This window comes from Poromitra crassiceps (genome assembly GCF_964638095.1).
Source record: "Poromitra crassiceps genome assembly, chromosome: 4".
Classification (NCBI taxonomy): Eukaryota; Metazoa; Chordata; class Actinopteri; order Beryciformes; family Melamphaidae; genus Poromitra; species Poromitra crassiceps.
In genome coordinates, this window is record NC_139626.1 from 1,894,482 (window position 1) to 2,034,241 (window position 139,760).

At 45.0% G+C, this 139,760-nt stretch overlaps 4 protein-coding genes and 1 pseudogene across 5 annotated transcripts in view; 1 reads left to right on the forward strand and 4 right to left on the reverse strand.

Moving 5' to 3' along the window:
- The window catches only part of fkbp10b (FKBP prolyl isomerase 10b), a 12,483-nt gene extending 4,850 nt beyond the window's left edge, over window positions 1-7,633 (reverse strand). Inside the window, exons 1-5 of the mRNA XM_083635640.1 lie at window positions 7,299-7,633; window positions 6,003-6,148; window positions 4,218-4,410; window positions 697-842; window positions 383-572 (exon numbers count right to left, since the gene is read on the reverse strand). Coding sequence (XP_083491766.1) covers window positions 383-572; window positions 697-842; window positions 4,218-4,410; window positions 6,003-6,148; window positions 7,299-7,516 — 893 coding nt within the window. The 5' untranslated portion in view covers window positions 7,517-7,633. The remainder of the gene's footprint in view (window positions 1-382; window positions 573-696; window positions 843-4,217; window positions 4,411-6,002; window positions 6,149-7,298) is intronic.
- A 6,850-nt stretch (window positions 7,634-14,483) lies between these two features.
- Window positions 14,484-24,629, forward strand: LOC310774969 (endoplasmic reticulum protein SC65-like; the record flags this gene model as incomplete). The annotated part of the gene is made up of 7 exons (XM_083635057.1): window positions 14,484-14,951; window positions 18,481-18,630; window positions 19,947-20,118; window positions 21,310-21,438; window positions 22,060-22,205; window positions 23,586-23,669; window positions 24,483-24,629. The coding sequence occupies 7 exons, from the start codon at window positions 14,484-14,486 to the stop codon at window positions 24,627-24,629; spliced, it is 1,296 nt and encodes a 431-aa protein (XP_083491183.1).
- Window positions 24,630-30,974: 6,345 nt separating this feature from the next.
- adam11 (ADAM metallopeptidase domain 11) lies at window positions 30,975-99,443 on the reverse strand (the record flags this gene model as incomplete). The annotated part of the gene is made up of 26 exons (XM_083635058.1): window positions 30,975-31,020; window positions 32,108-32,198; window positions 32,639-32,753; window positions 33,496-33,664; window positions 35,543-35,662; window positions 35,842-35,947; window positions 36,357-36,420; window positions 36,516-36,566; window positions 37,538-37,618; window positions 37,752-37,844; window positions 39,575-39,646; window positions 41,448-41,547; window positions 41,918-41,969; window positions 45,449-45,539; window positions 46,613-46,697; window positions 48,452-48,618; window positions 49,103-49,174; window positions 49,338-49,412; window positions 57,853-57,998; window positions 59,831-59,888; window positions 67,958-68,021; window positions 69,853-69,935; window positions 89,661-89,727; window positions 92,365-92,441; window positions 98,498-98,649; window positions 99,386-99,443. 26 exons carry the CDS (start codon window positions 99,441-99,443, stop codon window positions 30,975-30,977), a joined length of 2,355 nt encoding a protein of 784 aa, XP_083491184.1.
- Window positions 99,444-103,703: 4,260 nt separating this feature from the next.
- dbf4b (DBF4B-CDC7 kinase regulatory subunit) lies at window positions 103,704-111,248 on the reverse strand (the record flags this gene model as incomplete). The annotated part of the gene is made up of 11 exons (XM_083635059.1): window positions 103,704-105,129; window positions 105,328-105,461; window positions 105,650-105,788; window positions 106,517-106,672; window positions 108,014-108,059; window positions 108,176-108,212; window positions 108,491-108,555; window positions 108,789-108,858; window positions 109,172-109,222; window positions 110,053-110,226; window positions 111,084-111,248. 11 exons carry the CDS (start codon window positions 111,246-111,248, stop codon window positions 103,704-103,706), a joined length of 2,463 nt encoding a protein of 820 aa, XP_083491185.1.
- Window positions 111,249-120,298: 9,050 nt separating this feature from the next.
- Window positions 120,299-121,630, reverse strand: LOC310774972 (gap junction gamma-1 protein pseudogene; annotated as a pseudogene). The gene has a single exon. The product of its transcript is annotated as a gap junction gamma-1 protein pseudogene (transcript).
- Between the last annotated feature and the right edge of the window lie 18,130 nt (window positions 121,631-139,760).

Below are 139,760 nucleotides of genomic sequence, written 5' to 3' on the forward strand. Positions count from 1 at the left end.
TATCAAAAGCTAAGTCAAATTCAGAGTGACAAAGTGTCTTCAATGAACATCATTTAAAAAGTAACGCACTGCTTAATTGAAAATGTAACTAGTAACTGAATACTTGCATTTAAAAACTAACGCGTTGCGTTACTTCGAAAAAGTAATTTGAGTACTCGAACGCGTTACAATGTAACTAGTTACCCCCGACACTGGTAGTGGCAGTATTTTAGTGCCACACTGCAATGATGGATTGACGCATGAAGAATGGTTTCAAATTAGGACGTTTGGTTTGTAGTTCTTCCGGGATTTGTTGATTTAAAACACCCAAATGTCAGCAATATAACGGCTTCACATGCCGGTGACCGTCAACCTCCGCTGTGAACGTGTGAGCAGAGCTGACCTGGTGTCAAAGGTGACTCCGTTCAGGAAGGTGCCGTTGTAGTGGTAGCGGATGTAGTCCCCGACCACAGTCTTGCGCATGCAGGACTTGGGCACCACCTGGTCCTCCACCGTGACGTTGTCCTTCTTGTTATGAATGTCCACCATCAGGACGTCAAACACCAGCGTCGCCTGGGAGGGAATATCCGTGCCTGACAGGGTGATAATTGACCTCATTTATGTGACTATCAATAATGCTAAAACCCACAAAAACCTCGACTTCCTTTTGGTTAAAACCGGCCATTTCTCTTTTCTTCTTCCGTCGTTTCAACTTACCCAGTCCTTTTTCTCCATAGCCTTTGAAGGGTGGGATGAGAATATTCCTGATCTCTCCCACACACATGCCCAGCAGGCCCTCATCCATGCCCTTGATCAGCCAGCCCTCGCCCACTAAAGTGTCGTGGGTCTGCTCCCTGATGTAGCTGCAACAAACAAACCTAGATGAGACTACAGACACACACAGACACATGATGTAGCTGCAACAAACAAACCTGGATGAGACTACAGACACACACAGACACAGACAGAGAGACAGACAGACAGAAGAGCTGTCATTCTGATGGAGGTCATTTCAGTGGTCAAGAATAAAGAATCGGAGTTGGCTTTAAACAAGCTTCAAATAGATCTATTTCTGATTAGCTCAATGTGCAACTAATGGTCATATTTGTTATCAGTACATTTACAGTTACTAGTGCAGTGCCCGTTCGCCTCAATGCTGCACAGAGCGCTGGTCGCATCGCCCCGCTGCTGCAGAGAACGCTGTTGGCTTGTTTATTCAACTGGTTCAAATGGGCTTTTTTCACAGCCGCCATTTTGTGTCTAAAAGGCAGGGTGAACACAGGTGCAACCAAATCATTAATTAGGGCCCCAGCACTGGAACACCTAAATGGACTGGAAGTTGGAAAGCCTCATTAATGTTTTGGTGCACCTGTCTTACTTCCTGGCTTTTATACACAAAATGGCTGCTGTGAAAAAGGCCTGTTGCACCCAATCCGGTCCCCAGCAATACACCCGTCAAGTGTAGATGATGATGAAGATGAAAGGTTCTCGACATATGCGAAGGACACCCTCACTTTATTCCAACCATATGCTCAGTATCTACTCAACATCTACTACTACCTACTACTCAACATCTACTCCAACCATATGCTCAGTATCTACTCAACATCTACTACTACCTACTACTCAACATCTACTCCAACCACATGCTCAGTATCTACTCAACATCTACTCCAACCATATGCTCAGTATCTACTCAACATCTACTACTACCTACTACTCAACATCTACTCCAACCACATGCTCAGTATCTACTCAACATCTACTACTACCTACTACTCAACATCTACTCCAACCATATGCTCAGTATCTACTCAACATCTACTACTACCTACTACTCAACATCTACTACTACCACATGCTTGGTTGGTTGGTGCATGACCACAATTATTTGACTTCAGTCATTTTAGAATCTGGTTAATAATTGTAGTTCCAAGCTTCCAAAATTGGCACCCATTCTGAAATCTTATATACTGTATGTATATTTTGAGAGGAATTGATACTTAGTTTTCATAATGATGTTTTATTCAAATGCCAGCAATATTAATTTCTAAACATTTTGATAGCATAATCTCTTTCAAACTGTAAACATCACATAAATCATTTTAAGATTGTCTCATTTGTAAATAACACGTGTCGTGTCCCACGTGTTATTATGCAAACAAGGGGCCGAAGGCTCTGGTGAGCTGAAACACATTTTGGTCGGCTTGGTTTTTCACTTTGTCTATATGGACCATTAAAGGTTTTTCACTTTGTCTATATGGACCATTAAAGGCTTTTCACTTTGTCTATATGGACCATTAAAGGTTTTTCACTTTGTCTATATGGACCATTAAAGGTTTTTCACTTTGTCTATATGGACCATTAAAGGTTTTTCACTTTGTCTATATGGACCATTAAAGGTTTTTCACTTTGTCTATATGGACCATTAAAGGTTTTTCACTTTGTCTATATGGACCATTAAAGGTTTTTCACTTTGTCTATATGGACCATTAAAGGTTTTTCACTTTGTCTATATGGACCATTAAAGGTTTTTCACTTTGTCTATATGGACCATTAAAGGTTTTTCACTTTGTCTATATGGACCATTAAAGGTTTTTCACTTTGTCTATATGGACCATTAAAGGTTTTTCACTTTGTCTATATGGACCATTAAAGGTTTTTCACTTTGTCTATATGGACCATTAAAGGTTTTTCACTTTGTCTATATGGACCATTAAAGGTTTTTCACTTTGTCTATATGGACCATTAAAGGTTTTTCACTTTGTCTATATGGACCATTAAAGGTTTTTCACTTTGTCTATATGGACCATTAAAGGCTTTTCACTTTGTCTATATGGACCATTAAAGGCTTTTGAACTTTGTCTATATGGACCATTAAAGGCTTTTCACTTTGTCTATATGGACCATTAAAGGTTTTTCACTTTGTCTATATGGACCATTAAAGGCTTTTCACTTTGTCTATATGGACCATTAAAGGCTTTTGAACTTTGTCTATATGGACCATTAAAGGTTTTTCACTTTGTCTATATGGACCATTAAAGGTTTTTCACTTTGTCTATATGGACCATTAAAGGCTTTTCACTTTGTCTATATGGACCATTAAAGGTTTTTCACTTTGTCTATATGGATCATTAAAGGTTTTTCACTTTGTCTATATGGACCATTAAAGGTTTTTCACTTTGTCTATATGGACCATTAAAGGTTTTTCACTTTGTCTATATGGACCATTAAAGGTTTTTCACTTTGTCTATATGGACCATTAAAGGTTTTTCACTTTGTCTATATGGACCATTAAAGGTTTTTCACTTTGTCTATATGGACCATTAAAGGTTTTTCACTTTGTCTATATGGACCATTAAAGGTTTTTCACTTTGTCTATATGGACCATTAAAGGCTTTTCACTTTGTCTATATGGACCATTAAAGGCTTTTGAACTTTGTCTATATGGACCATTAAAGGCTTTTCACTTTGTCTATATGGACCATTAAAGGTTTTTCACTTTGTCTATATGGACCATTAAAGGCTTTTCACTTTGTCTATATGGACCATTAAAGGCTTTTGAACTTTGTCTATATGGACCATTAAAGGTTTTTCACTTTGTCTATATGGACCATTAAAGGTTTTTCACTTTGTCTATATGGACCATTAAAGGCTTTTCACTTTGTCTATATGGACCATTAAAGGCTTTTGAACTTTGTCTATATGGACCATTAAAGGCTTTTCACTTTGTCTATATGGACCATTAAAGGTTTTTCACTTTGTCTATATGGACCATTAAAGGCTTTTGAACTTTGTCTATATGGACCATTAAAGGCTTTTCACTTTGTCTATATGGACCATTAAAGGCTTTTGAACTTTGTCTATATGGACCATTAAAGGCTTTTCACTTTGTCTATATGGACCATTAAAGGCTTTTCACTTTGTCTATATGGACCATTAAAGGCTTTTCACTTTGTCTATATGGACCATTAAAGGCTTTTGAACTTTTTCGACAGAACAGTGTGCCTTGGACATTTTTTTTGTTTGCCAATAACACTCGACACATGTTATTTAAAAAAAGGAGACAAACTTAAACTTATTTATGCACCTGTTTCCTGTTTGTCCTGATTGAGGACCCACACAGCGCTCCCATATCCATTCCTTTGTAAACATGTCATTTTGGAATGAAAACCTTTCTCCCTTCACCCCAACAACCAAACTCCACAGTTTTCCGAGTTCTGGCTTTCCGAGTTCACCTGGTGTCGAAGGTGCTGCCATCCAGGAGCGTGCCATTGTAATGGTAGCGCACAAAGTCGGTGCGCATCACAGAGCGCCTGCAGTCTTTGGGAGTGGTGACCGTTTTGGTGACGACCAGGTCGGCCTGGTTCCACAGATCCAGCAGATGGAGGTCAAACACCAGGGTGGTGTCTGGAGGGACAATGCCGTCACCTGGGAGGAGATAGAGGGGGTTAGCTGGACTCTCAGAAAAATACTCAGAAAGGTACACTAGCCGATTTTGTCTGACCACTAGAGGGAGACACATTTGTAAACACCATTGACACACAGCAAAACGACTGGGCTACAGAAGCCCCTTAGGACAAACCTGGCATAAAGGCCACCCCCCCTAGCTTTCCTCTGATGACGTGGCAGTGAAGTGAAAAGCTGTAGTTCCTCGAATGGCCCTTTGGGGGTCGGGTGCAGTAGGCATTCCCCCCCATGTTAAAATGCCCGACTTTGTAACAGGATTAAACATCTTTCCAGTCGGGGGCAAAACATGGTTTTGGTCTATATAGCTAATTTCACCTTTTCATATCTGTAGGGGGGTCATTTTTTATATAACTCGCCCGTTTGGAGTAAAATAGATGATAGAAAAGGGGGTGATTGACAGATCGCCTGTTCAGTGATCGCACAGCTTGCCGATCACGGACCAACAGCAGGCAGAGCCTCCCACTTTCCTGACGAACAAATCAAGATGGCGATGGCCAACGAATCAACTCCAAACGGGAGACCAAAATCAATGGGATAGCTCTGACCATATTTTTAGGTCAGTGATAAAGGCTAAAATGAAATGATAAAATAAAAATAAAAACAAGCAAAAGCTACAACTGTGGCAACAAGCTTTAGAAAAGAGGTGAAAACAACAATACAGCTGGTCCTATGATTGAACAAACTATTTGTCCACACTGGTTAACTAGGGCTCAGCGGTATTGACACAATCAGATATCACAATTTGACATATATCGATATTGATAATGTGACGATATTTTGTGTATGAGCATTCATTCTTTCGTTTACACACAAGACCATTTTGAAAAGTTAGTAATGATCATAATCACCAGTAAGTGATGTTGGTATAATGGGCAAGTAAAGCCAATCATTGTTCATCTTACTCAGCCACAATAGGCTAATGCTAATACGTTTACTTAGCCTTCAAGACCAGGAAGAAGTAACATGCAGATTATTTCACAATATTACCATAATCAAAATACCAGATTATATCTAGTCTTATATGACGATATCTATAGAATTGATCAACCAGTCATATGGTCAATTCCAATTGACAGTCACTGAAAACTCTACTCTTGCTCAGTGGGAAAATGGCTGTGTAGTAGGCCTACAATTGCACTGACTGGAGACGGCCAATGCATGGTTCTTTGAAATCTGCTGAAATCAGTGAAACTGCACCTGGACAGAAGACATAAAATAGTGGGTCCAATGGTGTTAATCTGCAAACTAAATCACCTGTCAGTCCAACCCCATCTTCTTCTTCTCCTGTACCGTAGCTGAACCCACCAATCAGTAACGACTTTGGCAATCAGGCCGGCCCGCCCGCCCAACCTGACTCTTGTCTTTTGAAAATGAACCACTCTCTCATTGCTACCACGACCTGTCAGTCATTGTGCAAAGTGGCACAGACTGATGTATGGAGTATGTGGAGCGCAGCTATTCAACGTCATATTTGAGTCTGGGGAGAAACTACCGTTTGTGTGACCCCTGTACGTATCCCTCTGTATACTTTATTGACAAATAAACGATCCTACCTGCACCGGCGCTTCCATAGGCCAGATGTGAGGGGACAGTGACGGTCCTGCGCTCATTGACACACATGCCCTGCAGACCTTTGTCCACGCCAGCGAGGATCCGGCCCTCACCTATCAGGCCGACCTTAGGGACTCCTTTCTGATGGCTGGGGACATGTAGGGGACATGTAAGGGACATGTAGGGGACATGGGGACATGTAGGGGACATGGGAAGCAAAAGATTCACAAAGTCAGAGAAAGGACAATGTTCAGATTGAGGCTAACGTTTAATTGACGAAGAAGAGACCAGCGTGTGGAGCTGGCCTGATAGTGGAGGTGGTCTGCAGCCACCAGACCCCCCCTCGAGAATTGTGCAGATAAGTCTGTTGGCAAACTGTCAAAACTTAACTCAAAGCTAACATTAGCGATGAGGCTCACGTCAGGGTTCCGACACATTTTCCATTTCAAAATTCCATAGTTTTCTAGACTCAAATTTCCAGACTTCTCTGTAGATTTCTCAGACCATATTTGACCTCTGAGTAGACGAGGGCGCCACTTTTTGCTGAGAAGTGGTGGGGACGAGTTGTAAATGACACCTATGGCCACAGCAGTTTGGAGGACGTGTTGGCTTGGAGCATCAGTGGAAGCTTGGATTTGGAAGAATTTCCCAAGTGAAGACTGAAAAGCTCTGACAGAAATGACTTGACCTTGCTGCATGAGAGCTCTGATGTAGGCTATTATTATTAGCTGACTGCCTAAGGAATTTGATGCAGAACACAAATCAGGCTATAGGCTATCTAACCTTTATCTATATGTTAATTAGATATCCTGGCAGAAGACTGAAATTCCCGTAATCATGGTCATTATCCCAGACACTTAGGGACTTTACTTGATATGGACTTTTATGATACATTTCATGAACCCCAGCCCCCCCCCGGGATATTTTACATACTTTTACATGGACTCCGCTAGGCCTATATATCACTTTAAAAAAGGTATTTTACTTTGCACTTTATCATTTTAAGATTGTCTGTCTGCTTCATATAGCTTTTGTGTTTGCTTATTGCTGTGATTGCTGCGCTGCATATAGTGGACAAAAGACAAATTCCTCGTTTGTAACGTGTACTCACTATGGCTAAAATGAATCTTGAATCTTAAAAAATATTGTTGCCACAAGTGTTTTGCATCCATGTTATATCAACAGGTCTAATAGTGGCCTTAACAACACATCACTTTCTGATTTGATTATAAGACACAACTAAAGATACACATTAAAATCAATGCAAATCAACAGTTAAATGACATGCAGCCACCCACCTGGAGTCGAATGTTTTCCCGTCGAGAAACGTGACGTTATAGTGATAGCGGACATGGTCTCCGTGCTTCACCTCTCTGGCACAGAGTTTGGGAATGAAATATCTGTCCACGACTACATCTTTCAGGTCCTCTCTCCCAGTACTTGGATTGCACTCCACGGAGGAAGAAGACCACGTAGTGAGCAGCGAAATTAAAATAGTACAGCAGCACGCAAACATGTTTACAAAAATGACGAAAGTCTGCTAAAAAGGAGCCCAAAAACGCAGCTTAATGAAAAGTTTCAGGCCTACTCGTAATGTGGTACTTTCTGCTGCAGAAGGCCACGGCTGCTCGTCTCTGTCTGAAGCAGCAGCGCTGTCTGAATGGATGGATGTTGTAAACGTGGACAGTCTCCACGAAAACCACTGGGAAGTGCCAGGGTCAAGTTAGCCGCAATCACAAAATAGTTCTTCCGGTAAAAAAATAAATGAAAAACAAATACAAATTTACAATAAAAGTAGCACATGATGAACATCTGTTGCAGTTTTTTTATGGAGTTGGGAGGGATGTATGACAAAGTAATACATTGAAAATATGTATTCCTTTATTTCTATAGGCTAGCCCAGAGCAGTGTAGGCTATATGGAAAGCCCAGCTCATTAAACTGAACTGGCTTGCAATATGCCACGCAAGAGCTTCATGTCAACCACAGTTTAACTCTAAATTTGAAGTTATCATTCCAATGCATTTTATCCTAATTTTGTTGTTCTCTTTATTTTTCCCATCCCCCCAGAACGACTATAAGCTTTTATTTTGAAAGCAAAATCGCTCCTGAAATGGGTGTTTTCAGGTACTCTTGTGTGAATGCGGCGTGACGGATCTGTGATGAGACCCGGTGCAGCTGCGGCAGGAGACCTGAGACCCGCCTGTCTGTCTGATCTGCTTCCCACAGCCGTCAAGACTTTAATTCACTCATTTCAAAATGTATTTAATTGCGGCAGTTTAATTCTCGCGCAGCAGCAAAAGCATCCAGAACACAAGTAGCTATTCTGACTTCCCCTCCAGGCTCCAACATCCTCCTGAAGACATCTCAAATTACATGGGAGGGAACTAATGGGGCGTTATCCCTTATTCTATTCAATATTCCTATGATAGCCTACAGTTTAGAACTAGTTATAGGCTACTATACCAATATCACAACAAAACTTTCAAATATCAGATACAAAGAGAAAACTGCATTCGGCTTGGTGTTTTGATGATGATGATGATGATATGGATGATGATGATGAGAACAACAACCACAATCATAAGTAATACCCAATAGTTGGAGTACCCGCTGGAGTATGCAATCACCAGTGTGTGTGTGTGTGTGTGTGTGTGTGTGTGTGTGTGTGTGTGTGTGTGTGTGTGTGTGTGTGTGTGAGAGTGTGTGTGTGTGTGTGTGTGAGAGAGAGACTTGCTGGCTGCTGTGGGTAGTGCTCATGTCTGCTGCTGTAGTGCCATTCCTAATGTGTGTGCGTGCGTGCGTGTGTGTGTGTGTGTGTGTGTGTGTGTCACACCTGCTGGCTGCTGTGGGTAGTGCTATAACTAATTGGCCTTTTTTGCCATTTAATCCGCCATAATGACCCAATTAAAAAAACCTGGCCCTGTCACCATCTCCTCGGGACCTCTGCCGGTAGCCTACCCGTGCCATATGAATACTGTCAGGCCGACTGTGTCCGAGAAAAATGCCCTTTTATGTAGAAAAGATGTAGGCTAGTTAATGCATGCGTGGATCTAGGGTGACCAGATGTCCCACTTTGTGTGGGACTGCACAGCATTTTTATTCTTTTTCTAATGTCCCTTCTGTCCCACTCACCAAAATGTAAAAAAAAAAAAAAAAAAGTTTAGGGGGTTAGTTGGGCATTCATTTATTCATTATGTCTGTCAGGAATGGGTAACGGCAATGAAGTCATCAGTGCCAAATTTGGGCTGTTGAAATGCAGTTTCCTCACGGTAGGCATGAAGAAATTGGCTTGAGCCAGAGAAACACGCAAATTGAAGTATGGAGTTGGAAGAGCAACCAGATGATGGCTTGCACCCCTGGGCTGAAATCTCTATTAACGGAGGAGCCCTTCACAAAGGTGAAGGCGCATTGCTCAGGAGGGATGAGGAGCGGAGGAACATGAGACGAATCGCAGGCTAGCAAGCCATTAGAAGAAGAAGAAGAAGGAGGGCTTGTTTCCTCCTCCAAATGGATAGGTAACATCTTCAGTATCATGTGTTGGGCAAGAAAGCTTCCACAAGGCGTAAATTCAAAAACAGTCCCAATCACCCTTAATTCACCCTACCCTATACAAAAGATGCAAACAAGCTAAGTCAGTACAAAGAGTTTATTGATGCACAGTACAGATCATATTAATGCTAGGGCTTCTTGGAAGGCGGGGCATCAGTGCATGCTCTCTTCATCTATTTCTTTTCTGGTAATGTTCACAGCATGCCTCTCTGTTCTTTGCAAGGCGTCGTTCCCTCTTAGTTTCATCTTCATTCCTGAGATATTGACGGTATGAAACTCTCCTTCTTGGACGCTGGATTTCCTTCTTCATTCTGGCGATATTCACGGGCTGCCTCTCTCTTTTTTGCTAGCTTGATTTCCCTCTTCCTTGCTGTGTCAACCGGGTCCATTTTCAGGGCTACAGGGTCAACACTCTTTGTTTGAGACAGTCCCGCACAATCCTTTTTCTTCTGGCGATATTTACGGGCTGCTTCTCTCCTTTTTGCTAACTGAATTTCCCTCTTCATTACGTCAGCAGAGTCAACCATAGATATATATGGGTCAACACTCTTGCTTTGAGACAGTCCCTCAGAATTATTTTTCTTCTGGCGATATTCACGGGCTGCCTCTCTCCTTTTTGCTAGCTTGATTTCCCTCTTCCTTGCTGTGTCAACCGGGTCAATAGCCCTTTTCAGGGCTACAGGGTCAACACTCTTGTTTTGGGACAGTCCCTTAGAATGCTTTTTCTTCTGGCGATATTTACAGGCTGCTTCTCTCCTTTTTGCTAACTGAATTTCCCTCTTCAGTGTTGGGTCAGCAGGGTCAACACTCTTGCCTTGAGACAGTCCCTCAGCATGCTTTTTCATCTGGCGATATTTACGGGCTGCTTCTCTTCTTTTTGCTAACTGAATTTCCCTCTTCATTGAGTCAGCAGGGTCAACACTCTTGCTTTGGGACAGTCCCTCACAATCCTTTTTCTTCTGGCGATATTTACGGACTGCCTCTCTGTTTCTTGCACTGCGGATTTCCCTCTTCAGTGTTGGGTCAGACTCCTCACTCTTTCCTTGAGACATACAGTAGGTAACGTTATGTTCCCTCTTCAGTGTTGGGTCAGACTCCTCACTCTTTCCTTGAGACATACAGTAGGTAACGTTATGTTCTCTCTTCAGTGTTGGGTCAGACTCCTCACTCTTTCCTTGAGACATACAGTAGGTAACATTATGTTCCCTCTTCAGTGTTGGGTCAGACTCCTCACTCTTTCCTTGAGACATACAGTAGGTAACATTATGTTCCCTCTTTAGTGTTGGGTCAGACTCCTCACTCTTTCCTTGAGACATACAGTAGGTAACGTTATGTTCTCTCTTCAGTGTTGGGTCAGACTCCTCACTCTTTCCTTGAGACATACAGTAGGTAACGTTATGTTCCCTCTTCAGTGTTGGGTCAGACTCCTCACTCTTTCCTTGAGACATACAGTAGGTAACGTTATGTTCCCTCTTTAGTGTTGGGTCAGACTCCTCACTCTTTCCTTGAGACATACAGTAGGTAACATTATGTTCCCTCTTCAGTGTTGGGTCAGACTCCTCACTCTTTCCTTGAGACATACAGTAGGTAACGTTATGTTCTCTCTTCAGTGTTGGGTCAGACTCCTCACTCTTTCCTTGAGACATACAGTAGGTAACGTTATGTTCCCTCTTCAGTGTTGGGTCAGACTCCTCACTCTTTCCTTGAGACATACAGTAGGTAACGTTATGTTCCCTCTTCAGTGTTGGGTCAGACTCCTCACTCTTTCCTTGAGACATACAGTAGGTAACATTATGTTCCCTCTTCAGTGTTGGGTCAGACTCCTCACTCTTTCCTTGAGACATACAGTAGGTAACGTTATGTTCCCTCTTCAGTGTTGGGTCAGACTCCTCACTCTTTCCTTGAGACATACAGTAGGTAACATTATGTTCCCTCTTCAGTGTTGGGTCAGACTCCTCACTCTTTCCTTGAGACATACAGTAGGTAACGTTATGTTCCCTCTTCAGTGTTGGGTCAGACTCCTCACTCTTTCCTTGAGACATACAGTAGGTAACATTATGTTCCCTCTTCAGTGTTGGGTCAGACTCCTCACTCTTTCCTTGAGACATACAGTAGGTAACATTATGTTCCCTCTTCAGTGTTGGGTCAGACTCCTCACTCTTTCCTTGAGACATACAGTAGGTAACATTATGTTCCCTCTTCAGTGTTGGGTCAGACTCCTCACTCTTTCCTTGAGACATACAGTAGGTAACGTTATGTTCCGCAGCCTCAGGAGAGACGCCCACCTGGTTGCTAACGTTAGGCACTATCTGCTCGCCGTCAGGTGTCTGGGCAGACTCCAGGATGGTGCTGCTTTGCTGGGCTGCAAATGCCATCGTAAGATCTAGAGGTTCTTCCTGAATGCCTTCAGACCATGGGGCTGAACTGCAACTGCGTAGCGTAGGCCTACTTCTCCCAGTCACTCACTTCCAAGTACCGCACCAGACACTTGATGGAGTGAGCCTCAGACTACTAACTCACACCACTTATACAGCCTCAGACTGATGACATCATCACTGATGACATCACTGATGACATCATCACTGAAATGATCTCAGCCAGGAAGGATGACATCACTGATGACATCATCACTGATGACATCACTGATGACATCATATCGGTTATCCATCTTGACTGAATGAATGAATGCATGACTCACCCCCAAAAAGCCTTCTCTTGACCACGCGCTGCGCACGTCCTACGGCCTGCAAAACAATCGTGACCTCATTTGGCGTCTGGCCAATGACCAATGCCCTTTCATTTTTCCCTTTGGAAATTTGATCACAGAGTTTTTGTCAAAACCTATATGCTAAACTAGCCAGAATAACCACAACACAAGATTTATTTTGGTGTTCAGCCTTCAAATGACGTTAAGCAAATTAATTGAATAGTTCACCCAAAAATTGGCGGCTGACAGACGAAGCTGCATTACCGCCGTCCGCCACCAACTGGTATGAGTATTCATCAGAATGTCTAGTTTGTTGGTAGTTTAACGTTTAGTCTTTAATCGTGTAGTAAACTACTCTAGTCTAAACTCCACGTATCCTGTGTTCTTGCCTGCTGAGACTAATTACTAATTGAGACTAATTAGGTTCGCACCCATGATCCATGATGGTAGGTGTTGCTCACAAAGTATCAAAGCTCACAATGAGAAAATGTAGCTGAATTGGTCCGTTGTAAGTCAGTAGAGGAGGGACCACAACTCGTGACCAATTCTGGGTAAACGTTCATCAATATTGTGTGTTATAGCCAGTGTTGGGGGTAACTCATTACAAAAGTAACATATTACATGTAATATATTACTTTTAGCAGTAACTCAGTAATATAACTCATTACTTATAGGATTTCAGTAATATTATACCAGTTACTTTGTCAAGTAACTCAAGTTAAAAACATTTTTTTATCAAAGCACATATTTAAAAAAGATACAATCATTTCCTAATCAAACTGTGTGTTTTTATGCAAATAACCACTACAGATGACAATAACAAAGGAAAAGAATAACATTTAGAATTTTGGACTGTTTACACTGACTTCAAGGCGGTTGAAATTATTTTTCGGGATGGTTCCGGGGCGGCGATGTCATTCTGCTGCTGCTGTTGTTTTGGTAAAAGTAATGAAAAAGTAGTGTAATAAGTAACGAGTTACTCTACACAGACAGTAATATTGTAAAGTAACTCATTGCTTTCAAATGGAAGTAACTAGTAATATGTAGTATATTACATTTTGAAAGTAACTTGCCCAACACTGGTTATAGGCAAACTCTGGTGGTCTAATCGCTTCCAATGGTTAACCACCAAAGAAAACCACAAATCTTATTAGGCTACTTCAAAAACACTGAAGCTGAGGATGACACGTTTTTTTTCTGTCTTCCTTGCTCACTTTCATGGCTTATTTATACATAGTGTACATACATTCCTTTAAATATTACACATTTTCACACACTTATTGTATATAATGTAGTAGTTCATGCTTATTACATGCTCTCTCTCCCTTGTTGTTTTAGCCTAGGTATGATTTTTTTTTCTGTGTGCGAGTACATTGAGAGTTAAACAAACCAGAGCCAATTTCCTTGTATGTGCACATACTTGGCCAATAAAGCAGATTCTGATTCACTGATGCCTTTTGAAATGATTTGTAGGAGCCTCCGTAGGATGTCTGTAGAGGATTTAGCCTACAGAGAATTCAGAAATTCAATGTCACATCACTGACTACTCTATGCTGCATCATGTGTGGGCTCTGCTCATGAGTGTTGCCCAATTTGCCCCAGGAATGTCACAACAACTCATGCAGAGCGTAAGGAGCGTGATACGGTAGGTCTCCTGCAGAGCGTAAGAGCGTGATACGTGTGTATTTTCTGTTTTGTCGTAGGCATATTTTGTTGACCCAACTGTTATTTTAGGTGGTGGGATTGGGCAGAAATGGTAGGCCTTCACCTGTTCAGCTCTTTTGGATAGAGCTGTGTGCTTTTGGGACTTGGGAGTGGATTTTCTATTGACCGCACACCAATTCATGATTCTTCTAACTGGTAGTCTGCCAGATGTATTTTTGCGTGTTTTTTTGAAGTGGAAGCGTATCTTTGAAGTGGAACTGAATTCCTTTACGCGTCAGTGTTTTTCTCCAGTCCCAGAGTAAACATGATAATACCATATAATACGCACAAGCACTTGCTTTTACGCACGCCTATTCTCCTATGTGCCAAATAAAGAAACAGTAGCTGGTGACAGCTGTGCGTCTCAGCGCACTGAGAAATCCGAGACCATCCTCTGAAGGGCCCAATCCCTGAATTCCCAGAGAGCCCTGAGTGCTTCAGCAGACCACCACCCGGAAAAGAGTGAGAGAGAAGACAGACACACTACTTTGCCTGAAGAACATGTGGGAGAACATTTCACCATGGTTACCTTTTGCTCAAAGGGAGACCCGTTTTTAACCTTGCTTCGTTTGACTCTTGTTTTTGTGGCGGCCGCGCAGTATGAGGACTACAAGTTTAGGAACTTCCCAAAGGAAGAGCTTGTGCCCCTTGCCACTGCCTACGGACTGGCTTTGGATCACTACGCAGCAGAAAACTGGACGGAGTCTATCGATTATTTGGAGTTGAGCTTGCGTTTGCACCGGCTTCTGAGAGAGAGCATGAGGTATTGCATACAACACTGTAATAACACCAACAAACACGAGGAAGAGCCCTCGTTTCATGGAAACTGGGACCTCCGTGTCTACTGGCACGTTATGATGAGAGCAGCCTGTCTGAAGAAGTGCAGAGATCACTTCCCTGTGCTTCAGCTGCCCTATCCCAGGAGAGAGATCATGGAGGACTTCAGCAGAAGGTCTCCCTACAGATACCTGCACTTCGCTCATTCCCAGGTGAGTAAGGAAGGCTCGTATCCTCCAAATAATTATATTAATTCGACCCTGAAAGATATTTTAATGGTGGCAACAAAATGTAATCATCCAATAATAATTAGGCTACACGCCTTGTTAAAAAAAACAGATTAAGTAGATGTTCATAGCATGAAGACATTTATAGGGCCAGAGCCTATACTGCAACATAGGCCTAGCTGACAAAATAAAGGAAATACCAACATAAAGTGTCTTGCTTGGGACCTCAAGCAATCAGTGCAGTGGGTCTCAAAGTGGTGTTTGAATAATATGAGTGAATTGACTCAATTACAGACACCCCTTATTGCCAAGTTCATTGTGAAGAGTGTTTCCCTTTATAAAGGGACGGTGCTACTGGCCCTATAGCCTGGGTAAATCCAGCCCCCACGTGACCTGCTCTCAGACCTGCACTCGTCTGAGAGCAGGTCACGTGGGGGCTGGGTTTACCCAGGCTACTGGCCCTAGTGCCGGAAAGTGAAACAATTTCATTTTTCTCCAACGCTAATATGATGGGGGTATTGGTGTAGTTTAAATATGATGACTAGGGCTAGGCTTGTCAGCTGCGCGGCCTCGCCTGCAGCTCGGCTGCTGCGTGGCCTCGCCTGCTCTATTGGCATGCGCAGTGCACAATTGCGCAAGTCCGTATCACTGATGACATCACGGTCACTGATGATGTCACAATGCCTATGACATCATTGATGATGTCACAATGCCTATGACATCATTGATGATGTCACAATGCCTATGCCATTATCAGTGCCTATGACATCATCAGTGATGTCATAAGATGATTTTGGTCAATAATGATGTCACTGATGATGTCATAGACATTGTGACATCATCAGTGATGTCATCAGTGACATCATTATTGACCTCATCTTATGACATCTATGACATCATCAGTGGGACAAAAATCGAAACGGACAGCAGACAGATATTGCCCACTTGCTCACTTTTATATAACTAGGGATCTTGCGCGCTATGCGCGCCTCGGGACAGCCGGGATGCATGACATCACAGTGGGACAATCAGAGTGAAACAGAGAAACAGACAGAGCCCCAGCTCCCATACTGATGATACAAAAACGGATTCCTAGGCTCGGGCGCTGCACAGTTTTGCCCGCCCTGCAGTTCGATCACCGTGTGAGCTCGCAGAGTAGATAGATAGATAGATAAATAGATAGATAGATAGATAGATAGAGTAGATAGATAGATACTTCTGTAGCTCACAGTGAGGTCTGCTCCCATAGTGAGTCAACTCATGATTATTAGAAATAAAACTTCCCATATGGGAATACTATCCTGGAGAGAAAACCTCATCAAATCAGCTTTACTTCACCCTAAGCATGATGGGATGTTAATTATTTCAGTGAAACACCTGAGTGGAAAGTAAATGTTTCAACATATTTGCATAGTTCAATTACTCAAGTGATTCTGATGTTCCAGTAAGTTGTATTAATCCTTCCTCTCCCCTTCCAAGTTTATTGTATGAAAGGTGAAAAAGGAGAGGACGGCTCCCTACTGTCCATACGTCAGGGTTAGTGTCCACACCATACGTCAGGGTTAGTGTCCACACCATACATCAGGGTTAGTGTCCACACCATACATCAGGGTTAGTGTCCACACCATACATCAGGGTTAGTGTCCACACCATACGTCAGGGTTAATGTCCACACCATACATCAGGGTTAGTGTCCACACCATACATCAGGGTTAGTGTCCACACCATACGTCAGGGTTAATGTCCACACCATACATCAGGGTTAGTGTCCACACCATACATCAGGGTTAATGTCCACACCATACGTCAGGGTTAGTGTCCACACCATACATCAGGGTTAGTGTCCACACCATACGTCAGGGTTAGTGTCCACACCATACATCAGGGTTAGTGTCCACACCATACATCAGGGTTAGTGTCCACACCATACGTCAGGGTTCATGTCCACACCATACATCAGGGTTAGTGTCCACACCATACATCAGGGTTAGTGTCCACACCATACGTCAGGGTTAATGTCCACACCATACATCAGGGTTAGTGTCCACACCATACATCAGGGTTAATGTCCACACCATACGTCAGGGTTAGTGTCCACACCATACATCAGGGTTAGTGTCCACACCATACGTCAGGGTTAGTGTCCACACCATACATCAGGGTTAATGTCCACACCATACGTCAGGGTTAGTGTCCACACCATACGTCAGGGTTAATGTCCACACCATACGTCAGGGTTCATGTCCACACCATACGTCAGGGTTCATGTCCACACCATACGTCAGGGTTAGTGTCCACACCATACGTCAGGGTTCATGTCCACACCATACGTCAGGGTTCATGTCCACACCATACGTCAGGGTTCATGTCCACACCATACGTCAGGGTTCATGTCCACACCATACGTCAGGGTTAGTGTCCACACCATACATCAGGGTTAGTGTCCACACCATACATCAGGGTTAGTGTCCACACCATACATCAGGGTTCATGTCCACACCATACGTCAGGGTTCATGTCCACACCATACGTCAGGGTTAGTGTCCACACCATACGTCAGGGTTAGTGTCCACACCATACATCAGGGTTCATGTCCACACCATACGTCAGGGTTCATGTCCACACCATACGTCAGGGTTAGTGTCCACACCATACGTCAGGGTTCATGTCCACACCATACCTCAGGGTTAGTGTCCACACCATACATCAGGGTTCATGTCCACACCATACGTCAGGGTTCATGTCCACACCATACGTCAGGGTTAGTGTCCACACCATACGTCAGGGTTCATGTCCACACCATACGTCAGGGTTCATGTCCACACCATACGTCAGGGTTAGTGTCCACACCATACATCAGGGTTCATGTCCACACCATACGTCAGGGTTCATGTCCACACCATACATCAGGGTTAGTGTCCACACCATACGTCAGGGTTCATGTCCACACCATACGTCAGGGTTCATGTCCACACCATACGTCAGGGTTAGTGTCCACACCATACATCAGGGTTCATGTCCACACCATACGTCAGGGTTAGTGTCCACACCATACGTCAGGGTTAATGTCCACACCATACGTCAGGGTTAGTGTCCACACCATACGTCAGGGTTAGTGTCCACACCATACGTCAGGGTTCATGTCCACCAAAAGCGATACAGGGAGATGGGGTCACCTTCGCCCTGTCAAGCCCTGCCCCGCTGGTGCAGCTTGGTTGGCTGCCTTGCTGTATTTCCGTCTTCAATTGGTCAATTTCAAAATGGCCCCTCCTCTCCTCACTGCCGTCCGTCGCTCATCACCTTGCAAAGCATGTTGGGATACCTGGCGTCAGGACATCGTGAATGACTAGACGAGAGGAGGGGCCAAAATCACAATAGACCAATTGGAAGGCGGAAATACAACAAGGCAGCCAACCAAACTGGCCAGGCTCCTGCTCGAGCTGAATTTATGTGAGGCACCGCTTCTGTTTCCAGTGTGTTTGTGCCATCAGGTTATCATTTGTGTTTCTTCCAGTTGAATGACCTCCAGAGGGCCGTGCCATGTGCCTATACCTACCTCCAGAGGAACCCAGTCGACCAGCAGATGAACCTACTCATGGATCAATACAAGAGCCAATACGACGTGGACGGCTACCTCACCGACCTTGAGGAACGACCCTATGAGGTGAGGGGAGCACAGGCATCATCCTGCATAACACTGTACTGATACTGTAACAGCATACTGCTACAAGTGCTGTTACACTGGACAGACAGACAGGCACGGCTCCAGGATAAAGTGACTAAGGGGACATTCACACCAAAAGCGTTTTTTTCAGTCAGAACGCTATGAAAATCATGTCGAGAGCGCTTCCATTGTGCACAAAACACAGCGCATGGAGCATTTTTTTTGCGCTCCGTTTGTTTTCCCCTGTAGTCGCGTGCAGTACAGATCAGAACACAACGACCACAAGGACGGTAGCCAGCTGCTTTTGTCTGTTTGATGTTGTTCACTGTCAACATGAAAGCCAGATTATTGCCAATTCTGGCAGCAGCCGAGGTTGAAAATCCCTCGGGAGGAGGAGGAGGAGTGAAAAAGACGATCAAGGCGCTTTTCCTCTAATGTTCAACTTTTTTCAGCTTCCACAGCGCTCCTCCAAAAACAACAGACGCTGAAACGCCAGGTGCGTTCATTAAAAGAGGAGCACGTCTAGCGCGTCCTTACATAGAGAATTCATTGCAGAAAGACGCTGGCAGCTCGAAAAACACTTTTGGTCTGAATGTCCACTAAGAGGGCAGTTAAAATTGTGATGGGGCAATTTCAAAATGGCCAACAATGTACAGCATTATTGCACCTCCTTCTCAGTAAGCTAGCATGACATGGTTGGTACCAATGGATGCCTCAGGTCCTCTAGTTCCATATGATCCCAGGATCTTCACTCTAGCTTTAAACATGAGCCCACTAAACAGCCTCTGAAAGACAGCAATGTTGTGCCACCAGGAAGGGGCAGAAAATACAACCGCGGGGCAAAGCCCTGCCCTTTTCCAAACAGTTTCCAAGGACGAGTTCCTACATGGTTCTGTGTAACAAACTACATCTAGAAAAAACATTCACCAAACACAGAATATACATGACCATCCGGTGTGTGGTCATAAGATTCCTGTATGAAATAATTTACATCTGAAATCTAGCCTAATCTACTTCATTGCATTTGATGCAGGACCACACCACTGTTAACAGCCCATCCTTCAAATCAAGTTCAAATGCTGCAACTTAGCTGTCATTGCCACAATGGTTAGTGGACTGTGCAAATGTGTCCGTGTTATACTGTGTATGTTGCAAATTGTATGCAAGTGTAATATTCTAGAGTGACGTATGGAAGACTGTGGCCATAGTTTCAGCATCAGAACTACAACAATGGCCACCAAGCAATCTGTCCTTCTCTCAGAAGGTGTTGGTGCTTATCCAAGTTCCTCTGAGAATATCGACAATTCTCTTGGTAGGTGTCCTTCCTGAAAGGAGTGAAACTCGTGGGTTCAGGCGACTACAGCAGCAGCATTGACCACATGGAGAAAGCTCTGAGACTCTACCTACATGAGCATGAGCTATGCCAAGCAGAGTGTGAAGGGACCAGTCAACTGTCCTCACTCTCCGACCTCTACCCAGACCTGGCAGGTTAGTAGGCTATACAGGTTGACCTCTACCCAGACCTGGCAGGTTAGTAGGCTATACAGGTTGACCTTTACCCAGACCTGGCAGGTTAGTAGACTATACAGGTTGACCTCTACCCAGACCTGGCAGGTTAGTAGGCTATACAGGTTGACCTCTACCCAGACCTGGCAGGTTAGTAGGCTATACAGGTTGGTTGAAATACTGTAGCTGGAGAGTCCAATGCATACAGAAAACTATTACAACTAGAGCAGCCCATCATGTATTCTAAAAAAGAAAATGTGTTCCTGGTTCTTAATAGAGTCCCAGAGTGCAGAAGAGCACTCTGGATTTGAGAAGAACATATTTTGATCTCTGATTTGAATCATGGCAAACCACTGACACCGGAGAGGAGCTTGAGTTTCAACAGTCTATATATGAAAAGCCTTTTCAGGCCACCGCCATGGTCACAGTGACTTCAGCTGGACAGTCCAGTCCGTACTAAAAGATACCACATAATATAAACAGGGGTCAACTGGATGTGGGTGTGGCTCACGAACAAAACGTCAATCCCTGTCCTACTTCACCAACATTTAAGGCTATAAAACTACTCGAGAATACTTCAGTTTGCAATTGCATTGTTTTCCAACAGACAATGTATAATTATGTGCCAACAGTTACGTTATTTTCAGAAATGGTGTTTATCGGGTTGGCCCTGGTGCCTTGTTGTCTTTTTTCGTTCCCGATCCAATTTGTGCTGTATAAACAGACTCGTTGGCTTCCACCTATCAGTCTAGCCTGGGTAAACCCAGGACTGATAGTAGCCTGGGTAAACCCAGCCTCCACGTGACCTGCTCTCAGACCCTGCTCTCTACTTCATGCTTCCACCTGTCAGTCTACTTCATGCTTCCACCTGCCAGTCTACTTCATGCAGGGGAAAGTTTGTCAAAAGGCAAACTCAGGGAAAATGAGCGATGATAGGGAGGATGTCCCACCTAAGGCGGGGCATCTGCTCGTATTTCTCCAATCACCTGCATCGGTTTTGTTTACATGTGTCGTGACTCGTGATTAGTCGAATAGCATCGAACTTCCTCCGGTCTGAAGTGTCCCCCCCCCCCCATCCACCACTTCCTTTGGGCGTGAAGTTCAGACTGTATATGTATGTGTTATGTGAATTTCTCACTAGAAACTCTATCCATGCTCTGCTTTCGTCCTCAGATGCCTATGTTGAAGCATTAAGGTGCAAGTTGAAGTGTGAGGACAACCTGATGCCCAACGTTGGTGGCTATTTTGTGGAGAAATTCATTGCCACCATTTACCACTACCTTCAATATGCTTATTACAAGTGTAAGTACACTGGCAGCTGGCAAGCAATATGCTTATTACAAGTGTAAGTACACTGGCAGCTTGCGAGCAATATGCTTATTACAAGTGTAAGTACACTGGCAACTTGTGAGCAATGCACAACTGACCTACTCATTTCTGCCCGTAAATAAATATTCCTTCTCAACATTTAATCGTACAGGTCCCATACAGTGTGACAGTCTAAGACTAACAATCACAATAGAGACAGTCCGCATGTCTGGGAACGCCCACAAAATGTTAAACGGTTGGCTGGGGTAAAACCGCCGATATATCTCATGGGCTGACTCACCAAAAGACGGTGCTGCGGATCTAAACTACATGTTTGGGGGTTCTAGAGCAGAACACAAGACGTCTGCTCAGATGTGCGTTTACTGCGGTGGTTAAATCCCCGATCGTGTCTGCCTGGGCTGGGCTATCAGCTAAATTCTAACTTTGCTGAATGGATAGAATGGGGGAATTTACCCCACCCTGACCCCGCCCCCAGGCTAACCCAGCGTCTATTGTGGGCGTTCCTAGGGCCTGTATGGGCGTTCCCAGACATGCAGACCGTCTCTATGAAGACTAACAATCACAATGGTGATGCCTGCTGTTTTGTGTGACCAGTGAACGATGGCCGCAGCGCCGTTCCCTGTGCATCCAGCTACTTCCTGTTTGAACCCGAGGACCAGGTCATGAAACAGAACCTGCTGTATTACCAAGCCTATGATCAGCAGTGGAGCCTACAGCCAGACCACTTCACACCTAGGATGGTGAGAGGAAGGCTCCGTCCTAATGTCACCATCCACTCTGAAAACAAACCTTTGGTAGTATGCACTTGAATTGATGATTGCTCTGAAAATATAATGCAGCTGGCAGAAAGACCATTTTCTTTTGCATTACATTTTAGATTTCAACAATGATTGCACAGCGTAGGGGGCAAGCAGCTCTCAAGTTTCTGTTGTATAATCCCATATAATGAATTGTAGTAATTTATCGCCATCATCGGCATGAATGTCCATGTTGGTGATACATTACATATCTGTGTTTTAGGTTTGATCTTATAGCAAAAGTTTTACATCAAAATATAAACTGTTCTTTAGTCAGTCTGATATGGATACATTCGTTCATACCTTGCCATTTGTGAATACTTTGGTTCTGTCTGTAACGCAAGTGAACGATCTTTATAGGTGGCATTTCTAGGTAATAAGTTGTAATTAGGCTGTCTGAAACAAGTTATTTTTCAGTCACCTATATTAAAATTGATACCTAATTAATAAAGTATCTAGTTAGGTAGCTAGGTGATAGGAAGCTCACTTGCGTTACAGACAGACCCTTTGTGTCTGGATTCTGCCAAGAGAATTAGTTGAATGTGAACAAAATGATTTTTTGCAATTTGGGCTATTAAATGTTTCATGCTAAGGACCCACACAAATATTAGATACAGTCGGTCTGTGTGGGAACACCCACAAAATGTACTGCGGCTGGCGCGTGAGTGTGGTAAAAACCCCCATATATCTCAATGGGCTGACTCACCAAAGGCTGGTGCTGCGGCTCTACACTACAGGATTGGGGATTCTAGAGCAGGTACATAGATGTCTGACAGACATCTACAGTATGTACCATGCTCTAGAACGCACATCTGAACAGACGTTGTCTGTTCAGATGTGCGTTTACTGCAGTGGTTGAATCACAGATTGTGTCTGCCTGGGCTGGGCTAGCAGCTAAATGCTAACTATGCTGAATGGGGAGAACAGGAGGATTTACCCCACCCTGACCACGCCCCCAGTCAGCTACCCCAGCGTCTATGACGAGACATCCAACCTTTTTTGCATGGCTTTGTTCTAAACTAAATAATGGCCGGATGAGACTGCATTTTTCTGCAATTCGCATCGGCACTAGCTTGTGAATGCTGTCTGTAGGCTACTGTATAGCTAAAAATGCAATATGTAATTAATCCTAATTGTTTATTTGTGGACTACTGCAGAAAGCTGCAACTATTTAATATACTGCATCTACTGAAAGCTAATATCCGGGTATTTGTTGTCAACTATGGGGAAAATGTGACAGATCAACGGTTGTTTGTTATTCTGAATATGAGCTGTTGTCATAATCAGTATTATTATACTGATGATCTGTCTGGGTTTGAACAGGAGGCTGTTAAACACCACCAGCAGATCAACACACAAAAGCAGATGCTGATGTTTGCAGAAAACTTCTTAAAGATGGATTATGAGGTGAGAGTAAAGAAACACTATATGACACATTTGAAATTGAAACTTGTTTTCGTCACAAGGCACTCGTGACTTAGCACATATTGTGAAAAAGTCCTAGGCCTACTTTGTCATGCCTCACTCAGTACTCAACAGTACCCAAAAAGTATTGTAGCTTACAGCTATCAGTGACCAGTGATTTGAACGAAGAAAGCGGTCTTATTTGTTGTTTAATTGAGGTATCGATACAGAAACAAAGAGTGCCTTGAGAAGAGAAACAATAAATCAAAATATACTTTTAAATACTTAATTCCTTGCTCTGCCAAAACCTTGAACCATGCCAATCATCTTATCAGTAGCAGCCCACATTACTTTTTGTGTTTAGTCAGTATGAAGCATTTATGGCCAAAACATTTCCAAAAATGCCTCCAATACGAGGGATCAGCCGAGCAGCATTTTGGTAAACAAACCAAACCAAACAAACGGTAATGGAACCCTATGGAGCCCAAGTGGCGCGAGGCGTGAGTGTCTGACTCTAGCCAGTTAACTCTGTTTACATTTAAAAAACTGCGACAGTTCACACAACTTTAACACGACATGCATATATTATACATCAAACTCTTGAGCTAATTCTGCTCTCACTCAGAACGTCAAAATATAAGCGATGTGATGTATGTGATGTACTACTACTTGTAGTTTTTGAGATATTAACGTTTGTTTGGCACAACTCATACTATTAACTGCCGCGGGGTTCCCGCATTTCTGGGTGTCAAGTGACGTCACACTGATTCATCCTATAGACCTTTTCAAATTCCCCTACATTTCCATATTTTGCAGGAGTTTCTGGGTCCAGAGGAAGCTGCACTGGTGGCCTCGGACTCTCCTGATGTCGAGTTTGAAGGCATGGGAGACTATGAGGAATCCATCTACGCCAAGTGGCAGCAGCCTAAGGGCAAAGGAGATGCTGGGGAGTCGGATATATGAACGAGACTGAAAGGGAGGGGTTTCAAATCTATCACAGGCTGACATGAACCAACTGAAGGACCGGGCTGACCTGTACCGCTTCACTTCAAAATGACATCAAGCAAATTTGTAATCAGCATTTTACATAAGATAATTAAAGGCTTTCTGTGTTTCTAGAATTGCATGCACCGGTGACTTCTTGAATGAAACATTGAAATCAAGTCTTTCACATTTCAGTTTTATTTCCTCATTGTTATTACAGTTTGATTGAATTGAATTACTTGGTCATTCCTGTCCATTTATTCTGTCGTCTTTAAGAAATAAAAGAAAGTTGGGAATCATTATATTGTTCCAGGGCTTTATCCAAATATACAGGTGCACGAGGCTTTAAAAACAATAGCCTAAAGTTATTATTTATTGAATAAACTCCAGAATTTGCAAGGTCTCACACTAAAACAGCATTTTTCATTGAGATTCTGTCCCCAACAGACAACCAACACCTGCATGTTAACTGGAGGTATGAGTGAAAACAATGAATTTACTTTTCGTTAGTGTACAAATTGACTCAAAATACATTTTGATCAATAAAACTAGGCATGGCTTGCTCAGAGCTTAATGACCCTTAGTGCACAATGATGCAGCAGTACTAACCCATTGTTTTCTTTTGTTTTCAGTCATAAGCAATATTAGCAAACCTATTTACCATAATTATTTGTATAATATGCTGCAGAACCTGGACAGTCCAGGAAGATATGCACAGTTAAGATGCTTATACATAAATGTGCACACTTGAATGGTAATAACTTAGAAAGGATCGGTGCAACATGTGATCAAAGTACAGTAACATTTGAGTTTCCATGTATTCTCTTTTTAAAGCCTGCATGTCTACAGTATGTACAGATACACATGAGCATAAGTAGGTTTTACATACAGTTATAATACAAAGCCTGTTTAAGTGCTCCTTTATGCTGTGTTGATGTGTTGCTAATACAGTGTTGGGTTCAATTAAAAATAAAGACACTCACAAAGAGGATAGCCATTCAGGATGAATAGCTGGACACATAACACTATTGGTTAAATGCTATACAGCACTGCATGTATCTGTGTTTGCCTGGACTATACTGTACATTGGTCTTCCTGATATTTAACAGTCCCGTTCAGCTATTTGCCGCTTCTACTTAAAGAAAATACACTAAAACTAAGGAGGCACGTGGGTCACTTGTACTTGAAAGAAAATCCAATGTCTCTTGTTCTTTTGGAATGTACTGCAGAGGTTTTAGACAAACAATTACACTGCAAATCAGAGAGCAAGACAGAACCAGCCAATCAGAGAGCAAGACAGAACCAGCCAATCAGAGAGCAAGACAGAACCAGCTAATCAGAGCGCAAGACAGAACCAGGGTCTACAACACGGCACCCAAAAAAACACATAGCAGAAAAAGGAGAGAAAATGTGAACTTCTGTCTTTTTCATAGGCTAAACACAGTACTGTAGGCCTAATGTTTAAAACTCCCCAGGACCTGTCTGTGGTATCTGACAGCCACAACAGCCACAGCCAATTCCACCACAACACAACCAATTGGTCTTCAGGCATTTTAATATGTGTTTTTGATACAGTTTAAGTATTTACATCGAATGCTAATAACTGGTTTGCCTTCTCCCTTAAGACTCGACCTCCATAATATAAATGGCAGCAAAATGCGTTAATGCGTCCAGCTACAATGTATGATCACAAACAGTGGCGTGACCTGAGCATTTGTCTTGAATCTATCCTTGAGCATTAGTTTATATAATAGATACAGAGTAACGAGTTATTAAAGGGATACTGTGACATTTTAAATTCTAGTCCATATTTTCCACCAGGTACTTGCCACATTATGAGAAATATATTTGCACTTGACCAAAAAGACTTGTTTTAACTGCAATCAAATGAGCTAACTGGTAGGTGTGGTAACCATTTTTACTGAGGAATGTTACCAAGAAATGTTTAATTAACTGAAGCACCGAGGCAGAGACCTTTATCAGACGAGTTTCTGTGTCCGAAAGTGATCGACTACAAGTCAAAATGTCAACAGGTTCCTTTAATGCTACTTGAATGGCAGTGTAACTAATGTAATGTAATGTAATGTAATGTAATGCAGTGTAACTTGGCCCATCTCTTCTGACGCATCTGCTAATGTGCAGTAACATTATTCTCATCCGTGAAATGAAGCTACTCGCTATCAAGCACAAAGTAGATCTTCTGAACCTGCGACAGTTCAGAGAGGCGGAGAAAGCGGTGCACACACAGGCTACATGGCTAATTTTTTTTTTTTTTTATCTGGGAGTGAAATTTTGTCTTTGCTTCCTCATCCTGAAAGACATATTTTAATTATTTACATATTTAGTGCAGATTATGTTAAAATCGATCAGTTCAAATAGAGTTAATTTGTTAAACAAGTGTTTCCCACCCCACAGCTCCTCCAAAACCTGGTGGTGGTCAGGTCCAAAACAGTGGAGCTTGAAGCTTGGAAATCTCTTCCAGACATACGAGTCCTGTTTTGCCTTTCGCTATAGGTTGATAAGCTCAAAGACAATCAGGCAAGTAACCAACAACAATGCTGGAAACAAACATCCACTGGCGCTTTAACTTGCCTAAAAACGACATCTTTAAACATCCGAATTCCCTCTGGCTAAATCGTCCAAAAACAAGGCGACCTGGGCCTGCAGGATGAGATGAGGGAAGAGGCTGATGAGTCTGCTCTTCCAGACTTGTGCTTTCATTCAGAGCGGCAGTGAGTCACTGCTGTCTAAACGAGTCTACCTTTTCTATAATACACTATGTACAACAGCACCCATTCAGCATACGTGTATGCATATTGTTCGTATATGGATGACATATCATACAGTGGGATACAACATTCTGTGTGTGCATGTGCAATTGTCTACCTAGCTCAGCCGCAATCTCTGTACAAAAGTACATTAATGTCAGCACAGACACAACAAGCGATCGCTTCCTCACAACATTCATATTAATGCATATTATGTATAGGAGCACTGATTACGGATGGACTACTGTTGAATAATAAAAAGCAGCATAAGAGAAGAGTACAAACTATGGCTATTACTATGGAATGTAAAGGCCTACGCTCTGAGCACAAAATAACCCTCGTCTAGACAGATAAAATGTCAACATTTTCTACAGTATTTGGTGATGTTAATACACACCTATTGCAGTTTAATTAGCACTATACTGAACAGAGAAAGGTGTTGATGTTCTGTATCTATTCACCCAAATTGGTTGAACACTCCATGAGGTCAAATTATGTTAACTGCGTATTAAGGGACGGCTTCCTTACAGCAATATTCCACTCCCAAACTAGCCTGGAAACTGGCTTGGCTTGTGAACACATTCAGCAACAGATCCCGCTTTTCCTGGGTCCTTCGTCAATTTCGCATTTCTATTCGTGGTTTACACAAAGATTTTTTAATTCTAAACTATAACTAGATCCGCTCTCCCAAACGGGAACATCTCTCCTTACTGGTATTCCTCCGCTATGTTCTCTCTACTATCAATAAAAATGCCATTTTGCGAATTTTTGTTCTAAAACCCACGTTCAATTGAAAATCACAGTCGCAGGATCTGTCAAGTGCCAAATCAGTCCCACGTTAAAGCCGAGGGGAATATTGCTTTAAGAACTTTATAAAAAAAAACAAAGTCTGAACTAGTAGTAGGATACAACCTGTCAGTCCAAACAACCGTTTAAAGGGCTAAAGCACAATAACAGTCGAGATGGCAGAAGATCAACTGGTCTGGTCAGTGACAGAGAGAGGAAGGAAAAGAACATTTCAGTAAAACGCACTCCAGCATTCTGGACAACACACTAATTAACGACCTTTCACATTCATTCAATAATACAAAAAAAAGGTCAGCTAACGGAAAGGTAACTGGAATGATATCCGATGGCCACGAATAAAAAACGGGAGGAGATACTGATGATGGCGTGTTAGACGTTTGTAGCAGGACGTTCCCTGATAGTTGTTCAGATCTGGTTGGAATGTTCTCAAGGTAATACAGGCAAGAGGTTAAAGCAATGTTCCACCTAGGTTAGTGTGGGGGTTATTCACCACTTGACCGCCATGAACTACAACTACAACACAAACTAATCACCAAGATCGGATGCAGCTGGACGAGTTTATAGAGTTTGGATTTTTACTTCCCATTCATTTGAAAGAAGCCACATAAATAGCCTGAAAACTGACACTTAACACATTTGTGTTAAATGATCAACAACAGATCCCCCTACTGTGCTTTTCAATTGACTGTGGGCCCAACATAGTTTCGCCGTATAGCATTTTTATTGACAGAGAGAACTTTGTGGACGAATACCATTTAGGAGATAGTTCCTGTTTGGGAGAACAGATGTCATTTTATTTTTTAAATACCAATTTTAGTGTAAACCAAGAATAGAAATTCGAAACGACTATAGACCCAGGACTGCCAAAGCGGGATCTGTTGGTGAATTTCAGGCCATTTCCGTGGCCTCATTCAAATGAATGGGAAGTAAAAATCTGAAATCGTCCCAGTTGCATCCGTTGTTGGTGATTCTTTTTTAATGGTTTTCATGACGGTCAAGTGCACAAATAATCCCCATGTTAAAAGTGAGTGGAATATTGCTTTAAGACTTTCCGGGAGGAGAATGCTGATGGAGACAGCGTTCATGAAATCAGGAAAGGAAAAGGAAGTGGAAGACATCTTTCTTTTGTCTCCTCTGAATGGATGGAGCACAGTGTAAGGAAGAGAGGGCAGCAGAGAAATACATTTCATCCTCCTCCAGATCTGGAAAGAGAAGAGGAGGAGTGGGAGGAGACGGGAGGAAAAGGAGGGCCAGAGAGAGAGGGAGGGAAGACGGAACAAAGTTTGAGCAATATGAAGGGACAGTGCAGCTAAGAACAGTTATGTTCTAAATGTAGCCCCTTTTGGGACTGTGTCATCTAACTGTAACAGACTTACCAGTTTTGACACAGTCCCAAAAGGGCCTAGGCTAAAAGATAACCAAAGAAACCAAAACAACCACTTCAATGGGATTCTGCCTTTTATTGTCTCTCTTATTAAATAAAGATTACAGAGTGAACATGGTGGCCTGTCTGACTCAGCAGTGTGTAGTGTCGCTGTGGGATGCAAAAGGCTGAAGAAATAGCAGCTATATCCTAGAAATGGCAGCCAACCTGTTGTGGGACATGCAGTGAATACGATGAAGCAAACTAGGATACTATTGTCCTCCCCAACTATATATATATATTTTTAATACTCCCTCCCACTTGTACTTGGTCAATTCCCCCTACTAGGCTGTCCTGGTCGTTGCTTCACTCCCTCCTTGCTGATCTGCGGAGAGTTGTAGACTAGCACATGCTTCCTCCGATACATGTGCGGTCGCCAACCACTTCTTTTCACCTGACAGCGAGGATCACGCTATTCCGGCCCCAGTTCCCCTCCCCCTGAACAGGCGCCCTGATCGACCAGAGGAGGCACTAGTCCAGCGACCAGGACACATACCCTTAATCCGGCTTCCCACCCGCAGACACGGCCAATTGTGCCTGTATGGACGCCCGACCAAGCCGGAGGTAACACGGGGGCTCGAACCTGCGACGGACGGCCACTATTTTCCTCAAGTGTCCATGAGCTGGTTCACATGTAGGTAGGGACTATACTGTACGGTGCATGTGTGGATGTACTGCTCTTAAAGTGGGTCAGTGTAGAGCAGGGATACTCAACTTGCTTTGCCCAGGGGCCACTTTTGTGAAATGATAGAAGGCCAGGGGCCAGTTAATAAACAAACAATATACAATTTTCTGTAGTGGATTGTAGGTTTTTGGGGTGTCAGCCGGAGTTTAGTCTGACAATGTTGTGCACACCGGATAGTTATTTAGGTTAAGTTAGTTAGGATAAGTACATACACAAGTGCCTGGGTAGCGAGCAGAGGGCGGTATTTGACAATTTAGCAGCTAAATCATAGATTATTGAAAGATATTCCATATTCCAGACTGAAATGCTTCAACAGAAGTGGAGTATTAGCCAGAATGACATGAACATTTGGACACTTATTCAGTGGGTATCTTGCATGTTGCGTTCAGGTGCACTGTAAAAAAAATATATACTGTATATTATTATTTATTTGTTTTTGCAATTCCATCGCGGGCCACACAGGGGGCGCCCGTGGGCCGCATGTGGCCCGCAGGCCGCAAGTTGAGTATCACTGGTGTAGAGTATGCTATGAGTGGACAGAGGTTAAGGAAGCAGCTGGCTGGGAGCTGCTGCCGAAACAGGTGAGATGGCATTGTGTTGACAAACTGAATGCTGACATGGTTTATTGCTTTTGTGGGAGTTCAAAGTTCAGACGTGGGTTCATCATACCTTCCTCTTCGGATGTTTCTGGAGCCACAGCGAGGCAGGAGCAGATGGGAGAGAGCAGGAACGAGAGGAGGGGAGCAGAGAACAGGAGACGTATAGAAAGGTGAGAAAGAAGATCCATTTTTGTCCATCTTTTCTCCAAAAAGACAACGGGCGATATGAAAAATCATGCAACAAACAAAGGCAATGCAATTTTAGAAAGCAAATAACAAAATAAAGCTGTTTCTGCTCATTTGGTATATCCCCCTTCGTTGTCTTGTCTTATCCACAAGGAAACATAGCACAGCATAGTCTATTGGCTTACAAAGTTATGAGAATATTCCATGATCAGATCTACGGCAGGACTAATGCTATCTTCTAGGCTACAGCCACAGAGTTCAGCCAAAAGATGACAGTTTGAGACAAGCTTTTTGATTTCATTGCATGCAGCAGGCATGCCACAGCAAAGCTAGCCTGAGGCAAGATAGCGCGTAGAATGTCAGTAAGACAAACTACAGCAGAACAACGGCGATTCATGTCCAGCTGTGCGGAGTGGAACATGGACAGTCAGGGTCCATTACAGCTCCCTAGTCATTTTTAGAATAAACACTAATTTACACTGTAGGAAGTCTACATCTCTATACCACTGTCAAACTTATATACACTCTTTAATCAATAGCACTGTTACGCCATAGCAAACAAAATAAAAACAAGACGCATAATGGTTAAACTACTACCAATCGACTTAGTGCACAATGGAAAGTCCATCAAAGAGCGTACTAGCCAAAAGGGCTAGTGAGGGCTTATAAATAGTTCCACTGGGTGTTCTTTTTCTCTAACAAACCCCCTTTCTTCCATACTGCCGAGGATGGCAAACCGCGCACAGCATGTAGCATTAGCAACCAACCCATCTGGTCTCTGGTTGAGAGTGGGGTAAACACTGCAAGCACACAAGTCTTTGCTGTGAAGTAAGCATTCAACAGTCAGCCGCAGGCATCTGTGTTAGCTGACAGAGGAAACACGTCAGACAGGCAGGCAGGCAGGCAGGCAGGCAGGCAGGCAGGCAGGCAGGCAGGCAGGCAGGCAGGCAGGCAGGCACACACAGACGGAGGCATGCCACAGCTCTTACTTAAATCCCCAGCCAGTACCTCCTAGGACTATCGCTGCCAGCAGAATTGCACCAGCGATGGAGCCTATTATGATATTGGTACCGCTGGGACCTGTGGGAGTGAAGGAGTCAGCCAGTGAGGCGGGTGGGGGTGGGGGGGGTCATAGGGCATGTCATAGGGCTGGGTACCGAAAAGTGATACCTGTCGTTACTGCACCAGTACTTGGTATCAGTGTTGATTATAGGTAATAAAAAGATGTTAAAAATAATAATAATAATAAAATGTTTATTTAGCATGTTGAACCACTTCACGCAATTTGAATGTAAATAGTGGAAGAGGAAAAACAACCACGCTCTGTTTTTGAGGAGTTCTGTCTTATTCAGATGTCCTCTGCATTGCACCTCAATTGATTTGGGTGAACAAACGAGATCAGAGGAATTCTTGTTGTTTTATCACATCCAGGTGTGAGGAGCCACTGTTGCTGACTGAAGGTAGGGCAAACACTGTCACCACAGTGTGGACAGCAGCGTGTGATCAGTGTGGGGGGTTACCTTTGTATTTCTCTGGGCCCTCTGGGGGGGTGGGGATGGGGATGGGGTCAAACACGCTACAGTCCTTGCCTGTGTAGTCTGGGTCACAGATACACCGCACCTCGTTACTGCAAGTCTGCAGGAGAGACAGCAGGACCACAAGGTTCAGATTCAGACTCCAAATCAAAATTTGATCTCCTTTACTACCTCCAAACCATCACTTTACTACCTCCAAACCATCACTTTACTACCTCCAAACCATCACTTTCTGTTGTCAAATGCACAACCACTTTTGTGTGCCACTTTTTTTTTTCTTTTTTTTTTTTATGTTTAAGTACGTCTAAAGTATGCACACGACATGTGCACCTATGTGCAGTGAATATGCCACTGTCTCTGACTTGTCTTATCACTCTACTGCCTTATTGCTTGTTGTGTCTCTTGTTGTTTTTGCACTCATATGCCCTGTTATATTTATGTTGTAAACGGAGTCCACAGCACAAGAATTTCACATGATTGTGATACTTGTACTACGGAGTGACAATAAAAATCTTGAATCTTGAATCTTGAACCTCTTGATTGGAATATTCAAAGCACTTCTTGGAAGCTGCCTATAACTGAGAATATGATGCAGATTTTACACATCCTGTATATACACTAAATTTTTCCTCTTATTTTTTGTATACATTTATTTTCACATTTGACTTGATGCTTTTATATATTTTTCATTCCTTGAGGAGATGTTTCACAATTCGTCAGCACAATGCTGGCTCATGCTCGATGCAGAAATTGGGGGGCATTGTTGTCGCATTAATGCGGAGGCGCACAGACAGACTGGGTTTGCCTCAAGCCTCAAAGAAAAGGTCAGAGGTCAGACTCACCCCGTGGTGGGAGCAGATGCGTGAGGCAGAGGAGCCGGGGCACGTGCTGAGGTTGAAGGTGGTGACGGGGAGGCAGCGGCGCTCCAGACACATCATGTTGGGCCCGCACGGCGTTCCGTCCTCGATGTAGCCCAGGTCCGAGCTGTCCTCCAGCACGGCGTGGCCGCCCCTGCAGAGAGCAGCGGGTCAGACAGGGACAGGAAGTCAGAGGAGGACAGGAGGCGGGGACAGGAAGTCAGAGGAGGACAGGAGACAGGGACAGGAAGTCAGAGGAGGACAGGAGACAGGGACAGGAAGTCAGAGGAGGACAGGAGGCGGGGACAGGAAGTCAGAGGAGGACAGGAGACAGGGACAGGAAGTCAGAGGAGGACAGGAGGCGGGGACTCCTGCAATGTTTTCCTCCAGCCTTTACTGGCCGTCGCCCAAAGTGAAAAAAAGAAAAGTTCGGGGAGACCTATTTTGACCGGTGGCAAAGGTGTCAGGTTCAGGTCCAGGATCGGTTGTCCCTCCTAGATCGGTGCCTTCTCTGGCACAGTTTGGCAACTCTTCTCACCTTTCCCCTCCTAACCTTCCCTTCTCTCACTTTCACCACTATTAGTTCTCTTTTACGTTGGCATTTGTCTTCTCTAAGTGCTTCTACTTCCTGCCACTTCTGCCTCTGTCTGGGGATTCCCTGCCCACTAACTTGTCTGTCTGACCATCCTAAATGAAAATGAAACAAATGAAAGGTGTTATTTATTGCATGTTACTGATCGTGCGTTCCTTTATTGCAAAATAACTGGGATGTGGAGGCTAAATGACGTTACATCCGTTTTGTTAGCGTTCCATTTGCAGAAAACTTGAGCTGGGAAGTTCACTGTTTGTTCATTGGTCAGATCCACTCGCTAGCCAGGCTAGCCATTGTTAGCAATAACAGTTGATAACATGGCATTTCACGGCATTTTGAGCATACAAACACTGCAGCCTCATGTCCACACAGATAGAAGTTAGGCAGTGCTGTGTGTAGGCTACAGCTGATTTAGTGAGACACAAACTAAACAGAAGTGCTAAACAACATTACTACGATTATAACTACTGTTGTTGCGCGGCGCAGCCATCTTGGATTTTTGAGGTTGGGGCTGCTGAGGCTCCTACGAGTTTGGAATGGGAAATACCAGCTCTGGTGACGTCACCGTCCCAGCTCATGACCTTTGAACCGGTAAGATTACCAGTTCCCAGTTATAAAGGAATGCACGACGAGATCCATTACCAATCCTACTGAATCCTTAAAGGTTTTCATAGGATTTCTTAGCGGCTGTTCACACAGGAGACAGGACGTGTGTATTTCAGATCAGAACGCTTTGGAAATCATGTCAAGAGCGCTTCCAGCACGCACAGACCACAGCCACAGAGTGGGGTTTTTTCTTTCCCTGCAGTTGCACGCAGGGAAGCAATACGGTCACACGGACGGTAGCCAGCTAGTTTTGTCTGTTTGATGTTGTTGATTGTTTGCACTGTAAACATGAAAGCCAGATTATTGGCAATTCTGGCAGCAGCAGAGTTTGAGGATCCCCCTGCCAGGAGAAGAGATAGGAGGAGTGACACGAGCAGCGTGCGCTTTTCCTCCAAATGTTGGAACTTTTTTCAGCTTGAGACGCCCAGAGCGCTCCGCCCGAAAACACTAGCCGCCCAGAGCGCTTAAACGCCAGGTGCTGTCCTAGAAAGAGGAGCGCTCCGAGCCTTACCACAGAGAATGAATCCTAGAAAGAGGAGCGCTCCGAGCCTTACCATAGAGAATGAATCCTAGAAAGAGGAGCGCTCCGAGCCTTACCACAGAGAATGAATCCTAGAAAGAGGAGCGCTCCGAGCCTTACCATAGAGAATGAATATCAGAAAGAGGAGCGCTCCGAGCCTTACCATAGAGAATGAATAGCAGAAAGGCACTGGCTTTTGAAATACACACATCCTGTGTGAACAGCCCCTTAAGAGTTTTCAATCCTCTGTATCCTCAGGCCAAACCCACCACACTGTCAGAGAAGCACCAAAGCCTGGAGAAGAGTTGTCTGACCTGCAGTCCAGGTATCTGTTCTGATGGTAGATGGTCAAACTGGTGAGCTCCCCCTGCTGATCTCCAAACCGCGGCTTCGCTGTCAGGTTGGTGCACAGCAGGAAACCACAGAGCACATCTCTGATGGAAGGAGGGGGGGAGGGAGGGCAAGAGAGGACGGTCAAGCTGAAGAACTACATGTGGCATTACCTGCGTGGCAAAGCAGTTTACCACAAATAAAGGTCAAGTAAAGCAGGTACATGTGAATTACGCTTGCACAGAGGTGATGAGCCTTCAATGTAGGATAGCTATTCACTCACTGCTTGTTGCAGGGCAGCCATCCCTGGCCACTGGAGTCCCGACCACAGTTTCCTTTCTCGTTGCCTTCCGAGTTGAGTTTCTCATAGCAGAACCTGTCAGCGGAGTCTGGGAACGGAACGGAGACCAGAAAATATCATACTTTATTTCGCCATATGTCCCTCGGCTTACCTAAACATGGCATTTTATGATGAATAACAATAGGTACTACTACCACCTGCAATCAGTTAGCTTGTGACTATAGGCACCCATTAGTTTTAATGGGGAATGCTAACAAAGCTACCATGCCATTTTTCAGATAACAAGAAGGCCAATAAATATTTTTCTTTACATTGAGAATAGTACCCATGACAAATAAAAAAAATGCCAAGACATTGCTTCAAGCGTCATGTTTTTCCTCAAGTATAATAAAATCTTAAGAAAACCACCACCAGCAACTGCCATGTAATTCCTGCTGCAACCATCAGAGGGCCATGCAGGGTCAAGAATTAAAGTTCAATATCCACTCCAAACCTACTGTGTCCCCACAAAGTCCGGCACTGGCCATCTCTGGTCTTACAACGACCTCCGTAACAACGACCCTGAGAGAGGTTGAGAACAGAAGGGGGTCTTAGAAAGGGGAATTAAACAAAAGAGACTCTAACAAATCCAGATCCCACAGTTAGCCTGACTTTACCTGGCCAGCATCGCACATGTAGCCATCCAGCTTATGCACATTATAGGGACACTGCAAGACAAAGAACATTATCTTGATGATAACAACCTCCTTGGTCCACTGGCTCCTAACTTGAAACCTTCGGCCAGAAATTGTATTAAGTTTTATTTGACTCTGATTTTAAACTTGACCTCCACATGAAAAAGGTTGTCCAATCCTGTGTTTTTTTTATCAGTTACATATCTCCAAAATGAAATCATTTATGTCACCCACGTAAGTTCCATTGGCTTTATTTCATAATCAATAGCCCTACAAACCCCACCCATCTTGAAAAGGTTGTTCATGCTTTCATCTCATCACGTCTCGATTATTCAAACTCCCTATACACTAGTCTCTCCCAAAAGTCTCTCCATAGCTCCAACTCATTCAAAATGCTGCAGCTCGACACTTAACCGTTCCAAAAAGTGTGACCACATTACGCCAATTTTAGAATTGATTTTAAATAGCTTTTAATCACTTTTAATGCTCTATCCGGTTTGGCACCTCCCTAAATCTCTGAGCTCCTCACCCCCTATGACCAAAGGCGCTCCCTGAGATCCTCAAACAAAGCTCTGCTGCTATTTGTTCCTATGTCACGGCTAAAAACTCAAGGTGACTGTGCTTTTTCTGTCAGAGCCCCCAGACTTTGGACCGCCTTACCTGAGGTTATCAAGTGTGCTAAATCGGTGCCAGATTTTAAATCACTCCTCAAAACACACCTGTTTAAAGCTGCTTTTAATGCTTGATTCTGGTGCTTTTATTGATGTATTTCTTCGATGTTTATCTCTTACTTATTCATCTACTTCTCTTGTCTGTTTGATCACTTTTGTCGTTTATTTTCATATTTCTAATTTGCCCTTGAAATCTTGCTTTTTAAACCGACACTGTCCCTCACTCCCTTACTGTTTTTATGTATGTACAGCACTTTGTAAACTGTGTTTTTGAAAATTGTCATAAAATTATTATTATTATTATTATTATTGACATGTTTTTTTCTTTGTTACCTGGCTGGTGTCTCCCATACAGGTCTCTGGAATGTCACAGTCATTGACAGCTTCGCGACACGTCACCCCTCTCAGCTCATACTGTCACACACAAGCACAGAGCGAGAGAGAGAGAGAGTAGAGATGAAGAAGAGGGGTGTAATCATGGCCTAGATCACCAGTGACAACAAACTAACTAACCGATCCAAAGTGATGTTGTGCAGCAGCAGCTCACCCTGCAGCCCCTGCAGCAGAGGCCGTTGCTGCACATGGCGTTGTGTGTGAGGGTGCACTTCTTACAGCAGGCCGCTCCGCTCCGGGCACAGTCCTGTGAGTGAGAGAATAAGCACAGCAAAGCTGTAGTCGATGCAGAGTACTTTCCTGGCCCAAATCCCCCCAATTCAAGTACCCTACACGGCATAGTTTGAGACACTGATCATATCCTTGCGTCCTTGCGTCCTTGCATCCTTGTTTCATGCGCCCCCTGCCTCGGGAAAGTGCAATGGTCATGTTATCATGAGACCGGTCAAACATGCAGAGACAGGGGACACACATGCAGGCAGCAGAACGGAGCGAAATGTTGACTAACGTTAAGTCAGTGGTTCTCAGAGCCCATGGGCCAATCTCTGGTGGCCTGTGATGACATGATGGTGCTTGGTTGACTGTATTTCAGAGGCTCAGTTTTAAAGCCAGGGTGAAGATACTGGTATCATATGGGACTAGACCAGTGGTCCCCAACCACCGGGCCGCGGACCGGTACCGGGCCGCAACGCATTTGGTACCGGGCCGCGAGCCGGTCCAAAAAAATTATAAAAAAATAAAAAATAAACATAGGCTATATAATATTATAGGCTGTGTGTGGTAGTTGAAACATAGTTTCAAGTTGACGTTTATTTATGTTTGTAGTTCAAACAAAAACATATAGAGGGTATGCATGTGATGTCACAGAGGCAGAAGTCACTGTGGGGTCACGCCCACTGAGTCACAGCAAGACTGAGCTTGAATGCAGTAATCAGCCTAGATAAGTGACACCTGCTGCTCAGGGAGGAACTTGACACTCATTTTGACACTCATTCCTGATTGAGGGGGCGTGTTCCAGTGGGTGTGCATACCCTCTATACTGTATAGGCTACATACAGTACAACACAAAAGGCTGTTATTTACCCTTTGTCGCCACCTGGTGAGTAAATATATATGTAACTAAAACCATTAAAATTGACAACCGGTCCGCGACTTTTTTTTCCATGTATCTACCGGTCCTTGGCACAAAAAAGGTTGGGAACCCCTGGACTAGACGACCTAATGCATCCAATGGTACCAACCATGTCATGCTAGCTTGTCGGGAATTGGGGTAAATAACGGCCCACATTTAGGCTAAATGTTGGCAAGGGAAAAAACGTGTGTGTGCGTGTGTGTGTGTGTGTTTGTGTGTGTGTGTGTGTGTGTGTGTGTGAGTGTGTGTGTGTGTGTGTGTGTGTGTGTGTGTGCGTGTGTGTGCGTGTGTGTGCATGGACTGAAATCTGAATGCGATCCTGGCAATAGCCTAATGGGAGCTCAACTCAAGTGGGCAGAAAAAGAGAATGAAGTGAAAGATACATCGATTTCCAACAGCAACAACTCCCACTCACAGAGACACTTTACATCAGCAGGGATCCCCAACGCCACTTGCTAAACTCTTCATAAGTTCTTGATAAGGCCACTTGTTTTTTGGGAGAAACAATTCTCAGAATGTTATAAAATGGCAGTGAGTGTCTATCCACATATGCGATTACAAATGAAGTGAAAGAAGTCTCATACACACAATTCCTCATCACTACTATCCTTTATCACTTCAAAATACATTTGTAATCGTAATAGTAAACTGTAGCTTCGCTGCCACGAAGCAAGAATCTGTTCTGTAATTGTAATTGTTCAATTACAGGGAGTTCTTCTCCATGTTGCTGAATGAGGAAATCAGGTAGTGTGTGATCGCTTGTCTTCATGTGTGTCCAGCTCACATCGCATAGTGTGCACAGCTTCTCACAGCAAGTACAAATGAGTCAATTCAAGTGTACTCACCACTTGAGATCCACAATCACACTCTTCTCCCTGCTCGACAAATCCGTTGCCGCACTCTGATGGGTCCAGCAGCTACAAGAAAAGCATTAAGTAAGGGATTTATAGACTCAGAGTGATTCATCAGAGCTGGCAATTAGAATCCATTAAAAGCAAAAGGAAGTTATGTTGCATAGATAGTCGGTTTGTGTGGGAACGCCCACAAAATGTTATACGACTGGCGCGCGAGTGGGGCAACCCCCCCCCCCCCCCCCAAACTCACCAAAGGACGGTGTTGCGGCTGTACACTACAGGACTGGGCAGTGGCGTGCCGTCCATTAGGCGAACTAGGCAAATGCTAGGGGTGCATGAGCCGTTGGGGGCGCCAGAGAGGGTAAAAAAATTTTTTTTTTTTTTTTTACAAATACTTTTTCATGATAATAGGCCTACTATCATTTTACAATAGTAGACAAAAAATAAGCACAACAACATCTTAAGTCTTTAAATAATAGGGAAATCATTTTTCTAATTCTGGCTTTCTGGCTGCCTGGGCTGCAGCACTTTCACCACGGTCCCTAATCCATACCACCCCACCCCCTGCGCGGCCGTGCCCCCTTCTACCTGCTCGGAGCTTTTTCCCAGAGTGGGGGAAGCCTAAGGGAGCTGGAAGGTGGGTGCTGAGGGTGCTGCAGCACCCCCTGGTGGCAAGAAATGGGATTTTCGAAATTGTTGGATTTGGCTGTCTTGTGTTTATACCACCAACAAAATGCATTAAAAAACAGTTAGTGCTTCCCAGCTCTAATCTTATTTCATACGCGCTCTCTTCAAAAGTGTTTGATTTTCATCATAATCTGGTTTTCCATAATAATAATAAGTTCAGTGTTTATGCCTGTGTTGCTGTCTGTTGTAGTGTAAAACGACAGGTGCTTACATGAAAGAGAGTGAGAAAAGGAGAGGATACTGAATAATGACATCACAACAGTATAATCCTAATGTTAATTTAAAATTAAATATTCTTCTAAATATGAATGAAAGTCCAAAAAACGTCAAATTTTCTTCGGCGCTGCCCTTGCGGGCATTCTGAGCGGGCATTCTGAGCCTGCACTGCAGTGGTGGAATTAGCTGCGATATAATTTGTATTATATTTTCTTTGGGGGAGGGGGGGGCACCAGCACAAATCTTGCCTAGGGGACCAACTTGGTCAGGCATGCCACTGGGACTGGGGATTCTAGAGCATGGTACATAGACGTCTGTTCAGATGTGCGTTTACTGCGGTCGTTTAATAACCGATCCTGTCTGCCTGGGCTGGGCGAGCAGCTAAATGCTAACTATGCTGAATGGGGAGAACGGGAGGATTTACCCCACCCTGACCACGCCCCCAGCGTCTATGACGAGACATCGACTGTATCTATACTAAAGAACATTTCACTTTGGTAGAACTTCATTGTTTAGTGTCATGTACTTTACCCCCATCTCCGAGTTCATGCATGCTCAACCACAAAAAGAAAAATGTTGGGGACCTGTTAGCACCAATTTCTTACTTTAATTTGGAAAAACTAGTCAAAAATGTTGACTTCTAAGACATATATTCTAATAGGGAAAAAGTAAATGCATGTGGCATTATTTGTATTTCTGTGTCCCAGTCAGATCATATTTTTCGATCTTGTTTGCATCTATTGATATTGAGAGCTGAGAAAAGAGAATGAAAGCAGATAGTAACAGCAAAAATGTTTGAACAATGTGAAATGTGTAGGCAGCCAGTACAATGAAGATAAATAGTAAAGAGGGAAGAACAAATTGTGAACTTATGCCGTCCCAGTGAAAACTGTCAAATTTCGATCACCAAACCAGTGATTAGACCCCAGAAAGTGCCTCTTTGATGCCGACTGCCTCTCACCTTGCTGGGCTTGTTGAAGAGACAGCTGCCTCCTCCCAGCTGGAGGAAACGCAGGTACTCGTCTATACTGCAGCGCGAAAACTTCCTTGGCAGGTAGTAGCTGATCCATATAGACAGCCGGAGAAATCAATTCAATATTACATTAGTCTCATAGAATTTGGAAAGTTTTGAGTGGAAAGTATTGCACAAAACATTTCACTACAACCTCCAAATGAAGTTGCTTATGTGTGTACTTGGGTTATTTTCCTCATCTTCACAACTCTTCAACACAAATTTGCAGACATTTTTGACATTTTAGCAAAGCCGATTTTACTTGGAAAAAATACCAGAAATTAATTAGTGTGTGTGATCTTTTTGCCCCATTTTCCACTGATACCAGTTTTAGTTGAGAATTCATTCCACCTCACGTGAGAAAATTATTACGTGCAGGTCTCTAATGATTATTTTATTGTAAATAAATAAGTGCTTACCCTGTATCCTCCATGATACAGCCCAACCATGGGTCTGGACACCGGCAGTCTCCTGAATGTGCGCACGCACACGCGCACACACACGCACACACACACACACACACACACACACACACACACAGTATAGTCAAGTAAACTGCAAAGGACAATACAAGTTCCATTGCCTTTTACAGTCATCCTCTGCACTGCTGGCCTCCCACCACTTGGGGGAGTAGTTCACACAATAAAGGCTAGAGGTTTTTTCAGAGCTAAATTAAAGCGGTAAATCAAATGAAGGTTGTATAATGCCATAGGTTTACAATACTGCAGGGAAGCTTGCATCAGCAATATGTGCATGATGAACAGCTTGAGTCAATATGTGCATGATGAACAGCTTGAGTTGTGTGGAGGCACATGCAGAAGTCAGGATATCTCAATGAAAACATCACATTTTATATGAGCCATGAATGGTGGATTTCCATCTAGTCTAAGAAAACCTCAAGAGCAACGGCCACCTTCAGTTTTTAGAGCCGTGACAGAGCCAACTGTCCTCGCTTCAATCTCCCATGAATCATTGTGTGAGGACGCAAACAAGGAATATGCAATATACTGCTGTGTGTTCCAATATACTGCCGTGTGTTCCAATATACTGCTGTGTGTTCCAATATACTGCTTAGAGTTTAAAGGTAAATAAATTTAATAAGAAGTAATTTGTACGTGCATACTTCACAGTTAACAAACAGTGTACATCTTCATATAGGTGATACGGGCAAGACACAAAACGCAACGCGTTTCAACCGTTGGTTTTCATCAGGCTGTATGGGAGGGCGTCGGCCACCGCACCAGGTTAAATAGAGAACATAGCCTACGTGGCACAGGTAGTGTGGAGTGACGTGAAGGGGGCAGAGCCCTGACGTCAGAGGAAATGGTCTGCTCTACTAGGATAGACAGAACTAGCAGAGATCCATACATGATGATATATTACAAAAATAATAATGCAAAAATAGGCTACATGTCACATCAATAATGCTGTAGGAAAATACTGTTGATGTTAATGCAAAACATATCAGCAAAATCACGCAAGGATATGATGTAAGAATCACACTGAGCAATGCATATAATTAATGAATGAATAATATAAATATAGCATAACAGTAGGCATTCCAGTACTACAGACTTCAAGATCTACCTAAATAAAGCATGCAAGGTCCAGCTCCTCATTGAGTCCGTTAGGAGCGGAGGTATCCAGCCTGTGGATCCAGTGCGCTTCACGCTGGAGAAGCGTCCTGTCTAGGTCGCCACCCCTCGGGTGGGGTTTGACAATGTCTATGGCCCAGAAGCGGAGGTCTGAGACACTATGGTCGTGTCGAATAAAGTGATCAACGATAGGGGCCTTGGTGTCCTGACGCCGGAGCGCGCTCTTGTGCTCCGTGATCCGTGTACGTAACGGACGCAAGGTCTTCCCGATGTACCAGAGCGGGCAGGGGCAAGAGATGGCATACACCACTCCCTGCGAGGCGCAGGTGGTGAGGTGTTTGAGATGGACGGTGTGTCCGTTGGGGAAAGTGAGTGTTTTAGCCTTGGTGGTCTGTGGGCAGCAAGCGCAGTGTCCGCACGGGAAATGACCTATAGGGGGAGGACGGGAGTCGATCGTGGTTTGTGTTATTATGTTGGGGGTGACAAGCGTCTTGACTAGACAGTCCCTAATGTTCTGATTTCGGGAGAAGGCGATCCTGGGGGGTGTGGCGAAGACATCATGGACCTGTAGCACTCTCCAGAATTTGAGCAGGCTCCGCTTGATTCTGTTGGCCAAGGGGGAGTACTGCAGGGTCGCTGTCACCCTAGGCGAGGGGGGGTCTGATGTTCTGGGCTGGAGCAGGATGTCACGGTGGGAGTGTAGTGCGCGTTTGTACGCATGTGAGATGGGTCTCCGCCCATATCCACGCTCCTGAAACCTCACTTTCATCTGTGTGGCTTTATTCAAGAAGTCACATTTGTCGCTGCATAATCTCCGGAGGTGCATGAATTGGCCTGTGGGGAGGTTATCTTTTAGATGTGAGGGGTGGTAACTGGAGGCATGGAGCAGGGTATTTCTGTCCGTGGGTTTTCGATAGATGGATGAATGTAGTTTGTTGTGCTGTTTGTATACAGTGACGTCCAGGAAATTGATTCGATCTGGGTGGTGATCAATGGTAAACCGGAGGTGTGGATTCCAGGTGTTGAGGAGTGTATGGAACTCCAACAGGGTGGTAGATGGGCCGGACCAGATCATGAACACATCATCTATATATCTGCGCCACAGGGTGATGGATGAGATGAAGGGGTTAACGCTGGGGTTGTAGACGAAGTCTCTTTCAAAGGCACCTACGTACAGGTTGGCAATACTGGGAGCCGCGGCACACCCCATGCTGAGTTGCTTTGGTCCACACCTTTTTGTGCGTTCCTGTTCCAATATACTGCCATGTGTTCCAATATACTGCAGTGCGTTCCAATATACTGCTGTGTGTTCCAATATACTGCCGTGTGTTCCAATATACTGCTGTGTGTTCCAATATACTGCCGTGTGTTCCAATATACTGCTGTGTGTTCCAATATACTGCAGTGCGTTCCAATATACTGCAGTGTGTTCCAATATACTGCAGTGCGTTCCAATATACTGCTGTGTGTTCCAATATACTGCCGTGTGTTCCAATATACTGCTGTGTGTTCCAATATACTGCCGTGTGTTCCAATATACTGCTGTGTGTTCCAATATACTGCAGTGCGTTCCAATATACTGCTGTGTGTTCCAATATACTGCCGTGTGTTCCAATATACTGCTGTGTGTTCCAATATACTGCCGTGTGTTCCAATATACTGCTGTGTGTTCCAATATACTGCAGTGCGTTCCAATATACTGCTGTGTGTTCCAATATACTGCCGTGTGTTCCAATATACTGCTGTGTGTTCCAATATACTGCCGTGTGTTCCAATATACTGCTGTGTGTTCCAATATACTGCCGTGTGTTCCAATATACTGCTGTGTGTTCCAATATACTGCTGTGTGTTCCAATATACTGCTGTGTGTTCCAATATACTGCTGTGTGTTCCAATATACTGCTGTGTTCCAATATACTGCCGTGTGTTCCAATATACTGCTGTGTGTTCCAATATACTGCTGTGTGTTCCAATATACTGCCGTGTGTTCCAATATACTGCCGTGTGTTCCAATATACTGCTGTGTGTTCCAATATACTGCTGTGTGTTCCAATATACTGCCGTGCGTTCCAATATACTGCCGTGTGTTCCAATATACTGCTGTGTGTTCCAATATACTGCTGTGTGTTCCAATATACTGCCGTGCGTTCCAATATACTGCTGTGTGTTCCAATATACTGCCGTGTGTTCCAATATACTGCTGTGTGTTCCAATATACTGCTGTGTGTTCCAATATACTGCCGTGTGTTCCAATATACTGCTGTGTGTTCCAATATACTGCTGTGTGTTCCAATATACTGCCGTGCGTTCCAGTGACTGACGCGTGCAGGTCAGTTTAAAGCTCTCTGGTCTCACCTGCTGCGGGCCGCTCCTTGTTCCACATCATGCCAATGTTCTGGCCAAGGGTCTGACACAGCGTGATGGCCATGGGGCCCACGTTGCCATACTGAAACACACACACACACACACACACACACACACATTAAATTTAACAACACACAAACACTAAAACCAAAAGCAAAACTGGCATGGATGAAAGACTTTAATATAATTCAGAATTTGATCAAATAAACTGAAGTGCAGTGGGGGGGGGGGGGGGTCAAACATGTCTCATTGCCTCCAACCAAAACAAGATAGAATCATATGGAAGAATAATTTCGAAATGAAAACCACCCATATCTTCTGTAAATACCATACCATGAATTTGAATGTATTTTGTAGACATACCAGTCTCTCTCTGTCTCTCCCTCTCCAAGTCTTTCTGTGTTTAACACCAGTCAAAGGCTAGTCTATAGAGTGGAGTTGTGTTTAACACCAGCCAAAGGCTAGTCTATAGAGTGGAGTTGTGTTTAACACCAGTCAAAGGCTAGTCTATAGAGTGGAGTTGGCACAAGTCTTTCTGTGTTTAACACCAGTCAAAGGCTAGTCTATAGAGTGGAGTTGTGTTTAACACCAGTCAAAGGCTAGTCTATAGAGTGGAGTTGTGTTTAACACCAGTCAAAGGCTAGTCTATAGACTGGAGTTGTGTTTAACACCAGTCAAAGGCTAGTCTATAGACTGGAGTTGTGTTTAACACCAGTCAAAGGCTAGTCTATAGAGTGGAGTTGGCACAAGTCTTTCTGTGTTTAACACCAGTCAAAGGCTAGTCTATAGAGTGGAGTTGGCACAAGTCTTTCTGTGTTTAACACCAGTCAAAGGCTAGTCTATAGACTGGAGTTGTGTTTAACAGCAGTCAAAGGCTAGTCTATAGACTGGAGTTGTGTTTAACACCAGTCAAAGGCTAGTCTATAGACTGGAGTTGTGTTTAACACCAGTCAAAGGCTAGTCTATAGACTGGAGTTGTGTTTAACAGCAGTCAAAGGCTAGTCTATAGAGTGGAGTTGTGTTTAACAGCAGTCAAAGGCTAGTCTATAGACTGGAGTTGTGTTTAACACCAGTCAAAGGCTAGTCTATAGACTGGAGTTGTGTTTAACACCAGTAAAAGGCTAGTCTATAGACTGGAGTTGGCACAAGTCTTACCTCATTGACACCTCCACCCCTGGTGAGGGAGCAGATGCCTCCGATATAGGCCGTCCCGCTGCGGCTGCTCAGGAACGTCCTCCCCCTGCAGGAAACACAGGGACACTGCGTCATCTGCAGGAACTCAGACCAAACAAGTACAGCTCAGTTATCCACCCTTTAGCCCTTCTGCACTTGACAACTGACATTGTCTCCGGTGAGTACAAATTGTTTGAGGCAATTTAATTTTTGTATGGGAATTTCGGTTAAATGCATAAAATAAGGTCTAACACTGTTATGACTTTTGAAACGCTTCAAAAGTCATAAAAGTGGCCCTCATTTGTGAAGATTATCTTGCTGAACACACAAACTTCACAGTTTCATAAACTTTTGTTAACTATAGACCTTATTTTCATGCATTTTTCATGCGGTATGTAGAAGGAAATTGTCTTTTCAGCTTCAAGAGTTGGTCTGAGAGGCAGACGAGGCCGTGGCTGGGGCCTTCCTGCAATAATCCTTTTGAATACGATTCTTATTCAATGGTCAATTTTCTTGTGATAAAATAAGGTAAAATAACGAACAGAAAATGTAAGATTGAAAGGTAAATAAATGATGAAGTCAAGCGTGAATGAAGTTTCTTGCCGTGGTTTATTTCCAGGTTTTTGCGAAGAAGGGTTACAGCGAGGGACAGGGTGTGAGCAGAGAGATCTTGAACTCGCTTCTGTGTCTCCCCACAATTGTTGACTTTTATAGTCTAATCCGAAAGCCAAAACCATTTCACACAGTTCCTGCAACATTTCAGTCAAGGTCATCTTGACCCATCCTGTCGCCTCTTCTGGCAGCATTAAAGCTTCTGGCTTTTCATAATTGGTCAGTTGTGAAATCATTGTACAAACATTCATCCCAACAATATCAAGACGACATGATTTCCCATCAACAATATTAAAACAACATGATTCCCATCATTTTGGGGACAAACTGCTCATTATTTTTGACATTTTGGCATGACACAAGTTTCTTCCCAGAATCCTCAGACCTCTGACCAAAGGCCAAGTCGCAGGTTCAAATCCTTCCACAGGTACTGAGCCGACCAAGATCAGGCCCTGGTGTGAGGGGAGAGTGAACCCAGGAGAAGAGGTGTGAGGGGAGAGTGAACCCACGAGGAGAGGTGTGAGGGGAGAGTGAACCCAGGAGAAGAGGTGTGAGGGGAGAGTGAACCCACGAGGAGAGGTGTGAGGGGAGAGTGAACCCAGGAGAAGAGGTGTGAGGGGAGAGTGAACCCACGAGGAGAGGTGTGAGGGGAGAGTGAACTCACGAGAAGAGGTGTGTGGTGTGAGGGGAGAGTGAACCCACGAGAAGAGGTGTGTGGTGTGAGGGGAGAGTGAACCCACGAGGAGAGGTGTGTGGTGTGAGGGGAGAGTGAACCCACGAGAAGAGGTGTGAGGGGAGAGTGAACCCAGGAGAAGAGGTGTGAGGGTAGAGTGAACCCACGAGAAGAGGTGTGAGGGGAGAGTGAACCCAGGAGAAGAGGTGTGAGGGTAGAGTGAACCCACGAGAAGAGGTGTGAGGGGAGAGTGAACCCACGAGGAGAGGTGTGAGGGGAGAGTGAACCCATGAGAAGAGGTGTGAGGGGAGAGTGAACCCACGAGAAGAGGTGTGAGGGGAGAGTGAACCCAGGAGAAGAGGTGTGAGGGGAGAGTGAACCCACGAGAAGAGGTGTGTGGTGTGAGGGGAGAGTGAACCCACGAGAAGAGGTGTGAGGTGTGAGGGGAGAGTGAACCCACGAGAAGAGGTGTGAGGTGTGAGGGGAGAGTGAACCCACGAGAAGAGGTGTGAGGTGTGAGGGGAGAGTGAACCCACGAGAAGAGGTGTGTGGCGTCGCTGCGTTCCTTGATGCTCTCCTTCCTGTACTTCATGAAGTCGCGCAGGGTGAGCAAGGAGTCATCTCCCACGGAGACCATGTTGTGGGAGGACCAGGTTTCCATGGCCACCAGCACGATGCGGGTGTTGAGCTGCTCCTTGTAGATCTGACCACATCAGAAACGGGAACATCAGAGCTATATAGAGTTTCTATAGGGAGCTGTACTATACAAGCAACATGAATCATCATCATCATCATCATTTCAGTACTTCCATACATGACACGTTCCAAATTTGCAAAAGAACATTTCTATTGATAACAGAAAGCACCTGCAATCTGATAAGCAGGTGTGAGGAGTGTAGCAAACTCTGGGCTACACCTGGCTATCAGCCTGAATCCCACTGGTTGTAGTACGGGCATGAAACTTGTAGTCAACCAACCACAGTAGCTAATGGACTATGAATGACCAAAATGTACCAGCGGAGCAAAAAAGTAAGTAAGACTAATAATAATAATAATTATTAGTAATAGTAATAGTAATACAGATGAACTCACAGTGCAGCCGCCTCTTCAGCAACATATAATGTGTTATATGAATCGGAACAAATGTCATCTCAATTAGAGTAGAGACCATTGTAACGTGCGCTCACCGCGTCGGCCATGTTAACCACTGCTTTGGCAAAGTTCCTTGTCTGGGAGGCCGACCGACGGAGCTGGACAAACTATGGACGAGGAGAGAGTGTCATTTGCCTTTCAGGAGTCAAGTTCACTTCTACTGTATATTGTTACTTTTATACATATATATATATATATACAGTATATGTATATGTATGTATATTGTTACTTTTATATTGCAGTTACAAAGAAACAGACAAAAACAGCTACCAGATCATGGTCGTTGACGACCATCAGCTCGATGTACTTGGTCTCGGTCTGAACGGTGCGCTGACCTCGTCGCACCTGCAGGGGGCAAGAGAATGAGTCTGCTGTCATAATCACCTTCACACAGGACAAACACACACACACACACACACACACACACACAGCAGGTGAGACTGTCACACACACACACACACACAGCAGGTGAGACTGTCACACACACACACACAAACACAGCAGGGGAGACTGTTTATCTCTCTCTCTCACACACACACACACACACACACACACACACACACACAGGTGAAACTCTAGAGAGTCTGTGTCCTTGAGAGGGTAGCAGACAGCGATTATTCCTTCCTTCAACAGAATGTTACAGGTATTACAGTAGCACACTTTTACTAGCATGGAGGGGAGACCGAGGAGCTGAGATGGGCTACCGCCTTCTCTATAGAAATTAGGGGTGTCAAAAATAATCGATTATAAGATGCATTGCGATGCGGACGTGCACGATTCTGCATCGATTCACAAATGTCAAAAAATCGATTATTTAAAATAAATAAATAAATAAATAAATAATCGAATAAAATATAATGGAATTACATGCAGTTGTTTATTTTAATTATGGATCATAATACAATGCAATTCCAAATGCACTTTTATTTTAAAAGTAGCCACACAGTGAGAAAAAAGAAAGTGAGAAAAAATAAATCATGTATTGGGGAAAAAAGTGATGCATCGATTGAAGATGCATCGAGATGCATCGATAATCGCAACCAAATCGAATTGTAGCCCTCTGAATTGTAATCGAATCGAATCGTGAGGCCAGTGAAGATTCACAGCCCTAATAGAAATATGGCATTGATTGAGTTTCACTGTTGCATATCAGATGAGCTACTTTGTAAAACATTCATAGTGTTCGCATATGGCTGCGTCTAACGGCTCTGTCGTTGTGTTAGTCATAAACCCGCTGCAGCGTGCTGCGTCTAACGGCTCTGTCGTTATGTTAGTGGTAACCCCGCTGCAGCGTGCTGCGTCTAACGGCTCTGTCGTTATGTTAGTGGTAACCCCGCTGCAGCGTGCTGCGTCTAACAGCTCTGTCGTTGTGTTAGTGGTAACCCCACTGCAGCGTGCTGCGTCTAACGGCTCTGTCGTTGTGTTAGTGGTAACCCCGCTGCAGCGTGCTGCGTCTAACAGCTCTGTCGTTGTGTTAGTGGTAACCCCGCTGCAGCGTGCTGCGTCTAACAGCTCTGTCGTTATGTTAGTGGTAACCCCGCTGCAGCGTGCTGCGTCTAACAGCTCTGTCGTTATGTTAGTGGTAACCCCGCTGCAGCGTGCTGCGTCTAACAGCTCTGTCGTTGTGTTAGTGGTAACCCCACTGCAGCGTGCTGCGTCTAACAGCTCTGTCGTTGTGTTAGTGGTAACCCCGCTGCAGCGTGCTGCGTCTAACAGCTCTGTCGTTGTATTAGTGGTAACCCCGCTGCAGCGTGCTGCGTCTAACAGCTCTGTCGTTATGTTAGTGGTAACCCCGCTGCAGCGTGCTGCGTCTAACAGCTCTGTCGTTATGTTAGTGGTAACCCCACTGCAGCGTGCTGCGTCTAACAGCTCTGTCGTTATGTTAGTGGTAACCCCACTGCAGCGTGCTGCGTCTAACAGCTCTGTCGTTATGTTAGTGGTAACCCTGCTGCAGCGTGCTGCGTCTAACAGCTCTGTTGTTGTGTTAGTGGTAACCCCGCTGCAGCGTGCTGCGTCTAACGGCTCTGTCGTTATGTTAGTGGTAACCCCACTGCAGCGTGCTGCGTCTAACGGCTCTGTCGTTGTGTTAGTGGTAACCCCGCTGCAGCGTGCTGCGTCTAACAGCTCTGTCGTTGTGTTAGTGGTAACCCCGCTGCAGCGTGCTGCGTCTAACAGCTCTGTCGTTATGTTAGTGGTAACCCCGCTGCAGCGTGCTGCGTCTAACAGCTCTGTCGTTATGTTAGTGGTAACCCCGCTGCAGCGTGCTGCGTCTAACAGCTCTGTCGTTGTGTTAGTGGTAACCCCACTGCAGCGTGCTGCGTCTAACAGCTCTGTCGTTGTGTTAGTGGTAACCCCGCTGCAGCGTGCTGCGTCTAACAGCTCTGTCGTTGTATTAGTGGTAACCCCGCTGCAGCGTGCTGCGTCTAACAGCTCTGTCGTTATGTTAGTGGTAACCCCGCTGCAGCGTGCTGCGTCTAACAGCTCTGTCGTTATGTTAGTGGTAACCCCACTGCAGCGTGCTGCGTCTAACAGCTCTGTCGTTATGTTAGTGGTAACCCCACTGCAGCGTGCTGCGTCTAACAGCTCTGTCGTTATGTTAGTGGTAACCCTGCTGCAGCGTGCTGCGTCTAACAGCTCTGTTGTTGTGTTAGTGGTAACCCCGCTGCAGCGTGCTGCGTCTAACGGCTCTGTCGTTATGTTAGTGGTAACCCCGCTGCAGCGTGCTGCGTCTAACAGCTCTGTCGTTGTGTTAGTGGTAACCCCACTGCAGCGTGCTGCGTCTAACAGCTCTGTCGTTGTGTTAGTCATAAACCCGCTGCAGCGTGCTGCGTCTAACAGCTCTGTCGTTATGTTAGTGGTAACCCCACTGCAGCGTGCTGCATCTAACAGCTCTGTCGTTGTGTTAGTGGTAACCCCGCTGCAGTGTGCTGCGTCTAACGGCTCTGTCGTTATGTTAGTGGTAACCCCACTGCAGCGTGCTGCGTCTAACAGCTCTGTCGTTGTGTTAGTGGTAACCCCGCTGCAGCGTGCTGCGTCTAACGGCTCTGTCGTTGTGTTAGTGGTAACCCCGCTGCAGCGTGCTGCGTCTAACAGCTCTGTCGTTGTGTTAGTGGTAACCCCGCTGCAGCGTGCTGCGTCTAACAGCTCTGTCGTTATGTTAGTGGTAACCCCGCTGCAGCGTGCTGCGTCTAACGGCTCTGTCGTTGTGTTAGTGGTAACCCCGCTGCAGCGTGCTGCGTCTAACGGCTCTGTCGTTGTGTTAGTGGTAACCCCGCTGCAGCGTGCTGCGTCTAACAGCTCTGTCGTTATGTTAGTGGTAACCCCGCTGCAGCGTGCTGCGTCTAACAGCTCTGTCGTTGTGTTAGTGGTAACCCCGCTGCAGCGTGCTGCGTCTAACGGCTCTGTCGTTATGTTAGTGGTAACCCCGCTGCAGCGTGCTGCGTCTAACGGCTCTGTCGTTGTGTTAGTGGTAACCCCGCTGCAGCGTGCTGCGTCTAACGGCTCTGTCGTTGTGTTAGTGGTAACCCCACTGCAGCGTGCTGCGTCTAACAGCTCTGTCGTTATGTTAGTGGTAACCCCGCTGCAGCGTGCGTCTAACAGCTCTGTCGTTGTGTTAGTGGTAACCCCACTGCAGCGTGCGTCTAACGGCTCTGTCGCTGTGTTAGTGGTAACCCCACTGCAGCGTGCGTCTAACAGCTCTGTCGTTGTGTTAGTGGTAACCCCACTGCAGCGTGCGTCTAACGGCTCTGTCGTTGTGTTAGTGGTAACCCCACTGCAGCGTGCGTCTAACAGCTCTGTCGTTGTGTTAGTGGTAACCCCACTGCAGCGTGCGTCTAACAGCTCTGTCGTTGTGTTAGTGGTAACCCCACTGCAGCGTGCGTCTAACGGCTCTGTCGTTGTGTTAGTGGTAACCCCGCTGCAGCGTGCGTCTAACAGCTCTGTCGCTGTGTTAGTGGTAACCCCACTGCAGCGTGCGTCTAACAGCTCTGTCGCTGTGTTAGTGGTAACCCCACTGCAGCGTGCGTCTAACGGCTCTGTCGTTGTGTTAGTGGTAACCCCGCTGCAGCGTGCGTCTAACAGCTCTGTCGTTATGTTAGTGGTAACCCCGCTGCAGCGTGCTGCGTCTAACGGCTCTGTCGTTGTGTTAGTGGTAACCCCACTGCAGCGTGCTGCGTCTAACAGCTCTGTCGTTGTGTTAGTGGTAACCCCGCTGCAGCGTGCTGCGTCTAACAGCTCTGTCGTTGTGTTAGTGGTAACCCCGCTGCAGCGTGCTGCGTCTAACAGCTCTGTCGTTGTGTTAGTGGTAACCCCGCTGCAGCGTGCTGCGTCTAACAGCTCTGTCGTTGTGTTAGTGGTAACCCCGCTGCAGCGTGCTGCGTCTAACGGCTCTGTCGTTATGTTAGTGGTAACCCCGCTGCAGCGTGCTGCGTCTAACAGCTCTGTCGTTGTGTTAGTGGTAACCCCGCTGCAGCGTGCTGCGTCTAACAGCTCTGTCGTTATGTTAGTGGTAACCCCGCTGCAGCGTGCTGCGTCTAACAGCTCTGTCGTTGTGTTAGGGGTAACCCCACTGCAGCGTGCTGCGTCTAACAGCTCTGTCGTTATGTTAGTGGTAACCCCACTGCAGCGTGCTGCGTCTAACGGCTCTGTCGCTGTGTTAGTGGTAACCCCACTGCAGCGTGCTGCGTCTAACAGCTCTGTCGTTGTGTTAGTGGTAACCCCGCTGCAGCGTGCGTCTAACAGCTCTGTCGTTGTGTTAGTGGTAACCCCGCTGCAGCGTGCTGCATCTAACAGCTCTGTCGTTGTGTTAGTGGTAACCCCACTGCAGCGTGCTGCGTCTAACAGCTCTGTCGTTGTGTTAGTGGTAACCCCGCTGCAGCGTGCTGCGTCTAACAGCTCTGTCGTTGTGTTAGTGGTAACCCCGCTGCAGCGTGCTGCATCTAACAGCTCTGTCGTTGTGTTAGTGGTAACCCCACTGCAGCGTGCTGCGTCTAACAGCTCTGTCGTTGTGTTAGTGGTAACCCCGCTGCAGCGTGCTGCGTCTAACAGCTCTGTCGTTGTGTTAGTGGTAACCCCGCTGCAGCGTGCTGCGTCTAACAGCTCTGTCGTTGTGTTAGTGGTAACCCCGCTGCAGCGTGCTGCGTCTAACAGCTCTGTCGTTATGTTAGTGGTAACCCCGCTGCAGCGTGCTGCGTCTAACAGCTCTGTCGTTATGTTAGTGGTAACCCCGCTGCAGCGTGCTGCGTCTAACAGCTCTGTCGTTATGTTAGTGGTAACCCCGCTGCAGCGTGCTGCGTCTAACAGCTCTGTCGTTGTGTTAGTGGTAACCCCACTGCAGCGTGCTGCGTCTAACAGCTCTGTCGTTATGTTAGTGGTAACCCCGCTGCAGCGTGCTGCGTCTAACGGCTCTGTCGTTGTGTTAGTGGTAACCCCACTGCAGCGTGCTGCGTCTAACAGCTCTGTCGTTGTGTTAGTGGTAACCCTGCTGCAGCGTGCTGCGTCTAACAGCTCTGTCGTTGTGTTAGTGGTAACCCCACTGCAGCGTGCTGCGTCTAACAGCTCTGTCGTTATGTTAGTGGTAACCCCACTGCAGCGTGCTGCGTCTAACAGCTCTGTCGTTATGTTAGTGGTAACCCCACTGCAGCGTGCTGCGTCTAACAGCTCTGTCGTTATGTTAGTGGTAACCCCACTGCAGCGTGCTGCGTCTAACAGCTCTGTCGTTGTGTTAGTGGTAACCCCACTGCAGCGTGCTGCGTCTAACAGCTCTGTCGTTGTGTTAGTGGTAACCCCACTGCAGCGTGCTGCGTCTAACAGCTCTGTCGTTGTGTTAGTGGTAACCCCGCTGCAGCGTGCTGCGTCTAACGGCTCTGTCGCTGTGTTAGTGGTAACCCCACTGCAGCGTGCTGCGTCTAACAGCTCTGTCGTTATGTTAGTGGTAACCCCACTGCAGCGTGCTGCGTCTAACAGCTCTGTCGTTGTGTTAGTGGTAACCCCACTGCAGCGTGCTGCGTCTAACAGCTCTGTCGTTGTGTTAGTGGTAACCCCACTGCAGCGTGCTGCGTCTAACAGCTCTGTCGTTGTGTTAGTGGTAACCCCGCTGCAGCGTGCTGCGTCTAACGGCTCTGTCGCTGTGTTAGTGGTAACCCCACTGCAGCGTGCTGCGTCTAACGGCTCTGTCGTTATGTTAGTGGTAACCCCACTGCAGCGTGCTGCGTCTAACAGCTCTGTCGTTGTGTTAGTGGTAACCCCGCTGCAGCGTGCTGCGTCTAACAGCTCTGTCGTTGTGTTAGTGGTAACCCCGCTGCAGCGTGCTGCGTCTAACAGCTCTGTCGTTGTGTTAGGGGTAACCCCACTGCAGCGTGCTGCGTCTAACAGCTCTGTCGTTATGTTAGTGGTAACCCCGCTGCAGCGTGCTGCGTCTAACAGCTCTGTCGTTGTGTTAGGGGTAACCCCACTGCAGCGTGCTGCGTCTAACGGCTCTGTCGCTGTGTTAGTGGTAACCCCACTGCAGCGTGCTGCGTCTAACAGCTCTGTCGTTGTGTTAGTGGTAACCCCGCTGCAGCGTGCTGTGTCTAACAGCTCTGTCGTTATGTTAGTGGTAACCCCACTGCAGCGTGCTGCGTCTAACAGCTCTGTCGTTGTGTTAGTCATAAACCCGCTGCAGCGTGCTGCGTCTAACAGCTCTGTCGTTATGTTAGTGGTAACCCCGCTGCAGCGTGCTGCGTCTAACGGCTCTGTCGTTGTGTTAGTGGTAACCCCGCTGCAGCGTGCTGCGTCTAACAGCTCTGTCGTTGTGTTAGTGGTAACCCCACTGCAGCGTGCTGCGTCTAACAGCTCTGTCGTTGTGTTAGTGGTAACCCCACTGCAGCGTGCTGCGTCTAACAGCTCTGTCGTTGTGTTAGTGGTAACCCCGCTGCAGCGTGCTGCGTCTAACGGCTCTGTCGCTGTGTTAGTGGTAACCCCACTGCAGCGTGCTGCGTCTAACAGCTCTGTCGTTGTGTTAGTGGTAACCCCGCTGCAGCGTGCTGCGTCTAACGGCTCTGTCGCTGTGTTAGTGGTAACCCCACTGCAGCGTGCTGCGTCTAACGGCTCTGTCGTTATGTTAGTGGTAACCCCACTGCAGCGTGCTGCGTCTAACAGCTCTGTCGTTGTGTTAGTGGTAACCCCGCTGCAGCGTGCTGCGTCTAACAGCTCTGTCGTTGTGTTAGTGGTAACCCCGCTGCAGCGTGCTGCGTCTAACAGCTCTGTCGTTGTGTTAGGGGTAACCCCACTGCAGCGTGCTGCGTCTAACAGCTCTGTCGTTATGTTAGTGGTAACCCCGCTGCAGCGTGCTGCGTCTAACAGCTCTGTCGTTGTGTTAGGGGTAACCCCACTGCAGCGTGCTGCGTCTAACGGCTCTGTCGCTGTGTTAGTGGTAACCCCACTGCAGCGTGCTGCGTCTAACAGCTCTGTCGTTGTGTTAGTGGTAACCCCGCTGCAGCGTGCTGCGTCTAACAGCTCTGTCGTTATGTTAGTGGTAACCCCACTGCAGCGTGCTGCGTCTAACAGCTCTGTCGTTGTGTTAGTCATAAACCCGCTGCAGCGTGCTGCGTCTAACAGCTCTGTCGTTGTGTTAGTGGTAACCCCGCTGCAGCGTGCTGCGTCTAACAGCTCTGTCGTTATGTTAGTGGTAACCCCGCTGCAGCGTGCTGCGTCTAACGGCTCTGTCGTTGTGTTAGTGGTAACCCCGCTGCAGCGTGCTGCGTCTAACAGCTCTGTCGTTGTGTTAGTGGTAACCCCACTGCAGCGTGCTGCGTCTAACAGCTCTGTCGCTGTGTTAGTGGTAACCCCACTGCAGCGTGCTGCGTCTAACAGCTCTGTCGTTGTGTTAGTGGTAACCCCACTGCAGCGTGCTGCGTCTAACAGCTCTGTCGTTGTGTTAGTGGTAACCCCGCTGCAGCGTGCTGCGTCTAACAGCTCTGTCGTTATGTTAGTGGTAACCCCGCTGCAGCGTGCTGCGTCTAACGGCTCTGTCGTTGTGTTAGTGGTAACCCCGCTGCAGCGTGCGTCTAACAGCTCTGTCGTTGTGTTAGTGGTAACCCCGCTGCAGCGTGCTGCGTCTAACAGCTCTGTCGTTGTGTTAGTGGTAACCCCGCTGCAGCGTGCTGCGTCTAACAGCTCTGTCGTTATGTTAGTGGTAACCCCACTGCAGCGTGCTGCGTCTAACAGCTCTGTCGTTATGTTAGTGGTAACCCCGCTGCAGCGTGCTGCGTCTAACGGCTCTGTCGTTGTGTTAGTCATAAACCCGCTGCAGCGTGCGCGTGCTAAATGTGCTCCTGGCAAGCCTGCTGGTGCTGAAAGGAGCGTGTGAGACTATGCTTATCTAAGCTGGAGACAGTGGCTGGCTGCGTTCCGATCGATCAGCTAGTAGTTTCCCTTCGAAGTGGACTGCACAGGGTATTCAGCCATATTACTTAACATGGCTGAATACCCTGTGCAGTCTACTTCAAAGGGAAACTACTAGCAAATCGGAATGCAGCCACGTGAGTGAGTGAGTGAGTGACCGTGTTCGGAATGGTTCACTCATTCACTCACTCACTCACTCACTCACTCACTATTCCCCATGTGGTGTTTATCATATAGTGAACTATATGGGGAACGATCAAACCAGTTTCAGACACTACCTCAATGCGATGGGAGAAAATGTCGGGTACACTTCGGGAGCGAGTGAGTGAGTGAGTGAGTGAGTGAGTGAGTGAGTGAGTGAGTGAGTGAGTGAGCGAGTGAGCGAGTGAGTGAGTGAGCGGACTTGTCTTTTGGAGCGTCTCAGGCCTTCTGGAGAGACGGGCTCCTCCTGCTCAGACCAGTCGTCTTCAGTCTCTTCCTCCGCCTCACTGTCCGCATCGCTGTGGTGCTCTGTCTGCCCCGCAGGCTGCGTGCTGTTCACAGAGCAACCTGACACACAAGAGGGCATGTGAGAGAGAGAGAGAGAGAGAGAGAGAGAGAGAGAGAGAGCGAGAGAAAGAGAGAAAGAGAGAAAAAATGTCTCGTCATCAGTGACTGGGATGGATGTAGCCATGTATTTTAGTCCGCTGATCTGCAGGAGAAATCAATATGACACAACCAGCGGAGAGGAGAAAGAGGGGAGAGGAGATGAGAGGAGCCAGCTGGGGAGAGAAAGGGGGGAGGAGGGCAGGGGGGAGGAGGACAGGGGGGAGGAGGGCAGGGGGGAGGAGGGCAGGGGGGAGGAGGACAGGGGGGAGGAGGGCAGGGGGGAGGAGGACAGGGGGGAGGAGGGCAGGGGGGAGGAGGCAGGGGGGAGGAGGACAGGGGGAGGAGGACAGGGGGGAGGAGGACAGGGGGAGGAGGACAGGGGGGAGGAGGGCAGGGGGGAGGAGGGCAGGGGGAGGAGGGCGGGGGGAGGAGGACAGGGGGAGGAGGACAGGGGGGAGGAGGGCAGGGGGGAGGAGGACAGGGGGGAGGAGGGCAGGGGGGAGGAGGCAGGGGGGAGGAGGACAGGGGGAGGAGGGCAGGGGGGAGGAGGCAGGGGGGAGGAGGGCAGGGGGAGGAGGGCAGGGGGAGGAGGGCAGGAGTTGGGTAACAGGAAGCAGGGAGAGACAGATGGAGTGAGGGCAGAGGAGAGGAGACGAACGCTAAATGAGACACTTAGCAAGGGCGAGGAGGGCAGCTGGACAACTTGAGGAAGGGCAGTGTGTGTGTGTGTGTGTGTGTGTGTGTGTGTGTGTGTGTGTGTATATCTTCCATCAGAGAACATTTGCTTTGTACCATGCAATGTCAAAGAGAAACAAGGCGACAGTAGTGATGCAGGCCCCCCTTGGGGCCAACCGGTAACAAGATCCATCATAAGTTTCATCCCGGTATAGCAGTTACAGCATTTCAAGGTGTAGCAGTTACAGTTACAGTTACAGCATTTCAAGGTGTAGCAGTTACAGTTACAGCATTCCAAAAAAAAATCCCCATTCAAAATGAGACGAGTGGTGTCTCTGATATTTGGGTTTTTTGTAAGAATAACTGGATTTTAAGAAGAACTCCATGTCTGGGAACGCCCACAAAATGTTAAACGGCTGGCGTGCGAGTGGGGTAAAACCGCCCATATATCTCATGGGCTGACTCACCAAAAGACGGTGCTGCGTTTCTAAACTACATGTTTGGGGGTTCTAGAGCAGAACACAAGACGTCTGCTAAGATGTGCGTTTACTGCGGTGGTTAAATCCCCGATCGTGTCTGCCTGGGCTGGGCTATCAGCTAAATTCTAACTTTGCTGAATGGATCGAACGGGGGATTTACCCCACCCTGACCACGCCCCCAGCAAGGCTCAGCCAGCTATTGTGGGCGTTCCTAGAGCCTGTATGGGCGTTCCCAGACATGCGGACTGTCTCTATGATGTGGCAGGTATGGCCTTCCAAAGTTGTAAAGCAAAGTGTAAAGGAGTGGAGGGGGAGATGGATGTCTGTGTAGCTTCATGTGAATCTTGTCTTTTGGTGTAAAAGTTAAAATTCGGACCTTTCAATATAGCGACTCAATTAAGCCGTCCTTGTATATTTTCAAAACGCTGCAACAGTGTTAAAAAAATGTGTCACCTGTCCAAGTTTTGTGAAAATCAGTCTAGCGGTCAGTCTTCGCATTAAACAGACAGAAATCAATTTCATTATGTGAGGGCCAAAAATGGCTTGTAAAGTGTGCAGACAGACGGTTATAAGAGGAAGTGACAGGAGGCCAGCTGTCTGGTGTCTCTAGATGCTCTGCGAGGCAGGTGGAGGTCGTACCTGGACAGGCAGGCGGGAAGAGGGCGACGTCAGGCATACGATAAACCACATGGTCATTCTGGTCCAGGTGCATGAGAAACACACGAGAGCCACACACACACACACACACACACACACACACACAGTACAATTAGTACATTTCTGCATTTCTTTCCGACTGTGATTGGTGCATTATATGTCCAAGTAAACAAAGAGAAGACGAGACGAGAAGAAAGTCCTTCATGGCCCACTCCACCCTCATTTCTGAGCTGCTAGTTCAAAAGTGAAGATTATTCAACACAGTGGCGGCTTTAATCTGACAAATAAATGAGCAAACCTACATAGCTCTGTATGTATCTCTGTTTCCATAGAGACACTGCATGAAATAGGCCACGCCCATCACGGGGGAAAAGCTCCGTTCATTTCCACACACCAGCGTCATTTTCCTTGAATTAAACATAGCTAAAAGCTGTTGTGTGGTGGGGCTGCGCAGACAACAAATGTAAAAAATCGCTAGTTAACGTTTTTTCGTACTCCTGAGCAAAACAAGGAAGCCATTGAGAATTGGCGAGAAGAAAAATGTGGATCTAGCTGTCAAGGAAGTAAGTTGGAGTGTTCATCTTCCGTATATACGATGTTTTTGTGCAACATGCAACCATGCACCACGCGACATAGGAGAACGCCAGGATTGGAGGGGGGGTTTCTGTTTTCCCCCGTCTTGGGCGTGGCTTCTGAATGATGACGTGTTACGCAGTGTCTCTATATCTTGGACACTGTTGGCATTCAATTAGTGCAGACTAAATGGCCAAAAATGACTAATTAGTGGCCAAAATGAGTGAACGCAGGTTGAGCATCATGGAGAGCTCCATTCGTTAGCTACTGATGGCCCTCACCGGAGCGGAGTTGGAATCAGCCAGGGAAGTGGACTATGAAAGCCCTCTGGGGAGAGAGAGCAGAGGCTGCATGCCAACTCTGTGAGCGAGGCCTGAGTAAATGGCCAATTGGGGGTTATGTGCTGCAACGGGTATAAGAACTAGTCTCTCAAAAAGCCAAAGTCACAGACAGCACTGAAAGAAATAGTTCACTATAGAGACACTGCGGAGCGCGTCCTCATTCAGAAACCACGCCCAAGACGGGGGAAAACACAAACTCCTGTCCAATCCTGGCGTTCTCCTGTGTCGCGTGTCGGGTCTTGCACAAAAAGATTGTATATACAGAAGATGAACACTCCAACTTACTTCATTGACAGCAACATCCACATTTTTCTTCTTGCCAATTCTCAATGGCTTCCTTGTTTTCCTCGGGAGTACAAAAAAACTTTAACTGGCGATTTTTTACATTTGTTGTCTGCGCAGCCCCACCACACAACAGCTTTTAGCTATGTTTAATTCAAGGAAAATGACGCTGGTGTGTGGAAATGAACGGAGCTTTTCCCCCGTGATGGGCGTGGCCTATTTCATGCAGTGTCTCTATTGTGATGCAACAACATCCTTTTCAGCACCTACACCAAAAAGGTAAAAAAAAAAAATTTCAAGTATTATCTAGGACCAGTGTCTCAAATGCGCCGGTACTCACCGCTGGTTTCGAGTACCGGCACTTGAGTACCCTTTAGGCTACTTCTTATTGTGTGCTGACACCTCTCTGTATGATCAAAGTGCACAATAGACTTGATAGGGCTTCATTTAAACAGACAACATCCAGTTAAAGGCCAGGACATGCTCCAGGTGCCCAGCCAGGCGTGAGGGGTGTGCGGCAAATATGATGTCACCATCCCACTGGCTGATACGATGGTTTGAGAGTGAAACCGCAGTACTGAACATAAGGCAGCTAGTCTCTCCTCCACTCACTCACACACGCTGAGTCAAACTGCAGCCCAAAACAAAGCTGCATAGATCAAGTGAAGAGGTGTCACTCTGGCCCTAAATTGAATAGCCGCATGTAATTACTTTTATATTGTGGGCTGAGAGATGCCTTTGTACTCGATCTGAGGGAGCAGAACAGTCAGTGGAGCACAGGACCGTTAGAGGTGTCAATCATCAAGACATTTATGGTAATCCAACACCAATATGTCCAATCGACACCACTGGCCAGGTGCCAATAGAGAGAGCAAAGAAAATAGAGGATGTGCAAGCACTAATGAAAGGTATGTTATTGCGCATTGGAGGAATAAATGTATGTATGTAAACGTTTACATAATGCTAATTTTTTAGATATGACTGTCAACAGCAAATGGTCAATATTGCTTTGTTGCCACTGCCACTATCCGTCAGTTATGTAAATGTTTGCTTGTAAGTATGTACAGTATATCTCATATATGTATATATATGAGAAGCGAGCTTGTGACCGTAAGGTCGTCGGTTCAATCCCCCGGGACCGGTAGGATAAATCTGGCTGGGGAAAGTGAAAAGGCAGCGCTTCCCTCTCTCCCTCATTACCACCACTGAGGTGCCCTTGAGCAAGGCCCTTAACCCCAACTGCTCCAGTGGAGCTGCTCAGTGGCCAGCAGATCAGACTGTGGTTGTACTGGTCAGCTTCCAGGTATGAATGTGTGTGTGAATGTGAACAGGGCACTCCTGAAAAAGAGAGCATTGCTCTCAGCGAGACTCCCTCTGTATAAATAAAGGTTAAATAAATAAATAAATAAAAATGACCAAGGTATGTGTATAAATATAAATATGTCCAGGACACAATGACACATGCGATGCTCATGTCATGCAACTGCTGACTTAGGGTCAAGGCATCTTTTTTGGTCCACTTCAGGCTAAGACACAGATCCACTCCCGATATTAATATATAGAGAGCCAAAGTATCTCCCCTTCCGGTCGGGCGCTATGTGTGGTGAACGGCGATAGACAATACTTTTTTTGATCCCGTTTGAATTGTACCACGGGGTACACATGATGTTTGTCCATTTAAAAAAGAACTTTGCAAGTCAAGAAAATCAAGGAAAAGAGGCATCCGGCATTACTTTCCAAACATGGCCGCCGACCTCTTTTCCTTCCCAAAGACAGATTATGTGCATTTTGGATTCATATTTCATCGTGTGGTGAGTACCCGAAGCACAACATGTATTTTGGTGCGGTGAGATGTGTGTTTTGGCGGATTTTTAACAGCTGTATCATTAGCCTCCATTCTATGGCGATAATTACTAACTTCACGACTGTAGCGCACTGTAAACTGCGCGGACAGTGCCGATAAGGCATGGTGTATATTGGTTACGTGTGTGTGTGTGTGTGTGTGTGTGTGTGTGTGTGTGTGTGTGTGTGTGTGTGTGTGTGGTGTGTGTGTGTGTGTGGCAAATGAGCTAAACTCCCGAAAAAGTGGAGTATCCCTTTAAGGGCTTGGTGTGCATGGTGAAGCAGGAAGAGACGTCCACTTTGGCGTTATATATATATATATATATATATATATATATATATATATATATAGTATTACATACTATATAATAAATATATGTATGAATGTGAAGCAGGGCGGTGCTGGGAGAGATAAAGAGTATATGCATGCTCAGCAAAACCCACCACGGGATAAAAGCATGACTGTGCTTTTTGGGGTTGAAGTCGATCCGAACGAATCGTGAATTTTGACCCCGATCAACACTGACGGGGACATCAGTGCTTCAACATGTAAGAGCGATCAACACTGACGGGGACATCAGTGCTTCAACATGTAAGAGCGATCAACACTGACGGAGACATCAGTGCTTCAACATGTAAGAGCGATCAACACTGACGGGGACATCAGTGCTTCAACATGTAAGAGCGATCAACACTGACGGGGACATCAGTGCTTCAACATGTAAGAGCGATCAACACTGACGGAGACATCAGTGCTTCAACATGTAAGAGCGATCAACACTGACGGGGACATCAGTGCTTCAACATGTAAGAGCGATCAACACTGACGGAGACATCAGTGCTTCAACATGTAAGAGCGATCAACACTGACGGGGACATCAGTGCTTCAACATGTAAGAGCGATCAACACTGACGGGGACATCAGTGCTTCAACATGTAAGAGCGATCAACACTGACGGGGACATCAGTGCTTCAACATGTAAGAGCGATCAACACTGACGGAGACATCAGTGCTTCAACATGTAAGAGCGATCAATACTGACGGGGACATCAGTGCTTCAACATGTAAGAGCGATCAACACTGACGGAGACATCAGTGCTTCAACATGTAAGAGCGATCAACACTGACGGGGACATCAGTGCTTCAACATGTAAGAGCGATCAACACTGACGGAGACATCAGTGCTTCAACATGTAAGAGCGATCAACACTGACGGGGACATCAGTGCTTCAACATGTAAGAGCGATCAACACTGACGGGGACATCAGTGCTTCAACATGTAAGAGCGATCAACACTGACGGGGACATCAGTGCTTCAACATGTAAGAGCGATCAACACTGACGGGGACATCAGTGCTTCAACATGTAAGAGCGATCAACACTGACGGAGACATCAGTGCTTCAACATGTAAGAGCGATCAATACTGACGGGGACATCAGTGCTTCAACATGTAAGAGCGATCAACACTGACGGAGACATCAGTGCTTCAACATGTAAGAGCGATCAATACTGACGGGGACATCAGTGCTTCAACATGTAAGAGCGATCAACACTGACGGGGACATCAGTGCTTCAACATGTAAGAGCGATCAACACTGACGGGGACATCAGTGCTTCAACATGTAAGAGCGATCAACACTGACGGAGACATCAGTGCTTCAACATGTAAGAGCGATCAACACTGACGGGGACATCAGTGCTTCAACATGTAAGAGCGATCAACACTGACGGAGACATCAGTGCTTCAACATGTAAGAGCGATCAACACTGACGGGGACATCAGTGCTTCAACATGTAAGAGCGATCAACACTGACGGGGACATCAGTGCTTCAACATGTAAGAGCGATCAACACTGACGGAGACATCAGTGCTTCAACATGTAAGAGCGATCAATACTGACGGGGACATCAGTGCTTCAACATGTAAGAGCGATCAACACTGACGGAGACATCAGTGCTTCAACATGTAAGAGCGATCAACACTGACGGGGACATCAGTGCTTCAACATGTAAGAGCGATCAACACTGACGGGGACATCAGTGCTTCAACATGTAAGAGCGATCAACACTGACGGGGACATCAGTGCTTCAACATGTAAGAGCGATCAACACTGACGGGGACATCAGTGCTTCAACATGTAAGAGCGATCAACACTGACGGAGACATCAGTGCTTCAACATGTAAGAGCGATCAACACTGACGGGGACATCAGTGCTTCAACATGTAAGAGCGATCAACACTGACGGGGACATCAGTGCTTCAACATGTAAGAGCGATCAACACTGACGGGGACATCAGTGCTTCAACATGTAAGAGCGATCAACACTGACGGGGACATCAGTGCTTCAACATGTAAGGGGATTGCTCTCATCCCCTTGAACACGTGGAAAACTAGGCAACAACAAGAGAAACCAGAGAGGAACAAGAGGAAAAACTAGGCAAATCATGCGAACTCTGAAACAAGCAGCCGATCCGGAGGCACTACTGCTCATCCCTCCGTCTTAAAAGCTTGTCAGGGTGAAAACGGCGTTGACATGTCTTCTGAGGTAGCCCAGCATCAACGGGAGAAGACATGTCTTCTGAGGTAGCCCAGCATCAACGGGAGAAGACATGTCTTCTGAGGTAGCCCAGCATCAACGGGAGAAGACATGTCTTCTGAGGTAGCCCAGCATCAACGGGAGAAGACATGTCTTCTGAGGTAGCCCAGCATCAACGGGAGAAGACATGTCTTCTGAGGTAGCCCAGCATCAACGGGAGAAGAGTTGACATGTCTTCTGAGGTAGCCCAGCATCAACGGGAGAAGACATGTCTTCTGAGGCAGCCCAGCATCAACGGGAGAAGACATGTCTTCTGAGGCAGCCCAGCATCAACGGGAGAAGAGTTGACATGTCTTCTGAGGTAGCCCAGCATCAACGGGAGAAGACATGTCTTCTGAGGCAGCCCAGCATCAACGGGAGAAGACATGTCTTCTGAGGTAGCCCAGCATCAACGGGAGAAGACATGTCTTCTGAGGTAGCCCAGCATCAACGGGAGAAGACATGTCTTCTGAGGCAGCCCAGCATCAACGGGAGAAGACATGTCTTCTGAGGTAGCCCAGCATCAACGGGAGAAGACATGTCTTCTGAGGCAGCCCAGCATCAACGGGAGAAGACATGTCTTCTGAGGTAGCGCGGCATCAACGGGAGAAGACATGTCTTCTGAGGTAGCGCAGCATCAACGGGAGAAGACATGTCTTCTGAGGTAGCCCAGCATCAACGGGAGAAGACATGTCTTCTGAGGTAGCCCAGCATCAACGGGAGAAGACATGTCTTCTGAGGCAGCCCAGCATCAACGGGAGAAGACATGTCTTCTGAGGTAGCCCAGCATCAACGGGAGAAGACATGTCTTCTGAGGCAGCCCAGCATCAACGGGAGAAGACATGTCTTCTGAGGTAGCGCGGCATCAACGGGAGAAGACATGTCTTCTGAGGTAGCGCAGCATCAACGGGAGAAGACATGTCTTCTGAGGTAGCCCAGCATCAACGGGAGAAGACATGTCTTCTGAGGTAGCCCAGCATCAACGGGAGAAGAGTTGACATGTCTTCTGAGGTAGCCCAGCATCAACGGGAGAAGACATGTCTTCTGAGGTAGCCCAGCATCAACGGGAGAAGACATATCTTCTGAGGTAGCCCAGCATCAACGGGAGAAGAGTTGACATGTCTTCTGAGGTAGCCCAGCATCAACGGGAGAAGACATGTCTTCTGAGGTAGCCCAGCATCAACGGGAGAAGAGTTGACATGTCTTCTGAGGTAGCCCAGCATCAACGGGAGAAGACATGTCTTCTGAGGTAGCTCAGCATCAACGGGAGAAGACATGTCTTCTGAGGCAGCCCAGCATCAACGGGAGAAGAGTGCTCTAATGCATAATTGATCAATCACTCGGCTGTCATATAACGGCAATAACACTACTGGACACTGTGGTACACTCGAGATCAGGGATAAATACTTTATGAAAATGACCCATTGAGGTAGACAGTGAGGGAGGGAGGGAGGGAGAGACAGAGAAAGAGAGAGAGAGAGAAGATGTTTGAAGAAGAGTAGGGAGGCTATTGATTCATCTCTCCAGGCTGTAATTGAGCCGTACTTAGTTCGATTACCATAGGTCTTAATGGAAAAACAGCTCGCCCTTCCTTCCCTCTCGTCTATGTCTCTCTTTTTCTAAATCAATTTCCTTCCTTGCTAATTATTCTCTTCTAAAACAAATGTTGTGATTTTTGTTTTTACATGATTTGCTTGTATCTCTGTCTTTCTCTCCAACTGTCTCTCGCTCTCCTCCGCATCTCTCTCTCTCTCTCTCTCTCTCTCTCTCTCTCTCTCTCTCTCTCTCTCTGTCTCACTCTCTCTGTCTCACTCTCTCGGATTATGTCTCACGCAGAGAACAGATGAGACAGGAGGTTTGTTTCTAGCGGGTTATGTATCAACTCAATACTTTCCATACAGCAACACACAGATATAGTAACACTGTCTGCACTGCCAGTAAGTCAGACAGAGAGATATGAGACACACAGAGAGAGAGAGAGAGAGAGAGAGAGAGAGCTATGAGACAGAGAGAGAGAGAGAGAGAGAGAGAAAAGAAGAATGGGACACAGAGACAGAGACAGAAAGAGAGAGAGGGGGGGAGAGAGACGGAGAGAGAGAGGCAAGACCGAGAGGGAGACAGAGAAAGAGAGAGAGGGAGAGAGAGAGATTTAGGATGGCTGCACACTCAAACATTTCAATCATATCGCAACTGCTTCAAAAGGTTGCGATGAGAAATCGCACCAGAATTTTCTCAGAGCACTCCAATGTAGAAACTCCACTGACAGCAATTCACAACAGCAACTTTTCAGTGACGTGGGGAAATGTTTTACAGTGCATCCATCCTTGGAGGAACGTATAGCTGCTGCATCACAGATTTTGGAGCATATTCTAAGCTGCAGGCCTTTTTCCACATGATCTCTCTGCCCAGCGTGATGCCCAGAAACCCATATGTTTGTTTACAACTAATCCACCCAGCTGGTCCTCCCCACTGTCTCTCCTCCTCTCACTCACCTCTCCACTGCCATAGACCGCAGGCTCTATCCCATAGGAGAAGTTCCCATCAGAAAACATCCCCCTGCAACAACACAAAAACAAAAACATGGTTATAGGGAGGTTTAAGTGACTCAAAGGAATCCAACAATCGACAAAACATGTATTATAATATTAAGAAAACAACTATATTTTCTAATTGGGCGGTTCTATATAAATGGACTTGGATGCATGTGAACTAGTGTACATGTGTATCTGTGTAAGCTGTATAGAGCGGTGGTCCCCAACCACCGGGCGGCGGACCGGTACTGGGCCGCAACGCATTTGGTACCGGGCCGCGAGCCGGTCCAAAAATAAATAAAAAATAATAAACATAGGCTATAATATTATAGGCTGTGTGTGGGAGCTGAAACATAGTTTCAAGTTGACGTTTATTTATGTTTGTAGTTCAAACAAAAACATAAATACTGTATAGGCTACATACAGTACAACACAAAAGGCTGTTATTTACCCTTTGTCGCCACCTGGTGAGTAAATATATATGCAACTAAAACCATTAAAATTGACAACCGGTCCGCGACTTTGTTTTCCATGTATCTACCGGTCCTTGGCACAAAAAAGGTTGGGAACCCCTGAGGGTATGCACGTGACGTCACAGAGGCAGAAGTCACTGCGTGGTCATGCCCACTGAGTGGCAGCAAGACTGATTGTGAATGCAGTAATCAGCCTAGATAAATGACACCTGCTGCTCCAAACAACACAGAGGAACCTGCTGAATGCTTGGCCCAGAGGTTTTGCCACTCAGTCCCGATTGAGGGGGTGGCGGGTCTGTTCCGGTGGGAAAGTGATGTCCGTGCATAACCTCTATAAGGAATATTGTATTTGGGATATAAGGGAGAGTTTGGGAGGAGGTGGACTTCTTTTACTGTAGTATTATGAATTATTAATTAGTCATATGAATTGATCAAGTCCTGGCATTGGGGGGGGGGGGGGGGGGGGAAACAGACAAACTATGTAATAAGAATAACTAGGAAACAGTAGCTTTCCTATAACACCCAAGCCCTTTTCCCACATGCGCTTTGTACCGCAAAATGACCGGAACGTGGTCTATTGCCTGCATGTGGGAAAGGCGCCGTGTCGGTATAAGCGCGACCCCGTCGTCCCCGACATTTCACCAGTTTCGAGCCAGTCAGAAGAGCGGTATGTTCTTAAGGGGACGCAAGTGGAAACGGGTCCAGTCATTTTCCGCGACAGCGGTCCTTCAATCATGGGCGAAGTGTAGCCTACACACGTTGCTTAATGTTCCAGCAGGCATAATCTAATCATTCACGCACATTAAAGCAAACTGGCGAAATGATCTTGTGATAACAATGTGTGGGCGTGCTGATTTTCCCCTCTCTGCTGCCTGCTCGCTCTCTGTGGCCACAGTCCTCCTCCTCCTTCAGTCACAGCTCGACAGGGACACAGACGAAGCAGATGCACGAAGCGAAATGTGGAAGTATTTTGCTTACGTTGCCGACAGCGAAGGCAAGCCCGGACACATCAAACAAAGCCAGTCTGTAAAAAGTGCTTCAACGCGACGCAGGTGAACGGATAAACAAGCAAACTTATTTCACCATTTGGAGTTTTGCCGACACGTCACTCCCCACCCGCTCTGCAGTACCGCCCCGCCCCCCAACATACAGGCAAATTCGCTGATAGATTCCCACATGCGCGAGCCGAAGTGTGAAGGGAAATGTCCGATATTGACTTACAGGTAATTTTCCAGTACGCATGTGGGAAAATGGCTCCAGTGTAAAGGCTTTTTTTAACTTTCAGTATTGCAATAAAAGCGTAAACTTCGCCACCAAACTTGGGGTCCTGACTTCTGCATCTCAGGTGAAGTGACAAAGTCAAGTAGGGGGCGCTCTACTCACCGCAGGCCGTGGCAAGTGGACAGAGCGGCCCATGAGCCAGGCACCCCGCGCACACGCCCATGGTAGTAGCAGTGCTCGCCTCCCTGGAATCAAACCCATCAATCATACATACACACACACACACACACACACACACACACACACACACACACACACACACACACACACACACACACACACACACACACACACAGATTAGGTGGTGACACTCAACGCTACACCGTCGGTCACGGTCTCATGCGTTTGCGTCAATATCGGAAAATGAAACGCACACTGAAAAAAACCCTGGCCTCTAAATACACACGTGCGAGTATCTCCATGAGTCTGAGGCCTACAGATGACCTAGTGGGTCGACTGGCAGCTATCAGTGACTCTACTGTATGACTGGCTGGCTGTCCAGCGCCTAGGAACACCTACACCTACTATTGTGCCGGGCTGTGGAGTGTCTGCAGCAGCAGCAGCAGCAGCTGGGGGACAAGTGAGGCTGCTGCACCACTAGGGGTGGGAATCACCAGATGCCCACGATCTCGTCGAAAGGGCCTTTCTGTGTGGAGTTTGCATGTTCTCGCCGTACCCCCCAGGGGGTTCCTCCGTACATAACCCCCCACTAAAAACATGCAGAAGATCGTCATCCGACCAGTGACGACAACATCCGAAGTTGGTCCAATGATGGTCCCCGGGCGCTGGAAAGAAAAAGCGACCACTGCTCCTGGCCTGCCCCCTGGAGGAAAGGACAAGCCTGGATGGGTCAAATGCAGAGGACATATTTCACCGGCCACCGTCAGCATGAGTGTGTGTTGTGGCCGCAAGCATGTGTTGTAGTGTTCGTGTGACAATAAAGACGGGCTTCCGTCTGAAATCGCATTTACGATACTAAAACGATACTTGAGTCACGATACGATAGTATTGCGATATTGCGATATCGCCGATATTGCGATATATTGAATATTGCGATATATTGAATATTGCGATATTTCGATATATTGTCTAACTCCTTTTTCCTACCTTTTCCTTGACCTCACCGGAAGTAAAACATGCCGTTTTTTGTTTTTTTGTTTTTGCCCAAAATGTAGGCTACATTATTAAGCTTCTCTGGGCTCAATACGCCACTGCAGGCGCGGACTGCAACATCGGGCGCTTTGGGCAGATGCCCGGTGGCCTGGCATGGCATGGCCTGCAAAAAAAAAAATAATAATAATAATAATAATATCGATACTTGGCGTTCAAATATCGATACAATATCGTCAGGCAAAATATTGCGATACTATGGTGTATCGATTTTTCCCCCACCCCTATGCACCACCTGGCTACATTGAAGATTTCAGCTAAAAACAGGGTGTAAATGATGTCTTTTCATGTCAACTTGGCATCTCTCTTAGCTCTCTGGGCAGGTGAGCAGTATAGAAGCATTTGATGTATTTCTTCAGTTGTTTTTTTCTGTCTTTGCTCATGGTCTCCTTCACACTCAGCACACAGCTCTACTTGTCTTTGCTCATGGTCTCCTTCACACTCAGCACACAGCTCTACTTGTCTTTGCTCATGGTCTCCTTCACACTCAGCACACAGCTCTACTTGTCTTTGCTCATGGTCTCCTTCACACTCAGCACACAGCTCTACTTGTCTTTGCTCATGGTCTCCTTCACACTCAGCACACAGCTCTACTTGTCTTTGCTCATGGTCTCCTTCACACTCAGCACACAGCTCTACCTGTCTTTGCTCATGGTCTCCTTCACACTCAGCACACAGCTCTACTTGTCTTTGCTCATGGTCTCCTTCACACTCAGCACACAGCTCTACCTGTCTTTGCTCATGGTCTCCTTCACACTCAGCACACAGCTCTACTTGTCTTTGCTCATGGTCTCCTTCACACTCAGCACACAGCTCTACTTGTCTTTGCTCATGGTCTCCTTCACACTCAGCACACAGCTCTACTTGTCTTTGCTCATGGTCTCCTTCACACTCAGCACACAGCTCTACTTGTCTTTGCTCATGGCCTCCTTCACACTCAGCACACAGCTCTACTTGTCTTTGCTCATGGTCTCCTTCACACTCAGCACACAGCTCTACTTGTCTTTGCTCATGGTCTCCTTCACACTCAGCACACAGCTCTACTTGTCTTTGCTCATGGTCTCCTTCACACTCAGCACACACCTCTACTTGTCTTTGCTCATGGTCTCCTTCACACTCAGCACACAGCTCTACTTGTCTTTGCTCATGGCCTCCTTCACACTCAGCACACAGCTCTACTTGTCTTTGCTCATGGTCTCCTTCACACTCAGCACACAGCTCTACTTGTCTTTGCTCATGGTCTCCTTCACACTCAGCACACAGCTCTACTTGTCTTTGCTCATGGTCTCCTTCACACTCAGCACACAGCTCTACTTGTGTCTTTGCTCATGGTCTCCTTCACACTCAGCACACAGCTCTACTTGTGTCTTTGCTCATGGTCTCCTTCACACTCAGCACACAGCTCTACTTGTCTTTGCTCATGGTCTCCTTCACACTCAGCACACAGCTCTACTTGTCTTTGCTCATGGTCTCCTTCACACTCAGCACACAGCTCTACTTGTCTTTGCTCATGGTCTCCTTCACACTCAGCACACAGCTCTACTTGTCTTTGCTCATGGTCTCCTTCACACTCAGCACACAGCTCTACTTGTCTTTGCTCATGGTCTCCTTCACACTCAGCACACAGCTCTACTTGTCTTTGCTCATGGTCTCCTTCACACTCAGCACACAGCTCTACTTGTGTCTTTGCTCATGGTCTCCTTCACACTCAGCACACAGCTCTACTTGTCTTTGCTCATGGTCTCCTTCACACTCAGCACACAGCTCTATTTGTCTTTGCTCATGGTCTCCTTCACACTCAGCACACAGCTCTACTTGTGTCTTTGCTCATGGTCTCCTTCACACTCAGCACACAGCTCTACTTGTGTCTTTGCTCATGGTCTCCTTCACACTCAGCACACAGCTCTACTTGTGTCTTTGCTCATGGTCTCCTTCACACTCAGCACACAGCTCTACTTGTCTTTGCTCATGGTCTCCTTCACACTCAGCACACAGCTCTATTTGTCTTTGCTCATGGTCTCCTTCACACTCAGCACACAGCTCTATTTGTCTTTGCTCATGGTCTCCTTCACACTCAGCACACAGCTCTACTTGTCTTTGCTCATGGTCTCCTTCACACTCAGCACACAGCTCTACTTGTCTTTGCTCATGGTCTCCTTCACACTCAGCACACAGCTCTACTTGTCTTTGCTCATGGTCTCCTTCACACTCAGCACACAGCTCTATTTGTCTTTGCTCATGGTCTCCTTCACACTCAGCACACAGCTCTACTTGTCTTTGCTCATGGTCTCCTTCACACTCAGCACACAGCTCTACTTGTCTTTGCTCATGGTCTCCTTCACACTCAGCACACAGCTCTACTTGTCTTTGCTCATGGTCTCCTTCACACTCAGCACACAGCTCTACTTGTCTTTGCTCATGGCCTCCTTCACACTCAGCACACAGCTCTACTTGTCTTTGCTCATGGCCTCCTTCACACTCAGCACACAGCTCTACTTGTCTTTGCTCATGGTCTCCTTCACACTCAGCACACAGCTCTACTTGTCTTTGCTCATGGCCTCCTTCACACTCAGCACACAGCTCTACCTGCCTGACGCAGCCGCTCTCCATTTCTCCAAACTGGGACCGCGCCAGCTGCCTTCTACTGCATGTAGTACACTGACTGTCCACCGGACTGTCAGCCAGCTGCCTTCTACTGCATGTAGTGTAGTCCACTGTAGGGTCTACTGCATGTAGTACACTGTAGGGCTGTGAATCTACTGCATGTAGTACACTGTAGGGCTGTGAATCTTCACTGGCCTCACATTCTACTGCATGTAGTACACTGTAGGGCTGTGAGTCTTCACTGGCCTCACATTCTACTGCATGTAGTACACTGTAGGGCTGTGAGTCTTCACTGCATGTAGTACACTGTAGGGCTGTGAGTCTTCACTGCATGTAGTACACTGTAGGGCTGTGAATCTTCACTGCATGTAGTACACTGTAGGGCTGTGAGTCTTCACTGCATGTAGTACACTGTAGGGCTGTGAATCTTCACTGCATGTAGTACACTGTAGGGCTGTGAGTCTTCACTGCATGTAGTACACTGTAGGGCTGTGAATCTTCACTGCATGTAGTACACTGTAGGGCTGTGAATCTTCACTGCATGTAGTACACTGTAGGGCTGTGAATCTTCACTGCATGTAGTACACTGTAGGGCTGTGAGTCTTCACTGGCCTCACATTCTACTGCATGTAGTACACTGTAGGGCTGTGAGTCTTCACTGGCCTCACATTCTACTGCATGTAGTACACTGTAGGGCTGTGAATCTTCACTGGCCTCACATTCTACTGCATGTAGTACACTGTAGGGCTGTGAATCTTCACTGGCCTCACATTCTACTGCATGTAGTACACTGTAGGGCTGTGAATCTTCACTGGCCTCACATTCTACTGCATGTAGTACACTGTAGGGCTGTGAATCTTCACTGGCCTCACATTCTACTGCATGTAGTACACTGTAGGGCTGTGAGTCTTCACTGGCCTCACATTCTACTGCATGTAGTACACTGTAGGGCTGTGAATCTTCACTGGCCTCACATTCTACTGCATGTAGTACACTGTAGGGCTGTGAATCTTCACTGCATGTAGTACACTGTAGGGCTGTGAATCTTCACTGCATGTAGTACACTGTAGGGCTGTGAATCTTCACTGCATGTAGTACACTGTAGGGCTGTGAATCTTCACTGCATGTAGTACACTGTAGGGCTGTGAATCTTCACTGCATGTAGTACACTGTAGGGGTGTGAATCTTCACTGCATGTAGTACACTGTAGGGCTGTGAATCTTCACTGGCCTCACGATTCGTTTACGATTCAGAGGGCTACGATTCGATTACGATTATCGATGCATCTCGATGCATCTTCAATCGATCCATGACTTTTTTTTCCCAATACATGATTTATTTTTTCTCACTTTCTTTTTTCTCACTGTGTGGCTACTTTTAAAACTAGAACAACCGCAACGCGGACTTATGCCTCCGCCATTAGTTCATTCTGGAGTCCAAATCGCCATTTGAGGCAAATTGGAAGAGATTCCGTCAAGGCGCTCCTGTGATGTTGCGTTACAAAGCTTGGGAATTGGGTGTGTGAGAGGTCACAGTGAGCTTGAACTTTGACCACCAAAATGTAATCAGTTCATCCTTGAGTCCAAATCGATGTTTGAGACAAGTTTGATTAAATTCCGTCAAGGCATTCCTGAGATATCGCGTTAACAAGCTTGAAAATGGCGTTCGAGAGGTCACAGTGACCTTGACCTTTGACCACCAAAATCTAATCAGTTCATCCTTGAGTCCAAGTCGATGTTTGAGACAAGTTTGATTAAATTCCATCAAGGCATTCCTGAGATATCGCGTTAACAAGCTTGAAAATGGCGTTTGAGAGGTCACAGTGACCTTGACCTTTGACCTTTGACCACCAAAATCTAATCAGTTCATCCTTGAGTCCAAGTCGATGTTTGAGACAAGTTTGATTAAATTCCGTCAAGGCATTCTTGAGATACAGTATCGCGTTAACAAGCTTGAAAATGGCGTTTGAGAGGTCACAGTGACCTTGACCTTTGACCTTTGACCACCAAAATGTAATCAGTTCATCCTTGAGTCCAAGTCGATGTTTGAGGCAAATTTGATGAAATTCCGTCCAGGCGTTCCTCAGATATCGCGTTAACAAGCTTGAAAATGGCGTTCGAGCGGTCACAGTGACCTTGACCTTTGACCTTTGACCACCAAAATCTAATCAGATCATCCTTGAGTCTAAGTCGATGTTTGAGGCAAATTTGATGAAATTCCATCCAGGCGTTCCTCAGATATCGCGTTAACAAACATCGTACGGACGGACGTACGGACGGGCGGACGGATGTACGGACGGACAACCCGGATCCATAATGCCTCCGGCCCGGCTATCGCCTCCGGCGGAGGCATAATAAAAGTGCATTTGGAATTGCATTGTATTATGATCCAAATAAACTGCATGTACTTCCATTATATTTTATTCGATTACTAGTACACTGACTGTATGCAAGTACCTCTTACAACCCCACATCAAAAAATCCAAACTATCCCTTTAAGTTCAGTGCTCTGAATCAGTACAGCCAGGCAGACACACTGGCAAGTCACTGCACTCCAGTCCCAACTCTGTGCCTTACTCTGATTATTCAATTACTATATCCAATCCCAGTAGACCCTTAATTGGATGATCGTGTTCAGTATATAGTGTTTCCAAGCACCTTCTCATGGCGAACGAATGATCAGATTACGGCGATCTGTGATCAGGCCAGCCAGTGTCAGTTGAACAACAAGTGTACATTTTTAAATGCATGGGCATAGAAGCAACAACTTGTGCGTGAGAGAGATAATTACACTTTAGACTATGCAAGTCGGGGCCTGCGGGCCAAGTTTGGCCCGCCATGGATTTGGAAACAATAACAATAAATACATTAAAAAAAATATGCGGTCGATATTACTGCTTTCAGAGGCTGTGGCGGGCTCATTTTTAAACCTAGCGTGGTGATAAAGTAAAGGAGGATGCTGGAGCACAGCATCTTCATCAGAGTCAAAAAAACGTGATGATAGCGTGATGATACTTATACTATATGAAACTAGAAGAAATGTCAACATGTAAACCTTGTAAAGCTTGTCGGGAAGGGGGCTACTAAATAACGCTCTAAAGTTAGGCTACATTTTGGCGAGGGAAAAACTGGCATGGCCTTTTTCAAAGCGGTCCCTTATCGGAATGAGAATGGGTCCTATCTAACTCTAATAAAAGTACTGTTAAATAGTAGTTGTGTTTTCATTATTTTGACATTTTATTTTAGATTCAGAATGTAAATTGTCTATTAAATATAATACATGTAATGTATTTTTGGCCCACAGCCCTCCATCCAGATTAATATTTGGCCCTTCAAGGGAAGAATTTGGGCACCTCTGCTCTAGAGAGAACTCAACATACAGTATCGAGTAGACATCAGATGTGTTTCTAGATCCTTGGACATAGTTTTGTGTGTGTGTGTGTGTGTGTGTGTGTGTGTGTGCGTGTGCGTGTGGTGAGGGTCAGTTTCAGGTGTTTGTGATGACCCCAATAAGTCCTGTCTGCCACCTGAGCCTGCTGTGGTCCAACACGCTGCTATAGTATTCTCTATGCTCGGTCAAGCTTGACACACAGACAATCGGCCCTGAAAATTTCCACGCAACATAAACCTGAAAAATCTCCGTGCCAACTCGAGTCATGTCTGTGGCCTGAACTACTACGCAAGACTAGTGGTTTAGCGAGGCAACTTCAGGTCAGCTGGTTCACTTCTTACCGAGATAGACCACCATGGCAACTCATGCTGCACGGCTAACCTGCTCCGGAGCAGGTTAAGTTCAGAGGATGAGATCAAAAACGCATGAAAGACGCACCTTCTGACCAATCAGCTCTGTGCTCTCTGGAAACAGACAGTCACCATTCCCACAGGTTCCTTATGGAAAATACACTGTATTCAAATGAAGATCCCAATAAAAACCTGCTCCTCTTGAATTAACTGACAGTGAAGTGCTGTTTGCACGGCAACGTGTAATCACGTTGTATCGCATGATAACAATATTGGAGCTGTAGCAGGTAAGCTACTTAATTGACCATATTTTTTTATGGATTAATGTTACTGTTGCATATGAATTGCGCCAACGTTAATTAATTGGATTCTGAAAGTGTTTAGTTCAACGTCGTCTATTTCATATTCCATTACCGCAGCCCTGAGGAATGAGTCTGACTTTATGAATAGAAAATCTTTTTACAGCCTCAATGTGTCCACAAACTATTTTATCAAAATATTTCCACTGTGTCCTATGATTTGTTCTTCTTGAGAGACGACGGTTATCCATTTCTTTCTTTCAAATATCACAGTAGGTCTTATCCTATAATCATGTAATATTGTCTATGGCTTCTTGTTAGAATATTTTATTATTTCCGCCAATTTCTAGGCTATTAGCTACAGTTTGGCGTTTATATTCTATATCCTTTCCTGCTGAATCCTATTCTTAACAATCTAATTTAGTCTATAATCTTCAATATGATCACTGTGACCATCACTCCTCATGAGTGACGGAGATATTTATTCATTGGGATCATTCAGAGGACATTCAGAGGACATTCAGAGGACATTCAGAGGTTTTATTGAGCTGAGGGTGAATTCACGCTGTAGGTGAATATTTGACTATGAAGGCAACAAAAACAGCTGTTCAAAGACTGATGCACAGAAAATTGGTAACTTGACTTTAGATAGTCCTTGATTAACTAATAATATCCCACAAGGACTTTGATATACAGTAACCTCCACTAATTAATGCACTTTGATGCGCGCTTTGAGACGTATTGAATGAAAGAGGAAATTTGGCTCCGTAAAAACTGTCTGTTCATGTTGCATGTGATTGACTATCTGTTACAAACCACGCATCTTTCGTGTGCATGAGCACATGTGCACCCGAGCTCAGAGCTGGATAGGATGAACAGATATATATATATATATATATATATATATATATATATATATATATATATATATATATATATAAGAAGAAAGTAGTGCCCTGTGCACAGCTGTGCTGCTAGTCCCGGGTGCAGCTGGAGCAGGAACAGCAGAAATAGCAGTAGAAAGGAAATCCAGCGCACACCAGGTTGTCAGAATAGACTTTTTATTTAAGTAGCATAGATATGGCGAACAACGCGTTTCGCTGTTGCTTCATCAGGTTCGCTTTGAAGCGAACATATATACTACTATATATAATATATATATACATATATATATATATATATATCAAAATAATCTTAAAAAAAAAAATATATATATATATATATATATATATACATACATATATATATATATATATATATATTTTTTTTAAGATTATTTTTTGGGTGGGGAGAGAGAGAGGGGATGACATGCGGCAAAGGACCGCAGGTCGGATTTGAACCCCGGTCGGCCGCACGAAGGGCCGAGCCTTCGTGGTAAGCCTGCTACCAGGTGAGCTACCAGGATGCACCGAGATGATATTATTGAAAGAATTTATTGGTGGACTGAATGTTTCTCAGAATGGCATTATCATGCTGTGGTCCAATTCTGGTTTTAGTGCTGTGAGATACCAATGACATGTGGACATTTTGTGCCTTTTATAGTTTTTGTGTTTTCTTTTAATTGTTGTAGATGTTTGTTTTTTATGGACCTTGTGTCTGCCAATAAAAATTGATTGATTGATTGATTGATTGATAACCACTGTCGTGTGACCGCGAAACACAATTGCGATTGTCTGTTGAAGTCAATCCAGATCAAGGGAACAAATCCTGGATCTGTTGATCTCGATTCGTAGTACAGGCCCCTGATGGCTAATGGCTTTTTGTGACCTCAAACTCAACTAAAGCCTTAAGTAGTGATCGGTGATAAAAATGTATTCCCCACAATGGTTAGAATTCCAGCCAAACAAGACAAAACTAAACAATCTAGTGGTTAGAAATTCAGCCTGACCAAAACTAGACCAAAACCAAGCCGATCAAGTCCATTTCATGAAACTGGGTTGGAAGAGGGCGATGATCCCATGATCTGCTGCCTTCAAAGTGGACTCAATCATACAGGGTATTATTACCTCACACTCAGTGAGCCAGTGATGGCAAATCAATATCTGACCTGGCTGTCTTTGAACCATGGCATCATCATGCCACCGACCTCACATTAGTCAAACTGCACTGAGAGAAAGAGAAAGCTCAAACGTGAGGCTTTTTGTCCCTCATGAGATGAAATCTGAAGTGGACTAAAAGGGTCGGCTGTTTGTCTCTCCATCAGACGTGATCTCTCAGACACCTGGCTGTTTGTCTCTCCATCAGACGTGATCTCTCAGACACCTGGCTGTTTGTCTCTCCATCAGACGTGATCTCTCAGACACCACTGGTTGGATTTTGACTAAACTTGGAGGGGTGATGAACTTAGGCACAGTTTTGTGGTGGTTAAAAATGACACTGACTGGCTTGATGGGAACGCGACGACAACTAAAGCTCAGACATGTCAAACGTTGAAAGCCACCAACTCCTCAATCTAGTTTTTACAATTTACACTGACTGACCTGGTGAGAGCGCTGTAATTGAAGTTCCAAATTTTCTAACGCTAATGTGATATTTCGGACACGTCTCGGAGAGAGAAACTTGGGGGTTGATGCATGTTGGCACCGAGTCTCAAAAATATCTGCACTTAGTCATTACATTACATACATACCAGTCTAGCACTTAGTCATTACATTACATACATACATACCAGTCTAGCACTTAGTCATTACATTACATACATACCAGTCTAGCACTTAGTCATTACATTACATACATACCAGTCTAGCACTTAGTCATTACATTACATACATACCAGTCTAGCAGTAGCGGAATAAACAGATTTCAAATTCCTGAGTCTAGTATTAGTTGAAGCATTGTGAAATATGGGTGCAACATTTGCCCATTTATATTGCTTCTTCATTTTAAGGATGGACTGGATCTGTGGAACCACACTGAAGCCAGCCTATAATCAAATCAATATGGTAAGTATAAATGGGAAAAATACCACTGGAGCCAGCTGGTGACTGCTCCATCAAGCCATTTTAGACAGAGTAAGAGTCCTGGTACTGTAGGTTGGTGGATTTAAATTCAGCATAATGGGCCTTTTTCACAGCTGCCATTTTGTGGCAGGGTAAACACAGGTGCAACCAACTCGCTAATTAGGGCCACACAGCACTGGAACACCTAAATGGACTGGAAGTTGGAAACCCTATAAACAATGTATTGGTGCACCTGTGCTACTTCCTGCCTTTTAGACACAAAATGGCTGCTGTGAAAAAGTCCTATTTATAATGTTGATGGAGGAAAGGACTTTGAACATTCATACTGAACAGTGAGGCAGCCACAGCATTTAGCCAGGAGCAAGAAGGAAATAAATAAAGGGTAGGATTACAGGGCTAAGTAGAGGAAATCCAGTTGCCTGACATGGCACGCACGCTAAAGGGGATTGAGTGTCCTTTACAGAGGAGTCGTACTACTGTACTGTACAGTACTGTACAGTACAGTACTGTACTGTACGTGCTTCAGATAATGACCACTCACATGCACATAATAAGCACAGTTACTTAAGATATAAGGATGTAATCAACACAACACAAAAAAGTAGCAGAAATCAAACAGGTAAGCAGGAAAGACTCTGAAAGCACATTGCTATATGGACCGAGCACTTGGGGGGAAAAAACTTGCATACAAAAAAATGGCTAATAAACATTTACCTGAGGACATTTACAAGAGGATTAAACATGACATTATCAACTCTAACCAAAGTGGTAAATGTGGGGGTTAATGTATATCTGGACTTTGACTCAGCAGTGACTGAGAGGAGGGAAGAACAGGAGAAGAGATGTGGGACGAGGACAAGATAGGAGAGGAGGGTCAATTGCAGTAAGAACATTTAGCTTTTCCATTCTTCTTTTCTACACGCTAGAAGCACATTCTGTTGGTTCTTTCAGTAAATAGTAATGATGATCATCCATGCCCATCCTGTAAAAATTAGCTTATAAGTCATTCTGCAATTTCTTTTCAATAATAATCAGTTTCATATTCAAGACATGAGAACAACAAGACAAAAAATGACACTTGCGGAAATTAAAAAACAATAACAGCAACAACAACAAAAACAAAACAAAAAAGGGGGCTACCAGACATGGTTATATACTGATTGGGTTAAAGTAAAGGTAAAGACCCACTGATTATCACACACCTGAGTGTGCGAAATCTGTTCTCCGCATTTGACCCATCCCCTGGTGGAGCGGTGAGCGGCAGCAGTGCCGCGCTCGGGAATCATATGGTTGGCAGTAGTTTTAAAAAGGTGACATTCTCAGGTATCCAAATTGAGAGCTCCTTTGTCCTGAAGTTTTGTGAGTGCTACCTTGTGCCATTGGTACTTTATGCTTCAATATATAAAACGGCTCATATAAATCTTCTCCATTCCCATTCCCTTAATTCAATTGCACTATAAACTAACTGTGTGTCATTCAGATCCAATACCAACAAGCCAGTTCCTCAGTGGAGCAGCATCCACGGGGACCAATAAAAAGGTGACACACAAAGGAAGGAGGAATTTATTGACTGGTCAATAAAATCAAATAAAATCCAGATGGAAATGAGAGGGGGGTAGAGGGGGGTGGGGTGTGTGGGGGGGGTATGTCTGTTCATGTATACAGAAAAGGAACCGTCCACATGAGCTATTTGTGCATTCCATTGTAAGTGTCTCCATAGATGAGTGTGTGGATGTTTATATGTGTACCAAATAGTAAATATGTGTGTGTGTGTGTGTGTGTGTGTGTGTGTGTGTGTGTGTGTGTGTGTGTGTGTGTGTGTGTGTGTGTGTGTGTGTGTGTGTGTGTGTTCATATGAGGGAATTTACTTGAACTGAAAAGGTGGCTTAAATCAGATGTTTACTATCACATACAACAGAATGAGCGTCCTATATCTGCGCCTGTCAGCTCTGTGCTGATTGGCTCTCAAACACTCACTTCCCGGGCCGTACTCTCTGATATGGACCCGCCCCTCCCTCCCTCCACCCACCCTCCCTCCCTCCCTCCACCCTCCCTCCCTCCCTCCACCCTCCCTCCCTCCACCCTCCCATTTTCGACTGTTCAAAGAGGACGGTGCTACAAGTCACAAAGAGGCATTGCAACACATTTCATTGTGAAGCCAAAAAAAAATCTAATAGCACAGCTTTATTATTGTGCATTAGGGCTGTGAATCTTCACTGGCCTCACGATTCGATTCGATTACGATTCAGAGGGCTACGATTCAATTACGATTATTGATGCATCTCGATGCATCTTAAATCGATGCATCACTTTTTTCCGCAATACATGATTTATTTTTTCTCACTTTCTTTTTTCTCACTGTGTGGCTACTTTTAAAATAAAAGTGCATTTGGAATTGCATTGTGTTATGATCCATAATTAAAATAAACAACTGCATGTCTGTCACTCTGGAATGGTCTGGATGCGAGTATTAAGTTAAGTAATAGCATCAAACAATTTAAAGGCAGTTATAAACATGCACTTATGGACACATATAAGAAAGAGGAGCTTGAGCAGTAAGGTGCGAACTAGATTTATATTTTTCATTTGATAATGGGATATATATATATATGTACATTTAAAAGATTGTACTTGTATTTGATTATTTGTTATATTATTATTCTTTATTTTATTATTTTTATTTGTTTTTATTATTTTTCTTTTCATAACACAATTTAAATTATTGTAAAGGAGGGGCAGGGCTTGATAAGTCTTTTACTTCCCCCTGTCCCTTCTCGAACAGTTATTGAACTGACCTTGGAAAAGGTCTTGTCTATTTACCGTACCTGTTTTTGTTTTTAAAACAGTTTTATGTTCTTTGTTCGAGACAAATAAAGATCAAATCAAAATCAAATCAAATGTACTTCCATTATATTTTATTTGATTATTATTATTTTTTTATAATCGATTTTTGACATTTGTGAATCGATGCAGAATCGTGCACGTCCGCATCGCGATGAATCTTATAATCGATTATTTTTGACACCCCTATTGTGCATCATGATTACCCATCTGTGATGGGTCTGTGCTCTGATTAGCTAGCTACCTTACTCCTTCCAATTGTGAAAATGTTACTTTATTATTTTTGTCCATTACAGGCTACTGTACCAGACACCTGTCGATGTTGCAATTCCTTGGTTGCTGATGATACAAGTCATAAATTACTTAATGCCTCTTTAACTGTGTAAATTAACTACACAGAATATTAACGAGAAATTCAAAATGCTAATTTTGTAACGCAATACTAACTAGCCACTGAGCAACACCAAGCAAATATTAAAATTCACATTTTAAATAAGAACTGATCATCAGCAGCAATACTGATCCTCTGGTTACAGTGCTAAGAGCAGTGTGGAGTATAAAATCTAAGTTTGTTGGTTGGTTCTGCAAATGGACTACAGTGCCTGTCTGGTAGTTGTCTGTTAGCTGTTTGTCTGTTAGCTGTCTGTCTGTTAGCTGTTAGCTGTGAGAAGTTCATCTTGATGTAGCTTTCCCTCAATTACTGCTGCCTGCTGAAAATCCTATGAAAGCATCCAATCCCCCAACAGCTACCAGGCAACTCCTGCTCTCCATTAAGCATTCCAATCCAGTCTATGACATGACACTATCTGCTTTTCTCTCTCTCCCTCTCTCTCTCTCTCTGTCGGAGGACCAGGACAAAGTGGGACCACTCTGCCGCTGACTGCTGGTCGCCATGGCAACCTTCTACTGATTGGTCAGGTGGTGTCCGAGAGAGAAAGAGGAAGAGAGATCCAGAGAAAGCGACAGAGAGAGGGGAAAGGTAGAGACTAAAATAAAGCAAATCAAATATTTCAACAATTGTTCTTTGTGCAACTGCTACTAAAATGCTCAAACAGGTTTGTGAGCCAGGTTCAAAGTACATCCTTGCTGCAAGTTGCAACTGGAGGAGGTGTGGATTTGATGGTCTAAAGGAACTACGACGGTTTAGCAGAACAAGGGCCAACAGTCACCTGACACACCTGAGGCCACGCCTCCTTCCTCCTCTACAGCCAGCTGACACACCTGAGGCCACGGCCTCCTTCCTCCTCTACAGCCAGCTGACACACCTGAGGCCACGGCCTCCTTCCTCCTCTACAGCCAGCTGACACACCTGAGGCCACGCCTCCTTCCTCCTCTACAGCCAGCTGACACACCTGAGGCCACGCCTCCTTCCTCCTCTACAGTCACCTGACACACCTGAGGCCACGGCCTCCTTCCTCCTCTACAGCCAGCTGACACACCTGAGGCCACGGCCTCCTTCCTCCTCTACAGCCAGCTGACACACCTGAGGCCACGGCCTCCTTCCTCCTCTACAGCCAGCTGACACACCTGAGGCCACGGCCTCCTTCCTCCTCTACAGCCAGCTGACACACCTGAGGCCACGCCTCCTTCCTCCTCTACAGCCAGCTGACACACCTGAGGCCACGCCTCCTTCCTCCTCTACAGTCACCTGACACACCTGAGGCCACGGCCTCCTTCCTCCTCTACAGCCAGCTGACACACCTGAGGCCACGGCCTCCTTCCTCCTCTACAGTCACCTGACACACCTGAGGCCACGGCCTCCTTCCTCCTCTACAGCCAGCTGACACACCTGAGGCCACGGCCTCCTTCCTCCTCTACAGCCAGCTGACACACCTGAGGCCACGGCCTCCTTCCTCCTCTACAGCCAGCTGACACACCTGAGGCCACGCCTCCTTCCTCCTCTACAGCCAGCTGACACACCTGAGGCCACGGCCTCCTTCCTCCTCTACAGCCAGCTGACACACCTGAGGCCACGGCCTCCTTCCTCCTCTACAGCCAGCTGACACACCTGAGGCCACGGCCTCCTTCCTCCTCTACAGCCAGCTGACACACCTGAGGCCACGCCTCCTTCCTCCTCTACAGTCACCTGACACACCTGAGGCCACGGCCTCCTTCCTCCTCTACAGCCAGCTGACACACCTGAGGCCACGGCCTCCTTCCTCCTCTACAGCCAGCTGACACACCTGAGGCCACGGCCTCCTTCCTCCTCTACAGTCACCTGACACACCTGAGGCCACGCCTCCTTCCTCCTCTACAGTCACCTGACACACCTGAGGCCACGGCCTCCTTCCTCCTCTACAGCCAGCTGACACACCTGAGGCCACGGCCTCCTTCCTCCTCTACAGTCACCTGACACACCTGAGGCCACGCCTCCTTCCTCCTCTACAGCCAGCTGACACACCTGAGGCCACGCCTCCTTCCTCCTCTACAGCCAGCTGACACACCTGAGGCCACGCCTCCTTCCTCCTCTACAGCCAGCTGACACACCTGAGGCCACGCCTCCTTCCTCCTCTACAGCCAGCTGACACACCTGAGGCCACGCCTCCTTCCTCCTCTACAGCCAGCTGACACACCTGAGGCCACGGCCTCCTTCCTCCTCTACAGCCAGCTGACACACCTGAGGCCACGCCTCCTTCCTCCTCTACAGTCACCTGACACACCTGAGGCCACGCCTCCTTCCTCCTCTACAGCCAGCTGACACACCTGAGGCCACGCCTCCTTCCTCCTCTACAGCCAGCTGACACACCTGAGGCCACGGCCTCCTTCCTCCTCTACAGCCAGCTGACACACCTGAGGCCACGCCTCCTTCCTCCTCTACAGTCACCTGACACACCTGAGGCCACGCCTCCTTCCTCCTCTACAGCCAGCTGACACACCTGAGGCCACGCCTCCTTCCTCCTCTACAGCCAGCTGACACACCTGAGGCCACGCCTCCTTCCTCCTCTACAGCCAGCTGACACACCTGAGGCCACGCCTCCTTCCTCCTCTACAGCCAGCTGACACACCTGAGGCCACGCCTCCTTCCTCCTCTACAGCCAGCTGACACACCTGAGGCCACGGCCTCCTTCCTCCTCTACAGCCAGCTGACACACCTGAGGCCACGCCTCCTTCCTCCTCTACAGCCAGCTGACACACCTGAGGCCACGCCTCCTTCCTCCTCTACAGCCAGCTGACACACCTGAGGCCACGCCTCCTTCCTCCTCTACAGCCAGCTGACACACCTGAGGCCACGCCTCCTTCCTCCTCTACAGCCAGCTGACACACCTGAGGCCACGCCTCCTTCCTCCTCTACAGCCAGCTGACACACCTGAGGCCACGCCTCCTTCCTCCTCAGCCAGCTGACACACCTGAGGCCACGCCTCCTTCCTCCTCAGCCAGCTGACACACCTGAGGCCACGCCTCCTTCCTCCTCTACAGCCAGCTGAGGTGATATCATTCACACCTGCCTTTAGTCACACTTTCCATTTACTATCAGCTATCAGCAGGTTGAGCAAGCCCCGCCCCTGTGGGACAGTGTTACTGGTTCAGGAGGAAAACACGCTGCACACAAACGCTATATAGACGGTTTTCACAAGAGCGCAAGCCCACAGCACTTCCTTTTTCTCAGCATTCGGCAAACTGCAGAAATATTCACTCAACATCGTTACTTTTGTTTTCGCTGCTTAGCTGTATAGACCAGGGGTGGCCAAACCTTTTTGGTTGTGGGCCGCATACAGAAAAATATAAGGAGTCGCGGGCCAAACAATATTAAGCGCGGCAGTTTTCGCGGCAAAAAAATTGGACCAGAAAACCCTTGTGCCATCAAAAATTGAATTTCTACCTAAATAAATATATGACACATTGTTTATTGATGCGCTCACCTATTACAATGGGTATTTCTGTATGTTATCAAATTTTCTTTTCCTGTGCCAACAGGTTAAGACACACTAATAACTACCGGTAATAATAACATTAGTATTAAACATTAATTCAGTATTTTATTTTTTATAAATAGACCAGGAGCGGGGGTTCAATTTACAATGTTTTTGTTGTCAAGTTAAAACCGTCTATACCATAGACAGTCAAAAGGAGGGACAATGTGAGCGTGACGTCACCCATTGGTTTTTGATACCTCAAAATGAAGCCTCGCATCTCTTAATTCCGGGTAATGTTTCAGATGAATTATGGGGATTTTCCTGGAGCATTCTGGGAAATCTGTTCGACTCTGGAGCCCGCGAATGCACGGGGGTGTGTCACGTGAGTCGCGTGAGCCCCACAGCCAGCCGACCGCCATCTTGTTGTGTTCCCTGGCTGCAGCTGGCTGTGTGAGCCTCCAGCCTGTTCTTAGCTTTTAATACATCCATGCTCTAGCCTGCTAGCTAGCCTGCTAAGCCTCCACAAGGTAAACTGCTATTATACAGTCTATGGGTCAACTTTATAACTGTGGTGCTCTGCTATGTTGGGATGTTGGACTGCTTGAGTGAGTGATGCTCATGCCTGTTTGTAAGCTAACGCTAGCTCAAGATTAGCATTGTGTGCTAATGTAAACATGGAGCAGTTCAAGCCGTACTGTTTGTGAGGTGGCTATGCCACCGTAGGACTGTAACCGACATTTGGACATGTGGTGACTAACGTAACGTTACAGTGTCATTCATTTCTTCAAGGGATGACCGCGGCGTACCAGTAGTTGTGTTTCCATTACCCTCAGAAATGCGCAAAATCTAAATATCGCAATAGAAATTGGGTAATGGAAACACGTGAATTTCGAAAAACCTCCCAAATATCGCAAAAAGTTTTTTCGCTCTCATGAGGTGGTTTTTCAGACGTGTCGATATAGAAGTTTATCGCAAAAGTGTAATGGAAACACATTTTTCGCATTTGCACGTCATGTGACCCATATTATCCCTTGGAAAAGGAGCGGAAAATAAGTTTGGTAAGTAAGGTTCGATAAGCCGTGTCAAAACCTCCGCAGCAAGTGGAAAACTTTGAAGCAACGCTACCTAGCAGAAAGACGAGTGTTATGCAAAAGCGTAGCCGGGCAAATTAGATAATGTTTAATGGCAGAAATCGGTCCATGGTGACAGCAGGCTGCCTGTGTGCGCGCATTTGGCACAGCGGCGAGATGAGAGGATGAAAAGCACACACTGGTGCGGTGGTGCTGTCTGAAGTGAATACAGTGACTGTGAGTAATACATTGCACACGTTTCAGGTGCAATTATAGAACCAAATCAGCCTTTTCCCCCCTCCATCTCTAAATCGGACCAGTTGTAGGCTATTAGGCTACCTTTTTTCCTCTGCCTGTCGCGCTGACTGCATTCACGCAGCCAGCAACATTTTGCGACTCATTTTCTTTTGAATTGATAATCAGGCTCGTTTATATGCATTGTAACTTCATGTTGGGATTTGCATTGACCATTGGTTGGATTTGAGCATGCAGGGGACGGGATATGGGGCAGATCCCCGTGCGTAATCACTGTGGCAGCTGCTGCAACGGGGAATCACTCAAACGCAACTTCAATGGAAACGCCTACAAGTCGCAATTGTACATTGTCGAAGTTGTAGAAATATCGCAATTCTTTTGCGAAAAACTGTAATGGAAACACAGCTAGTGATGGGGACACCTGGATCAAATGATTTGTGACACTAAGTTTTAAATGTTGTAATGTTAACATAATTCTCATGTGCACAGGGCCGCTGGAAGTCACTTTAAGCAGGGGGTGCTGCGGGCCCCGCCCAAAAAAAAATTACGTTTTTTTTTTTACATTTTTTTGCCATATTTAGAGGAATATCTCATTTTAAATTAACATTAGGATACTGTTGTGATGTAATCTAGGGGGTGCTGCAGCACCCCTACTTCCCGCGGCCCTGCATGTGCATGGCTCATTATTTACTCTTCTGCTCTCCTGACTGAAAGAGTATGTAGAGTATAATGCTAACGTCAACATAATTGCGAAGGTTAAGAATATTGCTGATAATCAGTTTAACCATGTTCAACCTAGGATATCATTGCAATAACACAAGCCAAATGCTGACAGATTTGAGACTTTGAGAGATTTGCATTCAACCATTTGAACATGTATCTATCTGCCAGTGACCGGAGAATATTGTTATTTTTCTTGTTTTAATGGTTTTGTGCCAATAAATGATGCCAACAAAGTCACACCAGCCTTTAGTCACATTTTCCATCGCTATACAGAAGTGCTAATGATGTAGGCTTGAGCACAAAATCAAATCCTATGAAAGCGACTCTGATTGGAAGCTTGCTCACCGACTCCATGTCATTAATAGATCGATGAGTTTAATGGAGCGAGTCCTACCGTGTTTTGGGACGGCTGTCCGTCCTCGTCAAACTGCCGCTCCACATAGTCTGAAGACAGGAGGTTGCTGGAGAGAAAGGGAAGAAATCAAATGAGAGGACAATATCCATTTGAATTTGGATATTGATTATAGATTTGGTGTTGACCTGACTTTGACCTGCGCTTGATTGGATTAAGGTGTCTACTATGTGACTGTCAGGGGTCATTATGGGTCAACACTGTAAAGGCTTATTTATTGCAACCATATTAATTAACAACATAATAACATTACCATGGGCAGAGCAGTAAATGTTCCATTTATAAAAGTCAAACCAAAAGGTGCGAAGATTCATTTCTTCAATACAGTGTAAGTGCTTCGATATATAATACCTCATACAGTACTGTAATACATTATTATACCTTAATACTTATGACCCACAGTCCGTACATATGCACATCGCCAAACACACAGAATGTGGTGTGTGTGTGTGTGTGTGTGTGTGTGTGTGTGCGTGCACGGTCATGTTTGTGCACGCTGTGTCACAAGCATCAAAAACACTGCTTGATGGTCCTGTGGTGAGGATGGTGTGTGTGTGTGTGTGTGTGTGTGTGTGTATGTGTGTGTATGCGCGTGCACAGTTCAACCTCACCGACTGTACGTCTGCGTTACACACCTGTTTTACATATTCATGAAGGCATGTATGTCGACACCGTTCTTTCAAGTCACTATTGGCTCATTTTCCATAGTGTCAGAGAATAAGAAGCTTCAGTAGATGTAAGATCCTGCTGTAAGGAGACTCTGGTGGATCAGAGAATAAGAAGCTTCAGTAGATGTAAGATCCTGCTGTAAGGAGACTCTGGTGGATCAGAGAATAAGAAGCTTCAGTAGATGTAAGATCCTGCTGTAAGGAGACTCTGGTGGATCAGAGAATAAGAAGCTTCAGTAGATGTAAGATCCTGCTGTAAGGAGACTCTGGTGGATCAGAGAATAAGAAGCTTCAGTAGATGTAAGATCCTGCTGTAAGGAGACTCTGGTGGATCAGAGAATAAGAAGCTTCAGTAGATGTAAGGTCCTGCTGTAAGGAGAATCTGGTGGATCAGAGAATAAGAAGCTTCAGTAGATGTAAGATCCTGCTGTAAGGAGACTCTGGTGGATCAGAGAATAAGAAGCTTCAGTAGATGTAAGGTCCTGCTGTAAGGAGAATCTGGTGGATCAGAGAATAAGAAGCTTCAGTAGATGTAAGATCCTGCTGTAAGGAGAATCTGGTGGATCAGAGAATAAGAAGCTTCAGTAGATTTCAGATCCTGCTGTAAGGAGACTCTGGTGGATCAGAGAATAAGAAGCTTCAGTAGATTTAAGATCCTGCTGTAAGGAGACTCTGGTGGATGGAGAATAAGAAGCTTCAGTAGATTTAAGATCCTGCTGTAAGGAGACTCTGGTGGATCAGAGAATAAGAAGCTTCAGTAGATTTAAGATCCTGCTGTAAGGAGACTCTGGTGGATCAGAGAATAAGAAGCTTCAGTAGATTTAAGATCCTGCTGTAAGGAGACTCTGGTGGATGGAGAATAAGAAGCTTCAGTAGATTTAAGATCCTGCTGTAAGGAGACTCTGGTGGATCAGAGAATAAGAAGCTTCAGTAGATTTAAGATCCTGCTGTAAGGAGACTCTGGTGGATCAGAGAATAAGAAGCTTCAGTAGATTTCAGATCCTGCTGTAAGGACATTCTGGTGGATGGAGAATGTAAACACTCGACCTTCCCACTTTGTTTCCAACTATGCATGTAAGCTATCCAACTTTTTCTACCCATTGGCTGAAACTAGCCCTATTTATTTCCCCATGCCAGAGACTTGTGTAGAAGGAGGTACGTTCTACCAATGATCCTGTAATTCCACCTGGTCGTCAAAATAGGCTGATAAAGATCATGGATGGCTTAATGCCCCTTTAACCTGACCCTAATGAAATTGTCACGGCAAATAAACCACGAAGCAAACTAGCCACCCAGCTTCGTAGCCAACGTTGTCCATTAGCTAATGTACAGGACGAGGCCATTAAGCACATTTTGTACATTAGCATTAGCCATGCAGGCTAAGATCCACACCGGGAATGGAGAACCCCAGGCCTCAGAATGGAGAACCCCAGGCCTCAGAATGGAATGGAGAACCCCAGGCCTCAGAATGGAGAACCCCAGGCCTCAGAATGGAATGGAGAACCCCAGGCCTCAGATTGGAATGGAGAACCCCAGGCCTCAGATTGGAATGGAGAACCCCAGGCCTCAGATTGGAATGGAGAACCCCAGGCCTCAGATTGGAATGGAGAACCCCAGGCCTCAGATTGGAATGGAGAACCCCAGGCCTCAGATTGGAATGGAGAACCCCAGGCCTCAGATTGGAATGGAGAACCCCAGGCCTCAGATTGGAATGGAGAACCCCAGGCCTCAGATTGGAATGGAGAACCCCAGGCCTCAGATTGGAAGGAAAGCACCTTACCCATTAAGCCACAGGACAGAGCTCACGCTGAGCTGTACTTTTTTTTCACATCTTAACCACATTCAGGAAGAAGCAGTTGCGGCGACCAATCAAATGAGTTTGGGGCGTGGTTCGAGGCGTGGACTAAATTATAGTCTGGGAACGATACCAACACGGCGATATCAGGAGAGCCGTGTGTGTGTGTGTGTGTGTGTGTGTGTGTGTGTGCTCGTGCGTGCGTGTGTGTGTGTGTCCTTACTGGTTGAGTTCCAGGTCAAGGATGAAGGCTGTGCCAAAGGCCTCCACTAGGAAGCTGCTCTGGGCCAGATGGACAGGCTGAGGGAGGGATGGAGAGGGGGGGGGGGGGGGACAGGGGGGGGACAGAGGAATGGAACATTGATTAAAATGATTCAAACAGCAGAAAGTCACAGGAAGTGGCGTAACGAGTCGACGCCAGGCCCCAAAGCAAGATGCTCATCACCAAGTGACATCATCAACACAATGATCTCATTACATTACATTACATTACATTACGTCATTTGGCAGACGCTTTTATCCAAAGCGACTTACAATAACACATTTTTGTCAACAATAGAGCAATCAACTATGCAACACAGTCTATGGCACCTACATCTTCTGAAGGAATAGTGGTACAAGTTTAGTTTTTTTTTTTTTAGAGAGAGAGAGAGAGAGAGAAATGTTAGTTCAAAAAGGGCCCAGATGGAGCCTGAAAAGGTGTGTTTTAAGTTCTCGCCGAAAGATTGGCAGTGAAGTGGCTGTCCTGACCATAGGAGGGAGCTCGTTCCACCATTGAGGTGCCAGGGACGAGAAGAGTCGCGATCGGGATGAGCGACTTTTGAGCCCCCGTAACGAAGGGGGGGCGAGGCGCCCTGCACTGGTGGAGGAGTGAAGGGAGCGGTGAGAGGTTTGGAACCTGACCATAGATTGTAGGTACAGAGGGGCTGTCTGGTGTACTGCCCTGTAGGCCAGTACCAGTGTCTTGAATTTGATGCGAGCTGAGATGGGAAGCCAGTGGAGGTCCCGGAAGAGGGGAGTGACATGAGAGAATTTGGGTTGGTTGAATACCAGACGGGCTGAGGCGTTCTGAATGAGCTGAAGCGGTCGGATGTCGGTGGCAGGTAGGCCAGCCAGGAGCATGTTGCAGTAGTCCAGGCGGGAGATGATAAGTGACTGGACCAGGAGTTGAGTCGCTTCCCTTGTGATCTCATCAGTGATGTCACGATAAGAAATGACATCATTATGAGATGTCGCAACATAACACCAGTAGCTGGACGTCACAGCGGTGATGTCACAATAGAGGTGACATCATCAGAGCAACAAGTATCCGATGATGTCACCACGGGAGGTGATGCTCCCGATTCCTCAGTTGGTCCAAGTGTCTTTTTTTTTTTTACGGTCATATTTTATTCCTGTTTTAACTGGTTTCAAATTCATGTCAGATTTTGTTTTACTGCAACACATGCCCTCCAACATCTGCAGCTGTCTCAGTCAAGGTCATGCATTCATATTTCTCCCATTTGTCGCTCAATCTTGAATAAGTGCAGTAACTGTTTTATAACTTCTATTCTATATAATTAATATTCTGCATCTAGTCTATATTCAGTGTTTCACCACATTCAGAGGGGGGGGGGGGGAGCTGCCGACATTCACTGTCGTCGCAACGAAATCATTCATGTCAACATTGACATGTCAAGTATTGTCTTTGACTGCCTGTTTCCTGGAAGTTATGAAAGAGTTCCTGTGTAAAAATGAGGAGGAAGTGACGAGTGGAGGAGGCACTGATGGGATGGTCCATAAAACAATGACGGGGGTAATGTGTGCATAATGTAACAAATCGCCCAAGAGAGAAGCAGTCCGAAAATAAAGGATGTCCTCTTTCAGCATTGGGGCAATTGGCGTCATCCGTCCCAGAAGAGTTCTTGGATACAGCTCTGAGCTCTGCGGTGGAGCTCGTCCCCTCTGTCTAACCTTGCTCCGAGGTGGGCCCCACCCACACTGTATGACACAGCTGTATAGTGGCTCCCATAGGTGCTGTCTGGCCCTGGCTACACAAGATTCTCTACTATTGAAATGAAAGTTGAAATCAAAAATGCTTTCTAATTTTTGTACTGTATTGGGCAAAATCATTGCCACTTACTATGATGAAGATTCAACAGTTAACGTCAGCCTCACAACCGTTGTGGTGAAATTAAATATATTCTTTAGTCCTCCAACGCAGAGGGGGCGCTGTGTCTGCAGTAGCAGTGTCCCAGATAAGAGTTGTTTCTGGATGCTAGTTAGGAGGTAGTCTCACATGGCCAGACCCAACGTCTTACGTCAGAACACTTCCAGCGACGGAGGGTCTGAATCACAAGTCAAATTTCCGCAGACATGAATCGTGCGGCGATATCTGATTGGCTGGTTTGAGGGTGTTCTTGATATCTGATTGGCTGGTTTGAGGGTGTTCTTGATATCTGATTGGCTGGTTTGAGGGTGATCTTGATATCTGATTGGCTGGTTTGAGGGTGTTCTTGAAAGTGTCCAAGGATGGAGGATGTCTGCCGGGAGAGAGTTCCAGAGGGTGGGGGCCGCCCCACTGAATCAGAATCAGAATCAGAATCACTTTTATTGCCACAGTATGCAAGTTACATACGAGGAGTTTGTCTTGGTGTCTGTATGCAGCGTAGCGGTTACATCAATGCTCTGTCCCCAAAGGTTTGCAGGCGGGTGTGGGATGATGGAGAGGACACCAGTGTCGGGGTGGAGGAGGTCAGATTGGGGGGGCAAGTGCATGGAGGGATTTGTACGTGAGGAGCAGGATTTTGTAGGTGATGCGGGACTTGACCGGGAGCCAGTGGGTGATGTGCTGCCAGGGCTTGGAGCGGGTCAGAAACCTGGCAGCTGAGTTCTGCACATATTGGAGCCTGTCCAGGGTTTTGCTGGGTACCCCGAACAGGACCTCCATTGCAGTAATCCAGACGGGAGGTGATCATGGCATGGATGAGGGTCTCAGCTACACAGTCTGAGAGTGATGGCCAGAATCTGGGGATGCTGGGGTAGTTTTTTTTGGTGACGTGACAGTCACATTTTAAATACTAAAACTGTCTGCACAGTATTTGAGCCAATTTAATTTTCACACAAAAATGGGCCTATCAGCAATCATAGAGAGGCAAAGTGAACGTCATTTCCTGCTTCAGCACTGTACCAGAGATTTTCATCAGCCATTTATTTTCCCATAGACATTTCGTAAAATGCTTATAAAATAGTTGTACTTCGTCGAACCACACAGATCAGCTAATGCTATAATCGGGAGAGAGACCATAGAACATTTCACTCGGACCAAAACTAAAAAAAACATAGAAAAAATATTTTCTTAAAACTGCATTTACGCAACTACGTTTTGGTCCCAGTGAAATGTTATGCGATCTCTCCTGTTTCTAAATATATCTGTACCGTTTGGTTTGAACCAGTAAAACTATTTTTATACGCATTTTACTAAATGCGTATGGGAAAATAAATGGCGGAAAGAAATCTCTGGTACAGTGCTGAAGCAGGAAGTAGGCGGTCACTTTGCCTCTATAAGAATGCTATCGATTGTGTGTTGGGGTTGTATCTTCTCTGACAACCAGGAGCAGGATTCAGCCGAGCTGACATCCCCGTCCACACAGAGGCACTCAAACTCAAAATGAGTTATCCAGTGACTGACTGCCTGTCGAAAGGAATGACACGCATCACGCAGAGGCTTCAGACAAAACTGAGGTGATCGTGTTTGGCCCCAAAGAACAAAGGCTTAAAATCACTGTACGCCTTGAGTCTCTATCCCTGAAGCCTAAGGACCAAGTCAAAAATCTTGGAGTTATTATTGATTCCGATCTCAACTTTAACTCCCACATTAAGTCAATTAGAAAATCTGCTTTTTATCATCTTAAAAATATAGCAAGAATTAGGGGATACATGTCCAGACAGGATCTAGAAAAACTAATTCACGCCTTCATTTATAGTAGGTTAGACTACTGCAATAGCCTTTTTTCTGGTCTCTCCAAAAAAAGAACTTAGGCAACTTCAACTCATTCAGAATGCTGCTGCTAGAGTTCTAACGAAGACTAAGAAAGCTGATCATATCACTCCAGTTCTTAAGTCCTTACACTGGTTGCCAGTGTGTCAGAGAATAGATTTTAAAATACTGTTATTAGTCTATAAATCACTTAATGGCCTAGGCCCAAAATACATAGCTGAATTGCTCCCACGATACGAACCGTCTAGAACTCTTAGGTCAACAGGGTCCAGCTTATTAACTGTCCCTAGGATCAAATCAAATGACGGGAAGGCTGCATTTACCCACTATGCTTCTGCTAGCTGGAACAAATTGCCTGAAGACCTCAGATCTGCCCCAACCTTACTTACTTTTAAAAATAGACTAAAGACTTTTATGTTTACCGTCGCTTTTAACTGCTGACAGCTACTATGCAAACCCAATGAGTCCTCTTTCTGCAACTGCTGCGCCTGTTGCTTATTGCACTTTTTATACTCTTTTTTTTTAAGTTTTGTTAAATGTCCATTTTATTTCTTCTTTTCGTTTATTCTAATGCACTTTTTATACTCTTTTTTTTTAAGGTTTTGCTGTGATGCTTTTAAATGTCCATCTTACTCTCTTCTTTTCTTTTCTTTTCCTGTCAACCATTTTATGTGAAGCACTTTGAATTGCCTCTGTGTATGAAATGTGCTATACAAATTAACTTGACTTGACTTGACTTCACACACACAGACGACTCCAGTGTCTCGTGCCGTGCAGGTCACAGACGCATGCAGGCTGCAGCATCCGGAGAGGGGAGCTCAAGGTCAGACTCGTGTCCGACCGCTCACTGACTGACTGACTGACGGTATTTATAGGAAAGGTAATGCGAGAGGAGAGGTGGAGGTGTGAAACATAATCTAATGGGCTGGTAGAGAGCAGGCCAGGCAGCTGTAGCCGGGGGCGGGGCTGGTTTGTCCCGGGCATGCTGGGCATCGGGTGGGGGGGTCAAAGAGAGAGTGTTTGTGTGTGTGTGTGTGTGTGTGTGTGTGTGTGTGTGTGTGTGTGTGTGTGTGTGTGTGTGTGTGTGTGTGTGTGTGTGTGTGTGTGTGTGTGTGTGTGTGTGGGAGGTGGGGAGACAACATAGGTGACCCAATCAGGGAGCAGCTAGGTAGATTTAAAATGAAATCACTTCCCGACAGTTTGAGATAAGATATTAGTTTTAGTTTAAGTTAAGTCAAGAGAGACAAACCCCACAGTCTAGCAGTCACAATCAATATATTAACTGTCAAGTGTTTCTGGCACGAGTCAGAAATGCATTTCAGTATCCAAATGCATTCAGCATTCTTGAGAACAAATGTGTGACTTGAGCAGTTGAACAGTCCAACCCTTCCAGTTCTTTCCTTGTCAAAGTCATTATAGAGACTATCTTGCAGTGGGATCAAACAAATGTGAACCAGGGGCGTAAAGTGTGTGTGTGTGTGTGTGTGTGTGTGTGTGTGTGTGTGTGTGTGTGTGTGTGTGTGTGTGTGTGTGTGTGTGGAGGGGGGGGGGGGGGTGTATGTGCGTTTCATGGCTGCATCTTGCATGGTTTTGACGCTATTGCGTTCGCAATATTTGTCCACAGGCAGACAGGAACAGACAAACACCTGTCAAAGTACTCGAAACGACTTCTGTGGTAGTCCCCGCTAGGTGTCTCCAGGACCAGATTTTGCCATGATCGCACACGCACCGCTGACACGGCTGGTAATCACTGATGAGGGAATTCTTGGACTTGGCAATGACTAAATTAAAGTGCCACCAAGTTAGAGCTTTGGTAGATCAGGTCTATCCAGAGCTTTGGTAGATCAGGGTCTATCCACCAAGTTAGAGCTTTGGTAGATCAGGTCTATCCAGAGCTTTGGTAGATCAGGGTCTATCCACAAAGTTAGAGCTTTGGTAGATCAGATCTTTGGTAGATCAGGGTCTATCCGCATTAGAGCTTTGGTAGATCAGATCTTTGGTAGATCAGGGTCTATCTGCGTTAGAGCTTTGGTAGATCAGATCTTTGGTAGATCAGGTCTATCTGTCTATCCGCATCGCTCAACTAGATTGGCAGGCGGAGCTCTCTAATTTTCTGGGAGCCGAGAAACTCGATTGAAATCTTATCATCATCATCTTGTTTCATTTGGAGCAAAACGGAGCAAACCAGCAATTCTTCACAGGATGAAGGAATAACATCTGGAACATCTGCTCAGTCAAGGTCTACTACTGCTCGTCAGTCCTCGACATTCAGAGAGCGTGCATGAAACCTATTTTAACATAACATGTATGCCATTTGGGGGATCATCGTGGATGTGTAGCAGGGCAGCAGGTCAGGTCAGGTCAGGGGGAAACTAACCTGCACTCCCGCTGTGTGGTTTCTGACCCGGGTGTCCAGGTGGCCGTGCAGCAGCTCCTCCTGGGAGTGGATCTGCTGCAGGAGCCGCTTGGGCTGAACGATCTCCTCAGCAGGCAGCAGCCTCTCCTCCCCACGCTCCCATTCCCTCCAACCTGCACAGGGTCCAATATGAGTACAGGGTGCCAAATGGCAATGAGCATTTTGGAAGTATGTCAGAATCACCTCTATTCACCAAGGTACATGTAGGCTATGGTACAATAACTATAACACACAATGAATACAATACAATGTGAATGCAATACAACAGTTGATACAGGATGTACAGTAAATACAATACACAATACAAGGCCTAGCTAGGTACAATATACATTCTCTATCAAAAGAAAATACCATCTTAGTATCATCAGATAATTATCAAAAGACCACCTTAAGTACCCGATGAAACACTCAAATACAATCGTATTAATTAACTATCAAAGTATCACCTGGAGTGGAGTATCCACTGAATACCAAAACACACCATCTTAATGATCAAGTTAACTGTCAAAATACCATAGTCTCGTCAAAATACCATTCAAGTAGGCCTACCACTACAAAAATACCAGAGAGGCTTTAGCGTCTTAGCGAATATGACTTAGTGATGAGGCTACTTATTACTGCAGTGCTCTTAGCCCACCTTACACAACGATGGTGCGCTGCTGCTTGTATGTTGATCATGCAGCAACAATAGCCGTGACACTTGTTATGACAGCGCCAGCTGCGATATGAAGAATACGCCATGCAAAAGTGACCGTTTCTGTTCGCGATCAATGAGACTCACGACATCGTGTTGATCCTACAGTGACACTGACTAGAATCGTAGGAGAACCGCTTGTAGGTGTCTCTCACCTGTCACAGCGCACCGTGCACTCACTGCAGCGAACAGCAGGCATCGCACCGCCAGCATGATGCTCACATAGTCCCAGTGATTTCCTCGGAGCAGCGCCGTTTCATAGACTGATAAGATACGAGGCGGGTAGGAACCTAGCAGCAGGACAGCTGTTGACAGGGACAGACACAGCAGCGGGGTCCCTTTAAACGCATGTGTCCTCTTCTCCCATTTGGACTCTAGCGAGGAGAAGAAGGCGTTCTGGCGAGGCTTCCTCCAGCGGCTCCCACCCTCCCACCACTAAAACTCCAACAACATAGTGAAACATGAGCAAGACGAATGAACACTTGTCTTTTGGCCTGCTCTGCTCTGCTCTGGCTCAAGGCACTGGTCACAGTGAGGCTGCGCAAGTGCGCATCAGGATCAGTGCGCGTCGAAGTGGCGCTGGAAAAATTACAGCTATTGCGCCAAGTCCCGCCCTACTCTGCCTCTGATTGGCTTAGCCTGATTGAAACCCCAATCGCCCTCACCCTTGTACCTAAACCCAACCAATCATCACTCCCCATGCCTAAACCTGAGAGCGGGGGGCTTGGCGATGAGCGAACAGGGAGCACGTGGGGCTCGACGCACCCACCCACCCATCTAGTTAATTAAGCTGGGAACATGCAGGGACCCCCTCAGATCTCACCTACAAACAATTGCCACTTCTATACCAAATCATATATACTGTGTGTGTGTGTGTGTGTGTGTGTGTGTGTGTGTGTGTGTGTGTGTGTGTGTGTGTGTGTGTGTGTGTGTGTGTAATACATTTGCAGTTGCTGTGATGTCAGCTGTGATGTAACTGAGCAACTGTGATCTTAACTATTTTTTTTCAGTTTTAACAACGTACAAACAAAACAAAACAAACAAGCTCAGACACAGGAAAGGAAAACAAAGAAAAGCATAGGCTACATATAATATTGACAATTATAATATGGTCCCAAATAGTTTGAAACTTTCCAAGCGAGTTGGTTCTCAAGGATCTGAGCTTATAACAGAGATCATGTCCATCAACCACAGTTGGAAAGAAGGTGAAGAGGGGGACTTCCATTCTTTCAGAATACGTTTTTTGGAGACAGTGGTCAGAGACTGTTGCACCATTGTGGGGAAGCAAAGGTCTCTGAGCAGCCGAAGATGGCGAGTTCTGCCTCCGGCTGAAGGGTTATTCTGTAGGCCTTAGAATACCAGTCAAATATTTTGGCCCAGAATCCCGTCAGTGAAGGGCAGAACCAGAAGGCATGAGACAGAGTGCCCTCCGACACCTGTCACACAGTGGTGAGACAGAGGGGAAGAACTTGTGCAACTTATGCTTAGAATAGTGAAGACGATGAGCAACTTTAAATTGAATCAGCTGGTGTCTACTATTAACTGAGCAGAGTTGTATCACTGACAAACTCCTTTCCCATATGATGTCAGATAATTCAATACCAAGTTCCCCCTGCCATGCTTCTCTAATCCTCTCAGTAGAGGCCATGATGCAGTTATCAAATAGACATACAAATCTAGAAATAAGATGCTTGGAGTGAGGAGGGCTCAGCAAAACATAGAATAAGTCATGTTAATTTGGGAACGTTTCAAAGGTTTGAATCTTGGATCGAACATAATTTCTGATTTGCAGGAATCTAAGCCAGTTCGGGCAACTCAAACTTCCTTTTCAGTAGATCAAAGGATGCAAAATGACCGTCTATAATATATAGGTCTTTGATGGAAATCCACTTCTCACTCCAGCCATGGAACCAAAAAAGAGTGATGGAAACAAATTGGCGTGTGGACACTTGGTAGACTTTAAACATTCAGTTTCTCACAACAAAACTTGAATTTTGTAATGTCCCAGACTTCTCTAGCTTAGAAAATAACAGAGCTGGCCTCCATTTTCAGCCACAGGGGCCCCCCGAGGGAGGAGGCCCCCAAGGGAGGAGGCCCCCAAGGGAGGGGCCCCCCGAGGGAGGAGGCCCCCAAGGGAGGAGGCCCCCAAGGGAGGGGGCCCCCGAGGGAGGAGGCCAGGAGTCCCTTGCCGGCAGAACATTAGCAGCCCAGTAGTAGTGCCTAAACACTGGTAAGGCCAGCCCTCCTTCAGGCTTGGATCTAAACACTGGTAAGGCCAGCCCTCCTTCAGGCTTGGATCTAAACTCTGGTAAGGCCAGCCCTCCTTCAGGCTTGGATCTAAACTCTGGTAAGGCCAGCCCTCCTTCAGGCTTGGATCTAAACACTGGTAAGGCCAGCCCTCCTTCAGGCTTGGATCTAAACACTGGTAAGGCCAGCCCTCCTTCAGGCTTGGATCTAAACTCTGGTGAGGCCAGCCCTCCTTCAGGTTTGGATCTAAACACTGGTAAGGCCAGCCCTCCTTCAGGCTTGGATCTAAACACTGGTAAGGCCAGCCCTCCTTCAGGCTTGGATCTAAACACAGGTAAGGCCCCCCCTCCTTCAGGCTTGGATTTCTGCAAGTGAATTTTCAAAATTCTATGGTTCTTATAATTCCAGACGTAGGACAGAATTATGGAGTCCAGTTGTGATCTTATCTTCTCTTTAGTTAAAATTGTCCAAGTGGGCGGTGTCTGTCTGTGGTGGTGTCAGTCATGCTTTGTGACAGAAGTGATATCATCAATGATGTCGCTTGAACAATTGTGATGTCATCAGTGATGTAATAAATCCTTCCAGGCGCGGCCAAGAGAGGAAGTCATGAGGGACAGAATGTAGGGAAACCGTGGAAATCCAGGAGGCGGATTTGGTATAGAGCGGCTTGTTAAAGCTCTACTGTCCTAAACACAATGGATGTTTGATTGTGTTCATTGTTTTAGAGCCGCCCCACTGTTTGTCTCGCCTGCTCACATTTCCCATTACATGGATATATTTTTTCCCCTTGTTTTGCTAGCTGCTGCTGCTATCCTTGATCTCACCTGAACACATTAATAAGGGTTGCATTTAAAATAAAAAGCATGGAGGTTAGATATTAAATATTGTGCATGTCAGCTGGATGCTGGGCTGATGCAGTGGTGAGCCAAATGGTACATCAACCCACTCTTGCCCTTGACTGCTCTCATCACTTAGGATGCAGCCTCCCCTTTAAGCTATAAGCACAGTCAGCATTTATGGAGACCAAAGGAAAACAACATCAGTACACCCAGTTATTGGCGTTGCATTGCTTTACTCGAGCAACAGCTCGGTCTACTAAAGGGCAAACCGAAAAGCGTCATAGTTAAAAACATGTATTTCACAATTTAAAAAAAAATCATTGCATAAATTCATTTTCATAGAAGAGCTGCCTATTTTTTTTGACCGATAACAAGGGTTGCATTGCTGTTTGCTTGCTTGTCATATTCTGGGAATTACTGAAGCAAAGATGAGAGATAATCAATTAAACATTCTCCATTTTAAAATGTACAAATGTGGCTTCTTTCCTTCCCAAAAGTGACCTAGGATGAAGAGGCACTGTGTGCCTCTGATGTAAGGTAATAACTCAAATATCCAATGGCTACAATGATGAGTAATGAAAAGTCTAGTAGGTGAGCTTCTCCTTCAAAAGCTGACGTGATGGCAATATGGCCGCAGTGCACTGCTGTGAAGCAATATGGCCGCAGTGCACTGCTGTGAAGCAATATGGCCGCAGTGCACTGCTGTGAAGCAATATGGCCGCAGTGCACTGCTGTGAAGCTGTCACCTCTCCTTCACAAAGCCAGTCCTTTGGCACACCTTCAAAAGCCATGGGACATTCATCAGCGGGTTTTCCGTCTGACAGATAGTGCGAGTCCTCCGCTTTCCCCAACGCTTAGCCCGCGGGATCGACTCCAGACACGCCACTTAGCTAATTGAGTCATGGCCGCTTCAGAAAGGACTCATTACATTCTCAATACCATGTGCATCCGGACATAGCTGCTGAAAGACTCAAGTCAGCACCATGGCATATTACAAAATATGGCCTGGCTGGGAGGTTAGTGGGAAAAAGGGGGATATGGGGTGGGTCAGAAAAATTATAATGGAGACACTTCAAATCCTAGTTAAGATAGTTTCAGTGATGATACAACAGCATTCTTCCATGACAAAATGAAGTAAAAAAATATATATAATATCTATATTTCCAAAAACAGGTGAATATCTTTAGATTGCATTGAGTAGCCTACATATTTAAAATATTTATTCGATGTGAGCTTGACTTATTTTGATGAGCGCAAGTACTGCCTGATGTTTTCCCAGGTGGGATGTGCAGCTGCAAAGACTTACTACAACCAGCTCCATCACATTGGTTCCGGTTAACAGTTTTTCCAGTTCTTTGAGATCATCAACTTAAGAAAGTCACCTTCGTCAGTGCAGGACCTCAACAATTGGTATCACAGTCCTGGAAAAGGCAGAGGGGTCCATTTCTTCCCCACAAAGTGAGGCTGTTGGTGTTGTGGGCTGAAGAACAGTGTGCAGGTGGGACTCGTAGTTGGTGTGGTGCATCCAGGGGCACGGCCTCTGAAGGAGATCCATGTCCATCGTGCAGAGCCCCTCGGTGGGCGGGAGGGGAGTAGCCGGGGCAGGGCCCAGCCGAGACAGCAGCTCACAGTCCCAATCGGAGTCTGATGAAGACGTTGAGAGAGCAGCCAAGTTTGTGACGAGGGCTGCCTCAAAGCAAACAGAGGAGATGGAGCGGGAGAGGGACGGGTGAGACTCTTGGCCCGACTGGGTACAGTGGGATTTGTTGCCGGGGAAGTGAGGCGGAGGATTAACAATCCTTCTGCTTGGGGACACTGGCCAAACTGTACCACAGGTGCTACCAAAACCTAAAACCTTCTCAGTCTGATTGGTGAAATGCTGTACATGTACATTAGGAACAAAGAATGTAGTAAGACACTGCCCATTTGGTATGCACTCTGTAGCGCTGCAAATCTGGAGTTGGCAAGAATCAGACATGGGCAGGACGTGGCCTTCTGGTTTAGCGAAGGATTTCTGCCGTTGTCCGGTCCAGCGAGTACTGTATCCAAAGGTCAATGATGTCCTCCTCCTCTTGTTCGGACTGTGTTCGGGGCTGGCTGACCGGCAGCGTTTTCTGGAGTTTGGTGCGGTCATCATCGACAGCCGGGGAAGGGAACGAGATCTGTGTGAAGCCCGCCTGCGGCACTGCAAGCTGCTGTTGGACTGCTGGAGCTTACTGATCCCCAAAACTGATCCCTTTAATCCTTCTGCAGGCTTCACAGCAGCGGGAGGAAGGAGGGTGCTGGAGACGGCGACTGGGACAGAATGAGACACAATTTCTACAGTCTCGGTTTCAGAACTGAGCACTTCCATGGCTTCCTCTGCTCTGTGCCGAGGACTACGACACTGGAGTAGGACTTGAGGACTGAGGACAGGGGGCTCCGAGTAAGGACTGTGGGGCGCCGTGATGTGGCAAGGATCTAGGACCTGGGGGCTGAGGACTGGCGGTAATGTGTATGGGTCAGAGGACTGACATGGCGTGTGGGGGCAGGGGGAAAGATGCTGTATATCAGGCGGGTGACTGGCTGAGCAGTGGGTGAGCGGTGGGGCGTGCAGCGGGGGAACGGCTGGGCTTGGAGGGAAAGACTGGCTGTCAGCGAGTAGAGTGGCTGGATACAGGGTGGGAGGCTGAACAGCTGGTGATGGGGGGGCGGGGGGGCTGGAGACCAGGGCGTTGAATGATGAACCGTGGGTCAGGAGGGCCTGAATGGCGTGTTCCGTCTCCGCGTCGGTGAGAGGCTCCAGCTCGTCAGTGGCTGGATGTGTTGGTAGGCTGGCAGGGTGACAACGAAAATCATCACTTTAAACAAAGTGCCACATAAATCCTTTTTCCATAACATGACTATATCAAAATACACTTTGGGTAGCGTGGAAACTCTGTCGTCCACTGAAAAAAAGGCAAACTATACAATGCAGACTTTCAGAATATTAGGGCAATGGCAAGTAATCTCACCAGACGTTCAAAACTCACCTGTTCAGTGCTGCTTCGGATTGTTGTGATGGATTGGGGTTGAAGCCTGGCTGCATCTCGGCCAGCAGTTGGTCCAGCACCGCGTAGTTGGAAGAATCTTGCACAAAGTGACGATGCTGATCGGACTGCAAGTGCTGCAAGGGAGAGGAAAGGCTATGATGAAAGGAAAGTGACAGGCAGGCATACTGTGAAGGCCAAAACACAAGTTAGATGGAGACCATGGGGTGGGGGGTGAGGGGTGGGTAAAGAGAAAGTTATCGGGGGTGGGGGGTGGGGGGTTGGGGGGTTGGGGGCACAGACGGATAAAGAGAAAGATTCGCACCTCGTCCTGATTCGTGAAGGGCTGATGACAACATTCGCAGTAAGCCAGGTTCTTTTTGCGCGGCCGCCATTGTGAAGGGTTCCAGCTGAGTGGTGTTTCAGGCTTGTTCTGGATGCTGCTTGCAGCTTTCTTCCTTTCCCTAATAAGCAAAGAATAGACTTGAAACTAGAGCCCAACTGATACTGGATTTCTGAGGGCGATGCCGATACCGAACCGATATCACGAGTAAAAAAATTCCAATATCGATATATCGGCTGGTATTCTTATATTATATATACCCATTATATAACCTTTTTTTTTGCAATGATCCCTCAAATATCAAACACTTGACAAAGATATGACTTGACACGACTTGAGATATGTAATGTAGAGGATATTTTACAGCTTATCAAGAAACTTTATTGTCCCAAATTACATCAATGCAATGAAACAGTAAACTTCACTGGGAATTTAATAATTATAAATAACTAGAAATAGAAAAACACAAATGGAACAAATATAAAATATAACTTGAGTTAAGAAAAAAGATCAAATATACACAACATGTCTATAACTTAAAAAATACATTATATATATATATATATATATATATATATATATATATATATATATATATATATAGGCAATATCGGCCAACATATCGGCCGATACGGATATATCGTTATCGGCCAATATCGGTGTGCCGATAACATATCGGCCGATACGGATATATCGTTATCGGCCAATATCGGTGTGCCGATAATATCGGTGGACCGATATATCGGGCTCTACTTGAAACTAGAGGACAAGAAAACTGTTCATTGTATCATTCACGTACTTGCTTTTGTCTAGTACTGTTTCTGTTGAGATTGATGCAATAAAACAAACCTGGGTGGATTTTCTCGTTGCTCTGTCAGTTTGTCAGGCCGAGGAGGAGGAGGGGCCTCATCAGGCCGAGGAGGAGGGGGCTCAAAGGGACTGAAGCGGCCCAAGTAGCACAGAGTGGGGAAGGTCATCGACTGCATATGCAAGGGCTTGTATTTCCTGCTTACGCCACAGCACAAGACAATTCAATACAACAGTTAGAATGCAAGTGGATGCATCAGTTGAGTTCCCTCCCCCGATATGTGGAGCGCTTTGAGTATTTAGAAAGGCGCTATATAAATCCAATCAATTATTATTACTATTATTATTAAGTCAAACTAAATATTTGGTGCAGGCATAACATTAATGCAGTGTACAGCTGGAAAATGGGGAATTTGTTTAAACTACGGCACTCGATTCCTAGGGCTCACCCGCCCTTGCAGCTCGCCCACTGTTCGGGCTCACTTGCTCTTATGACATCACTGATGATGTCACAAACTGATGATGTCACAACTTCACATCACTGATGACATCGCAATTGCTCTCATGCCACCACTGATGTCGTCACAATGTTGAAACGGAGAACAATGCCCACATGCTGCTCGCTCCCTTTGATAATAGTCTAATATGCAATGTGTCCGATTGCACAATTGAGGTAGACCCCAGCTAAGTAACCTCCACCTGGTTCCGATGTCATGGGTTCAATTTCTCGTAGCATGGGATCAATCCGGGCCCTTTAATTAATTGAAATGACAGGGCTGGTGAAAGGAACGGTTAGCACACAGAGATCCCCTGCAGGAGCAGCAGGCACAGTGCTAAGCTGAATAGAAATCATCTCCACCTGAGCTCTGGGCTCCCGGGGAGCAGCTCCACGATGGCACTCATCGCATTACACGACGGAACCCCTTAACAGGTTCAATTAAGAAAATCACCCGGGTTGAAACACAAGCCTCCACGACCAGCGCACACTCACAGTGGGGTAGTAAGAACAGAGACACAGAGCCAGGTCACTGCCACCCATTGTCATTTCCCAGTCATTAGGAATTGAGATGTGGAAAGAACCTAACCTGATGCTAAACAACCATTACAGTAACATGGCAGGTCTAGACACTATCTTCCCCCGAGCTTAAACCTCTCAAACAGCAGCTAGTGCGCCAAGCCGGACCAGAGCCGTCAAATGGATTTTGGGCCGTGGAAGCGGTAGGAAATCACCCCCCTAAGCTCATGATTAACATTTAAACATTTCTGCGAGCCAAGCTCCCCCATCTATCAGAGCCCCAAACCCTGTTGGTCCACCTGTGTGGGCAGGAAGAGAGGATTCAGGTGGAGGGCGAGGATCCCTTTACATTGGAAACGGGGGTCAAGGAGAGTTTAGAGGGATTTTTGGAGGGGAAAGCCAGGCGCTGTGTGTGGAGCCACAGGTCCTGAAGTGTCCTGTTGCGCTTGAACTCAAATTCCCCTCCTGTGCTGCAGAGTAAATAAACCAAACAGAAATAGCGGCGAATGAGGAATCGAACCCACCTGCTTAAGTCTTCAACTTTAAGGTAGGGGGACCTCAAAGATGTGGCTGTAGAACAGGAGATTGGAAAAGCAAATCAATTTACACAGTACAACATGTATAGCTATAGAAAAAGATACAATATGGTAGGAAAATAAGCGGCATCTGCACGCGCATAAACTAACCTTTGACGACACAAGCAGCATGTTTGTTGTTAGTCCTCTGCAATTTAAAAACAAATTATTAAAAAACAAATCCGACAAGCCTGCAATGACTTATAAATGATCCGGAACAAAGTCTGATGCTTGAATATAAATTTCAAGGCTTCTGCATCATAACAGCTTCATAAGACCGAACAAATTACATTTTTACTGGATGGACATCCATTCATTCCTGCCCTGAAGCATCATAATTCGCATAATTTCAAAACTTTTGTGGCCTTTTATCAACATTCATAAGGTAGAATTTTTCTCGCTCGTCTCTTCAAAACAACACATTACCTCTGGCCTCTTGTGGTTGGTACTGAAGCTCTCTCGGGTCAACTGTTTCAAGTATAGAAGCACCTCTTAAATGACATTAAGGAACAACAAATACAAGAGTGTTCTGTGATTGATAACCTGATGTTTGTGTTGGTCCATGGTAGAGTTCTTCACTGTATATCAGAAACACACAGCAGCATGGAGCAAACTGTAAGCGCTCACATGGCGCCACCTGCTGTAAGCAGAGGTTACTGCACTACACAGAGGTGCCCCCACAAATTCATAGTAACTGCGGTGTGAGATTTAGTCAAAAGGATACCATCCACCAGCAAAATCTTCACTCCCCAAGATCGGGCGTTGTCCAAAACACTGTTCCCCTGCAGTCGTTCCTGTGAGGCAGATCAGGTTATAAGAACTGTGAGAAATCTCCACCAACTCTAAAGCCCATACTGTAGCAAAGACCATGGGATTCAAGCAAGATGGCCCAACTTCAACTCACTTCCTGTCATTTTGTCACGTGGGTTTTGCCCATGGTTTTCCACTTTCGGCAAGTCTGAGTCAATGGTTGACCACACCCATTTAGGAGACTTGCTGCTTACATTTGTTAGAATTGACGGAGCCTGCGGTGACCCATCTATAGTCATATAATATCTATGCCCATAGTCAAGCATGTTATCAAACAGCAGTGCTGCAACTACTCACATTGTTGCGAATGGCTTTTTCAACTAGGGCCTTCCCCCGACTGCCACAGCCCTGCAGACACATTAATGGCACACAGATGATGATTCATTCTACACAGTATACATCGCAATCACAGCTGACATCCGTACAACATCATTATTAAAACTTGGAATCATAAACTCAGTTTAGGGTTTGAACCATTACCATAACTTTTTGTGGCAAATACCAAATCTGAGTACAAAATGAAGTACACACCACTAATAAATCTGCCACAGTGGATGGACTCTGTACCTAACTTCTGTATCGATACCAGTCCAAGCATCATACTTTCAATTCTAATTGAAAGCTACAGTAAAAAAGAAAAAAGTAATGTCAAACAAATTACAGAACAAATGGAAAAATTTGAATGGAACAAGAGTATGAAAATTCATCTTAAGCAGCATTCTCAGGTCCTGTGTTTAGCAAGATTAATCTGTGTGTAATAAATAAACAGTTTTATCCAATGATGTTATGCGAGTGACAATGATGTTATGCGAGTGATGTTTTATGCAATATGAAGATTGAAAATATGTGAAATACTGTAACGGTGATACTGAAAACTGACCCTGAAGAAAACCATAAAATTATGCCAAAACTTACATTAGGAATATTGGGGCAGACATAATCAGAAGCCAGCATTTAAGAGTTAATGCACTAACTTTTGTGATTTTGCTGTTGACAATTGCTGTATCTGCTGCAACATGATCATCATGATGCTGCCAGATAGATTCTTTTGTATCTGGCGCACAAACAAACAAACAAAAAACTAAATGACGATATTCTACTTCCATTAATTAACTCATGGGTGCGTTTTAAAAACCAGCAACGTGTTTGTGAAACATGTGGGAGTGAATGCTCAGTACCATGGGTCTAGGAGTGCCAGGTCGCTGTTTGTTCATGCTGCTGATAGCACTCTCCCTCTGCTTTGTGGGGCCATGGCTTTCTTCTTTGGCAGCCACACACCGTGGCTCCTTCAGGGCCTCTTGGCTTCCAGTCACAACAAAGCTCACATCCTTGTGTAGAAAACTCTCGACCCGCTTCAGAAGAAGAAAACATCATCCACTCATCAAATCTCCACTGGGCGACAATCATTTTTCACCAAGCCTTTACTTTTCTTCCTTCTTTACTTGTAAACGGTAAGTTTACCGTTTTTAATCAGAGCTGTGTAAAAATCAACACTCAGAGAGAAACACGAATGCAGTGCAAAGACTGGCATATCGCCCTGTACACAGCTGGATCCACTGCTCTCACTGTAGGTACAGGGTTCGTTCGCTCCGTATCTTGTGATGCTGTCTTGAGTGAAACACCAGCAGACAATAAATATGACGGGGATCGTCTCATTTCAGGTATTAAAATATTTTTGGTTTACATGAGTGATTGTGTAGATGAAACACCAGATTGTTATGTTCAAAAGTAAACACTTTTCAATGAGTATATTCAAATCGTAGCATATTCTTAACCTTGAAAACATGACTGTTAAAATCAAGCATTTTCCAAACTTTCAAGACTTTGTAGTTTGTACGAACCCTGTAGGTAAGGCTGCATACTGTATGCATAATGGCTGGGTGGTTAACGATAAAGAGAAAACGAGGAGACAGAATTCAACCATTCAAAAAAGGTCATTCTTGAATCAGGAATAATCTGCACACTTACTGGTTTTGAGAGAGACAAAACATTCTAGTAGAACATTTAACATGTGAAATAATGTTATGGACCTGGATCATACAACCTGACACGCAGACATCAATTGCTGTCAACCTGACATACTTACTTCCTGTACAGTGTACTGTACATAATGAAACTCAACTTCTCTCCCCACAGCTTCTGTACAAAACCGTAGGATCATCCACATGCACTTTGCCTTCGTCACACATAACCCCCACTCTCTGCTTACCCCTCCAAGAAGGGATATGGTCTCCACCAGCAGGGCCGATGAGCGGCTCTTCACAGCACTGTCCAGGTAGAAGCACTTCCCCTCCAGCTTCCTCTGCCCAGCACACAGTGCGCCCAGGAGGCCTCCCTCCTCCAGACGCTGCTGCTGCTGCTGCTGCTGCTGCATGCTCCTGGTCCAGTAAAGGAACTCAAGAGCTTACAGGACACGCCAGGATCTTCTTTAAAAGACAGAGCAAGACCCTGGTCTCAATTACATGTTTTTATACAGTCTGTCATTTTCTCTATCAAGCTCGGACTCTGAGTTTGAATTGCAAAGAGAATGACAGCCTGATATTGATTTGTTTATCCCAATAAACAAATAAGTACATACATAGAGTCAGACTCAGGTCCATATGGACATTGGACACAATCATTTTGGCTCTGAACACCACCACGGTGGTGGACTTGAAATGAAACAATGAAGAGGTGCTTTAACTGCAGACATGCAGCTTTAATTTAAGGGTATTTACATCCAAATCAGGTGAATGAGGTAGGAATTACATTACATTTTAAGGGGACAAACTAACATAATCATACTTGACCATGCGTGGGCATGTATGGCTGTCAATTGAACTGTTCCCTTGTATTTATTGATGATGTGTCTGCTGACAACAGCAGCAGGATGAATTCTGAAGTGTTTCCGGCAATATTATCTGTTCATATAATTCAGCCAAATGCTTCAGAATCAGAACTCATTGGACGATTATGTATTACGATGTACTTCAACCACAATGGTGCGAGGACAGCATTAAACATTGCGAATCACTTTTAAAAGACAACAGAGCTTTATTGTGCTAGCTAATGATATGGAGAGACGTGTGCAACATAGAGCAGCTGCAAATAGCCCACACACACAATACCACATTAACTGTATTGTTCAATTGGTAGAAAAAGAGAACCCGATGGGCGGCATAACGTTACAGATCAAAGCAGATGACATTAACATAGTTGGAGCAAGAACATCTTGAAGCAACTTAAAGGTTCAACTTTCCATAAAAAATAGCGTACTAAAATAGCATAGCAACTATAAGCTAGCTAACGCTAGTTAGCATAGTTAGTTGTAATTAGCTATTGACCCGTTAGCTAACATTAGCCAGCTTGTTTCAAACTGGCAAACTAACGTTAGGCAAGAGAACGTGGTTATCTAGTTTGCAATCTGGATTAATTACACTAGTTTAATTTGGTGAAAGACAAAATAAAGGAAATTAGTTCACTTACTGTTTTGATTATGTAGCCGAGCCGGGGAGGCAACCGCCGCTTTTTAAAAAAAACATACGCAGCCAAGTGCACGTCGTCAACGTCATATCCTGTGTACTGCCGCCTTCAGGTAAAACAAAAAGTAAGTAAGTCATCTTTATTTGCATATTTGTGTGGCCTTCAAGTGCTACGCTCCTCTTGAGCTCCAGATTCCACAACTTTTCCCACCGCTTAGCCCAGTGATTCCCAACCAGGGGTACGTGTACCCCTAGGGGTACTTGGAAAGATTGGGATTACAATGTATTTCCAAAATGATAAAAACTGGCGACTTTTTCCCAATTGAAAACTGTCAAAATTGTATTAAAGAGGAGTCATTCAAATTATTTTCATTTAATGAGATGTGTTAGAGAGGCCTACTAAAATTTAATATAACAACTTTAGGAGAATTATGGACACACATGAGTGAGGGGGTACTATCGGCATGGTAAAACAGCTCAAGGGGTACATAACACAAAAATGGTTGGGAACCACTGGCTTAGCCAACTGAAGGAAGGCCTCCAGGGCCCTGGGCCACCTTCTGGATAAATGGTTCCATGTTCACTTTCATTCATTTGCCCGATGAAGAAGTGGGTGGAAAGCTTGCAGTAGCTGTCTAATTAAATTGGAGCTGCTACAGTGTGCGGGTATTTCTATTTTTTCTATATTGTGCTTCTGTACCCAGCACGGCCTAACAAAAGGTTGGATGTGCACACAAACCTTCTATTGAACACTTTCATTCATAAACATGTATTCAACAAACAAAATGAACAAACGTTCATTTTTGGTGTGTGCTTTAATAAATCATTACAGTATTTGTAATTGTGATATTTCCGACAGCAGTAAAGGCAGCATAACAAAACCTGAGCAAAGTATCCCAGAGAAACAGACAATGGTTTCTCACCTTTCTAGAGGATCAACACGACAAACCAAATGTCTGGGTTATTTGGGTTTCATCATGCATAGACTGTATGATAATTTAAAGACAAATATTATATTCTACTCTACTCTTTTGGTTGGTAATGGGTTGATGTTCTTACTCGGTGGTAGAACAAATCGGCTACTATTGCATAAAAAAAATCTCAACACAAAAGGTCAAACATCGAATTGTCATTACAAACCTGAGGACCGATACTTGCTGGTATATCAAATCAAACTATTACACTCACTGCTTAGCAAACACAGCATAAAGTCACATTTCCCTATTTCATCCCTTGAGAACCTAATAGACAACAGGACCTGAAGATGTTTTTCTTCTCGTTTTAAACTATACACTATCCACAACAAAATTGGCCAAATTACCAACATTAGCTGCCAAGTACACAATATAACATGCATATTTTAAAAACTTGGGATCAAAACTAGATCAAAGCTGCCACTGGGACTTAAAAGATTTCCTTCATGGTCAGCAGAGGGCTAACTGTACCTACTGCACATGATGTAATCCCAGTTGAGAAGGGGGGGGGGGGTCTCTGTGCAGAAAGCTATGTAACATGTATTTCGATATATTAACATCTGTTGGGATTTTTTTTTTAACCAAAGGATAATTCAAAAACCATGTTTTACTCCAGGTATTACAAATGTAAACAAACCTTACAGTCTTGAATTCAACTGGGATAATAAGTGTTTCTGACAGCATTACCAACAAAGAATGTAAGTAAATATAAGGCAAATAGGCTACTGCAAGACAACTCTTTATGTATGAATGTTTATTATAAAATAACTCAAAACATGCACTTTCGTTTTTCATATAAAATATTTTCCGCAAATGGAAACACTGGCACAGTGTGAACGACTGGCATTTACATTTCAATTTGAAACTAAGAAAACAAAAGGTACATACTCATTTGAATGACATGGAATTCTTTATACTCAGCCTGGAAAAAACACAACTGTCAGGCCAGATGTACTGTACTGGGATCTTTTGTCATGTAAAACACACCCTAAAATATAGGATGAATATTAAACACCAAATAAACGTATGCCAACTTAAACAAAGTGGTGATAACGTCATAGAATTGACTTCAAAACATGTCACCCAGAAAAATAGTGCCAAGAAAAAAAACATTTGTTAACAGCAAAACATTTGTTCATGGCTGGACAACAGAACAGGAAGTTGGGATAGTGGTGTTAAACTTTGTCAAACACTGCCATTGACTAATACATTTGAACATCAGACAAAATATGAATAATAATAAATATTGCCGCAAGCGGCAATATCCTGGGGTTCAAGCCTGATGATGTCACAATGCCTATGACATCAACACTCAATCACTGATGACATCACTTATTGAGGACATCACAATGAGGTGGTTTAACTCTGTCTAGCTCAGCCAGAACGGGTCGTCTGTGAGCCTTATTTTCAATATTGTAGGGAGGCGTGGAAAACTCTTTGTCACCCAGGCCAGCATCAACAGTAACTGTCCAGTCACATTCTGCAGGAAGGCTTCTCTGTAGGGCTGGGCCCAGGGCCCCAAGGGAGATCTGGGGGTTAGCCCGGATCTCTGCTCTCTCTCCTCCGTGGGACTACATCATTTCAAAATGTGAAATGAGCTGTTATATTGCCAAGGATTGGTAGATTGGTGTAATTTTTTGTTTCTGAGTAGTGGGTGACATTTCCATTTGTGCAAAGTTTGGTTAATGTGGGCCTTAGAGTTTCTGATGTATATACAGTTTTATGGAAGAAGGAAAAGAAGAAGAAGAAGAAGAATACGAAGAAGAAGAATAAACATAGCAAATACAATAGGGTACCCCTAACTACAATAGGGAACCCCTAACTACTTATTTGCCTCTCCCCCAAAAGTGACACAGGAGGAGTGTAAAATACCGAATGCAAAACATTTTGAAAACAAACATAAATGTGTCTCCCTTTTCTCTATGGCTAGAGTATTTCGCATAAAAACGTAATACAAATCCTCACACAGCAAAAAAAAGTGGCTGATCTTTCATTGGTTTAAGGTTCTAAACACTCCTTATCAAATATAAGACAATAAACAGTATAAAGCAACCTTGGCTTGCACATGGCAATTTCATAAATGAAGCCAAAGTAAAATAGGCAATTTGGATTAACCGTGGAACATATGTGTGTAGGCGTTGCTGCTACAAAATCAACAGTGCAAGACCATCAGCATTTCCTCTGATGGTGTGAGGTTTTGGACAGTAGCTCTCTTTATAAGGACTGATGCGTGCATTGAGCTTGATATGAGGGTTAAAGAAAATGATAAAATGTTGCATCTTCAGCAACAGCAATATTGTTCAAAACTTTCACCCAGGGGTTCCCAACCTTTTTTGGTTTGTGACCCTACTTTGATGTCACAAAAATCTAGGGACCCGAGACAGTACACCATCGATAATATCATCAGTGACATTGTCAATGATGTTACATAGAATGCTTCTTTTTCCCTGCAGAATTCTGTCTTTTTTCTCAAAATTCTGACATTAATCTCAGAATCCTGATTTAAAGTTATAATCTCAAAGATTTTCATCTCAAAAAAATAGTCACTCACAATGTTGATTGAGGCTATGGTCCTTTGATGGAAGCCATTGCAGTATATAGTGACATTAGTAATGACATTAGTAATGTCACATAATGCAACAGTTTGGATCTCACCTGCAATTACCACTCATCGCCATAGGGGTCACCCAAGAGAACAAAACTGAAATCTTAGAGATTATCACTTTAAACCATAAACTCAGAACTACAAAAACAAGAAACACAAGTGACCCTAATCATCTTCGGTAGTATTACATTATGTGTGGTTAAAAAAAAAAAAAAAAAAAAAATCAGGCGACCCTATTTGAATTCCAGGTGACCCCACTTAGGGTCGCAACCCTAAGGTTGAAAACTACTGCTTTAACCTCTAGGTGGGGCCCATGAGCGACTGTAGTGGTGAATACGCATGTATAAAAAATACAATTTATCAAAGTGTTCAACTTGTAGTGTTGCAGCGTCACCATATGAAGCAGCTCTTTGCCTGTTTGGTGAAGTAAGAAGGCACCTTAGATAACAGCATAGAAGCCCCGTATATTCACATGGGAGCAAAGACAGTGTCATAGCACCAACATCTTACAACAAAAGATAGTTAACACATTCACTGCCAGCCGTTTTTCAATACTGTAGTTAGCTTCTGCCAAGGTTTTTTTTTGAGGATTCTGGCTCATCTTTCAAGAGCTGAGGATTCTTTTCTGTTAGGATTTTGTGAACACACAATATCTCAAAAGAACTAATAGAATGTGTGCTTTCTCTGTCTAAAATAGTTAGTTTGTAGAGTTAGTAGTTATGTAAGCATTAGCAGTTGAATACAGCATGGTTTCAGCGTCTGAAAATTTATTCAGAGATAAATGGCTTTTTGTGAAATTCGATAGAACAGTCACTTTAACCATTCATTTTTGGCATCAGTAAGACGTCAGACATCTAAACAATAGTTTTGAACAGTAATTTCCTCCATAACAGCAGGAAACACCCCTCTCTTTCAAACTCCTCCCTCCGTGTGTGTCTTCTTGGCTGCAGCGGCCGTGTCACAAGCTCGTTTCTGCTGCTGCTGTAACCTCGCGTCACCAGTCTCACTGCTTTGCTGCTGCTGTGCCTGTCTGCTGACGGGGCCGCTCTTTGAGGAAGTCTGGATGGGCTGGCTCGTTTCTTGCGGTTTCGGTTGAGAGCTTTGATGAAGCTTTTGCGATTCTGGTCTTATTTATGCTGCGTGTTACAAAGTGTGTTCCACCCGTAATCTATTATGCAAATTTGCAATCCCTCACCGCCAGCAATCAGCGCGAAAGCGAAAGCGTTTTCGCCAATCCATTTTCATGAGAATGGCTTCCTCACACTGCTTTTTGCTTGCCTTCCTCTAGTCAGGAGAGCACTGTCGCCACTTAGTGGGTCGGTGGAATGGGTTGTACACGTTGGGTGGCTCCAATAATTTTATAGGAGACGTGGGGGGCGTTGATCCACGTCCCACCGTCAATTTTTTTTTTTTTTTTTTTAAGACGAGATATCTCGTCTTTGGCAGTCAACGGTTGGATTCTGTAAGCCGAGATATCTCGTCATTGGCAGTCAACGTGTTAACAAAAGATACAAAAGTTATCCAAATATTAATTTTGTTCCTTTAATTCACCTTCTTCTACTGTGGTGTTCACTAAATCTAGTGCTCTGGGCTGCTTGGAGCAACTTGACATACATTACACATTTATACATTAGAACTGTTGAGAAAATAGTTTGTACTAAATAGTCATCAGTGGATTCCAATATATTCCTGATCAACCCTATCCACCTTATGTTCCAACACAGGCAAGGCCGGATTAACCATAGGGCAACCGGGGCAGGTGCCCCGGGGCCCTCGGGGTGAAGGGGCCCTCAAAAAAAAAAAAAAAAAAAAAAAAAAAAAAAAGAGAAATTGGTCGGGCTCATGTTGGGCTCCACAGAACTATGACACAAATCTAAGACCAATCAGGACAAAATAAAATGTGTTTCCAAGAAGATTAGGTCTGATGATTTAGTCTCATTGGATGCCTGTGGGCAAGTGGTGACCAGGGGCGCGGGAAGTGGGGGTGCTTGTTGTGCTGCGGCACCCTCTGCTGTTTTGTATTGGAAATGTAATGTCAATTATTTTTTCATCATTGTTAACACATTGAGTGCCAGCCATTTTTTCATCCTGTAGGTAAGTTGTGCCAGTTTTTTTTTTGAGGATTCTGGCTCATTTTACAAGAGCCGAGGATTATTTTCTGTTAAGAATTCATGAACACCAATCATCTAAAAATAACTAATAGAATGTGTGCTTTCTCTGTCTAAAAGAGTTAGTTTGCAGAGTTAGTAGTTATGTAGATATTAGCCGTTGAGTACAGCATGGTTTCAGCGTCTGGAAATTTATTCAGAGATAAATGGCTTTTTGTGAAACTCGATAGAACAGTCACTTTAACCATTCATTTTTGGCATCAGTAAGACCGTCAGACATTCTAAACAATAGTTTTGAACAGTAATTTCCTCCATAACAACAGGAAACACCCCTCTCATTCAAACTCCTCCCTCCGTGTGTCTTCTCCTCCTTCCTCCTGGCTCTACAGCGGGCGTGTCAGAAGTGCGTTGCTGCTGCCTGCCTGCCTGTCTGCGTGCCTGCCTGCCTGCTTGCCTGCGTGCGGACGCTCCTTGTGCGAGTCAAGATGGGCCGGGGAATGCGTGGGCGATGGGCAGATGTTGATTCTGGCCTTTCTGAGGTGTTTCAAAGTGTGTTTCACCTATAATCTATTTTGCAAATCGCTCTCCGCTCTCTGTGTGCGGCTGCCTGCGCGGCCGCTCTCAGGCAAGACAAGTGTGGAATGGATTACTGTAAAATCGCCTCGCCATTTCCTTGAATGGCTTGCTCCCCGCGGCAGTTTTTTCTTTGATTTCGCTCGTCTGGGGGAGCACTGTCAACACTTAGTGGGTCGGTAAAATAGATTATACACATTCTCTTGCTCCAATAGTGATCTCGAAGATGTAAAAGTTGTTGATTGATGTCCCACCGTCAAAAAAAAAAATGTTTATGTAAGACGAGTTATTTCGGCTCTGGCACTCAAGCGTTGGATTATGTAAGACGAATTATCTCGGCTATGGCACTTAACGTGTTAAGCCACAGCACAGTGAAGAGGATATTAATGTGAAGATTAGCCTCTTCCTTTTGCTCTCAGAGTGCATCAGATCCATGCATTTTACTTTAAAATGTACAAAGTGAAAAAACGGTGGAGCTACTAGGAGTATTTTTATATATAAAGCAATATTTAATGTGAAGTAATATATCTGTGTACAAGCAGTTACAAATCAGAATATATCTTCAAAGGTACTACGGGCAAACAAAACGCTACGCGTTTCAACCACGCATGTCTTCCTCAGGCAATGTTAGCTGGGCGTCGGCCACCGCACCTGTGATATATTCTGATTTGTAACTGCTTGTACACAGATATATTACTTCACATTAAATATTGCTTTATATATAAAAATACTCCTAGTAGCTCCACCGTTTTTTCACTTTGAATACTTTTGCCTTTTGAGCTGCTCTGGTCCACACTCTCTGTGATTTCCTACTTTAAAATGTACAAAATTTCTTTGTAGAAACCCCCCAGTCACACTAATATTTTTATCCTGCTGGTGCTACCTGTTTGCAAAGCCTAGAATCGCCTATGAGTGAGTGAGAAACTGAATCTGAGAAACTGAATAATGACATAACAGTATAATACTAATGTTAATTTAAAATGAGATATTCCTCTAAATATGGCGAAAAAACATCCAAACATCCGGACGATGGGTAGGGGGGCCCCTGGGAGATTCAGTGCCCCGGGGCCCCTGGGGGTGTTAATCTGGCTCTGAACACAGGGGTCAGCCACTTACTTCCTATTGTGTTTACACTTCCTGTGACAGTACAGTACTAGTGAGCAGGTAAAACAGACGGTGTTCTGAACAGGAAGTCATAACACAACTGGGTCAAGTGGGCGGGGCTAGATAAGGTGAATACACCTATATTAACTGGAGAAAGGTCAGGAACTACTTTCTGCTGTACTTTCTGTTTCTGGTGAATATAATTGGTCCCACACTTTCCCTAAGGCTTAGGTCATACTGTACCAAAAGACCATTTTACACTTTCTTTGTGTGGGCTAACTAAGGAGCTTAGGTATTTTGAAGATTATTACCCAGGGGGGGGGGGCGTTTTGGCAAATAAATGAACTTTTGGGTTCTCCCTTGGTAGAGCTATAGAAGAATGGTACAAGGTGGATCCTGTCACTATGGTTCACATAGTATTTTTCATGGTAAGAGTACTATTGTAAAATCATGTAAAATGGGTAACCTACACGTGAAGTTTTTGCTATATGGATTATGGACATACAAATTTAAAAGGATCGGCATGTGTGTTTGTTTGTTTGTGTGGCTGTATGTAAAAAAAAAAAAAAAAAAAATCACGATAGGTCACAATCTGTACTTCAGATCCACACAGAATGCGTTCCGTCACCAGATTTGCTGCTACTACTGTTGCTGCTGCTCCTCCCGTGTCTGGAGGCCGTGCGGTGCTTGCGCTCACGGTTGGGCTTGCTGTGTGTGTTGCTGTTGTGGCTCTGCTGCTGGCTGTAGGCCTGAGGGTCAGCCTCTGGCCTGTGCTGTGACTGAGTCTGAGCCATCTCCTTATGAAGAACTCTGGGGGCAGCACCCGTCCCTCCTTTGTCATCATTAGCGCTATGCTGCTGCTGACGCTCCTCTTGGGCGATATTGACGTGGTTCTGCCGGCACGCCATCTTGGCATTACTGAGGTCGGTGAAGGGTAGCGGGTGGTCAGGGTGCCCGTTGGACACCAGGAGAGGCTTCGTGTTGATGTCGTACCCCGGCGGAGGTGCATTCCAGGGGAAAGGGTAGCTGCCGTAATCCTCTCCGCTCACTCCTGCCTCCTTCAGAGCGTCTGCTCTCCTGTTCAGTCCACACAGCTCCTCCTCTGGCAGCTGCTGGCTGCGGCGCGAGCGCAGGGTGTCAACGATGGTGCCCATGCCCAGGTGGAGCAACTCCCATACATTGAGCGTGAGGCAGAGCAGCGAGACGGTGTACATGATGAGGAGAAAGATAGTCTTCTCAGTGGGCCGTGACACAAAGCAGTCCACTCTGTGTGGGCAGGGCTGGCTCGAGCAGACGTAGGTGGCGGGCACCGACAGGCCATAGAGGAGATACTGCCCACATAAGAAAGCTCCCTCCAGCAAGGAGCGGATCAAGAGTTGAAGGACGTAAATGCGCATCAGCCCGTCCTCCTTGATACGCTGGCGCCCGTCATGGCGTCCCTTGACTTTTCCTTTTCCTCCTGCTCCTCCGCCACCGTCACTGTCCACTTCATAGATCATCGGGTCTTCCTCCTGGTCGTCCTCAGCCTCTTCGATGCCCCTATGCTGCCTTCTGTCTGCGACGTAGTGCTTCTTGGGCTTCCGCTGGGACAAAGCGCCCGCTCCTCCGCTGTCCACCTGTTCCTCGGCCCGGGAGATTTTGTTGACAGCGTAGCCCAGGTACATGAGCGAAGGTGTGGCCACCAGGATGATCTGGAAAACCCAGAAGCGGACGTGCGAGAGTGGTGCGAAGGCGTCATAGCAGACGTTCTCACAGCCTGGCTGGCCTGAGTTGCAGACAAATTTGCTCTGCTCATCGTAGTAGATGGACTCGCCTCCTACAGCCGTCAGCACGATGCGGAAAACGATCAGGACCGTGAGCCAGATCTTGCCAACAAATGTGGAGTGGTTGTGAATTTCTTCCAGCAGGCGAGTGAGGAAACTCCAACTCATGGTGGTCGTGACCGGGCAGCAGAGCGAGGCGACGCACACCTCTGATTCTCCTCTAGGCTTCTGTGGAGGATTGAAGAGAGCAGACGTGATGAAAGAGGGTTATCCCTGTTTTTGATCAACCACAATTGCAAGTAGTACATGCATGAATGTTGACGTTTTGTGAATTCACAAAAAGTCAGTAACGTGAGATACACTGGAAATCAGCTTTTTCAACTTTAACAATTATTATCAACATGAATATTAACTATCATTTAATTTCAGCTGCTTACAACACTACCAGGGACAATAGTGAGGGGTAAAAATGTACCCTTGGAACAGTGTCCATCAAAAATAATATGAAGTTGGGTGTCATATTATTTCTAACAGCTACTGCTTTCTCAGTGTAGACATTCATTTCAGCAATTAGACTAATTTCATGTCATTCCAAGCCCTATTCTAATCCCATAGGGTAAGTCATTTGCTCAAATAAAAGGCTATACGCATACATTGTAAGCCAAGATAATGAGACACACATCCAAAGAATAACAGAACAGCAATGAAGATTAAAGTATCAGAGATAGTTTGCAGTTTATGCTGATAGGTCTGTCTAATTAGGAGAATGTGTGTGTGTGTGTGTGTGTGTGTGTGTGTGTGTGTGTGTGTGTGTGTGTGTGTGTGTGTGTGTGTGTGTGTGTGTGTGTGTGCTCTGTGGACTGCAATTATTGTTCAGTCTCAGCCACTATAGGCAGCCTTTGCATCTGGAAGAGATATGTTTTGTATGACCTGGTGCTAGGATAGAGAGCCAAAGTGAAACGTCACTTCCTGCTTCAGCACTGTATCAGAGATTTTCATCCGCCATTTATTTTCCTATAGACATTTCATAAAATGTGTATAAAAATAGTTTTACTTGATCAAACCAAACGGTTCAGATATATTTAGAAACAGGAAGAGACCACATCATATTTCACTCTGACCAAAACGTAAAAAACTGTGGATTTAAAGTCCCTGGAAACCAGAAATATTGTATTATTATTTAGCATTTTGAGTTCATCACATCACAGGAACCTATGATAATAAGCCACCAGCCAAATTTGAACGATGATGAACGTCGCAAAGTATATAAATTTAGGTTTGACAGTCGTGGCAAAAGTAATGAGAATCAATTAGATTTTAGAGTGTATTTTCTCCCGCGGACTGTGTGTGGGTGTGTCCCGTCTGCAGCAGGTCTCCTCTCTCTCTCTCTCTCTCGGAGCAGACCGAGGAGACCTCTCTCTCCGTTAACGGAGCGAGAGAGAGAGAGAAGGAGAGAGAGAGAGAGAGAGAGAAGGAAAGAGAGATGGAGTGTGTGTGTGTGTGTGTGTGTGTGTGTGTTCGCACGTTGCTCGACGCATAGCACAGACAGAGAGGGTTTACAGAGAGGAAGAGATCTCTGCGCTGCGAGTGCACAGCGCTACTGTGTGTGTCAGTGTGTGTGTGCGCGCATGCGTGCATGCGTGTGTGTGATTCGATTAAATCTTATGACGTGATAAGATCATGCATTTTAGCACCGCGCGCTCCGCTCTCTTCAATGAGGAAATGGAAATCCAGACCTTGTAGAAAAGTGTCGATTTTTGGGCTTTGGGTTGAAAGTAATGTCAACTTACTTTCTGAGGCACACAATTACTCACATAAGACCCTAAATTTAATAGTTAGAAGGTTTTTGTGGATTTTGGTTTCCAGGGACTTTAAAGAAAATATTTTTTCGATGTTTTTCTTTAAACACTGAAAGTGAAATGTTCTATGGTCTCTCCCGATTCTAAATATATCTGAACAGTTTGGTTTGAACAAGTAAAACTATTTTTATAAGCATTTTTCGACATGTCTATGGGAAAATAAATGGCGGATGAAAATATCTGGTACAGTGCTGAAGCAGGAAGTAGGCGGTCACTTTGCCTCTCTATAAGCTATCATTATGCTACCTTTTTGATGTCTCTACAAGCACATACATCCAGTCTCTGGTTACTGTAACCTTCTTCCAAAATTTTGATCTATCATGGGTTGTTCTTTTGTGTGTGTGTGTGTGTGTGTGTGTGTGTGTGTGTGTGTGTGTGTGTGTGTGTGTGTGTGTGTGCGCGCGTGCACACACAGAAATGAGCATGTGAAGCTATAAGCGCACAATATTTCGAGAAGCGCACAATATTTCTAGTATTTATAACTGAAGATTTTGGCCAGCTAAATGGACATCCCTCCATGGAAGACACCAGTGTTGGGGGTAATGCATTACAAAAGTAACAAACTGTATTACATGTAATATATTACTTTTAGCAGTAACTCAGTAATATAACTTATTACCAATAGGATTTCAGGAATATTATACCAGCTACTTTGTCAAGTAATACAAGTTACAAATTGGGTTACTTTTTTTTTTTTATCAAAGCAGATAAAGATACAACCATTTCCTAATCTAATTGTGTTTTATGCAAATAACCACTATAGATGACAATAACAAAGGAAAAGGATAACATTTAGAGTTTTGGAAGGTCTGCACTGACTGACTTCAAGACGGTTGAAATTCTTTTTCGGGATGGTTCCGGGGCCGGCGATGTCATTCTGCTACTGCTGTTATTTAGGTGAAAAGTAATGCAAAAGTAATAAGTAACGAGTTACTCCACACAGACAGTATCGTAAAGTAATTGATTACTCTCAAATGAAAGTAACTAGTAATATGTAGTATATTACATTTTGAAAGTAACTTGCCCAACACTGGAAGACACATGCGTACAATGAGTTGGGGCAGGGTGCCAGGCAAGCCACACATTAGCCACCCATGCATACACGTGCTCTTGTATTCTAGAAGATGTAAAGAGATAAATGTCACATTCCCATGCTTCTTTTCCATGCTGCTAATGCTAATGCTATCGCAGCATAACAAAGGGTCCAGAGTCTGGCTCATAGATTGCCTTATGACTAACAAGGTCCAATTGCACAGTAGCGAAGGAGCCAGTTTAGTGCTGAGCCTGTGATGTGGCCCGGTACTTAAGGTGGTCAATTCAAATGGCATTATTAATTGAATGGCCCCGGTCCTCCATTTTTCCAGATCCACCAAGAAGCACCCCCCTGCCTTGGCAAATAAACTCTTCTCCTTTCCTCTTCCTGTGCTCATTGAGGCAGCAAGGCCATTCACGGTTTACAGCAACTCTCAATCTCCTTTTTATCCCACTAACAACCTCAATTAGAATGATTAAAGGTTGATGTGGACTGCTGAACTATGGAATACTGGTCCAGACCGAAAGGCAGTGAAGTGTCCTGGACGAGCTAACAGAGAGAAGCTGCCAATGGAGTCAAGATGCTCAATTAGTTCAGTAAATGGCTACACTAGGGCTGGGTATCGCCACTGACTTCCCGATACGATACCGATACACAAGGTCCCAAGTCGATACGATTTCCGATACGATACGATTCGATATCGATATTTTAGTTACAATACCAGTTTTGCTTTGATAATGGAAGAGATTCTCAAATAACTAATGCTGTAAATTGTACAAGGAACCCTCTAACCTGGTGCATTATTAAAAATATTAATATTTACATTAGGAATTGACCATAAAGCAAGCAGTTACATCATGTAATTCTTTTTTATTTAAACATGACCAACATAGTCATTCAACATCTTATCTTTCTTTACAGTCTTCTGTCTCTTTCTTTACAGTCTTCTGTGAGAAGCCAAACTAATTTAGATTTCCACTATACAACAGAATCATTGAACAGCAGCATGTTGTAAACAGTGTTTCATAAAGTATAAATGCTTTGTAAATAAAATAAAATAAAATTAAATACAGTTCACAAACATTATAGTGCAAACAGATTTGAGGTCTGTAGCCTACATCTGGCTCATGGTGCATGCACAATGCACATGTAGCCTACAGTATTTATGTTTTTGTTTCAACTACAAACATAAATAAACGTCAACTTGATATTTTTTTAGGCATTTTGCCTTCATTTAACAGGACAGTAGGCAGACAGGAAAGGTGTGGAGAGAGAAAGGGGATGACTTTGACGTTTGAGCCAAATGTAAAGAAATCCCGTCAAGGCGTTACTGAGATATTGTGTTAACGGGCTTGAAAATGGCGTTTGTGAGGTCACAGTGACATTGACCTTTGGCCACCAACATGTAATGAGTTCATCCTTGAGTCCAAGTGGACGTTTGAGCCAAATTCTGAGAAGTTCCGCCAAGGCGTTCCTGAGATATCGCATTTACGAGCTACAGAACGGCGTTCGTGAGGTCACAGTGACCTTGAACTTTGACCTTTGACCACCACAATCTAAACAGTTCCTCCTTGAGTCCAACTGGACGTTTGAGGCAAATTTGATTCCATCAAGGCCGTCCTGAGATATTGCGTTAATGAGCATGAAATGAGCGGTCATGAGGTCCCAGTCAGTGGCGTGCCTGACCAAGTTGGTGCCCTAGGCAAGATTTTTGCTGGTGCCTCCCCCTTCCCCCAAAGAAAATCGAATAAAAATTATATCGCAGTTAACTCATTCACTGCCAATATCTGACTGGCATTTTTGGCACAGGCCAAGTATTTCCATAATGTTTGGTCATCTTTCAAGACCCACAGTAAATTCTGTACTAGGACTACAGTGATGTCCAATACCTCGAAATGAAGATCTAAGTCTCTACTTTCATCCCCAAAAAGAAAGTTAGCTTTTAGCATGTTCTGTACTCTACTTATAACCCTTTTTATACACCCCATGTTCACCAAAAAAGCCTGTCTGGGAAGAGAAAAGGGAGAAAAAAGCATTTTTGTAAAAGGGCACAATCTCAGGCATAACTCACTCTCAATTCTTTTATTTTGAACTGTATTGACATCAGACATGTAAATATTATTCGTTAGGACACAAATGACAAAAAAAAAAATATATATATATATATATATACACACATGAAGTGCTTTTTTTTTACATTCAACAATACAGTTTACTCGGTGTGAGTGTGCAGACAGACAGACAGACAGACACACCGACAGACAGACAGACAGACAGACAGACAGACAGACAGACAGACAGACACACACACACACACACACACACACACACACACACACACACACACACACACACACACACACACACACACACGATCCCCCTTTTAGATTTCTAACCCAACATAGGATAAGCAATAACCACGCCCTGTGGCGCTGGGATTGGCCAGGAGCAACACTGGAGGGCACGCAGCCCAGCGATTTCATGAACCAACAACTGAAGAGCTCTTGAGAAGGACAGCGGGCTGCTGTGAGTGCCTTCTGCCCGCTGCTGCCTAGCTGTTCCTGTGTTTATTTTTGATTTGTTCTGGTCCTCGTCCTCGTCCCTGTCATATCAACTCTGCTATTTGATCGTTCCCGTTTTCCCCTCGGCTATTCAACACGTCCTCACCGCCCTCGCAAACTGATCGATCATTTCCTCATTCCTCCGATGATCAAACACATCTCTTGATTACTTTCTCCCGTTTTCTCATGGCTGGCACAGAGGAAGGCGACTCCAGCTCGTGCAGCGCGCCGAGGGCGTTTCAATGTAGTTTCTCCTGTCTGCACAAGGAAGCGTTACCCGTTTTGCTGCTTTTCCTCTCGCTCAATTTCAAAACAACAGCTGCGGTATGTGTTTGATCGCGTGCTGTCGGCTACCCTTTGAAGGCAGGGACCTGTGTCTGTGTGACAGGCTGGGCAAGTGTTTGCTGCAGGCGCTGCACCAATAAAAACAAAAACACGTCAAACACGTCCTTGGCGGGGAAGGCCATTGCTGATAACACGTCAAAGACGTCTTTGGCGGTGAATGAGTTAATTCCACCACTGCAGTGCAGGCTCAGAATCGCCCTTCCCCAGTGGCGCTGGAAGTACTTTTAGGTAGGGGGTGCTGTAAGGAAGGGACCCTCTGTGCTGCCCGTGAGGGCAGCGGCGAAGAAAATTTGATGTTTTTTGGACTTTCATCCATATTTAGAAGAATATTTCATTTTAAATTAACATTAGGATTATACTGTTGTGATGTCATTATTCAGTATCTTCTCCTTTTCTCACTCACTTTCATGTAAGTACCTGCTCTCCCTTTAGTCAGTACAACAGACAGCAACACAGGCATAAACACTGAACTTATTATTATTATTATGGAAAACCAGATTATGATGAAAATCAAACACTTTTGAAGAGAGAGCGTATGAAATAAGATTAGACCTGGGAAGCACAAACTGTTTTTTATTGCATCTTGTGGTATAAACACAAGACAGCCAAATCCAACAATTTCGAAAATCCCATTTCTTGCCACCAGGGGGTGCTCCAGCACCCTCAGCACCCACCTTCCAGCTCCCTTCCCCCACTCTGGGAAAAAGCTCAGAGCAGGTAGAAGGGGGCGCGGCCGCGCAGGGGGTGGGGTGGTATGGATTAGGGACCATGGTGAAAGTGCTGCAGCCCAGGCAGCCAGAAAGCCAGAATTAGAAAAATGATTTCACTATTATTTAAAGACTTAAGACGTTGTTCTGCTTATTTTTTGTCTACTATTGTAAAATAATAGTAGGCCTATTATCATGAAAAAGTATTTGTAAAAAAAAAAAAAAAAAAAAAAAAAAAAAATTTTACCCTCTCTGGCGCCCCTAAGGGTTCAAGCGCCCCTAGCATTTGCCTAGTTCGCCTAATGGACGGCACGCCACTGGTCCCAGTGACCTTGACCTTCTTTGACCAACAAAATCTAATCAGTTCATCCTTGAGTCCAAGTCGACGTTTGAGCCAAATTGGAAGAAATTCCGTCAAGGTGTTCCTGAAGTAATTTGAAGGAATTCATTTTGACATGATACATTGGCCTTCCACTGAGGCATGCCCCAGTGCAAAGTCAATAGTCAAAAAGCAGACACGCTCATTTGAAGAAAACGGTTCGAGATCCAAAGCCTTCGAGTAAAACTGTACTGAAACAGATGTTTTCAGTACAGTTGACAGACAGTCAGGGACTGGAAAGAAGACCTGAAGATGATTTGTGTTGCCAAGATACAGTATCACTACTGACATTACTGTTCTGCATTCTTTTACAGCAGTGACACACTGACAGCTGAGCAGTTTGGGATTGTTCTGATCAGATTGAGCCTCTCACATATTTAACTGTTGCCAAAACCTCAGGCAACCCTTGCTCGTGGCTCGTGGCTCGTGGCTCGTGGCTCGTGGCTCGTGGCTCGTGGCTATAGGGGAATGCATCGAGGCAAAGACGACGTCACTGAAGGTCTGCTTACTACAGTAGCACTGTGCTCTTGCCGCTGGTCATTATTATCGAGTAGCAGGAATGCTGGGCTTTGAGACAAGTCTCTCCATTAGCCTTAATTAATGCACAGAAAAATAGATTCTCTAATTCTCCAAGGAGTGTAAGCTACTTATTTTGAATGAATGAATTAACGCACGTGACTTTTTTATCAACATCAAATGGTGTTCCTTTACTATTAATGAGCTTATATTGAATGTTTCTATATCATATTCGATTTGTTTCAATCCAATAGGGGAAATAGCACGACGAGGGCTACGTTCTCTGTTGGATTAATAACAACGCGTTTTGCATGTTGCTTCATCAGATTTACTATGTCACATTATGTCACATTATGTCACATTCGCTATGTTACATAGCGAATGTGATCAAGCAATATGCAAAATGCGTTGTTGGCTCCTTCTTGCCTTTTTAAGGTAATGTATTAATAAAAATAAATCAATCAATCCTGATATCCTGGTTTGTGCTGGAAGATAGATTCACCCTGCACCAGCCGGCACCCAGGAGAGAAGCACTGCGGTGTGTGCACAGGGTACCTTCAGCTGTTTGTAAATCTTTAATTTGTTATTTAAATTCATATATTCCTGTACTATATCCTGTATTTCATGTGTTGATTTGTACATGCCTATTTTTTCTAATGCATGTTGTTAAGTTAAAAGTTATATTTTCATGAGAAGATTGACAATAACTTCAAGAACTTTCCGACTATGTGACCTAGAGGACTCAAAACACCCATCTCATGAGTGAACTCCTCACTGTGTCATCCTCTGGATCCTGAGGATACCAGACATATCTGCACACAAACACGACACTGTGCCAGTGGCCAAGTATGACAACGTCAACTTTCAAACCCCTCCATGGTCTGTATCCGTAGGAGACATGGAAACTGACAGCACGGACATTGACAACTTTCAAACCCCTCCATGGTATCTGTCCCTAGGAGACAGGAGTGTCTACATGGTGTGATGCGTTGGGGTTTTCCTTGACCTCTCCATGCTTACTGTAGGAAGCGTGAGGTCTGGACTGACACTTTGTGACAACTCTATTGACATCTGGTCTGACACATCTGGAGAGGACAGTTTGTCAAAAAAAGAGGATGCTGTTACACACAGCTCAGTACGCTCATGACTATCATGTTATGTGATTCAGCACAAATTTAGACAATATACTTAATATACACAATCATTTTTACCTTACTTTGTGTGAATGGCAGGCAAGTAATAGGCTTTCAGAATTTTACCATTTTGGTTCTTTGAATGGATAGCCTAAATGTCAAAATAGATCCTGTTTATTTTCTTAGCAATTACCATCTTATTATAATTATATATGATTTGGTTAATCTGGTAAAGATAAAATGATCAGCACACCATCTAATCAAAGTGTTGTTGTGAAGGGGCACTGTGGTGTAGTTAGGACATTCTGTCATCTCTCACAGCCAGTTGACTGCCTGCCTGGGGAGTCTGTGTCATCACTGGAATAGCTGCCAAGGGTAAATTACAAAGGGTAAGATCCTATGGGAAAGACTAGAGCAGACTGGACTAGTGTTGGTAGAAGGATGGGTTTGATTTCAGTAAGTGTTATGGTCATCATCATCAGTAGGTTAGCTCTTTCTCAGCTAACACACATTACTAAAACTATGGAGACCAGCTTGGTAGCACTCTCTAACTGATAGTACATACTGGTATATAACATTAGTTAAAAGATAATTTACAATTGTACTGTAGAATGTGAATATCAAGCTATTTGATGTGTGGAAAAGTAACTGTATATTTCAACTGCAACCCCTTTTTTCTTTTACAAATGTGGTTTGCCACACGATGATGATGATGAGCAACATAGTTATATGATTAACAGCTGGAGCAAAAAACTAAAATAAGGCTTGCCTTAAATATGGCACGGCTACACGCTAACACACTTCTCTGTGCTGTAATTAACAAGGAAAGGTGGGCTGGGGTAAAGTGCTGCTTTGAGGCATAAGCACCTAGCCAACGGCTGCAAAGATGCACCAGGATACACTAGAGGAAGAGCACAGAATCAAAACACCGTATGATTCAAAGCAGACGAGCTTTGAAGTACACTTTCCTCAATGGCAGCCGTAATGTTCAGCGGTGTCCATCCATATTCCAATCTTTTTGTCCTCTCCTCTCCTGCCCTGGACCACCACACAGCTGACCCTGAAAAACCTCCATCTGACCTGCAGACATCCATCTGCCCCAAAGAGATGTCCGAAAGAAAGGATTTGATTTATGGGACAGGCTGTGTTGTGCGTGCGTGCGTGTGTGTGTGTGTGTGTGTGTGTGTGTGCGTGCGTGTGTGTGTGTGTGTGTGTGTGTGTGAGTTGGGGGAAGTTTCTTCAAAATAGTGTATAATATCACTGGGCGATATGACGTCAAATCAATATCACTTCACGATTATTTCACAATTTTACCCCAGACACATTTCTATGATAATCCAATTTTGTTCATACTGAAAAACACATCTAAACACTGTAAATTTGAAAAAGTAATGCATTTCTTTATTTCCCAAACATTTGGAAAAGTCCATAAATCATAGATTTACCGTATTGTTTCCTCTCAATGTGAAGATTTTGGCTGATACCGATAACCGATATTAACATTGCAACATCAAACCGATGCTGATATGTTTCACAAAACCTTAAAGGTCTTCTAATGTAACTGTCACTTCTCTGTCATGCTCTGCATCTACAAATCCCCAAGGGGTGGGTGGGAGGGGGGTTTGGGTATTTTGTTTTATTTTCATTTATCTTAATTTATTTCTGTATTGTTGTTTGTCTTGGCTGTTTTTTTTTCCTTGGTGTATTTTTATTTTATTTTTATTGTGTATTATTTTATTCACACATTTTGTTATTGAATGTATATAGCATTATGTCTTCATTAGGCATCACTGCTTATTGTTTCATGCTGCTATACCTTCAATTAAAAAAAAATATATAAAACAAAAGAAAAAAGATAGAGATCCAGTAGTTTGGGGGAATTTTACTGTTTTTCCCCACTTTCCCAATCCTAAAGTCAGAAAGAAATACCTTATGAGAGAGCTATCATGTATTGGCTTGGTGCAGTCTGAAGTCTGTCAAACTGCAATATCGGGCTATCTTGACTCAATTCATTGTTGAGTGTGTGTAGGGGGGATGACTTTCCAAGCTTTGTCTGCGGGGAGGCTCACAGTCTCAGACTTTGAAATCCCCCGATCTAATGCAATTTCTATAACCAGACGATAATCAAAGGTCTGAGGTTACCAGCTTATTCTGTACCTTCATAGTATTATCTCAAAAGTCAGAGAGAGAACTACTGTAAGTCCCATATGAGGATCGGGCCATAATGTACAAAAGAACTAACAATGGATGCACATGATGACATGTGTAATAGAGATGAATATTTTCCTGAAAACGAAACCATCTTAGGCTACATAGAGTAAACGTTTTCTCTTAGTATTTCTGGGAATCCGGTTAAAAAAAAAATATTATTGCGAGAGTCTCCATTAAAGGCTATATCCCAGCCAGTTCCAGTTCCAGTGCAGCTTGAGACCTCACATTCAACAAATAGCCTTGGCCTTCTTCTGCACACAGAGACAAATATGTATAAACAAGAAGTGTTGGACATTCCTTAATTGGCCAAATATGAAAATATAAATGATCACAAAGGCTCGCAGTTTGGTACTTGCAGTTTGGATGTTTTACATGTATGCCTGAACCCTCAACCTTGGCATTTTGCTTCATTTGGGACCAATGGAGGAGTAAATAGGGCAGTGCTCATCATCTTAAACAAGACCAGGACCCTAACGTACACCGGCGCAGAAGGCATTTGCGGTAGTGTTTGCGTCTGCACTGGCTCTCTTTCCTATCGTGCACCTGGCAATTTCAGGCCGTGCGCCCGGTGCCGGGAAGACAGGAAGGGGCTTTGTGCTGCCACCTGCACCATGAGCGTGCTGCTCTGAAAAATAGGTGTGCCCAAGGAAAATCCTCACGCACTGCCATCGTACGGATGAGCGCAAACAATTGCGTTTAGACGAGCTTTGACCCACATCTTTACCACAATTTAAACATTTGCAGCGATAGTTTGCCCGCTCCCTCTTCTTCTCTCCTCCGTCTACCTCTCTCTCTCTCTCGGCACTCCACTCGTCATCAGAAATATCATAATAATGAACAAACTGGATCTAATGCCCTGACCACGCCTGTGAATAATTATACTACTTCATCCAGCCCACTTCACCTTTGCAACCCGGCAAATGGGCAGATGTAGGATGTGGAGAATAGCACGACTTGGACACGCCTCTAAGTGCACTAACGCCCGGCGCTAATCGCCCAGCGCGACCGCTGCACCAAAATATCAGAATCAAAATCACTTTTATTGCCACAGTATGCACGTTACATACGAGGAATTTGTCTTAGTGTCTGTATCCTATGCAGCGTAGCGGTCACATCAATATACAGAGATAAGAAGTAGGAAGATAACTAAAGACAATCACAAAGTTGCAAGTGCAATCAAATCAAATATGTACATGAGTACATGAGTGTTCTGTGGATATTAAATATGAATTTGCGTTGAATTTGCATGAAATTTACAGTCTGAGTTAAATATGAGTTTACATTGAATTTGCATTAAATTTACAGTCTGAGTTAAATATGAGTTTACATTGAATTTACATGAAATCTACAGTCTGAGTTAAATAGGTGTTAAATAAGCAGTGAATTTACATTAATTTAGAGTCCAATTAAACAGGCATTAAATTAGATATGAGTCAGTGAGGGGGGGGGGGGGGGTCAGCCGAGTTCAGGACGAGGTAGTGGGGTTTGTGGGTGATGTTGGTGAGGTCCTTGGTGGAAGGGGTTTTCGGGCCTTGTTGGTGAGGCTGATGGCGGTTGGGAAGAAGCTGGTCTTGTGGCGGGGGGTTCTGGTCTTGGCAGACCTCAGTCTCTTGCCGCGGGGGAGTGTCTTAAAGAGTTTGTGGCCAGGGTGGGAGGGGTCAGCCTTGATCTTGCGAGACCACTTCAGTGTCCTGGCTGCATGCAGGTCCTGGAGGGATGGCAGGTTGCATCCAATTACCTTCTCAGCGCAGCGGATGATGTGCTGCAGTCTGTTAATGTCCTTGAGAGTGGCAGCAGCATACCAGACTGTGATGGAGGTGGTGAAGATGGACTCGATGATGGAGGTGTAGAAGTGCACCATCGTGGCCTTTGGCACTTTGAATTTCTTCTGCTGCCGCACAAAGTACATCCTCTGCTGTGCCTTATGGGCCATACTAGTTAACTGCTGCAGGGTTCCACATTTCTGGGTGGTTGTGATGTCACGCTGATTCGTCCTATACTATCACTAATGGGTGTTTCAAACAATACATTGTATGAGCGGGCCAATAAATACAACACCACCAGATGAAAACCAACCAAATGAAAAAATATATAGAATTCTACAACAGGTAGGTCCGTTATTATTTACTGTAATAATGCCTTAGTTATTCTGGCCACATTTAGCCAAAGAGCCACTGCCTCCAGAGCCATTTTGGTCAGAAAGCTATCTTCATTATTGCTGTAAGGCACTATTTGTAACACAACTATACTTTCTTCTATCATATTTATGTACAAATTCAATACTAGTAGCAACTAATGTGTGCTACCATAACTAAAGCAAGATAGCTAGTTGCTAACATCGATGTTAGTGGTTTTCAGTTTACTCCGGGTCCTGGAGACCAAGAACGCTGCTGGTTCTGACCCGTCTCATTAGCAGCCTTCTAAAAGTGCACATCTGGCTGTTGTGTAATGTCCTATTTAGCAGCACAACTATCAGCAGCACCCAAACCCAAAAACACTTTTTCACCTCATCAGCCAAGCTCATCGCTTATTAGAGCGTGGTGCAAGCATGGTGCATGCTTATAGGCTCAATGACACTGTTTGTTTTTTGTTTTTTTTTGCCTCTATGTGACAGCCAATCACCAGCCTTATTAGAGTGTGGTGCATGCTTATAGGCTCAATGACACTGTTTTTTTTTTGTTTTTTTTGCCTCTATGTGACAGCCAATCACCAGCCTTATTAGAGTGTGGTGCATGTCTATAGGCTCAATGATGCTGTTTTTTGTGTTTTGTCTTTGTTTTTGGGGGGTATCGAAAATTGGTATCGAATGAAAAGGCATGTTTCGATACTCTGTATCGAAGCAATTGGGTCGGTGCCAAAAAAGTATCAAAGTTCGATACCCAGCCGTACTCTTGTGTTGGTGGAAGAATGAGCTGTGGCTGGTGATTGAACGTGTATTATTCTAAAAAGAAAAAAGGCATACAAAATCCATCCTACAGATGTTTTTATTATTTATTTTTTATATAAAATATATTATGCAGTAACTAGAACTCCGGTGGACAGGTAGTTTGTGATTGGATAGAGCGGCAGTACAATGCACCTTCCCAGATGTCTCCAGACCACACCAGCAGCCTCCTGCTCTTCAAAGAGCACACAGGACATGCCTGTCTAAGAACCCAGGCCTCCAGCTGCGAATGGAACGGTTTGTGGTTTCTTTCAAAGGAGTGATTATTTGAATCCTTACAGTAAATGACCATTAAGGTGTATAGCCTAATTAACACATTCACTGCCAGACGTTTTTTTTTTTACTGTAGTTAGCTTCTGCCAGAGGTTTTTTTTGAGGATTCTGGCTCATCTTTCAAGACCCGAGGATTCTTTTCTGCTAAGATTTTGTGAACACACAATATCTCAAAAGAACTAATAGAATGTGTGCTTTCTCTGTCTAAAAGAGTTAGTTTGTAGAGTTAGTAGTTATGTAAGCATTAGCAGTTGAATACAGCATGGTTTCAGCGTTAGAAAAATTATTCAGAGATAAACGGCTTTTTGTGAAATTCGATAGAACAGTCACTTTAACCATTCATTTTTGGCATCAGTAAGAGTCAGACATCTAAACAATAGTTTTGAACAGTAATTTCCTCCATAACAGCAGGAAACCCCCCTCTGCTTCCAACTCCTCCCTCCGTGTGTGTTCTCCTCCTGCCTCCCTGGCTCTCCAGCGGGCGTGTCACAACGAAGTTGCTGCTGCCTGGCTGCTGCCTGTTTGCGCGCCGCTGTTTGAGGAAGTCTGGGTGGACTCGCTCGTTTCGTGGAGTTTTGGTTGAGAGCTTTGATGCGATTCTGGTCATATTTATGCTGCGTGTTTCAAAGTGTGCATCCAATCTATTCTTGGAACCCCCCACCGTTGCCACCGCTGTGCATCAGCGCGAAAGTGAAGGCGTTTTCGCCATCAATTTTACAGTATGAGAACGGCTTCCTCGCGCTTTTCCCTCCAGTTTTGGGTCGCCTCTTTCTACTGTGGAGAGACATGTCGACACTCAGTGGGTCGGTAAAATAGATTATACACATTCAATACCTCAAATTCTGGTGTAGGAGACGTAAAAGGGTTAGATCAACGTCCCACCGTCAAAAAAAAAAAATCGATTCTGAAAACGTGTTAACACGTCGTTGGCAGTCAACAGCTGGATTCTGAAAACGTGTTAACACGTCCTTGGCAGTGAACGTGTTAAAAGTCCTTAAAGGAACACTCCGCCCATTTTCAACCAGCTTTGTATCATTAGAACATCAGTAGTATATCAGAAAACTGTAAACTGTTTTGAAGTCTGTCATTTAATTTGACAGTGAGTTATTGAGTGTTAAAGTGTGGACCAGTGACATCACTGGTCCACACTAACTCAAATTAATAACTCATTAACTCAAATCAACTCTCAATAACATACATTTAATTTGTATTGCACAATGAGCCAATTTAACAGATGCACATGTAAAAGCAGCAGCAAAAAAAATAAAAAAAAATAAGCAGATGCATCCAAATGCCACAAATTGATTCAACTGCTGTACCAATTAGGTACCGGGTCCTGATTGGTCAGAAGCTCCTGGACAAACGGCCCTGCTATCTGTTCTTACCTCCTCAGGTGTTTCCTTTACAGCCTGAGCCCAGCGCAATTCTGCCTTGTAGGACCCAGCTGGCTAAGACAAATCCATTAACATGATATGTTTACGCATTTCAATCATGCCAGAGAAGTTAAAACATTCAAAAGTGTGGGACAACTCTACTATAGCAGATTGAGCTGTTAATTATATGCACTTAAAGCCCCAATCAGTAAGATTTTTGACATTTTTTAGTGTAATATAACTGCTTTTTAGTCACAGGACATGGTAGATTGACTTTTAATAGGGAGACCCTCGTCTTTATTTATCCCACACCGCCCTCCATTGGCCAGCACTGGGACTAAGCAGTTTGTCTGTCACGTCCCGTAGCAAGAAAAAAGAAAAAAAGAAAAGCATGCGCGCATGCGCTGTACAGCGGAAGCGCTGTGTTCATGAAAACGAGGAAGTAACTCGATTCGGATTTGCTACGAAAATGATGTTTCACGGAACTATGGATTATTATTTCATCACGTGGTGAGTACCCGATGTCACAACATGTACATAGAGCTTCTGGCGCTGTGTTTTGTTGACTTTGAACGGCGATATCGTTATCGATACTAATGCACGTAGAGGGCGCAGTGGAAATCTTACTGAATGGGGCTTTAAAGGAGAATTTCGGAATTTTTCAACCTGGACCCTATTTTCATATGTTTTTATGTATAACTAAATAATGTGAACAGATTTTTTTTAAATTGGTGTGGTATTATTGACCAAGATCACTTCAGTTGGCAGCTGCTTTGCCCACATGCCCCTACTGCACAACACATGCATATTATATTGAAAGCAGGCTCTTGTAGTGCCCTGCTGACAAAGTGGTCCCCCCTCAATGCGTGAGTGTTTCTCCCATGACTTACATTAACAGGTTTTATTTTGAAAATTGACAGGATGTTTAATTTTGCTCCTCGGTCGGGAATTCCTGCCCAGCTCGATCTGCTCTGTGCTGCTTGACACAACTCGAAAGGGGAAATGTCATATTATTAGCGGAGCAGAGGGGAGAGCCGCTTCGTAGACGCTTCAGGACCGCGGCTAGCCCCTGTCACGGCTGTGTTGTCACTCCGTGGTGAAAGGGGCTAGACTGCGGCGCGTCTGGTAAACACAGGCGTTCACTAGACAGGCTGCCGCCTCACAGCCACGCAACGCTTCCTGGTGGAATATGCCGATAGAAGTGGGTATACGCAACACCGTCTGAAAAATAAGTGGGTATTGATAGTATTCTGTTACATCCCCACATGGACATCTTGGTAGGAAAATAACAGGTGATTGTAATCAATTAACAGGTGATTACAATCAAATGACACAAACAGCCAATGAGCTGTGTGTATAGGACGAATCAGCGTGACGTCACTTGACACCCAGAAATGCGGAACCCCGCGGCAGTTAATAGTATGAGTTGTGCCAAACAAACGTTAATATCTCAAAAACTATAAATCACATCGCTTATATTTTGACATTCTGAGTGAGAGCAGAAGTAGCTTCAAGAGTTTGATGTATAATATATGCATGTCGTGTTAAAGTTGTGTGAACTGTCGCAGTTTTTAAAATGTAAACAGAGTTAGCTGGCTAGAGTCAGACAATCAAGCCTCGCGCCACTTGGGCTCCATAGGGTTCCATTGCCGTTGCCACCCAGTGACGCGGTTTGTTTACCAAAATGCTGCTCGGCTGATCCCTCGTATTGTAGGTCCATATTGGTAGGGAAATCTGTATGATCATCATGGGAATACTATGACTATGCCGTATACCTACGTATACCTACGTATACCTACGTATACCTACGTATACCTGGCCTGCACTACACCACTGACAACTGGAAACTGCTCAGTACAACTACAGGAGCCACTGGAGGATGAGAGTCTTAAGGGGAATTCAGTGTTAACAAGGGACGGGAAAACATTACTCCTACATTTTCACAAATCTTTTTACAAATCAATGGTGTTTGGCATAATTTAATTAAACAGTCATTACCTGGCTGTCTCTGTTTTGTCCTCCTTATCCTCCTTGTTTGTCCAGACCAGAAGTCAAAATAATTTCAAACTCCATGCACCTGCAAAATCAAACACAGGTGAGGACATCACACATAAGGGTAGGTAGGTAAGTAAGGTAGGTACAAGGGGGTAGCTCTGTCAAAATTGAAGCCAATGCGGAAGTGCACTTAAACCTGCATTCTTTCAAATGGCCTGCAGGGGTCAACCCATTGGTCTTTGGACTTCTGTGTTTTGATGCCTCATGTATGGCATTTTGGCCATTGCCATCTTGGATCTCGACACAAGTCCAGGGGTTTCCCACAGAGCACGGCCTGCTATTGGTCCATGATCGGCGAGCTGTGTGATCAGTGGACAAGCGACCTGTCAATCACGCCCCAAAACATAGTCTGCAACTACAACATCATCATCATCATCATCATCAGTATATAAATGGGAGCTAGGGCACTGTCTGTTTCTCTGTTTGTATGTCCCATGTCCCATCCCACTGTGATGTCATAACCCCCACTGTGACATCATCAGTGATGTCATAAATCTCACTGTGACATCATCAGTGATCAGTGATGTCACAAAAAAGAAGTCTGGCTTCAGACCCCGTCTTCAGCCATGCCATGGACAGCTGTATGTTGCCAGCTCCAGGACACGTGAATGCCATCAAGGAGCAGCCCGGGCGAGGCCACACAGCGGCTGAGCTGCAGGGCCAGCTGGGCGAGCTGCAGGGCGGGCGAGGCCGCGTAGCGGGCGAGCCTAGGAATCGAGCGTGCGAGATGCCTAGTAGACTGAAACTAGTAATTGAGACGATAAACACATTAGAAAAGTGTTTACTGAGGCCATACTTGAGGCTTCAAAACAGAAGTCCACAAACCAATGGGTCGCCCCCTGCAGGCAAAGAGGACACTTTCGCATTGGCTTCAATTTTGACAAACAGAGCTACCCCCTTGTATGTAAC